Below are 144,179 nucleotides of genomic sequence, written 5' to 3'. Positions count from 1 at the left end.
TCCGCTAGTTTCGTCAACTTCAAGAAGTTTACAAGTTAGTGGAAACAGTTTCTTGCATGAAACTTCCCAAAAAAACTGAAATGGTGTGCCAGACGGGGTCCCCAGGTTCGAGTCCCAGTTTGGCACACAATTTTAGTTTGTCAGGAAGTTTCAAATCAGCACACAGTCTGCTGCAGGGTGAAAATTCGTTCTAGTTTCTTGCATCTTGCGGCAAGTACTTACCGAATTTGTCATTTCATGGAAGTTTTCCTCAAATTTAACAGACGTTGTGGATATTAAGTACCACTGCAACAATGTCAGTGACGAAAAGAAGAGTGGCACAAAGACAGGTGGGTCAAAACAAATATACCTTTGGAACTCCTAAACGCATATAATTGGCACCACAATAAAGGAAGTACAATAAATTTACCAATCAGTTTGTTTCTCCAGAAGAGAAAGTAGACTGACAGTATGGAGGTCTTTAAATTTTAGCCGATTTTTTTTATTTCAGCATAACATAAATGCTCAGTGGCGGCTGCTGTGTAAGACACGCCTTGCAGATTTATTGGTTATTTTTATTTCAATGCTGTTAAACGTAACGTAGATGCTGCAGTCTGAAAGATACAGTTCTTAAATGTACCGCGTTACTGCCCCTCTCGACTCAGTGAAACTTGGCTTCAGGGTCGCGAGCACACCCTCAGTTGTGCACGTTGTAAGGAGCTATCTTGCATGAGGAAGTCGAGTGACGTAATTGCCTTATGGGCCAAGTACATATGGATTAGGTAAACTATATGTTTGATTCATGATGTGCACAGCTATCCCTTGGCACTCGACTAGAAGTTTATGTCAGAGCCACCAGGTGGTAGCACACTGCGGCAAACTTTTATGCCTGTTTACTCGTCATAAATCCTGCTAGATGATAGCATACTCCTCAGATACGCTAATGCACTCACTATATATTGTAGCAAAGTTAGATCAGATGTCAGTATATTTTAAAATTATACTGACAGTAAAGCAGTTGTGTTGGTTTCTGAATGAGTTTTAGTATGTTAAGAATTTTATCATAGAGTAATCTATTTGAGAGATTGAGCATCATAAGGGCCTAAAGCACATCACCGTCAATTGTGAGATTGTAGTATTTATGCATGCTTCTGAAATCTGTTGATCTTATGATGAGTCAGATTTATCTGTGCTGTAGGCCCACACTGTATACATGAAAACTCACGAAAAGCTGTATCACTGGTTTCTATGCAGTGTGTTTCAGGCCCCTACGGATCTCAGCACCTCGTCTGTATTCTTGTTTAGTCACCATGGAGGCAGACACTACTTGAGTTTAAGTAGACACTACTTGAGTTTAATCACTTCCACAAACAACACTTTGTGTTTGAGAAGGGAATCGGCTTTCATATGCGGAACTATGTTGAATATATTTTAAATGCTAACATAAAAGTAAAGCTATGACAACAGACGTGAGTCGTGCTTGGGTAGCCCACGAAAGACAAAGGTCCCAAGTTCGAGTATCAGTCCGACACACAGCTTAATCTGCCAGGAAGTTTCATATCAGCACACACTCAACTGCAGAGTAGCAGTCTCATTCTGGGAACAGAAAAGTAAATTACCACGAACAGTTAGCAGCAAAGGAGCTAGGGTCTCCAAGAACAGACCCTTTGATTGAGAGTGTGATTAAACCAAATAAGCGTGACTACAAGCAAACATTTAATAATGGAAGTGTACAGTTAACACAAGTTGTTGTATCAGTGCAGTGTATGTATATCTTATTTTCAGCCCAGAAGTAAATTCGTGAACTAATACACCTGTTAAGGATCTTTTAAATTTCTCCAAAAAAATGCAAAAGCACGAAAAGCCCCACTGACACAAAAATGCAAAATGAAGAGTTGCCAAAGCTTAAACATATTTTTGCAATTGTTCTAAATTTACAAAACTACAAACAATTATTTCTTTTGTCAGATAAGTTATTCATCTTATTATTATTATTATTATTTTCATTACTGTTGTTATTATTAGCAATGGATGTAGTGGTATAAACTTGTTGATAAGCATAACTTTTATACAGCAGACAATATTAATTTCACACTATCAAATTAATTTGCATCTAAATATTTGTAAACACCCTAAATGTACATTCACGAGCCGCCACTGTAAATGGATTACATTTGTGATAAAATGTAGTTAATACTGCTTGTAAAAATCAAAGAGCAATTAAAACGAAATCTCATGGTAAGATACAGCACCGCATTTTTGTTTCCTATTAGCGAATATTTGATTATACAACAGACAAGAGATATTCAAAATTTGCATATCACATCCACAAGTTTTTAATCTAAGTGAAGTCCTCTGAATTTAATTAATTGAATAGTGTTTCTTGGTAAGATCAGTATATGACTCCTCTAACACTTGTTTTTTCATGTTTCGTTATGATTTTTATTCATTAATAGAGGTAAAGGTGGATAAATGGGCCCACACTTTGTTTTTTTATGTAACACCTTTTATTTTTAGTATAATCACCTGAAATTAACATAAAACGTTTCTCTAGATGTCCTGCAACAGTTATGACATGTTTTGGTTCAACTTTTTAATATTTAAAACAAAATTTTATTTTTTCCTGATAGTCTGCATTTTGTTGCGTCTAGAATTTGTACTGGTAATATGGGCCCCAAGGTAGATTGAAATAAAAAGACACAAAAATTTGAAAAATGTTATTTAATTTAATTTTTGTGTATAATGAAAGAAAGATTCACTCTGAACATTGTTAATTAGTCTACTGGTGGGATGATTTTCACAGCCATGCCTAGTCTATTTACAATAGTCACACACATAAGCATCTTTTTCACATCCAGTGCATTCCTTGTGATCCCACATATCACAGGGTACACACTGGACCCAAAGTTCACCTTTTGTGTCCTTTGAATAAACCCCTTCACAAAATAGACATACAGCATCGTCAATTTCAGAGACAGAAACACCAACTTCAGTGTCTGGGAGGTATTCTCCCAAATCAAAACCTACACTTGCCTCTTCAGCTTCTTCATCTGATTTATGTTCATACACTAACTTATTTCTCCTACTTGTTCTAGAATTTGGTTGTTTTTCATTGCTGCTGTTCTTCATTGTACTGCTCTTTTCTTTTCCATCTTGTTTCTTCTTAGTTTTCTTATTTTTCTTTTCTTCTGCCTCTTCTAGTGCACGTCTATAAGGAGAAGAAGTTACAACAGCGACCAAAACATTGTTGGGAAGAGCATCCTAAGGGACCAACTTCTACCAAGCTCTGGCAGATGGTGTAGTTAATATCAATGATGTGCCAGGATGAATGCTCTGAGCTGATTGACTTGAAGGGTTGTCCTTAGGAGTTCTCCTTTTACTGGCTTTCAGAGCATCTACAGTCAGACTTTGAACGTCAATATCTTCAGAAGGAGCAAAGTCAATATCATTAAATGCTTTGCGATTTACGGGAAAAATTCCTGTGACTCTGAACCCTGAAGTGGCTATGTCAGCTATTTGACATTTCAGGAATGCATTCCCAAGTGGCTCAGCAATATTGTATGGCCCAAGAGGCCTATTGTTGTGCAGCATCCATTGCCTTATGTAGTCTCTATAATGATTCTTAAGAGGTCCCATGAAGCTCCTATCTAGTGGTTGCAGCTTGTGTGTAGTGTACGGAGGCAAGCTAGCTATTGTAACGTGGTGTTCACGAGCTATGTCAGTTATGTCAATATTCTTTGGGTGGGTATGGCGGCCATCTAAAATAAGCAAAATAGGATCATCTTTTGATGGCTTTGTTTTAGAGATAAAATGGATTAACCAATCAGTGAAAAGGTTGCTCTGAATCCAACCAGAGGGATGACACCTTCCTATAGAGCCAGACAGAGCCCCTTTCATCAGTGTATCCATCATATTTTTCCTCGGGAAAATTAGCATTGGTGGGATGAAAGTACCAGACGTGCTCATGCAGAACACACACGTTACAAGTGATCCTCTTTCAGCTGCAGATAGTTCACCGACTTGCCTTTTTCCCCTCAGGCCGATGACACGAGAAATTTTGCTTTGAACGACACTAAGGCCTGACTCGTCTACATTAAAATCTCTGTCGGCAGGATATTTGTAGTTACTGAACGCAGCTTCAAGTAAATTGAAGAAATTGTCGACAGCTTGTTTATTAAACCCATTAGCACGTGAAATCGAAGTTGCAGATGGCTTCAAGATACACAGAATATTTTTGTGCCATGCATAAAATGGTCAAACCAAGCTCGACCAGCAACTTTGCCCTTTACAAATGGATGAGGGATATTATTTCTTGTGCAAAACTGGTAGGCCATGCGCCTGACGTCATTTCTGGTAAGGCCATAGAATTTGGATTCCATAATGAGAAGATATTTAACCAGTTCGTCATCAAGTCCCTGTGGTAAAACCGGTGGATGGCTCAATTTAATTTTAACTATTTCTTCAGCCAGTTTATCGATTTGTGAAAGCCTTTGGAGTGTAGAACGCTTTTAACCGCTTTTTTCAACCCCATTTTTTTCTCTTTAATAGCTACAATAGCATTTGCCATATTTGCTTTGTCCCACGATTGCCGTTTCGATTTTTTGGGGCTACAAGATGTCTTTGAGGTAGTGATATTTGTAAATGGTCCCATAAAATCTGAGTGATTTTACGGGGCCCATAGTACCAGCAGCAAAAGGGGCCCATATATCCACCCTCGCCATCTTGGGAAAAACGATTTTGCCTACGGTTAGTTTGGTTCGCAACCGACGTTAATTAATGTAAAACGGCATCCCAACAACAAGCCAAATACGTACCTTACCTTAGTTTTACTAGTAACATATTAGAAGTTTGAGTTTTGTTCAAGGAAACACTAACCTTTCAAACTTTTGAGGACAGCGAAAAAATTCACAGCACAACTACTCACAAACCATGACAGCTACTACGTCTGCGCACTCTACAGTGAAGTTTGGCAACTAGTTCTAGTAATTCATGTGCTCTCCGCTAGAATTCATGGCCTGTACTTCCAAATATGTAGGGGGCCCATAATACCAGCAGGGGCGCATTTTTCCATCTTTGCCTCTAATAATGCAACAATAGTTGCGACTGCTTTGGTTTTAAGGATAACTACCCTTCTGTAACAACAACTTGCAGCACGTTTCTGAAATAAACTTGTCCCCGTGACATGAAGAAGTGAGCTTGAGTAAGTTTTTATTCTAATGTAAACCCCTCAGCAAATACTTACAGAAGTCACTTGCAAGTGGACACAAGCGTTTTGTAATACTTCGCATCTAGGGGCACCTTGACGTAAGCAACGGTCAGAACAAATTAATATATTTCAAGTAATATCCATTTTCTCCGCTTCTGGCGGCAGTAGCGAAATGGTCAAGGGTATCATCGCCAAACAGTACTTCAAATGAGTTCCTACGGATAGCATTATTCTTATTGTAACTAAAAATGTTTTCATTATATTTACATGAAGAAAATTAGTTTTACACCTGTTGTTATATCTCTTGTTGCTATTTAGAAAAGCATTTACATTGCATAAAGTACCAGTCCTCTTTTTGCGAGCTAAGGATTAGGTTGAGCTGATTCCTTTTCAAAGATTTACCACTATAACGACTCATCACTCTTTACAGTTTGGACAACAGACTGTTGTTCATCCTTGAATATGGATCATCTGCCCAATGCAGAATAACTACTGTGAACATATGCAAACATATATGCAAATCCAATTAAAATTCCAAAGATTTGTTCAATCACAGGAGTGTCGTATCTTACTGTACATAGAAGTTCCACTCTAAAATATTTACCCATCTCTCTACTAAATCTGGTTATCTATTTATTGTTAATGAATCAGAACTTTGCCTCTTTCAGGCTCACGAATGTTCATTGTACAAATACACACCATTAGAGAACAGTACTGCTATACCAAATCACTAATTATGTGGGATCCAGCACACTCGTCTCTTATAGGGAGGAAGTAGATTCCTCGGAATACTAGACAACATACAAGCAGATCATACTAATGGAGTTAATTACAGTAATCCAATTGTTAATAATTAACTTTCGTTTCTACATGATGGGTCGCAAGCAATTGGCGACATACAAATAATCGATGTCCTTCGATAGATACAATTTCCACGCAAGATAATCACACAAGTTCATAAGCCACTGCTATGGTTAATATCACCGCGGCTCTTCTGGTGCTCTCTTCTAGTCTGGGTCTACTAGTGCGACGGAGGCTAGGCGGCGCGTTGCTTTTATTCTCTTCGTGTAGATGGCACTCCTGTCACGGTGACATCCTTGTCAGCGTGCTATTGACTGACGTCGTCTCACAGCCCTCTATGCTGCATCGTTCTTGATCTTCGTGCCGGTGCTTGTCCGTACGCTGGAACAATCCTAGCCCCCAAAACGACGGACCGCCGTCGTGTAAGGTGAGCGACAACGGCGGGGAAGGCAGAATTGTGGGCGTAGTGCTGGACCGGAAGCTGTGGCTGCAGGGGGACGTCAAGCTTCCAGTCGTACCCCGCCATCCGGCCTTCGTTCTGGCGGAAACGTCTCCCGGAAAACGACCAGAAGAGTACTCGTCCACCTCTAGCTGCCATGAACCAGATGAAGAAGGCAGCGACTGCTGCGGTGTGGGCGGGTCCTGCTCCATCGGAGGACGAGAGGAGGCGGAGGTGGTGAAGGCTCCGTCTCTACGGGGTCGTCCCGCGGTGTCGTGAGGACACCCTCTGGTGGCTGCTGTGGCCGTACTGTCCTCTGGATCCGTGAATCTGGGGGAAGAGAGACTGAAAGATCATCGTGCACATGACAGAGGCGAAGTTGATTTTGGTGTCAGCGCTGGAAGCCATCTGGACCTGAAATAAGATACCTGCAAGCGCCAAGTCGTCAGAAGATCTCGCCTCGCACCCACCGCCCGCTGCCGCTAGAAACCCTGCAAAAGACAATATCATGCGGCGCGAAGCGATACTTACGGCCTTCCTTCGGCGCCGGATGCTGACAAGGGAACCTCCCCATCGCACCCCCCTCAGATTTAGTTATAAGTTGGCACAGTGGATAGGCCTTGAAAAACTGAACACACATCAATCGAGAAAACAGGAAGAAGTTGTGTGGAACTATGAAAAAAGTAAGCAAAATATACAAACTGAGTAGTCCATGTGGAAGATAGGCAACATCAAGGATAATATGCGCTCAGAAGTGCCGTGGTCCCGTGGTTAGCGTGAGCAGCTGCGGAACGAGATGTCTTTGGTTCAAGTCTTCCCTCGAGTGTAAGTTTTAGTTTCTTTATTTTCGCAAACGTATGATCTGTCGTTCGTTCATTGACGTCACTGTTCACTGTAATAAGTTTAGTGTATGTGTTTTGCGACCGCATCGCAAAACCGTGCGATTAGTAAACGAAAGGATGTGCCTCACCAATGGGAACCGATAACATTTGGTCGCAAGGTCATAGGTCAACCGATTCCTCCACAGGAAAACACGTCTGATATATTCTATACGACACTGGTGACGGCATGTGCGTCACATGACAGAAATAAGTTGTCGACCCACCCAACTTGTACACTTGGCGAATGGGTAAAAAGACTCTTCTACCTTGCCCGATTTAGTTTTTCTCGTGGATGTGATAATCACTCCCAAAAAGTGATGAAAACATGAGAGTTTCTCACATAAACTGCAACAAATGAATGGAACAGTTTCACAGTCGCACAGTTTTCTCAGTGCTCTGTCAAAACATGTTTTTAACGTTTTCAAATTTTTCCGTGTGTAGACCGTCAAATCCTGCATATGTCCAAGCAAATCTGAACATCTCCTGGAACTTTGGAGAGCGAAGTTGATTATGTGTGAGTGCTTGAACTTTTATAAGTGTCTGAAAATAAAAAAAATAAACTTTTCACTCGAGGGAAGACTTGAAACAAAGACCTCTCATTCCGCACTTGCTCACGCTAACCACGGGACCACGGTGCACCTCAGCTCAGACTAACCTTGATATTGCTTATCTTGCGCATGAACTACTCAGTTTGTATATTTTGCTTATTTTTTCATAGTTCCACACAACTTCTTCCTGTTTTCTCGATTGATGTGTGTTCAGTTTTTCAAGGCCTATCCACTGTGCCAACTTATAACTAAATCTGAGGGGGGGTGCGATGGGGAGGTTCCCTTGTGAGGAGGGTAGAACAGTTCGAGCAGTGTCCGACGGCCGTGAAGCAATTCCGCCGGCGATTTTCCATCTCGTGGGTGCGAACGATAGGAGGTGAGAAACAATAGCAATAGTGTGTGCGGGGCGAAGTTTGGCCTTCTGTTGCTCGAAGGTCCTGACAAAACGTCGCCCTTCGCCGTTTCACTGTGTATGGAACGGTGCACTAGTTAGATGTTGTATGCTATTGGTTTCACAGAATGTTTCAAACTCATTTGACGTGAACTGAGGGTTCACTGTCTGAAACTATGACTTCAGGTAAACCTCCGAGACAAAAAATAGAGCACAACACCTGAATTGTGCTATATGACGTCGTCAAGTTCATTGGCACAGCAAAAGGATACTTGCTATATGAGTCAACCACAATCAACCAACATGTGTTCCAAAAAGGTCCCGCAAAATCTATGTGCACACGTTGCCATGGTGATTGCGACTTAGGCCAAGCAGAGAATATTGTGGCGGAGCTGACTGATTTTCCGCACATGCGTGACACTGTGACGTCATCTGTTTAATGTGAGTGTCCATACCCTGCCAAGTACAGCGTCGACGCGCTAACTGTTTCGTACGAACAATGCCCCAGCGTCCTTGGTAAAGTAACTGCGACACTTCTATTTGCAAAGCCTTATGGATTAACACACGTACCTGTCCACTGTCATTTTGAACAAAAATCACACTTTTCTGTATAGTGAGGCTATGAAGACGAGCAAAGTATCGGCGCCCTATACAGTTCTTTGTGCTATTCAATGAGTGAGGCCAAGATGTGCGAATGTATGTTAGCAAAATGTTCAAATCTGAATCAGCTTTCTTGGCCCGTGCAATGTTCCTATAGTTCAGCGCAAAAGACTGAAGCAATTCAGAATCCTGAGCATCGATGCTACATCAAGATGCAGCAGAAGCGTCCAAGACTGCACCGGGGCCAATCAGAAGACGTGAGAGTGCGTCCATTTTACCATGTTTAGTTGTCAGGTGATAAACAATCTTGTACTGGTATTGAGACAACAACAAAGCCCATCTTTGGGCAGTTCGTACAGGAACCGGTTTCGTCGGATGAAACAAGGACTGCAAAGGCTTGTGATTCGTTACTAAGCAGAATTTTCTGCCATACAAATAGTGGTAGAATTTGGTGACAGCATACACAGTAGCCGAAGCCTCTTTCTCAACGTATGAATAGTTACACTGTGCTTTGGACAACACTTTTGATACGAAAGCGATAGGCCTGTCTTTATCACCAGTTCTGTGTGAAGGAACTGCACCGTTTCCGTAAGAGGAAGCTTCAATTTGCAAGAGAACTGGTTTATCAGGGTCAAAGTGAACTAAGCATCGATCACTGAGCAATGCATCTTTATGTTTTTGAAAAGCTACTTGGGCTCTTATCTGTTCAAACAAATGGGACATTCTTGCGACACAAGCGATGCAATGGAGCCGCGATTTGTGCAGCATTCGGTCTGAATCGAATATAATAGTTCATTTTCCCTAAGACTTACTGCAATTCTGTGACACTTCGAGGAACTGGAAAATTGCGTATGGCTACCAAATGCGACTGAAGAGGATGTACACCTAGACTGTTTATTGCATGACCAACGTAATGTATCTCAGGTTTAAAAAATCTGACTTGTCCAGTCTACACTAAGTCCTACATCAGATAACACGAAACAAAGCACGTAAATTTGTACTATGTACTTCGGGTTTACGACCTGCTCCAGATAGTTTGAACAGTTGGGTACTTGCACAGTCAGCTGTTCCAAATTCCACTGGAAAATGGCGGGTGCGGGAGCACTGCCAAAAGGCAAATGCAAATATTTAAACAAGTCCAAGTCTCATTCACTACACACTTTTTGAGATTCTTCATCGAGTGGTATTTGAAGATACCCGTCGCGTAAATCAATTTTTGAAAAGTAGCGTCCATCGTCTAATCTGTCCATGAGATCCCCTAGGCATGGCAACGGATAAGTATCAATCACAGTTTGTGGGTAGACTGTAAAGTCCACACAGAGGCGAATTTCGGCTGATCAATGTCTTTCAGAGTAATATGTGCAACAAAATGGTTAGTCTTGCCTAAACCTTCAGAAAAAAGTTGTGGGACTTCTTTTAGCAAGCTAGCTACACTATCGTGTGCATGGAATGCCGACACTGACAACACATTGTCGTGAATGTTAAAGCCAAACAAATCAACTGAATCAAGACCAAATATATTCTCACAATCGCGTGATTGTAGCAACATAAAACTCACTGGTCACGTATGCAAGTGATACAAGAAGGCAAAGTTTATTTTTCGAGAACAGAAATGTTTTGTCCATTATAAGCCATCAGTTGCATGCTAGTTTTAGACAGGTGAGGTGAGCCTAACATTTCATATGTGTTACAATTTAGCAATGTGACAGAGACACCTGTGTCCAACTGAAATTTCCCACATTTCCCACAAAGAAGTAAACGAACAAAAAGTTTGTTTGACTGGAGTATCTTTGAAGAAACTGCTCACGTGCCAGTTTTGCAAATGCTTGTTGCAGATTTCGAATATACGGCATTAATGACATGGGCCTTGTGACTAGATTTCTGTGAGTGGGCCCAATCCTTACGTTTATTCTGTTGCAAACATACGAAATGTAAACGTCCTTTCCTACCACAAGCGTAACACTGAGCTTGTTGGGAGGTGCAGTCCTGACATTTGCGCTGTGAATAACACCGTCGTCAAGGCTTAATACTGTTCACCTGTGTAGCCGTCTGTTTAGCAAACTGCATACGCGGTGTGGAGTGTTGTTTACTCGGCTTGGCTAGCGCAAGCTGCCACTGACTGGGCCGATTGCAAACAAGGGACCCAATCTGACAAATAGCTTGGCTGCTTAAATCTATTGGCTGATAGGGCACCTGAATCGTACAGATCTAGTATTTGCACTACCTACTGAAATGATGGATCAGACTGTTTCAAAATCTGTTCTCTGAGTTTCACAACAGGTACATAGTACACGATCGCATCACGCAACATAGCATCTGAATATAAAGCATAGCAAGCACATTTTTTGTTTGTTCTGACCGTTTTTTACAATTGATGAATTGATACCTAGCTGCTACCACATTCACTTGTTGGTCAGAATAGTTTGTTAGCGAATCTACCACTTGTTAGTAAGTTCACTCGAAGTGGCGTTAGGAACCAACTTCTGAGTTAATCGGAACACTGCACTTCCCACCGTGGATAATAGATATGGAAGTTTCACAGTAGCTGGTAGTTGTGAGCAAGTAGGTGTGCTTCGAATTGTTGCAACCGTTCGAGCCATTCCTGTTCTTGTTCACAAAACTGTCGAAAAGGCGGTATAGCAGTAGGTGTTCCTGTGGGTGGTGCTTGTTCCGTCGGGCGCGCAGCGTTGGCCGGTAGATGCTGCACCGTGTTAAGCGATGTAGAGATTTGCTGCGTCTGGAACTGAAACATCTCCATTAGCTGTGTTGCACCTAACGCTTGCAGATGCAGCGTCTGAGCAGGGGGCGGGATATGTGGGGTGGGCATTTTGGAAGAGACAAATCCAAGAAACAGACAAGGCAAGCAAGAAAAGTAAGTTCAAAAGCGAAGGAAATTTCTGGAACGCCCATCTGAAAACACCGCAAAAGAGACTATTAAAGCAAGTAAAAGCCCCTGCAAAGAAAAGACAAGAGAGAATTAAGGCGCCAGCAAAATGTAACAGAAAATTCCATGCCCGCCAGGCAGCAGGTTCCTCTATTAATTTGTCGCCAATGTGGGATCCTGCACACTCGTCTCTCATAGGGTTTCTAGGAAGCTGTTTCCTCGGATAACTAAACAACAATTCAAGCACGTCATATTGATGGACTTTATTATAGTAACTGAATTGACAATATTTAATTCTCGTTTCTACAGGATGGGTCGCAAGCAACTGGCGACATGCAAATAATCAATGTCCTTTGATAGATACAATTTCCACGCAAGATAATCACGTAAGTTCATAAGTCACTGCTATCGTTAATATCACTATGGCTCTTCTAGTGCTCTCTTCTAGTCTGGGTCTACTAGTGCGACCGAGGCTAGGCAGCACGTCGCTTTTATTGTCTTTATGTAGATGCCACTCCTGTTGTGGTGTCGTCCTAGTCAGCATCCTATTGGCTGACGTCGTCTCACAGCCCTCTCTGTTGTATCGTTCTTGATCTTTGTGTTGGCACTTGTCGTTATGCCAGAACAAATTATGTCGTAAATATTTCAGTGTTTCACAATAATTCATTTCTCTTGATAATTTAATTAAGTGTGGAACACAAAAGTATAACAACAAATTCGTTAATTATGTAGAAAAAACTAAAAACAAACATTATCCTTGCGACACACGTGACTGTTGTGCTTTCTCATCACTTGGCGCGCTAGCGTCACTCCAGATGTCAAACAGTAACATCTTATGCACCAGAGAGTGTCATGACCGTATGTATTAGCTGTGGTTGTATCACGTAAAATTCACATGAGGTACTAAAAGAATATTCCTCATTAATGGTACTAGACTGGTTTGTGACCCTGATCTGTTAAATATAGGACCTGAAGTATTACAATTTGTCGAGGAAAGACATGGCAACTGTAAAAAAGGACGCAGATAGTGCGCAAATATGGAAAACAGAACTAGAAAACAGTAACGACGAAGATTCAAGTAAAGAAGAAGAGGCCCTCTGGGAAGTGGGATTTTTCTTATGTACATGTGGTGCAATGGGTGCAAGTGGGGAAATCTATCGGTCAGCAGTGACCAATGCATCACAACGAGCAGTCAAACAGCTGCCACACCAGGTAGCTGCATTGCTTGCAGATCGCTATGGCGGTACAGCATCCTGTCGGTGCAGACCAGCAAAGTGCAGCAGTTGCAATTTGTCTACTTTCAGCAGCCTTTGAAGTAACGAATGGAACAATAAAACAATAAATTTGTAGTCTGATATCGATTAGTAACAATTGAGCTTCATTTAAAAATTGTCACACTTCCAGATGCCAGTACAGCTGTGACCCCTAATGATGATAAATGAAGTTGTTCGAATCAGTCTCCAACTATGGGAAAAGTAAGTTCTCAAGCATATCAAGGTATGTCCATCCTGTAACAGATTTCTTGACAAAGAAAAATGAACCATACATCTTTTCCCCTGAAGCTGCACAAAAAACATTAAATTTTGGAGAATCCCTCTCATATTGCACAACTTCATATGGTTGTTGTGTACCCCATATACCGACATTCTGATGGTTTACACTTTCATTTAAATGGAATGTTGCCTCATCACTAAACAGTAAGTGTGGAAGGAAACTGTCATCCTCCATCTTTCCAAGAACGAAATTACAGAGCTCCACACATTGTTGTTTGTCACCTTCATGAGGAGCTTGCAGTAGCTGAATTTTGTATGGTTTCATGTGTAAACGTCGATCGAACAACCGCCAGACGGAGATTGGCGGCATGTTGAGATGTCGAGCTGCACAGTGAACGGATTTCTGTGGACTCTTTGTGACTCTACGGCGGATGCATTCAATGTCTGTGTCAGATACTTGAGGACAGCCTGGCGATTTGCCTTTACACAAAAAATCTGTTACTCGGAATTGGTCAAATCATTGTCTAATGCTCTGTGCTGTAGGAGGATCCATACCATACCTATTACTAAAGTCACACTGAACAGTTATTACTGACCTCCATTGTGCAAAATGTGGAACACAAAACTCTTTCTGTTGTCCCGACACCATTTTTACAAGAACTGAAGTAGGCGCAAGTAGTAGGGCAAGGGAAGCACCACCCCACCATACATTGTTGCCAGATTTATTCAAGATGGTGGATCCAAGATGGCGGACATAAATGAGACATCGTCGCAGCGACATCATGGCGGGAAGTTCAAATTTTGGAGGGAAAATAGGACAATTGGGCTACTTCCACTAACATAACCCTTCCTCTATCCTGTATCTGGAGATTGGTGGGAAAAGGATTCAGTCTGTGCTGGGCTGCTCCATAGGATGGACATAAGTATACAGGGTGCAGCCAACTGCAGGTGGTGGCTCAGATCAGTACCAATGATGTGTGTTGCTTTGGATCGGAGCAGATTCAGAAACGGCAAAGACTGCCAGTCTTGCTTCTGAGATTGATGCAGAGCTCACCATCTGCAGCATCATCAATAGAACTGACCATGGTCCTTTGGTGCAGAGCCGAGTGGAGGGTCTGAATCAGAGACTCAGGCGGTTCTGTGACCATGTAGGCTGCAGATTCCTTGACTTGCGCCATTGGGTGGTGGGTTTCAGGGTTCCACTTAATATGTCAGGAGTCCACTACACACAGGAAAGACCATGAAATGATTCTGATTTAAATCTTGGGATCTGTTAATGATCAAATTTTATAACATCATTGCTTAGAACAGGGTGTCTATACCTGTGCACTAACCAACTTGCATTAGAATAATTAACACAGGAAATATTTTTTTCTTAAATTCGGTTTGAAGCAATTAAACAGAATGAAAATCTAACCATGCTTCATTAACTACTAGCCTAATACATGAGGGCCCTTAATCTTTCATGGTTTGAAAAAACCATGCTCATTAACTAAACCACACTGGTATATATGAGAAATGGTAAGTATTCTTATCAGTAATAATTAATTAAGTAAAGCACAACAAACTGTAACTCTTTAAATAACAAATGTGATTTCATAAGCAATCTTTTAACCTCCTCAAAATATATTTGGCTATGCCAATGCAAACACAACATTAAATTCAAGTTCAAACACTTTCTCGTGAGATAAACTTTATAATTTTGATCAAAGTGCATAAATGGAAAAATTAATAATCTTTTTCGTTACAGATTAACTTTACTGTTTTCAGGCAGCTTTTCAGGTAAGGCAAATCATTTAAGGAAATGACTGCAGGTTGGTCTAAAAATGCACTGGAAGTGGAATATTTCTAAAACTATAAAACTGAACTTTAAACACTATAACTCCATACATAGAAAGCAATCATGTCTATTTTTACTGGTGTCGAATAAGTCTTTCCATAATAAATTAGGATACTAAAAATAAATTCATTAGAATGTGATTCATGTCCAAGTTTTTGATTTGGGATAATCACGAGCATAAGACAGAGTATTTAGCAACACCACAATTATTATTAAAATCAACCAAATTTCACAAATACCTGGTCCATTTACAGAGTGCCAAATATAAATAATTTTGTGGAAGGCTGGTGTTACTGGTGGCGCAATTTGCTGTGGCTGTTAACTTGGCAGCGATGCAGTCATGTCAGTACTATTAGCCTTGTCCTGTGACAGATCTTCTTGGGGCCATAATTATATATTCGTAGAGATAGAGAAACTATGCCATGATAACAGAATCACCAAATGCAGAATCTGAGCCCCATAAATACTGCTCTTAAGCTCTTCTCGCCTCAAAACTCCTAGAATATGTGCCACAATGACTTGATACTGATAGCGAGATGTTAACCACAACACTGCTCAGCCCAGACTCCTTGTCCATCACAGAAGACGAGTTGCCACTTGCGCACCAGCCACGCCTTTCCCACTCTGCCAGGCTATTTCCATACCTGCAGGCTTCCCCCATCTTTTACATCAACCCTACATTCCCTAACTATGTACCAGGTCATTTACAGTACATTATAACACAATCTTCCAAGTGTTATTTAAATCCACAAGCTTAAGTTAAACAATACTGTTCAAAAGTTCACATAATTGAAATAAGAATACATGTCAAAGATTTTCCATGATAGATACAACACTCTACATAAGCAACAGTACAAATTGACATAGAAATATCGATACAGATACAAAATAGGTCTAAAAAGGTGTTACATATGCCCCATGATTCATTGATGTTTCCTGTTAGGGATATATCAGTGAAATATCAAGAACACCTAAACGGTGTTGAGCAGTGAAAAAAATAATCAATCCAACTAGAGTTGGGCATGAAAAAAAATAGCAAAAAAGCCGCTAAAACACTATATATCTTATACACATTGTTACCAAAACAAGACAACAGCATCAATATTCAATTCTGTACACCTATCGTAATTGCCTCTCATTTTGTGAAACAATAAGTTGAGTAGAAATCAAAATTTTTCTATATTATCAAGGTTATTGAGTAGCATGTAGATACACATATGCAAGTATACACCTAAATATATCACAAAAAATTTTAACACTGTTATTGTAAACATACAAACATATGTAAATTGAACCTAGTATTCTTTGCTCTCTGCCCCTGTTTGAAACAGTCCATCTTTGAAAATCATAGCAAAAAGCATACAACAGTAATCAAGATAACAATCAAATAACTTTACTGTCTGCAAACATTTCAATATCCAATATACACTATACACTAGACATTTGAGTGCTCACTTTGGGTCTTATGGCAGTTCATTTCTGAGACAAATTTTCTTGCCCCACTTTGGCAACTCTTTTATGCTGCCCACTCTGCATTAAAGGCAGTCCACATTTCTTTTCAATTGGGCTACATTTTGTCTTTAGCAATTTCAGTATAGGGTTTCACATATTTAACAACAATGTTTAGAATCTGAAACTTAGAAGAAAATATCAGAAATTTTATATAACTACCAACATTTCTATAAAGACATAAATTACAGTTACATACAGTACAGTATAATATATCTGTATATTGAGCAAGCAGTAAAGGAAACAAAAGAAAAATTTGGAGTAGGTATTAAAATTCATGGAGAAGAAATAAAAACTTCGAGGTTCGCTGATGACATTGTAATTCTGTCAGAGACAGCAAAGGACTTGGAAGAGCAGTTGAATGGAATGGACAGTGTCTTGAAAGGAGGATATAAGATGAACATCAACAAAATCAAAACAAGGATAATGGAATGTAGTCTAATTAAGTTGGGTGATGTGGAGGGAATTAGATTAGGAAATGAGACACTTAAAGTAGTAAAGGAGTTTTGCTATTTGGGGAGCAAAATAACTGATGATAGTCGAAGTAGAGAGGATATAAAATGTAGACTGGCAATAGCAAGGAAAGCGTTTCTGAAGAAGAGAAATTTGTTAACATCGAGTATAGATTTAAGTGTCAGGAAGTCATTTCTGAAAGTATTTGTATGGAGTGTAGCCATGTATGGAAGTGAAACATGGACGATAAATAGTATGGACAAGAAGAGAATAGAAGCTTTCGAAATGTGGTGCTACAGAAGAATGCTGAAGATTGGATAGGTAGATCATGTAACCAATGGGGAAGTATTGAATAGGATTGGGGAGAAGAGAAGTTTGTGGCACAACTTGACCAGAAGAAGGGATCGGTTGGTAGGACATGTTCTGAGGCATCAAGGGATCACCAATTTAGTATTGTAGGGCAGCGTGGAGGGTAAAAATCGTAGAGGGAGACCAAGAGATGAATACACTAAGCAGATTCAGAAGGATGTAGGTTGCAGTAGGTACTGGGAGATGAAAAAGCTTGCACAGTATAGAGTAGCATGGAGAGCTGCATCAAACCAGTCTCAGGACTGAAGACCACAACAACAACAACAGTACAGTAACTTCATAAGATAGGTATTTTTCTTTTGCAGTATAATACACATTTTTATTCTAGTATCATTTCCGAATATACTCCAACTACTCGTTCCTAGGGACATATGGTTTGAGATCCACTATGTTACAAACACTTTGGATAGATCAAATAGTAAGTATTGTTGTGAGGTCTATCTTGTATTATGAATGGCCCATTATATATATACTTAAATTCTGAAATTTCATCATTAAATTCATTTGATTTTTCATGGGTCTTCAGAAGAACATAGTCTCTGATCTTGAACTGGCAAACTTCAGGTCCGTCTTGTGCCTTTTAGATCTCGCTTCTGCTTTCTACTTTTTTTTTTCTTCAACCAATTCTTTCTTGTGGGATAATCCCAAATCTGTACATGGTAAGAACTCTAGTTTTTTCTCAATTAAACATTTGCTTTTATTACTGAGCAGGATTTCCTCTGGTGTAGACCCAGTAGATTCATGAGGCAAGGTATTCGTTACACAATCCAATTAAGATACAAATCGGCCCCATGCTCAATGATTATGGTGGCAATAAGTCCTACATAACCTTCCTATTTCCCTCATAAACCGTTCAACAGGGTTGCTGGCCATATGGTAGGCCGAAATGTATTTAATTTCTAGACCATTCTGCTCCATGCCATCTTTCCAAATTTTGGAACTGAATTGGGGGCCACTGTTGTTGTTGTGGTCTTCAGTCCTGAGACTGGTTTGATGCAGCTCTCCATGCTACTCTATCCTGTGCAAGCTTTTTCATCTCCCAGTACCTACTGCAACCTACATCCTTCTGAATCTGTTTAGTGTATTCATCTCTTGGTCTCCCTCTACGATTTTTACCCTCCACGCTGCCCTCCAATACTAAATTGGTGATCCCTTGATGCCTCAGAACATGTCCTACCAACCGATCCCTTCTTCTGGTCAAGTTGTGCCACAAACTTCTCTTCTCCCCAATCCTATTCAATACTTCCTCATTAGTTATGTGATCTACCCATCTAATCTTCAGCATTCTTCTGTAGCACCACATTTCGAAAGCTTCTATTCTCTTCTTGTCCAAACTATTTATCGTCCATGTCTCACTTCCATACATGGCTACACTCCATACGAATACTTTCAGAAATGACTTCCTGACACTTAAATCTATACTCGATGTTAACAAATTTCTCTTCTTCAGAAACGCTTTCCTTGCCATTGCCAGCCTACATTTTATATCCTCTCTACTTCGACCATCATCAGTTATTTTGCTCCCCAAATAGCAAAACTCCTTTACTACTTTAAGTGCCTCATTTCCTAATCTAATTCCCTCAGCATCACCCGACTTAATTAGACTACATTCCATTATCCTTGTTTTGCTTTTGTTGATGTTCATCTTATATCCTCCTTTCAAAACACTGTCCATTCCATTCAACTGCTCTTCCAAGTCCTTGGCTGTCTCTGACAGAATTACAATGTCATCGGCGAACCTCAAAGTTTTTATTTCTTCTCCATGAATTTTAATACCTACTCCGAATTTTTCTTTTGTTTCCTTTACTGCTTGCTCAATATACAGATTGAACAACATCGGGGAGAGGCTACAACCCTGTCTTACTCCCTTCCCAACCACTGCTTCCCTTTCATGTCCCTCGACTCTTATAACTGCCATCTGGTTTCTGTACAAATTGTAAATAGCCTTTCGCTCCCTGTATTTTACCCCTGCCACCTTTAGAATTTGAAAGAGAGTATTCCAGTCAACATTGTCAAAAGCTTTCTCTAAGTCTACAAATGCTAGAAACGTAGGTTTGCCTTTCCTTAATCTTTCTTCTAAGATAAGTCGTAAGGTCAGTATTGCCTCACGTGTTCCAGTGTTTCTACGGAATCCAAACTGATCTTCCCCGAGGTTGGCTTCTACTAGTTTTTCCATTCGTCTGTAAAGAATTCGTGTTAGTATTTTGCAGCTGTGACTTATTAAGCTGATAGTTCGGTAATTTTCACATCTGTCAACACCTGCTTTCTTTGGGATTGGAATTATTATATTCTTCTTGAAGTCTGAGGGTATTTCGCCTGTTTCATACATCTTGCTCACCAGATGGTAGAGTTTTGTCAGGACTGGCTCTCCCACGGCCGTCAGTAGTTCCAATGGAATATTGTCTACTCCGGGGGCCTTGTTTCGATTCAGGTCTTTCAGTGCACTGTCAAACTCTTCACGCAGTATCATATCTCCCATTTCATCTTCATCTACATCCTCTTCCATTTCCATAATATTGTCCTCAAGTACATCGCCCTTGTATAGACCCTCTATATACTCCTTCCACCTTTCTGCTTTCCCTTCTTTGCTTAGAACTGGGTTTCCATCTGAGCTCTTGATATTCATACAAGTCGTTCTCTTATCTCCAAAGGTCTCTTTAATTTTCCTGTAGGCGGTATCTATCTTACCCCTAGTGAGATAGGCCTCTACATCCTTACATTTGTCCTCTAGCCATCCCTGCTTAGCCATTTTGCACTTCCTGTCGATCTCATTTTTGAGACGTTTGTATTCCTTTTTGCCTGTTTCACTTACTGCATTTTTATATTTTCTCCTTTCATCAATTAAATTCAATATTTCTTCTGTTACCCAAGGATTTCTACTAGCCCTCGTCTTTTTACCTACTTGATCCTCTGCTGCCTTCACTACTTCATCCCTCAGAGCTACCCATTTTTCTTCTACTGTATTTATTTCCCCCATTCCTGTCAATTGCTCCCTTATGCTCTCCCTGAATCTCTGTACAACCTCTGGTTCTTTTAGTTTATCCAGGTCCCATCTCCTTAAATTCCCACCTTTTTGCAGTTTCTTCAGTTTTAATCTACAGGTCATAACCAATAGATTGTGGTCAGAGTCCACATCTGCCCCTGGAAATGTCTTACAATTTAAAACCTGGTTCCTAAATCTCTGTCTTACCATTATATAATCTATCTGATACCTTTTAGTATCTCCAGGGTTCTTCCATGTATACAACCTTCTTTCATGATTCTTAAACCAAGTGTTAGTTATGATTATGTTGTGCTCTGTGCAAAATTCGACCAGGCGGCTTCCTCTTTCATTTCTGTCCCCCAATCCATATTCACCTACTATGTTTCCTTCTCTCCCTTTTCCTACACTCGAATTCCAGTCACCCATGACTATTAAATTTTCGTCTCCCTTCACAATCTGAATAATTTCTTTTATTTCATCATACATTTCTTCAATTTCTTCGTCATCTGCAGAGCTAGTTGGCATATAAACTTGTACTACTGTAGTAGGCGTGGGCTTCGTATCTATCTTGGCCACAATAATGCGTTCACTATGCTGTTTGTAGTAGCTTACCCGCATTCCTATTTTCCTATTCATTATTAAACCTACTCCTGCATTACCCCTATTTGATTTTGTGTTTATAACCCTGTAGTCACCTGACCAGAAGTCTTGTTCCTCCTGCCACCGAACTTCACTAATTCCCACTATATCTAACTTCAACCTATCCATTTCCCTTTTTAAATTTTCTAACCTACCTGCCCGATTAAGGGATCTGACATTCCACGCTCCGATCCGTAGAACGCCAGTTTTCTTTCTCCTGATAACGACATCCTCTTGAGTAGTCCCCGCCCGGAGATCCGAATGGGGGACTATTTTACCTCCGGAATATTTTACCCAAGAGGACGCCATCATCATGTAATCATACAGTAAAGCTGCATGCCCTCAGGAAAAATTACGGCTGTAGTTTCCCCTTGCTTTCAGCCGTTCGCAGTACCAGCACAGCAAGGCCGTTTTGGTTATTGTTACAAGGCCAGATCAGTCAATCATCCAGACTGTTGCCCTTGCAACTACTGAAAAGGCTGCTGCCCCTCTTCAGGAACCACACGTTTGTCTGGCCTCTCAACAGATACCCTTCCGTTGTGGTTGCACCTACGGTACGGCTATCTGTATCGCTGAGGCACGCAAGCCTCCCCACCAACGGCAAGGTCCATGGTTCATGGGGGGGGCCACTATCGGACACATAATGTCTGTCTAAGACATGTGCTTCTCCTGCAAATCACATATACCAGGTGGCTTCTTCGGTTTATGGAGTTCAAAGTTTTTATTTACTTGAATTAGGTGGTTTTTTCTTTCTTTGTTCAGTAATGATTTCAGGATTTTGTTTGGAAACTACATCATCGGTTGGTACAACTTTTCAGTTAGTTACACCTTCATTGGTTTCAGGCATACCGAAATTTTCGTCATCCGAGCAGTCGTCCGAATCCGACTATTCTATTTCACTTTCTGGATCTAACATGGAAGCTTTTCTAAGACAGGCGCTCAGTTCTTCTGATTTCGCATTCGACTTTAATTCAGGCTCGCAGTTTTCTTCTGGTGAGTTATCATCCTCATCAGCGCTAATAACGTCCACAGTTACTTCACATTTCGTGTAATCCTCAAGGTCTTCCAGATCAAACAGACAGTTGTCTATATTTTCATTATCTTCCAATTCACGCCATTCGGTAGCAGTTAGTAGTGTTTGTGAATCGTTAACAGAGGTTATTTCACCATTAATGCTGAGGATTTCATCCTCCAACATCCTTCTACCCACAACATCCTTTCTTTTGGCTGAACGCGTACGTTGCGTGGCGCTTTTTATTTCCTCCTCCTTATTTTGGATCGACGTCACCTTATCGACGTCCCTATTATCTCTCCTACCTTCAATTAACTTTTTGGTTGCATATGCTTTCTTCAAATCCTCCCATTCACGTTGTGTGAGGCCTCTGTACAGATCGTCCATCTGCACATGCCATTTGTCTCCTCTGAAAACTCAATTTCGTCAGATGTTACTTCGTCTGGGCCAGTAACTACTGTTCTAGTCCGTCAGGCCCTCACCATGCTGGCATTCAGGTTTCCATATCGCTCTGGTGTACATTTCGTGCGGAAAAATCTCTACCGTGACCGGCAGAGTTTCCTCTTCTTCTGACCCTACCTCTATCTCTCTCAATCACACTGACGTGACAACCATTGCCGTCATTTTGTTCGTCATGATTACGTTTGTTGCTATTAGTATTATTCTAGCGGTTATCCCTGTTTCCTTGCCAGTGGTCTTCATCTTGCACCCTCTCTAAGGACGCTAAGCAGCTTCAGTGGTTGCTTCCTATGTATCTTTTAGAATCTTCTGGAAGCTTTTTCCATAGTCCCCAGATAATTTCGGATTCTGGTCGTCTACTTCTTAAGTGTGTCAATTTGCGGTACCAGTATTCGCAGAAATTTTTTAAAGAATTCCTGCTCCATTTTGTATGGAGTTTAGCCATGATAAATTCCCGCCTTAAGCAATTCTACTTTTGTTCAGACCAGTATTATTCTGTGAATTTGTGTTTAAATTCATTAAAAGTCATTTGTCCAGTAGTCAGGTTAAGTTCCCAGCGCTTGACATCACCTGCCAAGGCGCTGATCAGCACATTTATCTTTTCCTGATCAGGTAAATAATCAGGAGATTATTCTTTATGAAATATATAATTGTCCAATGAATACCCGTTTATCATCTGCATTTCTTCTTGGTGTAGCAATTTTGATGGCCAGTAGTGTATTAGGCTATGTATGCTTTCAGAAGTCCGTTCATGTTGGTGCTTTGACATGGGTGCAGCACACGTATACACTATCCACATGTAAAAGCATAGATCTGATATGCTATATAGTGATGTCGAAGGATTATTGTTGAGAAAATGCAGCACTGTATTGGGAGTTATTTACAAGATTAAGTCTAATAAAAGTACAGCCACAGAAGAACTTTGTCTGAAATGTAAGCTTGAATGATACTTCGTCTGAAGTACACTTTAAAGTAATATGTCATACCTTTCAAAATAAGAGTCACACAAACTGAAAGTTTATGTACCATTTTATGCTATTTCTGTAGTGAAGACACTTAATACAAGTTATTAAACGACTTGGTGAAAAACGTTAGTTGCAAATACTCTCCTCATTCATATGAAATGTGTTTGAAATTATTCTTAAGTTTCGTATTAAGAAAAGAGTTTACAGTATCATTTGCGATCTTCACCATAAAGGTCGCTGATCACCTCTAATATGTAGTCACAACAGTGAATTGCTGCAGCCAACGAAAGTAACTGCAAAAAAGCTGTCTTCAGTGACAGAGTGTTCTACAGCGTAGCCAGAGCTGTAGGGTAGGTTGGTACGTAACTGCTTGGTTGTCATGCAAGCTAACAAATGTGAAAGCTAAGAAGCTGTTTGTAGTGACAGACAGATCTGCAGCGCAATGCGACATCTAAAATAGGTTGGAATACAACCGTTTGGTTGTGGGTTGGCAAAGCCAAAGAATGTAAGGACCGAATAAACTCTTTATCGTGACAGTTTGTCGGCTCCGATATTTAAAGAAAATGACAGAATTTGTGAAAATCAAATTAGCAGATGAGCATAGTTTCTTTCTCATTGAGCAATCGAGCAACAGACATTGTTGATGGTGGCCCGCATTCCTCCTGTTGCGTCTGACACGCATCTCAAAAGAATGCATTGATTTCAGAGTAAAACTGACTCCCGAACTTCTTACAATTTACGAGGCATAGTAATTGAAGACCACCATCAGTTCTGTGGGGCCTCTATCTGGCAGAACAGAGAGAAGCAGATTCCAACTTACGAGTCAATGGCCAGATCACACGTAATTTGCGCTCGTTCGAATTGTACATGATCCAAAAATAAACTCAGGGACGTGCATTGCTTATGAAATGCTTAGCAGAATGAAATCAATGGCTGAACACAAACTGCATTCGCACATTGCCACTCCATACCATGCTCCACTGAGCTCGCAGTTCCATCTAGCGTTTCTGAAACAAATATAAAAAAAAATAATTGTGAATCATTTACCACTTAATAAATGCGGGGCTTACACTTCCTTTTAAATGAAACATAAATGTAACCCATTTCTAATATATTTAATTATAAATCAAAAATAATTCTAGTATAGAGAGACTTACATAAAATTCGTCTACTCAGTTCGATGGAGGCAAGAGAAAAGAGTACAGTTCGCTGAGAGGAGTTTCGCTCCTCGCTTACATTTTGTTATAAAACATCTGAAAATGCAATTCCCCCGATTCGTTTCAGGTGCAGGCTGGTTTCTCTGATATTGTTGATCTGAATTCACAATTCGAACACGTTTTATTATGTTTTTCAAAGACAACGTGAAACATTTTCTTAAGAAAATCGCTTTGAAATATTTTTTATGTTTAAAAGATATGACTTTGTTCAAGTAAAGCTTCTACAGCCCCTCGATGACTTGAAGTTATTGTGCATACAAACCGCCATTAAGGCTTCAACAAAACTTTAGGAAATGTTTATTAAATTGAGTTCAGTTGAGAATATTATTTGCACCAGGTATACTTTCGTTTAAATATTTGGTGTTGATTTTATGCACATATCGAATGACAAGTACCTTCATGTATGTGTAAAATGAAGAAAGTGATTTACATAGACGTGTATAGTTTGATTTTATAGGTTGATACATATAGAATTATTGGCAAGTAAACAATCTTCCTTTTTTTCTTTTTAGTGAAGGGTTCTTGCATTTGGCTTTATAAAAAATGGTGTGTAGTTCACCTTATTTGGTTCCTTTTCTGGAAATATACTCAGTTTTGAATGGTCTCTTCTTTATACAATGCTATGTAGACTCGTCGAATCCAGATGGTAGATGGTTTTACAATAAATTGGTGATACAGTTGGTTTCGTGTTGGTTTGTTACTGTTTTTACACTCAGTGATGGCCGGTGTGGGCGTGGCGTGAGTGGGGATCGCCACACCTCCTCCAGTCAGACAATTGGCGCTGGGACATGCCAGTACATGATTGGATCAGCTGTCTTAGGTTACGTTGACAACTGATGATCGCGGGCCGGCCGAAGTGGCCGTGCGGTTAAAGGCGCTGCAGTCTGGAACCGCAAGACCGCTACGGTCGCAGGTTCGAATCCTGCCTCGGGCATGGATGTGTGTTGTCCTTAGGTTAGTTAGGTTTAAGTAGTTCTAAGTTCTAGGGGACTTATGACCTCAGCAGTTGAGTCCCATAGTGCTCAGAGCCATTTTTTTTATGATCGCGGCTAGTCAGACGTGCTGCAGTAGTGTTGCCACTCCCACCATCGATGTCCGAGTTTGATTATGAAAGATAAAACATCAGTATCAGTTGTATGACAATGATTGTTTAGCGCTAAGCTGCCAACGGGGGCGACTCGTTCGTAAGGGCTAGAGTGGTCCGGCCCCAAGAGAATTTTGCGCCACAGTTTTATTCTACATAGTTTTTCAATGTCAGGATTTTGGTGTAGCTCGAGTGAGACAGATCTGTTTCCACTGTTCCGCTGTAGAAACATACGACTTTATTCTTAGATGCCAGTATTGGATCAAGTCTTCAGCTACTCCTGCCTCACCCCTCCCCTCAGCCCATCGTTCTACAGTGACGGACCTGTTTTCCTTTTCCCACTCGATTCGGGCCGCTGCCTCTACACTAGAGGTGTACAAATTCCCCTTGCAGCCTGCTTGCCCCTAGCTCCTCTGCAACCATTCATGCAGGTCAGCCTGCCGCGAAGTAAACACAAGAGTGCGCATGTACTGAGGCATAGTGGGTAATGCGACCGACTTGGGCTCCCGCAAGCCCGAGCTACCTAGGTTCCCGCAGGTCTGCCAAGCTTCACGGGACCCGCTCAGCTTGCTGCGCCTGACAACAGGTTGCGCTGTCAAGCTACCGTGACTAGAGTAGCCAGGTAGTTAGCCCACAGTTCATTTGTCGCAACGGTGGGGGCAGCACAATGAATAGATGGGACTTTAGTGAGATTGAAAAAAAATTGACAACTGGCGAATACATGCTGGTAACGAAACAGAGCACAAGTGCCGCATAGGAAACGTTTTCGTGTGTTTATGAGGCCGCTTCAAATAAATCGGTAGGCGTGTCTCAATGCAAATTATGTAAAAAGCTCTTAAGTACTTATTCAGGAACCTCGAGTATGTTACGACATGTGTGCGAATTTGACAAGCAGTTCCCTTACTCCGTAAATATCTTGAAAGAGGACAAAGATTTAGTGGCCGAAAAGGGCGTTGAAATGTGTGCTAAGGACCTGAGATCATTTAGCAGTATAGAGGGAGAAGGATTTCATGGTAACCCGCAAACTATGTCAAAATCTTTTGTAAGGTACTCTATTCCATGCACTGTCCGAAATATTACGTAGACAGTAATGTTCCTCTTGATGGTCAAGTGTGGTTCAAATGGCTCTGAGCACTATGGGACTCAACATCTGTGGTCATAAGTCCCCTAGAACTTAGAACTACTTAAACCTAACTAACCTAAGGACATCACACACATCCATGCCCGAGGCAGGATTCGAACCTGCGACCGTAGCAGTCGCGCGGTTCCTGACTGAGCGCCTAGAACCGCTAGACCACCGCGGCCGGCGGTCAAGTGAGCAAAATTTCTTCAAGATCGGAATAAAACTGTAGGTTAGTGTAGAAGTGTGTAAGTAAAGTACCCTCCGCCATGCACCACTCAGAATTTTAAGCAGACAGCGCCCTTCATCCTGCTTTGAATATCAAGTATGCCAAATTTCATCAAGGTCGGAATAAAAACGTACAATTTGTCGAATTCCGTTAGGTAAAGTAACCTCTGCCATGCACCCTACGAAATTTTTAGTAGACTGTGACCTTCCTCTTGGTTTCAAGGTATAGTGTGCAAAATTTCATCAAGATTATATGCAATACAAACACACGGACACAATGAAAACACACTTTCAGTTTTTCTCAAATTTTCCAATTTTTCGGTGGATTTTCGAAAAATTTTATTTCATAAAAGCCTTGTCCTGAGAATTACGAACACAGCAAAAAAAAAAAAAATTGCCGAATTGGTCCAGCCGTTCTCGAGTTTTACGCTTATCAACGCATTTGGCAATTCATTTTTATTTATATAGATAATAAGCCCGAAATATACGCGTAAAGGAAGAATATGCAAATAAAACCCAATATTTTTTGACCTGAAATTAATATATAAATGTTAGAGTTTGTCTTTTGGTGCTCATCTAAAATAAAAACTTTTAATTAATGTTCATAATACGACAACGAAGCGCGCAGACAAAACGGCTGCGTAGCGCAGCTCAGCAGTAATATTGGCAGGCAAGAAAGTTTCCCGCAGCCTGCCCGGGTTGGGTTCTGCTTGGCTTGGCTGGGAGTGAAGCAGCCTGCCCGTTCTGTTGACAACGCGCGGCGGCCTGCCCGCCTGGCCATCAGGCAAGCATGGGCGGTTTAAAAGCTGAACATGTACACCTCTGCTCTACACCCCCGGCTCCATGGCGTAGCTTGGGGCCATCTCTAGCGGGCCGACCAGACGGACCGGATCACGAATATCCCTCTCCTTCCCCGCACCTCAGAGAGCCATGCTGCCTTTTACGTTACCACTCTCCCAACCATCCTCTCCTTTACACAGTGTCTGGGGCCAGCCGGCTTGGACCCGTAACCCGAATTTTCACCTACATCACTTAACGCACCTTCCTGTATACCAACGGGAAATGTCGCAAACAGCAAAAGTAACGATCTATCAGTAGTGTTCCGTATTCTGGAGCTTTTTGGCTGAAACTCATGTATTCTTATAGTGATTTTAAAATTAATTAGTAGATTGTTTGGTAAACGGAAGCTATAATTTATTAAGTGTGAAAAAGAAGTTAGAAATCGGAGCGGTTGTATGCACGTCAACTAAAAGGTTTCTTAATGTCTCACCCCAATGAAAGCAAGAACGCAACTTTCTGCAATACATGGCTCTGTGAAAGGTGTCAGTTGACAGTGAGTGAAGAGAAACAAAAGGTACTTTTGGAGGTGAAGGATTGTGGACAACATTCAGCTGTGAGGATATAAAGTATTTAAATGGGCAGATTAAGACACGTGGGGAAAGTGGACTGCTAGAAAGTGCTTGTAAATACAAAATGTTTGGCAACATTTTCATTGCTGCTCAGATTGATCTAGGTATGAAGAATCAACTAAGAAACACAATGAATTGGGATGTTGGTTGCAGTAGTTACTCGGAAATGAAGAAGCTTGCACAGGATAAGAGTAGCATGGAGAGCTGCATCAAACCAGTGTCTGGACAAATGACCATGACAACAACAATGAGTTAGTTATGAAGAACAGACACACATTAAATCGAGTAGTACAGTGTTTATCGTTTTGTAGAGATCATGAGTTAGCACTAAGGGTTCAGCTAATAGTGGCAATTTCTCAGACTTTTTGTCTCTTCAAAGAAATCTTTACAATGTGTTAGATGACCATTTAGACAGCTCTAGTATTTCCATCTGAAAATATACATCAAAATTTTGCAAAATGAACTTTTAGACTGTATGTACTAAGTTCATATTGAAGGACTGTTTAAAGACATTAATGCTACCACTTTTGTTTCTGGACAGACAGATGAAACAATATGTATTAGCCTACGCGCAAAAGTCAGTTGGTCATCATACTGCGGTACATCAATGGAAAGAAATCTGCTGAAAGTTTCCTTTTCTCTGATACAAATGGCAGACATGGAGGTTATATAACAATAGTTTGGAACAATTCCATCATAAAGTTTATTGACTTTCCATTGGGGCCCCACCGGCGAACATGACCATGAACCGGCACTGGCTGCCAATACAAATATGCTAGCAGAATGTTTATCGACGTGAAAGGAGTTCGCAATTAGTTCATGTGACCAAAATCTGTAGGAGTAGCATCTGGTGCTGCGCACAGATTCAGAGATGGTTTTGGGTCATGTACGTTTTTTCACAGACCTCACTATTCAAACTAAATCAGTTCGTTTTGCAGCTACACAAGTTCATTATTTAACGTTTTCCCTTCAAAATAAACCAATTTCTGTGTGCACACAGTGTTTCGTTTTATATACTTAGTTACTCGAGTACAGATAATTGGTTTAAAATTCAAACAGGCACTTACCGCTGCATTCTGACAATCCGTTCTTGTAGCACAGTGATGTTGTCAGTGGCAATTTACACTGGTGTTCCTTCACGGGTTTACTACTTGTGTATTACTGCGAACGTTGTACAAGTTGTGTCCGCGTTTGCAGCATCCTGCCGATTCAAAGAGACATTGTGTTTACAACTTTATTTTTTGTTCCCATCCGCCACTGCTGTGCAGAGGTAAGCAACTTTTATTGTACACATTCACATTTTTTGGTTTCACAATCTTCACTTATTTCACTTCGGTAACACAGTTTGTCGTATTAAAACGTCTTTGGCTGTCAGAATGGTTTCCGAAAGTGCATTCCCTATTTACATTGTCCGTACGTTTACACACTACACTTTGATTTTTGCAGGAACTAGTATCGTTTTTGTTATTAGAGTAGGTGATGATAATTATTTACACGATATCGTACACTCTACAAGTTTATTGTGTCTAGTTCAATGATAAGACACAACTGATCCTTCAATGTGAATATTTACATATTTATAGTTCTTCAAGTGTTTAACATTTCGATCAGATAATTTTGTCTTCGCTCAATCCTCTAAACACTATAATTATTTTATGCAAAAGGTTAGAACAACAGGCTCTGTACAACCGCCGATGATGTCATACAAGGCTCCTAACAGAAGGAAACACAAAAATCTAAATGACAAAAGTCAGCAAAACCGAATGACGCTAACGGTCATAAACAGAAGTGAAAGACTGTAACTATTGCTATCTCAGCTTTCGGGTAAGTGATGCTTTGCTATGGATACACGTACATACACAAATAAATGCAATGAAATCGTTGAAAAAGGAAAAAGTAATACCTTATCTCTAACCATACATTAGCGGAAATTGGCAAACTTAATATCATATTTCTCTAAACTAAATAATCATTTGCTTTTGTTAGTTACTCGAACTAGTCCACAAATCTAGGTACAAAGTTATGCACTGTCATTTTAACATGCTTTTTTATTTACAAAGCTGCACTTAGCAGTACACTTCTAAATTTGTAACAGTAAGCAAACTGTCAACATCTGACATGTTATGGGTTTTCAGCGCTTTGTTTTTATGAACGTTCTTTTGCTTTGTAAGAAAAATTAAAACATAGGTTATTACTTACAAAACAAATAAATGTTTTCTCTATAATATTACTTTGGTTAGCTCATTAGTGCGTTATTTTATTACACAGATAAAACTGTGTCAGGGTTTGAAATGTACATTCATATTCTTTTTTTTAGCCAATGTACAAATATCACTGGTGCACTGGTGATTCTTCTTGTAAATACTCAACATAACGTTAAAACATAGAGTTACATATAAAATTTTCAGCCTTCAGCTAATGTGACATATTTTGTCAATATTGCTTTGCCATGTAATTTCAGGGATGTTACATTAAATAATATTCATCATTATTAGATTAAAGTAACATATTCACACACATATACATATATAAGGCTTATAAAATAAATTGACATTGACGGACTTCTTTTTTACAGGAAAGTCTTTTTTAGGTATCCTTGATGGTACAAGTCTTTGATTTTGATGGAGTTGGACTTGCTCACAAATATATTTCGGTTGGAATTTTAAGAGTTTTCAATGGACTGCTGTATAATAATTGCCATTTTTTGTTCTTATGTTTTGCATTGATGGTTTGGGATCACTTTTATGTAGAACCAAATCTCCTACAAAGTCTTGAGGGTGTTTTTGTTCTGTCGTTGCAGCTACAAAAATGCGTGATTTTTTTTCACCAGACGCATTTCGCTTGCTTGAGGTAAAACATCATCAGTGGTCTGTAATTAAGTTATTTACATTTTTAGATCGAAAAACAGTTTCATAAGAATATGTTGATTTGTACGTATGGTGATTTTCGCTTGATTTCTCGTTTACACTGTAAATGCCGTCTGCTATCAGATCATTGTTTTTCTGCGTTAGATACTGATAATTACGGTATAATTTTTAGTTTTTCTGCAACAGTATGCATTTCTTATGTTTTTCATAACACACTTTTACCATGCCACTGTATTCTGGTTCTTATTGTACTTCGAAATATGTGTTGTGGCATGTGTTTTGTAGTATTGCTAACATAGCCTTTCCACTACTTTGACCTACAACCTTTTCTTTAATTAGATTATTGTATATGTGTAATTCTATTTAATTACGTTTCTGTATTTTTATATACTCTGTAAGAATAGGGAAGGAATATTGATTGATGGATTTTTTTTTTTTTTGAGTATAGGGGAGGGAGAAACCATGGTGAGTGGACATCAGTGTATAGCAGCGTGGTGGAGTGTGAGTTAGAGGAAAAGGTGAGAAGCAAGAAGTGAAATCAAATTGTGAGGGCAGAGGGGTTGGGGGGTTCAAGGTTGTTGGAGAGTGGGAGGGAGTGAAGGATGGAAAAGACTCTTTTCTTTTTCATGTAATTTTATCAGTTATCTTATATAGAGCCTGATTTCCATTATTTATTTGGTCATTGAGCCACTGTTTATTTTGTGTTAATTCTTTTTGCATGTGGAAATTTTCTTGGAATGGGAGATGGTGTCTGTCTTTACTGATTTTTTATGATACTCATATCTTTTTGAATATTTTGTGGTCTATGGTATTCTTATTTTAGATTATCTGCAAACAATGAATTGTTTTAAATACAGTACAAACCATTCAACATTTTCAGATCATCTAAAACAAGAACACCATAGACCACGAAATATTCAAAAAGATATGAATATCATAAAAATCAGTAAAGACAGACACCTCCTCCCATTCCCAGAAAATTTCCACATGCAAGAAAGAATTAACACCAAATAAACAGTGGCTCAATGACCAAATAAATATTGGAAACCAGGCTCTATATAAGATAACTGATGAAATTACATGAAAAAGAAAAGAGCCTTTTCCATCCTTCACCCCCTCCCACTCTCCCACAACCCTCCCCCTCCCACACTCGCAATTTCATTTCACTTCTTGCTCCTCACCTTTTCCTCTAACTCACACTCCATCACACTGCTATTCACTAATGCCCACTCATCATCGTTCCTCCCTTCCTTACACTGAAAAAAGTATATCCCTCCATCAATATTCCTTCCCTATTCTTACAAAGTATATAAAAATACAGCAACTTAATTAAATGGAATTACTCACATACAATAATCTCATAAAAGAAAAGGTTGTAGGTCAAAGACAAAGTAGTCGGAAGGTTATGTTGGCAACACTACAGAACACACCCCACAACACGTACTTGGAAGTATAAAAACAACCAGAATGCAGTGGTGTGCATAAAAGTGTGTTGTAAAATAAGAAATGCATACTGCTGCAGAACAGCTAAAAATTAGACCAAAATTATCAGGATCTAACGCAGAAAAACAACGATGTGCTAGCAGACAGCGATTCCCGATATAAGCGAGAAATCAAGCGAAAATAACCGTAAGTACAAATCAACATATTCTTAAGGATCAGTTTTTCGATCTAAATGCAAATCAGAATGTAAGTTACTTAATTTCAGGCCACTGATGATGCTTTAGCTCAATAAAGAGAACGCGTCTGGTGCAAAAAATCACGCATTTTTGTAGTTGCAACGACAGAACAAAAACACCCTCAAGAATTTAAAGCGACTACGGACACTACGGCCACACAAATGAAAAATTTAATGTCACCTTGTCAAGTCCTCCTACAAAGTATTTTTCAATGCGGCATAGCCGTTTGCCATAAGCATTCATGCTTGTTTGCACTAATGAATTCAACGAAATGATTGCTGGACGTAATTTTTCTTGGGGAGATATGTTGTTGTCTGGTGTTTGAGAATGCGTATCTACCCATTCATTTCTTTGTTCATTGACCAACATGTGTTCGTCTGGGGTGTAACCTGTGGAAAGGTGTGGCAAACCATTCATGATCTGTCCAAGAAGAGTGACAAATTCTACCTATCGAGTTTGTCTATTAGATGTTTATGTACTTATAAACCTGTTAAATTCGTGAAAAACTCTTCCAGTCACATTTGATTCCGGATGAACAAGCAATGTTAAATTCTGTTTGATTCCATATTCCTTTAAGAGAGTCGCCACGTTTTTCCAGTAAAATTTGAGGCATTGTCAGATAGCACAGCCTTGGGCTTTCCGGATCTTAGAAAATAATTTTCTTTCAACGTTTCTACAATAGGCGCTGCTACAGTTGATTTTGTTGTGTAGAACTTAATGTGTTTCGTGAATAATTTGTGTATTGCCACTAGATATTTAACACCGCCCCTACCTTAGGAGTATGGTCTGACAATGTCAGTAGCTGTTATTTCTCCAGGTTTAGTTGTCAGAATGGAATGTAGTGGTATCTTAGTAGATGTGTTTATTGACCTAGCTCTTTGACAGATGATGCAAGTCCCCAACAACTGATGCACACGTTTGTGCAGATTTGGGAGATGACAGTACAGTGCTATTTTTTGTTTACATTTCTCGATTCCCACATGCCGCCATGCCAAGTGCGTGTACCTGATGAGGTGTTCTTCTTTGGCTTATGGTACGCGAACATGCCACGATTCGGATTTGACATGAACACGATGGAAGAAAACGTTATTGTAAAGCCAGTAAAATTTCGCTATCTTGCGGTTGGGCTGATGCTGAATGAAGTGAATTACCTTCACCGATCTGGGGTCTGCGGTTTGTAGAGCACTTGTGTTTTTACACATCTCAAAACAATACTTGTGACGCACTGTTTCTTTCATTATGTACATCTTAACCATCCTTTGCTTGCTCTTCTACATAGTTCAGCAAATACAAGTAATCCTTGACGCAACCTGGAAAGTGCATCTGCTATTATATTTTCATTACCTGCTAAATAACCAGTCTCAAAATCATATTCCTGCAAGAAAAGACACCATATAGTTAATCACTGATGAATCAAATTAGACGTTAGCTGAAAACTCAAAGGCTTGTGATCACAGAGGACTTTTATATGACCATAGATATAGTAATTGAAGTTACAAAATGACCACATGACAGCAAGTGCCCCTAATTATGCTGCCGAGTAAGCTCTTTCACACTCCAACAACACTCTGCTCACAAAGCTAATGATATGTATTTCAGTCTTCCCATTCATTCTCTATTATTTGAAAAAGGCATGAGCTGAGTGCTGAACGGGACGCGTCTGACACGGTACAAAAGTCCTTACTCATGTCTGGATCGTGAAGTATACTAGAAGATGCAAACGGTTTCTTTATGTTCTCAAAAACTTAGTGGCATTATTTTGACCATACCCAAATTTAATAGTTCCTGATAGGCCATATGAAGCCTTTAATTGTCTTTTCGTAGTAGCAGGAGGAAAGTATTTTATCGCACATATTTTATGCGTAAGAAGATATGACATGGTCTAAAAATTTTATTTCCTTCTTGGCAAATTTGGATTTCTCAAGGTTAGTAGTACACCTGATTCTGAAAATTTCATTTAAGTTTTGTTTTCAACAATAAAATATGCTCTTCCCACCTAGGCTTAGCAATCAGTAAATCGTCAACATATACCGTGACTTTGTCTAACAAACTGGGACTTAAAGTGGTGACAAGGACTACAGTAAATACATCAGAACTGACGTAGAGCTTTGAACTGTGACGAACGACCGTAAAAGATGAACGCCGTATACTTTCGTGACTCTTCCGATAATACAACCTTCCAAAAAGACGATCCGAGATCGGTCGTGGATAACTGTTTCTCTATGGAATCTGAAGTTGTTCTTCGAGCACCTCCGGTCTGGTAGGAACAGGTATTATGACATTGTTTATGTTGCGAGTCTCCAGAACCAAACCACTCCTCCGCCTGTCATATTGACTGCTAACAATGGACGACCGTACAGCGACGTTGAAGTTTGTATGATGTTTCAAGGTAGCATTTTGCGTATTTCCTGTTTCATTGCCTCATTCTTCGCCCACGGAATGGAATAGGTTTGTCGAGCAAAAGTCTCATGTGAACTGACATTCTACTTGCATACATAACCTTCAATGGCTATCAGTCTACGAGAAAATACATTTACAAATACAATAATAATTCAGAGTTCTGTTATCTGCTGTTCGCTAAGGTATTGAGCTCCTTGTGCCTAAAGAGAACTTTACTTGTATTAAGTAAATCTGAGTTTACATCAGATGATACGAGTTCGCCATTATCAAATGGTTCAAATGGCTCTGAGCACTATGGAACTTAACATCTGAGGTTATCAGTCCCTTAGAACTTAGAACTACTTAAACCTAACTAACCTAAGGACATCACACACATCCATGCTGAAGGCAGGATTCGAACCTGCGACCGTAGCGGTCGCGCGGTTCCAGATTGAAGGGCCTAGAACCGCTCGGCCACAGCGGCCGGCTCGCCATTATCATAATCAACAAGATTGCTGTCTGCCCACAGCACTTTGTTGGCTACTAAAATTCAGGTTCTGGCGAAATTTGCCTTGACATGAATTAGTGCATATCAAATTCGAAATAATTTCTTTTCTCCTAACATTTAAATGGCTGTTCCACTCTGAAGGTCAAATTCTGCATTCCTCCTTCGTAGGTATTGCACACCGAAAATACAGGACACAGACAAACCCGTAACTATGAAAAATGTGAATTTTATTGCTCCGCTTTCAAATAACACCAGTCTGAACCTGTTTCTCAACTCGTTGCGTCCGTGCACCAATGACTCCTGAGATAACACAATTTTGCACTGGCAAAATCGCAACCTTTTTTAATTGATGTAAAAATGTGAAGCAAGAACATTTAATTACGCCCTGTGTCAATAACTATAGTGTCCGGTATACCTCCCATTAAATGCTACTGCCTGCACTTGTTCTTCATAAAATTCTACAGTTGACATAGGGTCATTACATAGTTCGTCTCTTAATGTCCATCCCTTCGTTATAACGAATCATGTTTGTCACAGCGTTATTTATTTCTCCCCCATTGCGTTCAGCGGACGATATCCGGGAGCAGGATACGACCGCCTCTAGTTTAATGCTTGATTCGTGGGTTGAGGGCGCTCTTCTGCTGCCTCGATCAAACCTACAGGTCCTGTGTGTTGTTGTTTATTTTTGTGCTGCTTCTGCCAGCCGGGAGGTGGCTGAGAATAGTTTGTCCGTGTTGAACCCCGAAAATTCGGATGCCACTGATTGCAGCTGCTACAGTATGTTGTTTGCCCCGAGTAACCCTCATTATATGTGTGTCTGTTGTTCTGATATCCAGGGTGATACTGGTTATGATTATACACTACTGGCCATTAAAATTGCTACGCCACAAAGATGACGTGCTACAGAAGCGAAATTTAACCGACAGGAAGAAGATACTGTGATATGAAAAAGATTAGCTTTTCAGAACATTCACACAATGTTGGCGCCGGTGGCGACACCTACAACATGCTGACATGAGGAAAGTTTCCAATCGATTTCTCATACACAAACAGCAGTTGACCGGCGTTGCCTGGTGAAACGTTGTTGTGATGCCTCGTGTACGGAGGAGAAATGCGTACCATCACGTTTCCGACCTTAATAAAGGTCGGATTGTAGCTTATCCCGATTGCGGTTTATCGTATCGCGACATTGCTGCTCGCGTTGGTCGAGATCCAATGACTGTAGCAGAATCCGGAATCCATGGGTTCAGGAGGGTAATACGGAACGCCGTGCTGGATTCCAACGGCCTCGTATCACTAGCAGTCGAGATGACAGGCATCTTATCCGCGTGGCAGTAACGGATCGTGCAGCAACGTCTCGCTCCCTGAGTCAACAGATAGGGACGTTTGTAAGACAACAACCATCTGCACGAACAGTTCGACGACGTTTGCAGCAGCACGGACTATCAGCTCGGAGACCATGGCTGCGGTTATCCTTGACGTTGCATCACAGACAGGAGCGCCTGCGAAGGTGTACTCAACGACGAACCTGGGTGCACGAATGGCAAAACGTCATTTTTTTGGATGAATCCAGGTATTGTTTACAGCATCATCATGATGGTCGCATCCGTGTTTGGCGACATCGTGATGAACTCACATTGGAAGGGTGTATTCGTCATCGCCATACTGGCGTATCACCCGGCGTTATGGTATGGGGTGCCATTAGTTACACGTCTCGGTCACCTCTTGTTCGCATTGACGGCACTTTGAACAGTGGACGTTACATTTCAGATGTGTTACGACCCATGGTTCTACTCCTCATTCGATCCCTGCAAAACCATACATTTCAGCGTAATGCACGACCGCATGTTGCAGGGCCTGTACGCGCCTTTCTGGATTCAGAAAATGTGCACATTTTGCAGATCTCTCGCCAATTGAAAACGTCTGGTCAATGGTGGACGAGCAACTGGCTCGTCACAATACGCTAGTCACTATTCTTGATGAACTGTGGTATCGTGTTGAAGCTGCATGGGCAGCTGTACCTGTACACGCCATCCAAGCTCTGTTTGACTCACTGCCCAGGTGTAACAAGGCCGTTACTACGGCCAGAGGTGGTTGTTCTGGGTACTGATTTCTCAGGATCTATGCACCCAAATTGCGTGAAAATGTAATCACATGTCAGTTCCAGTATAATATATTTGTCCAATGAATACCCGTTTGTCATCTGCTTTTCTTATTGGTGTAGCAATTTTAATGGCCGGTAGTGTATTTTCACAAGAAGCAAAACCAGAACCGTTTCGCTGATGATTTTGTGCATTGTCATTTTGTGGTCTGCAGGAGGTGTGGCGCGGCTGCCGCTACCAGCATGGTTCTGTCCATTGTCGTGTTGCCTTGGGGAATGCTGCCTGCTCCCGCCACCGTTGCCATTCAAATGTTTTGCATCTTCTTCAATTAAATCAAGAGGGTCTTTAACTGATAAAAAAATTTCCACAGTGTCTTCGGGAGCGTGGATTACCTTTCTCGACCACTAATCGGCAATTTCCTTTTTAGTTTCCCAATAGCGTGTTTTTCGTATATATTTTTCGAAGTGTTTTCTGAGACTCCCTTGTTTCGGATTATAAGCCCTAGGATTAAATACTTCCCTCCTCAAACATGAACAGGAGGCGACCAATATCTGTTCAAGAATGCTTGTTCAAATGTTGAAGAACAGGATGCTGATGTAGCTGCTGCCTGCAGCGCGGATTTTTCCTGCATGTATGAGGGTTGTGAAATTAATCCTTTGCCTTTCAGTCCATGTCTTAGGCAATATTCCTTTAAAACTGCGAATGAAAATTACTGGATACGGGAATTTATTCTCAGATATACATACTTGGAATTGTCGGTGCATCTGAAGACTCTCTGCTCAAAGTACCGCTGTCAATGTGGGTGCAGCTGGTGCTCAATCGTATCTACATCCGCCACATGCCCTACTGGGACCTAAATCTTTCAAAATATGTTGATTGGACGGTGGAACATTTCCGTAAGTTTGAGTCATGTGTGTCGGCGTGTATGTTGTTTCACAAGGCGTATTTATTATTTGCTCGACCTGTTGTTTTAGGTCTGTTAGCTGGGTGTCAACTTTTCTGCGCCACTCAAATAATTCATCTGACAAAATCAGTCTTATTTCAACAAGTTCGCCGTAATCTCTTGGTTCTAATGCTACTTCAGCGTTCACGGCCTGTACGTATCTCTTTTCTCGATTTTCCCATAATTGTGTTTTTCTCAGAAACCACTCATCAAAATTCTACTAAATATTTCACCTTGAGTAGTAAGGCTCTGAGATATTGTTTGTCTTTTCTCAAGTGACAATTTATTGACTTGGTGAATAAGATTTGATACGTTAGCTACTAATTATGTTTATGTGGTTTTGAACTTTTTCTCATCATCCGATAAGTGATTCACAATACCTGGTATTCTATGGTTTGTGTCAGTTAGACTGTTTTTGAGCTTGTCTAATGTCGTAGTTATTTGCGTGTTAATACCTTTTACCATGGCGTTGAATTTGTTTTCCATGCTTACCTATTGTTCCTTGGAAAATTGTGCAAAATTTTCTTTCATTTTATCTGACTGTTGCTCGGCAGTTTGAGTCAAATTTTATCTGATTGTTCTCTTGCAGCTGCTTCAATTTGTTGTTTTACAATGCAAGTAAAACTTGCAGTTATTCGCATAACTAATTCATTAAGCGGTGTTAATGACTGTTTTGGGGGCATAACGTCCGCGCAAATTTGCTCTTGTATGTTTGTGTCCTCAAATAAGTCGCTTACATCGCAAAGCCACATTCTGACACTTCAGTGTCGGAATCTACCGTTTCCTTAATCGGCTCGACTGTGTTGTCACCCCCGGGTGGGGTGGCCGAGAGGTTCTAGGCGCTACAGTCTGGAACCGAGCAACCGCTACGGTCGCCGGTTCGAATCCTGCCTCGGGCATGGATGTGTGTGATGTCCTTTGGTTAGTTAGGTTTAAGTAGTTCTAGGGGATCGGTGACCTCAGGAGTTAAGTCCCAGCCCGTATCTCGTGGTCGTGCGGCAGCGTTCTCGCTTCCCACGCCCGGGTTCCCGGGTTCGATTCCCGGCGGGGTCAGGGATTTTCTCTGCCTCGTGATGGCTGGGTGTTGTGTGCTGTCCTTAGGTTAGTTAGGTTTAAGTAGTTCTAAGTTCTAGGGGACTGATGACCGTAGCAGTTAAGTCCCATAGTGCTCAGAGCCATTTGAACCAAGTTAAGTCTCATAGTGCTCAGAGCCATTGTCACCTTCGACTGGAATTTGCTTTCGTGTGTCGGAATCCATCTCCATTTTTTCCGGTTTCTCCAATTTGTCATATTATTCACACTCCAATGCTGGCGCCCCTAAACTCACACGGATGATGGTGCCGAATCTGTGAGATCCAGTCACTCAAATTAACAATATTTTAAAAATTTCACGTATGGATGAAATCCAGGATTGTGTAAGGTACTATGTTTATTTTCAATAATTTTACTAGAGAATTATTTCAGAAAAATGCAACATGGAAATAAGGAACTACACTTCGAAAAATATAATATCCAGGAAAAGTTTTACGTGGTATGTATGACATACAAAGTTCTGAAAAGTAACTTACAACTAAAAATATGACAAATAAGAGACGTTTTCATGTTTCTTCTGGAGGAGCACCCAATTCACGTCCTTCACGGCAAACAAAATCACAGTGTTTAAGGCACAGATATTGTCCGCACGATTTACATGAGTATTTCGTCAGTCGTCTCGTACTAGTTGTGAGGCAGGGTTTGCAACGCTTCTTTCTTCCTTGATTGGTGTCGGCATTGTCGGCTCTCTCACCAACAAGACCTAAAGGTCTGCGATTTTGCACTCGAATTTCAATAATGCGGTGTAGTCAGGGTCCGAGGTAGATTGGAAAGCACGCTTCATTTTACCAACTGATCTTCCATGAGTTCTCATCCGAGCTGACGAAGAAACAGCCGTCGGTGGAGACTTTCGTTGCCATTTGCCATATAAATTATCTGGAAATTTACACCAGTAATATTCAGTATCGATAAAATACAGCCATGGGCTTTCGCCGTGTACCCCTTTGAACGTTGTAAGCAGAGCACAATTTGTCAACCATATCAACTCCAATTTTGTGTGTGTTATAATAAGTTATCATAATAGGTTTTCTTTTATCTCCTGTGTTTTCGTCAATTTCAGCGTCATAATGTATGCTTAAAATCAATAAAACATTTTTTTTGTTATTTTTGTTTTGTGGGACGTAAGAAACAATCGTACCTTCTTCTCTGTAAGCAACTGTACTATAATTTGCAGCCCTGGTTTTCACGTCCTTCATTTCTTTCGGGATCTGCCATTTATTTATTTATTTTTTCAGGGTTCCAACATACGACAGACGGTGCTTCTCGGTCAAATCACGGAGAAGATTTACATCGCTGAACCAGTTGTCTGCACAGACATTGCGTCCAGAGTTGTGATAGGGGCCACCAAACGTTCAACCACTTCACTGATTTTATTACTAAGCTGGAAAGGGCCATCTGGCTGTCTACCAGCATAGATATCCATGTTGCAGGTGTGAAACAGTTTGGAATCAACTGTAGCAAATATTTTTATTCCATATTTTGCCGACGGTATACAGGGTGGTCCAGCGATCGTGACCGGGCCAAATATCTCACGAAATAAGCGTCAAACGAAAAAACTACAAAGAACGAAACTCGTCTAGCTTGAAGGGGGAAACCAGATGACGCTATGGTTGGCCCGCTAGATGGCGCTGCCATAGGTCAAGCGGATATCAACTGCATTTTCTTAAATAGAAACCCCCTATTTTTTATTACATATTCGTGTAGTTCGTCAAGAAATATGAATGTTTTAGTGGACCACTTTTTTTGCATTGTGATATATGGCGCTGTAATAGTCACAAACATATGGCTCACAATTTTAGACGAACAGTTGGTAACAGGTAGGTGTTTTAAATTAGAATACAGAACGCACTCACAATTTTAGACGAACAGTTGTTAACAGGTAGGTGTTTCAAATTAAAATACAGAACACAGGTACGTTTGAACATTTTGTTTCGGTTGTTCCAGGGTTAAACATGTACGTTTGTGAACTTATCATTTCTGAGAACGCATGCTGTTACAGCGTGATTACCTGTAAATACCATATTAATGCAATAAATGCTCAAAATGAAGTCCGTCAACCTCAATGCATTTGGCAATACGTGTAACAACATTCCTCTCAACAGCGAGTAGTTCGCCTTCCGTAATTTTCACACATGCATTGACAATGCGCTGAAGCATGTTGTCAGGCGTTGTCGGTGGATCACGATAGCATATATCCTTCAACTTTCCCCACAGAAAGAAATTCGGGGATGTCAGATCCGGTGAACGGGCGGGCCATGGTGCTTCGACGACCAATCTACCTGTCATGAAATATGCTACTCAATACCGCTTCAGCTGGACGCAAGCTATCTGCCGGACATCCATCATGTTGCAAGTAAATCGCCATTCTGTCATGCAGTGAAACATCTTGTAGTAACATCGGTAGAACATTACGTAGGAAATCAGCATACATTGCATCATTTCGTTTGCCATCGATAAAATGGGGGCCAATTATCCTTCCTCCCATAATGCTGCACCATACATTAACCCGCCAAGGTCGCTGATGTTCCACTTTTCGCAACCATCGTGGATTTTCCGTTGCCCAATAGTGGATATTTTGCCGGTTTACGTTATCGCTGTTGATGAATGACGCTTCGTCGCTAAATACGACGCGTGCAAAAAATCTGTCATCGTTCCATAATTTCTCTTATGCCCAGTGGCAGAACTGTACACGACGTTCAGAGTCGTCGCCATGCAATTCCTGGTACATAGAAATATGGTTCGTGTGCAATCGATGTTGATGTAGCATTATCAACACCGACGTTTTTGAGATTCCCGTTTCTCGCGCAATTTGTCTGCTACTGGTGCGCGGATTAGCCTCGACAGCAGCTAAAACACCTACTTGGGAATCATCATTTGTTTCAGGTCGTGGTCGACGTTTCACATGTGGCTGAACACTTTCTGTTTCCTTAAGTAACGTAACTATCCGGCGAACGGTCCGGAAACTTGGATCATGTCCTCCAGGGTACCGAGCAGCATACATAGCACACGCCCATTGGGCATTTTTATCACAATAGCCATACATCAACACGATATCGACCTTTTCCGCAATTGGTAAACGGTCCATTTTAACACAGATAATGTATCACGAAGCAAATCCCGTCCGCACTGGCGGGACGTTACTTAATACCACGTTCTCATGCGTTTGTGACTATTACAGCGCCATCTATCACAAAGCGAAAAAAGAGGTCCAACTAAAACATTCATATTTCATTACGTACCACACGAATATGTAATAAAAATGGGGGTTCCTATTTTAAAAAACGCAGTTGATATCCGTTTGTCTATGGCAGCGGCATGTAGCGGGCCAACGATAGCGCCACCTGGTTTCCCCCTTCAAGCTAGACGAGTTTCGTTCTATGTAGTTTTTCGTTTGAGGCTTATTTCGTGAGATATTTGGCCTGGTCACTATCAATGGACCATCGTGTATATTGGATAAAAGAGCAACGTCCTCTGGAGGCCTCGAGTTTCTCGTCACTGGTGACGTTTTGGCCTACAGCGTAACAAGATTGGCAGTACTTCACAAACTTTTGAAATAAATCTCGAATTGGCGCCAGGCGGTCCACTACTCAGCGATCACTACGTGATTATCTATCATCAAATCGCAGAGCTTGTAACAGTAAACGAAACCTGTACTCACTCATGATCAACCGAACCCTTTGGAATCCCACAAATTCTTCCCGTCATCTGAATTCCAGCTATGTACAGAAGTCCAATGAAGACTTTTATCTCTACTGTGTCCTTTGAGTGAGCGTTTCGTTCTCGCTGGTAACTGCTTCGAATAATTTCAATGTATTGGTTGATGTACTTTACAGTCATTTCCAGCATTTCCTGGTCGAATAAGCATTCCCATGTTTCTGAAATTCCTTCAGTATTTTTTGCTTTCTCAGTGATTCCAGAAAGCCTTATGCGGAGAAGGTCGCGTTTTTGGATTTCCCTATGGTTTGTTCAAAAATGGTTCAAATGCGACTTAACTTCTGAGGTCATCAGTCGCCTAGAACCTAGAACTAATTAAACCTAACTAATCTAAGGACATCACACACATCGATGCCCGAGGCAGGATTCGAACCTGCGACCGTAGCGGTCGCTCGGCTCCAGACTGTAGCGCCTAGAACCGCACGGCCACTCCGGCCGGCCACCTATGGTTTGTGTATGGTGTCTTTTTCCAATCAAATGAATCGATTATTTTCTTTCCTATCTTCCTATAACAACGATACACATCGCCATCTTCCTCACCTGAACTTACGCCTATGTCACTCTGTTCGGTCTCTGAGCCGTCTCTTTCTTCTATGCTTTCTGAGGCGTCAGTATCGATCTCTTTGTCTCCCAAATCGAGAATATGAGCCCTGTGTGCGGCATATTTGCGCTCGTCGTCGCTGTCATCAAACAAAATTTGTTGAAAATCTGTAACTTCTGGATTGTGTGTATCCCGAATTTCACTTGAGGCCATGTCCAGACAAATAACAGACCTGTAAACAATGTTAACACTCTATAGTTGCAGAACCAAATAAAAATAAAAAGGGTAGTTAAGACCATTGTAAAGGAACGAGGAAGACTAGAACGCAAATGCTGGCGCTGGATCGAAGAGATCCAGCACCAGTTTCTATTATATAAGTGCACAATAGTAATTTCCACTTCACATACAGAATGCTTGACTTTAAAACACAAAGAGACATTATATTGAGGAAAATTCAATGAATCAAGAATACTTATGGGGGTGCTGGCGTGGTATCTGTGCGATCCGTCGCTCCTCTGTAGCTAAGGTGTTGCTCTTGTGGATGGCCGGCCGAGATGGCCGAGCGGTTCTAGGCGCTACAGTCTGGAACCGCGCGACCACTACGGTAGCAGGTTCGAATCCTGCCTCGGGCATGGATGTGTGTGTTGTCCTTAGGTTAGTTAGGTTTAAGTAGTTCTAAGTTCAAGGGGACTGATGACCCCAGAAGTTAAGTCCCATGGTGCTCAGAGCCATTTGAACCATCTTGCGGATGTAAGCACACTATCGACTGTTGTGAATGCCCGAGTCAGGGGGATAGACGAGAGGGGGTAAATGACATCGCAGGCGTTGAGACGTAGGGAGAGAAACACTTCTTAGTGGATCTGTGCGATCCAGCACCAGCATCGGAGTGTTAAAATGTATCACTGAATTTCAATAGTATTTGCAAAATGAAAAAAACGGCTAATGGCTGAATCCACGGTACACTTAAAAGCGTCTGCGCTGCAACACTATTACGTAATCTAATACGACAAGATGGTCGCTCAATTAAACGACACAAGAGTGGTTAGCGCTCCACCTTCCGATGCGTTGCTTTGTAGTGGCCATGCTGGACAACTTCAATTTTAACTATGTTTTGTATAACTTACAACTGAAAGGGAATAAACTGGTTTTCGTAATCTTTAAGCTATGAGCCAAACATTAAATACTCGAATTTTGAGAAGTTGTCGAACATGCTAAGGGGAGCTAGCTGTACTGGAGCCCTTACCTTTTCTTTACAATTTGTTGTTGTGTCGACAATAAATTATCCTTGCAGATACGTGTCCGTGTAACATCAATGGACAATAATAACTTCCCATAAGATTTGTCTTCCAGTTGGTTGGGTACATGAAAATGAAAATACAACATACATTAGACGCACAAAATTTTGTGTCCGACGTCCCCCGTTGGGCGCCAGAATGATCTGTTATTGACTCCGGTATTTGAACAAAATGACAGAATTTATGAAAATCAAATTAGCAAAAGAGTATAGTTCCTCGCGCATTCTTCCTATTGCGCCTGACACGCATCTAAGAAGAATGCCTTGATTTCAAAATAAATTGACTCCTGAACTTTTTACCATTTACGAGTCGTAGTCATTTAAAACCACTATCAGTTCTGTGGCCTCTATCTGACAGAAGAGAGCAGCAGATTCACAGTTGTGAGACAATGGCCAGATCATACGTAATTTGTGGTCGCTCAAAATGACCGCAAGTCACCGTTAAATGATCCGCAAACTACCACAGGAACGCGCAATGAAATCAATAGCTGAACGCGAACTGCATTCGGCACATTGCATCTCTCTGTTGAACTCGCATTCCAGCTAGCTTTTCTGAAATAAATACTACAAAAAATCAGACTCATTTACAACTTAATAATTGCGGTGATTACACTTACTTTTAAGTGAAACATAAATATAACACATCTTTAATATATTTAATTATAAATCAAAAATAATTCCAGTACAGAGAGAGACTTACGTAAAATACGTCTGCTCAGTTCGATAGAAACGAAAGAAAAAAAAGTACAGTTTGCTGAGAGGAGCTTCGCTCTTCGCTTACATTTCGAATAAAATATTTGAAATCACAATTCCTCCGGTTCTCTTGTATCGTTGATGTGAATTCAAAGTTCATACAGGTTTTATTACGTTTTTCAGAGACAAAAATGATTCAAATGGCTCTGAGCACCATGGGACTTAACTTCTGAGGTCATCATTCCCCTAGAACTTAGAATTACTTAAACCTACCTAACCTAAGGACATCACACACATCCATGCCCGAGGCAGGATTCGAACCTGCGGCCGTAGTGGTCGCGCGGTTCCAGACTGTAGCGCCTAGAACCGCATGGCGACCCCGGCCGGCCTTTCAAAGACAACATGAAAAATTTCCTTCAGGAAAGTGCGCACATTCGCGCAAGAAATTCACTTTGAAACATTTTTTTGTATTTAAAATGAAGACTTCCTTTAAAGTAATGCTTCAGAACGCTATGAAATAATCGTACTTCAGTGATTAAACCTAAATTCTGTACCTTTTTATTGGTGGATGCGGTATAAACTTATTTCTCGTTATCTAGAAGTGTCTCTTTTGTTACTATCATCAAGCAATGACTCTTTATTTCCCTGGAGCTCATCTTCCATGTTTGCAAACCTAATAAACTGTTGTTCATCATTACCGGTGGCACTGCAATAGGTGTTCTCCCCCTTGTGGTCACAGATATAAAATTGGTGACGACGATAAAAGTTCGTGTTACATGCGACACTCGTAGGTTGTGTGGTTTCTCAGTGCAGTGCTCTTGTGAACACCGTGGACTAAGTTTTACTCCAATGCTGGGAACAACTGCGGGATCTTGCCGCAGATTCTGCTCCAGATGTTGCGCTGGGAGACTACGGACTTCCATGCCGCTCGGGTGTCAGTTCAGACACTATCATTTACTCAATCTATCTTTGGCACGGAAAGGGGTAAAATACGCTGCTACAAAAATTTTCGAGAAATTACTAGATGAGATAAAATCTCTGACAGGCAGCAGTAATAGCTTCAAAAATAAATTAAAATCATATCTCCTTGACAAGTCCTTCTATACCATAGATGAATTCTTGAATAGGAATAAATATGTGCATTGCTTGTGCACTTGACACGTTCCACATCATAACGGCTACTGTACCGTGCGATTGACCAATGGAACACGCAACCAACTAACTAACTAACAATATCATCGTGAGTTCGTCGTCAGTTTACATTTAAAACACCCGGGATGAGAGGCCGTGGTCCAAACACGGATGTTAATATTCGCCACGTCATGGTGACGATACGCAAACCAGCCAAAGATATATGTATCTAAGTGACGTCTTGCGTGAGTCGATAAGATTACCGGCTTGTGACAGCAAGAAACCCCGCGTTTTTTACATCGCCGGATACATTGTCTGGCAAGGTCATTCAGCGCGATATAAATGGCTGAACGTGTGCATGTTGCAGCCAGTTGCTCCAGAGGCCATTTCAGAGCCTATGTTGACACAACTGTCGTAATCAACCGCAAAGCTCTTCAACTCCTGATACCGCCGTCATACAAGCAGGTGCAGTGCTCTTTACTTTACTACATCACGTGCAGCTTGTTTATGAGCGCTTGACAAATGAGCTGTCAGATCATTCCGTTGCGCTGATTGTCTATTTACTGTGTACTTCCTGAAGCTAGAGAAACAACGCTCATTTCTCAAGATCTCTCAACCGTATACTGTACCCGATGTACGCCTACTATAGTTACTCAGCAAACGAGTCAGTGGTGAATTTATTCGTAATACCAACCCCTGCCTCCATACTACAGCTCAGTAATCACCTGCGGGAAAGAATAATTCAGCACTTCTAGAGTGAAGGAAACAGTCGGAGATTTGCTGTTGCTTAGAGGACATTGCAAGCCATAACCTAACAAGTGGAATTGCTGTTAATTTACTCCATATCTCTGTGTAGTTCACTACAGTGTTGTTTTTTATATGTTCACGCAGTGTTCTGTTATTAATGCTTGTGGACGTTAAAAATATTCGATTTGTTATTTTAGCCTAGGTCTTCTGTCATAGTTTCTTATAGTACTTTAATTAGTGATATAAGCTAGATATGAATTTGTCACTCCCCTCCTCTGCTTTTTACACGAATAAAGAAGTGCACATTATATTGCAGAGTATCCTTTCAGCAAAGTCATCTGATTCCTTTTCTGTTACACTCACGCATGCTGTGCAGAAAGATGGTTGATTGTATAGTTCTGAACACCTTTAGTTAATGATTACAGTTTCCGTGTGATACATACATTTAACACCACAAAATTTGGCTGTAGAAATCACAACCACGTACTACGGCCTATGAGTTACTACTATATACGAGACAGTTTTTCAGACTATGATTGCGTCCTATACTGTGTAAAAATGGCCTTTCATTTCCCTTGATCGATTAAATTAATTAACGAATGCACTGCCATTATCGAAAGATATAATGAATACTGCGAGAGACGAAAACATTTACTGTGGGCTCCCTAGCTTAAGAGTCGACGATCAGCCATCCTATGACGATGGTTCCTAGTTGGACTTTAGTTCTTTATTATTTTCTGTTTTTATTTTTTACTTTTAAGGGGTGTTCAAAAAGTCTCTCCGTATTGCCGTATGATTGTTAGCCGCGCGTGCCGTATGCCTCAGTGAATATACCGAAATGAAACTCAGTGAAATACATTGAATATTCATTTTTAATTACATATTTTCACATTAAATGTCGAAAGTGTCCCCCCCCCCCCCCCCACGTTGAATACGTAATTAAATCCGTCTAATCACGTTTCCAAACAAGCTGTAACATTTCTTCTGTAACAAGCAGTGAAAGTGGATATTGCAGTTTTCAATTCATCGATGCATTTTGGACTGTTTTTATAGACAGTTGCTTTCGCTGCACCCCAGAAGAAAAAGTCAGGTGGTGGTAGGTCAGGCGATCGTGGATGCCAAAGTCCATGTGTAAATTATGCGATCACCAGAAACATTACCAAGCAGTGACATTGAAAGGCGAGCTGTATGCGCGGTTGCACCATCTTGTTGAAAATAACTGTTTAGTAATTCACTTAAGACAAGTTCTCCTATGAATGGGTACAGAATATCCACTTTAAGGGTAGTAACCCAGGCAGGCGAACAGTCGAACTTTCACCCGCGGCGAACAAACGGCACCCGTGGTGGAAGATCATACAACACTGCGGAGAGACTCTTTGAACGCCCCGTATAAGAGACACACAAACACATGAAGTTAATTTAACTCTTTAAAGACGATGGTTGTTATCTGCAAGGAAAAAATAATTAATTCCAGTGACAATTTATAAAAATAACTGACATAAACATACAAATACACTGGCAGCAATTTTTGTTGTTAGCTCGCTAATTTAGGATGCTTCTACCTTGTGGAATAAACAGTGACAATAGTCGAAAACTTAAAAGAAATCAATTTCGTCACTTATCATCAGCTGCTTATACAGTCTACCGACCACCACCAGCAGTAGCACCGAGGGGCCTGAAAGAGAAATAAAAAATAGAACTGGCTGAATTTTTTAAAATTATTTTTTTAATTTTTTTTTTTATCCAGCGAGACTTGGCCAACTGTTGCCACAACGTTCGCATAAGGAGACGAGCGCTGGAGCGCACGGCTAGCCACGTGCTGCAACAGTAACCGACTTTCTCATTGCTGGATACTTCATTAAAACTGAAAGCTCCTAACGTGAAAATAAGAGCACCTGTAGCTTTCATATGAAAAGGTCGTCCTGGATTTTAAAAATTAAATCTGTCGTCAGATTTACAACTTACATTTGAATTATTCGTAATATTAGCTCCAGTTAAAAGAATATAGGTTGAATTTAGGCACATTATTCAATTTATCAATTGAAGACATACAGTCTGAAAATGAGTCCGTGGTCATATTTTTGGCGCTTTATTTTACAGGTCCGTCTTGATCACATAAATTTTTACATTTCACTATAGTGAAAGCGTTGTGAAATGGAAGAAGATGTTAGGATTGCAGTAGGGAAGAAAACAGCCAGCTACAGTTTACTAGGAGAATTTTAGGAAAGTGTGGTTCACTTTATAAAGGAGACTGCATATAGGAAACAGTTACGACCCATTCTTGCGTACTGCTCAAGTGTTTAGGACCTCCACCGGGTCGGGTTAATGGATGAGACAGAAGCAACTCGGAGCCGGGCTGCTAGGTTTGTGATCGATAGGTTTGAGCAACACACAAGTGTTAACGGAGATGTCTCTGACCACAAATGGGAATCCCTGCAGGGAAAGCGGTGTTCTTTCCGTGTAACGCTATTGGGAAAATTTAGACAATCGGCATTTGAAGTTGACTGCAGAACTGTCTTACTGCCGCAAACGGGCGTTTCAAACATTACAGGATTGTTTTTCCTACTCATCTGTATTAAATTACATTTTCTTTACAACTACAGATGGCTGTCATTTATCACATCAACTCGTAATTTTGTCTAAGTCATCTTGTATCACTCAGTGACGACACCTGCTCGTACATCACAGCACCATCAACAAATAGCCACAGACGGCTGCACACGCAGAGAGAGAATACAGCAGAGTCTCGGTATTTCGAGTCTTGGAATTACGAGTTTCCTACATTTCCAAGCCTCGTAAAAAACGAAAAAAAGCTATTGTACAGTGTTGTGACCCCAGATATGTTTCCCCCATCCGCTCATAGCACAAGCAAAACTTGTTGAAAGCGCTGTTTTGGATTTTTCATTGTCGGTACAGCACTCTGTTGATTCATTTTCGTTATTGATTGTTTTTGTTTGTACACCTACACCTAAAACGAGTGTTGTAACAAAGGAAGGGGAATTTGCGACTTTGAATGTTAAGTTATAAAAACACTGAAACGACTTGAGAAAGGAAAAACAATAAAGAAACTTGCTCTCGAATACTGTGTGGGTGAGGTTACTGTTGGTGAGTGGCGTGAGAACTGACGTAAACTGAAACAATTTTCCTGTAAGAAATGCTATGAAGGATCTCTCAGAATGGGACATCGCATCCCTGCCCCCGTCAGATTAATGATAAGAAGGCCCAGCGGACAACCCGTCAGAAACCGAAAACAGGAAGAAGGTGTACTGGAGTACGAAAAAAAAGCAAAATAGAAACAGCGAACGCTCCAAAAACAGAAGTGTAATATAGAGCAGGGGTGGGGGGGGGGGGGGGGGAGGGAAGGAAAATGATGTCGTGGTTAAGTAGTTAAATTGTTCGACTATCAATCACGCTAGGCCGTATTCATGAATCCCTCATGTCAATTTTTTTACGCTCTTAGCTTTATTCAAATTTGTGTCTGTGTCGTGGTGTAACGTCCGTTTGCGACAGCGAGGTGTAAGGTAGGGACCTACAATGACAGTTGACGACACCTGCTCGTACATCACAGTACCATCACTCTATTAGCAGCTGAAAGGAAGTGGCTTTCGAATGGGAACCGCAAGAGTTTGATGACAAGGTGACAATTCAACCGCATCCTCCACCGGAAAACAAGTCTGGTGTGTCATAAACGGGATTAGTAACAGTACATTTGTCATATGATAGGAATCCCCTACGACGCACCTAATTTGTACGACGGGTAAGGGAGTGAGATATGCCTCCTTGCTCGATATGGGTGTTCGTATGACTGCGAATGTCGTCACTCCCAAGCAAATGATGAAAACACAATAGAGTGTCACATAACCTGCAACAAATGAACGCAACAGTTTCATAATCACACAGTTTCTCTTGTGCTCTGTCAAAACATATGTTATTAACGTTTTTGAAGTTGCGTTTCATTTTGAAAGTTTCGACTCTTGAATTCATTTGTTGTAACATAGTTCACACCCGTTTACTTGTCGTTTTCATTTCTGTGGGACGTCTATATGGTACCTCGCCCGCTCTCGCTATTCATCATATTTACTTGCAACGTGACTCATATCCAATAACCAATGTATAGTATGACAACTGTCAAGACCACAGAAAGAGAACAAACATTTCAATGACCAGACGGACAGTTAACGTTGTCGAAGAAGAAAATTAAATAAATAAAATAATACGAGGGGGTTTTGAACAAAGGGCCCCCGCTTGGTAGTCGAAGAACAGGACCACTGACCCACGAGACAGTTGTTACTGCAGGTCGTTCTTTATTGTACTTCATGTTTTTAGACCGTACACTGTTTCTATTTTGCCTTTGTTCCCTCATTTTCATGCTTGATCTGCGTCCAGCTTTTATCGGTCTATCCACTGGAAAAAACATAAAAATGAAGTAAATGAAGCAGGCGAAAATTAATACAAACGTCTCAAAAATGAGATCGACAGGAAGAGCAAAATGCCTAAGCAGGGATGGCTGGAGAACAAATGTAAGGATGTAGAGGCATACATAACTGGGGGTAAGACAGATACTGCCTACAGGAAAATTAAAGAGACCCTTGGAGAAAAGAGAACCACCTGTATGAATATCAAGAGCTCAGATGGAAACCCAGTTCTAAGCAAAGAAGGGAAAGAAGAAAGGTGGAAGGAGGATATAGAGGGTCTATACAAAGGCGATGTACTTGAGGGCAATATTATGGAAATGGAAGAGGATGTAGATGAAGATGAAATGGGAGATATGATACTGCATGGAGAGTTTGACAGAGCACTGAAAGACCTAAGTCGAAACAAGGCCCAGGGAGTAGACCAAATTCCATCAGAACTAATGATAGCCTTGGGAGAGCCAGCCCTGACGAAACTGTAGCATCTGGTAAGCAAGATGTATGAGACAGACGAAATACCCTCAGACTTCATGAAGAATATAGTAATTCCAATCCCAAAGAAAGTAGGCGTTGACAGCTGCGAAAATTGCCGAGCTATCAGTGTAATAAGTCACGGCTTCAAAATACTAACACGAATTCTTTACAGACGAATGGAAAAACTGATAGAAGCCGACCTCGGGGAAGATCAGTTTGGATCCCGTAGAAATGTTGGAACACGTGAGGCAATACGGACCCTACGCCTTATCTTAGAAGACAGATTACGAAAAGGCCAACCTACATTTCCAGCATTTGTAATCTTAGAGAAAGCTTTTGACAGTGTTGACTGGAATACATTCTGACAAATTCTGAATGTAGCAGGGGTCAAATACAGGGAGCGAAAGGCTATTTACAATTTGTAGAGAAACCAGATGGCAGTTATAAGAGTCGAGGGGCATGAAAGGGAAGCAGTGGTGGGGAAGGGAGTGAGACAGGGTTGTAGCCTATACCCGACGTTATTCAGTCTGTATATTGAGCAAGCAGTAAAGGAAACAAAAGAAAAATTCGGAGTAGGTATTAAAATCCGTGGAGAAGAAATTAAAACTTTCAGGTTCGCCGATGACATTGTAATTCTGTCAGAGACAGCAAAGGACCTGGGAGAGCAGTTGAAGAGAATGGGCAGTGTCTTGAAAGGAGGATATAAGGTGAACATCAACAAAAGCAAATCGAGGATAACGGAATGTAGTCGAATTAAATCAGGTGATGCTTAGGGAATTAGATTAGGAAATGAGACACGTAAAATAGTAGATGAGTTATGCTATTTGGGGAGCAAAATAACTGATGATGGTCGAAGTAGAGAGGATATAAAATGTGGACTCATAATGGCAAGGAAAGCGTTTCTGAAGAAGAGAAATTTGTTAACATCGAGTATAGATTTAAGTGTCAGGAACTCTTTTCTGAAAGTATTTGTATGGAGTGTAGTGATGTGTGGAAGTGAAACATGGACGATAAATAGTTTAGACAAGAAGAGAATAAAAGCTTTTGAAATGTGGTGCTACAGAAGAATGCTGAAGATTGGAAGGGTATCATGTAACTAATGAGGAGGTATTGAAGAGGATAGGGGAGAAGAGAAGTTTGTGGCACAACTTGACTAGAAGAAGGGATCGGTTGGTAGGGCATATTCTGAGACATCAAGGGATCACAATTTAGTATTGGAGGGCAGCGTGGAGGGTAAAAGTCGTAGAGGGAGACCTAGAGATGAATATACTATGCAGATTCAGAAGGTTGTAGGTTGGAGTGGGTGCTTTGAGATGAAGAAGCTTGCACAGGATAGAGTAGCATGGAGAGCTGCATCAAACCAGTCTCAGGACTGAAGACCACAACAACAACAATCCACTGGGCCATCTTACAACTAAATCTGATACGGCTCCGAAGGGTACTTTCCTTTGTTAGTCACGGATTACGGAGGAACGGTGCAACAGCACAGAGCGGGGCTTCGTGCCGTGCAGCCGGCGCACTGCCTCTCCGGGTAGATGCAACCACGACGGAGGTGTATCTGTTGAGAGGTCAGACAACGTGTGGTTCCTGAAGAGGGGCAGCAGCCTTTTCAATAGTTGCAGGGGCAACAGTCTGGATGATTAATTGATCTGGCCTTATAACATCAGTCAAAACGGCCTTGCTGTGCTGGTACTTCGAACGGCTGAAAGCAAGAAGAAACTACAGCCTTAATTTTTCCCGAGGGCATGCAGCTCTACTGTATGGGTAAATGATGATGGCATCCTCTAGAGTAAAATATTCCGGAGGTAAAAAATGGTTCAAATAGCTCTGAGCACTGTGGGACTTAACATCTGAGGTCATCAGTCCCCTAGAACTTACAACTACTTAAACCTAACTAACCTAAGGACATCACACACATCCATGCCCGAGGCAGGATTCGAACCTGCGACCGTAGCGGTCGCGCGGTTCCAGACTGAAGCGCCTAGAACCGCTCGGCCACACTGGCCGGTTCCGGAGGTAAAATAGTCCCCCATTCGGATCTTCGGGTGGCGCTGCAGCCGGCGGGCTCGCTTCACTGCGAAGACGGCAGACGCGCAAGCCGACCATTCGCAGTCTTTCTCAACGATGTTAGAGTAACTACTTGGTGAAAAAATTGATTCCAGCGCATATCATAGCTTTACTCGTCAGTTTCTTGATGAGCTGCTATGATTTCGTTAGTAGCCATAGTTACTGTGATATTTGAAAATTAAGTAACCTACTGCAAGAATTTCGAAAATTTTGATTTGAAAAATTGGGGTCGCTATGAATTTGCGTTTGGTGTGTGTTAGGTCATATGTTTTTGCGCATGAAATGTAGCTTCATACTGAATTATTCTTAAAAATTAGAAGGATAACGCTGTTGTTGTTGGTATTGTCGTGGTCTTCAGTCCAAAGAGTGGTTTGATGCAGCTCTACATGGTACTCTGTCCTGTGCAAGCCTCCTCATCTTCGAGTAACTACTGCAACCTACATCCTTCTCAATCTGCTTACTGTATTCATCTCTTGGCCTCCCTCCACGGTTTTTATGCCTCATGCTTCCCTCCAGTACTAAATCAGTGATCCCTTGATGCCTCAGAATGTATCCTACCAACCGACCCCTTCTTCTAGTCAGGTTGTGCCACAGATTTCCCTTCTCCCCAATTCTGTTCAGTACCTTCTCATTAGTTACGTGATCTACCCATCTAACCTTCAGCATTCTTCTGTGGCACCACATTTCGAAAGCTTTTATTCTCTTCTTGTCGATATTATTTATCGTCCATGTTTCACTTCCATACGTGGCTACACTTCCTGGCACTTAAATATCTACTCGAGATTAACAAATTTCTCAGAAACGTATTCTTCAGAAACGCTTTTCTTGCCATTGCTAGTCTACATTTTATATTCTCCTTACTTTAACGATCGTCAGTTATTTTGCTTCCCAAGCAGCAAAACTCATCTACTACTTTAAGTATCTCGTTTCCTAATCTAATTCCCTCAGCATCACCTGATTTAATTCGACTACATTCCATTATCCTTGTTTTGCTACTGCTGTGTTCGTCTTATATCCTCATTTCAAGACACTGGCCTTTTCCTACTATCGAATTCCAGTCCCATATGACTATTAAATTTCGTCTTCCTTAACTACCTGAATAATATTTTTTTCTCAATCTCCTCCTCGTCTGCGGAGCTAGTTGGCATACAAACATGTATTACTGTGGTGGATGCGGGCTTCGTGTCTATCCTGGCTACAATAAAGTGTTCACTATGCTGTTCTGCTGTTCATTGTAGCTTATCCGCGTTCCTATTTTTTTATTCATTACTAAACCTACTCCTGCAGTATTCCTTTTTGGTTTTGTGTTTATAATCTTGTATTCACCTGACCAGAAGTCCCGTTCCTCCTGTCACCGAACTTCACCAATTCCCAGTGTATCTAACTTTAACCTAGTTATTTCCCTTTTTAGATTTTAAGACCTACCTGCCCGATTAAGAGACCTGATTTTCCATGCTCCATTCCGTAGACTGCCAGTTTTGTTTCTCCCGATAACGACGTTCTCCTGGATACTCCCACCCGAAGATCCGAATAGGGGAGTATTTTACCTCCGGAATATTTTACTCTAGAGGGTGCCATCATAATTTAACCATTGTAGAGCTGCATGCCCTCGTGAAAAATTACGGCTGTAGTTTCTTCTTGCTTTCAGCTGCTCGCAGTACCAGCACAGCAAGGCCGTTTTGGCTTATGATATAAGGCCAGGTCAGCTAATCATCCAGACTGTTGCCCCTGCAACTATTGAGTAGGCTGCTGCCCCTCTTCAGGAACCACACGTTGTCTGACCTCTCAACAGATATACATCCGTTGTGGTTGCACCTACGGTATCTGTATCGCTGAGGCACGCAAGCCTCCGCACTAACGGCAAAGTCGATGGTTCATGGGAGAGGAGGATATCGCTATCACCAAACTCGAGAAGACTGATCGTATGTAAAATGCTTCGTCCCGAACTCGTGCGATAAAGCCCGAATGATATATTCGTAACATTCCTCATATGACAAAGAAGGTTTGAGATGTCGAAACAATATTTTGGCAAATGATACTACGCAAAGAGGAGACTATTTTTTCATATGATTAACAGGCAAAACTTCCATATCTAACCAATATTCAAGTTACTACAGATTTGTCCAATGACGTCATTTTTAAGGTCCATAGATTAGGTGATGAAACGAGAGATGTCACAGGTTCATAGAAATCAGAAGCAGTGTTCCAGACATTGCTTTAACATTCAAAATAAGATTCACAAATGTTGTGAGTGTTGTGGAGTCAACTGCCAGAGTGCTATAGGGTTGCCACCAGCCACCTACATGCGAACGCATTTTTCTAAATACTGATTTCCCAACTGCAGTCAGTGGTGTTGAGAGAAAACACATTCGTCTAAAACTCTGGTACAGTGTTTTATAGTTATAAAAATTTTCATTATATTGTAATGTAAGCTGTTGCATATCCTTAGCGGAAATTGGTTATAATCAATGGTGGGGGATGTGGAAAAGAAAGGGAATGTGGTATATCTTATTCTTCTTGTGAATTTTGCTTGATGCAGGAAGGGGAGCTTAACATACTGCCAGACTTTCCACTACATACATCGGTTGGATTGCCTTTTGCATTCATTGGAGATCATATATACCCACTGCTGAGGCATTTTATCAAATATTACAGTCAAGGAGTTTTAGATTCATGGAATGAATATTTCATCAAAGCTTTTCCGTACCACAACGATTAACAGAATGTGCTTTTGGAGTAATGAGCGCTAAGTCGAGCATATTTTGGGAGCCAATTGAAACTTCACTAGAATTTGCTGACGACACTGTTGAATATACATGTTCTCCACAGCACTGTCATTGACCTACCAGGGTTCCTGAGTGTCGATGAGCAACATACAATAGACGTCAAGCGTTTTACACAAGGCACGTATCAGACGGGACGAAACTTTAACAGACGTTCAAACGAAGCTGAAAACATTTTCTCACATAATGAACGCAATTTTCAGTTATTCTACTTCAGATTTATTATCGCCTCTCGTTTTAAGACAACGAAAGATACAAGAGGTGTTCTGAACTTAAAGTCTGCAATTCTGTTGCTACTTCGTCACATAACTTGTCCAAAATAATCAGTATGCGATAATAGTTGTTTCGCTGGTCTCATAAAGGACGCGAAGTAAAAGCAGTTGCTATCGAAGCTTCCGCTGACACTACTTTCTCAGCAGTGCAACAAAACAAACCCAAGTGCCCACACTTCTACCCGCAGCGCCAGTCGAATGCTGCCGGTATTACCCGACTGCAACCCGAGTCACTCGATCGCGCTAGTCTCGGAGCTCACATATCGCCGCTCTGCTCACCTCATCTCACTGTTTTGATGGTGCCGCGCCACTCCACTGTAACCGCAGCCATAAATGAAACACCATACGGAAATCAAAGATCGAAAAAACAAGTGAGATATTATCGATGTTGCTTATCCTTTACAGCATCGCTTTGTATCTTTTTCCCGCATAATTTCGATAATCCAAGTTTTCAGTGATTCGAAATGGTCACCCTCCGTTTCACCTGGAACTATCGAAACTCTACTGTCATAGCGGTCCTGCCACACTTTCCTGCCACACTTCCCTGGGCACTCCTGACAATACAACGGTGAACAGTCGCCGCCGAGGTCAACGTTCCATCTCCCGTAATGCTGCCAAGTCTCAGCTGCGCTAACAGGAAGACTATATTTCTATAGTTGATCATGAGAAAACAAGGCCCATACAGAGGCATGAGAACACATGTTTCCCTCGCTCGGTATGTAAATAGAACAGGATACCACTGTTGTGAAACCGTGTTTCTCGTGGCGTATAAGCGTTCAAAGAATTTACTTAACAGCAGCCGGGTGACGTCTTTGACAATCGCCGGTAATTAGACTGGTGCACACCCCGTCATTTTCGAGGCACAATTTCAAAGAGAGAGCACTGTGCAAGGATATTTAAATCAGCAGCATGCGAGGCGACGCTGACCAGTGGCCATGATACGGCTTATGCAGAAAGATAACATGCACACTGTAAACAGCTGAAGGCACCACACAGACGAAAATGACTGGCGTCAGGAATTATCAACAGTGCATATTAATTGCTGACAGGTGAGCCAGTAACATTAACCTGTTTTTTGACTAGCGAGAGAGTAAGATTCTAATCAGAATCTAAGGGAAAACTTCCGTTACTTGCTAGTTTAATCCCAACTGCTTTTTTAATAAATTTATCCCTATAGTTGGAAGTGCATGCCAGAATCTCTGTGTCATAGTATGATGTATGAGAAACAAAGATTCTGGTGAGCTCTTCCAGCTATTGGGATAGTGTTTTCAAGGAAACGCCCGACTCCCCTTGTATATATACTTAGATGACAAAAGTGTAGTGCAGCAGCTCGCGTGACATGGACTCATCAAGTCGTTGGAAGTCCCCTGCAAAAATATTGAGCCATGCTGCCTATATAGCAGTCCATAATTGCGAAGTCTTGCCAGTGCAGGATTCTGTGCACAAAATGACCTCTTTGATTATGTCCTATAAATGTTCAATGGGATTCCTGTTGGGAGATCTGTGTGGCCAAATCATTCTCTCAGTTGTCCAGTTTGTTCTTCAAACCAATCGCGAATGATTGTGGGCTCATGACATGGCGCATTGTCATCCATAAAATTCCATGGTTGTTTGGGAACATGAAGTCCATGAACGGCAGTTAATGATCTCCAAGTAGCCGAACAGGATCATTTTCAGTCAATGATCGACGTAAACACTGTCCACGCCATTAAGGAGCCACCACTAGCTTACACAGAGCCTAGTTGACAACTTGGGTCCACAGCTTCGTGGGCCTACACCACACTCGAAACCTACCATCAGCTCTTATCAATTGAAATAGGGATTCATCTGACAAGGCCATGGTTTTTCAGTCGTCTAGGGTCCAACCGATATGGTCAAAAGCCCAGGAGAGGCGCTGCAAGCGAAGTCGTTTGCTGCCATAGCCAATTAACGCAAAATTTCCTCACTTTGTCCTAACCAATACGTTCGTTTGTCGTAAGTCCCACACTTATTTCTGCAGTTATTTCACACAGAGTTGCTTGTCTGTTAGCACTGACAACCCTACACAAACGCCGCTGCTCTCGGTCGTTAAGCGAAGGGCGTCGGCCACTGCGTTGTTCGCGGTGAGAGATAATGCCTGGAACTCGACATTCTCAGCACACTCGTGACGCTGTGGATCCTGGAATATTGAATTTTCTAACGACTTCCGAAATGGAGCGTCTCATGCGTCTAGCACCAACTACCATTCCGCGTTAAAAGTCTGTTAATTCCCATAGTGCAGTCACAAACACGTCAGAAACCTTTCCACATCTATTACCTGTGTACAAATGACGGCTCCGCTTCTGCATTACCCTTTCATACCTTGTTGTTGTGGTTTTCAGTCCTGAGACTGGTTTGATGCAGCTCTCCATGCTGCTCTATCGTGTGCAAGATTCTTCCTCTCCCAGTACCTACTGCAGCCTACATCCTTCTGAATCTGCTTAGTGCATTCATCTATTGGTCTCCCTCTACGATTTTTACCCGCCACGCTGCCCTCCAGTACTAAGTTGGTGATCCCTTGATGCCTCAGAACATTTCCTACTAACCGATCCCTTCTTCTAGTCAAGCTATGCCACAAACTCCTCTTCTCCCCAATTCTATTCAATACCTCCTCATTAGTTATATGATCTACCCATCTAATCTTCAGCATTCTTCTGTAGCACCACATTTTGAAAGCTTCTATTCCCTTCATGTCTAAACTATTTATCGTCCATGTTTCACTTCCACACATGGCTACACTCCATACAAATACTTTCAGAAACGACTCCTGACACTTAAATCTATACTCGATGTTTACAAATTTATCTTCTTCAGAAACGCTTTCCTTTCCATTGCCAGCCTACATTTTATGTCCTCTCTACTTCGACCATCATCAGTTATTTTGCTCCCCAAATAGCAAAACTCCTTTACTACTTTAAGTGTCTCATTTTCTAATCCAATTCCCTCAGCATCATCCGGCTTAATTTGACTACATTCCATTATCCTCGTTTTGCTTTTGTTGATGTTCATCTTATACCCTCCTTTCAAGACACTTTCCATTCCGTTCAACTGCTCTTCCAAGTCCTTTGATGTCTTTGACAGAATTACAATGTCATCGCAAACCTCGAAATTTTTATTTTTCAGACAGCTTTGTCATATATCTTGAAAATAGATTTGACCTGTTGCCGCAGTCAGAATCGGATGAGCCTCATGCAGCTGAAGCTGTAGAAAGGGCACAACAAGCTTTCAAGGACTTGAAAAAGGCGGGGAAATTTGTAAAGAAAAAGAAAGTTCTGTTGTTAGGTAGCTCCCATGGTAGAGGTGTTGGCCAACTACTGCAGGAAAATCTAGGTCCAGATTACCAGGTCACAAACTTTCTCAAGCCTAGTGCAGATCTGGGTCAGGTAACAGAGGATGTAGGTTCTTTGTGCAAAGATTTCACGAAGGAGGATGCCGTGGTTATAGTGGGTGATCCGGGAAATAGCATTGACAGAGACTCTGAATATTCCATAGAGAGACCTGGTGAAGATAGCATCAGCAACGAGGCATACGAGTGTGGGAGTTGTGTCTGTGTTGAGACACCATGATCGGCCTCATTTGAACTCTTCCGTCAGGAGGGTGAACTTGGAGTTGGAGTGGCTGCTTAGGACGGATATAGGGTCCCATATTGGTTTGATTCCTGTGGATGCTATCGATAGGTGGGACTACACTAGGCATGGCCTTCACCTCAATAGGAAAGGGAAGGGAAAACTCTCTGGGTTGTTTGCAGAAAACGTAAGGGGGGAGGGGGGCACTGTCACAAGTGGTAAAATACCAGTGGTCACAGGTGTCAGAGGAATGCCTTTTTTAGGATAGGGAAGGGGAAAGAAAACAAGTTTTAAGAGAGGTTGGCAGACACATTCAGTTTGAGAAAACAGATGAACAGGAGTCAGATTTTAGCATACAGATTCCATTTAAACAATGTTTAACAGAAAGTAATCAGAAACTGCCAGTTCATCTTCGCCAAAGCAGTTATAATCCCATTAGTATGCAGCATCAGTTATCTTTATTACACCAGAACATTCCGGGACTCAGAAATAAAATTGATGAACTGCTCATTTGTATTGATGAAATGAATTCATCTAACCAAATTGACATAATATGCCTCTGTGAACATCAAGTGACCACTGGCGTAGATATGTTAGACATTTCAGGATTTAAGCTAGCTTCCTACTTCTGCAGAGTAGATATGGATGGAGGAGGAGTTGCCACATTTGTTAAAAACTACCATAAATTCAAGAACATTGACATTAATAAATTCTGTTTAGACCAGCATCTAGAAGCATGTGCAACAGAAGTAGAGTTCCATAACAGATCCTATATGATAGTAACTATTTACTGAGCACCTGCAAGGAAATTATAATCTATTCATAAATCATCTAGAAGCTCTTTTGGGTTATTTAACAGGAAGCAACAAAGAAATTTTGATTGATGGTGACTTTAATACAGATTTTCTAATGCAATCTTCCAGTAAACATTTACTGCAGTTAGTAATGTGGTCTTTCAATCTAACTCACACTGTAAACTTTCCAACTAGGATCACTAAATCCTCAAGGACAGCCATTGACAACATTTTTATAGACAAATCAAAGGAACAAAATCATATCATATCATCTGTAATGAATGGACTATCAGATCATGACATGCAGCTCCTTGTTTTAGATGTAAATTCTGAGCAGATTATGAAGACTGCTAAGTTTGAGTACAGGAGAGTAGTCAGTCAACCAAAAATTGAGTGTTTTAGAAAACTGCTCAAAGATATGAACTGGAAAGATGTTTATAGTGCCCATTACATGAATGAAAAATATAATACATTCATGAACAATGACAGTACCATGTTTGAAAACTGCTTTCCTCTAAAAGTTACTCAAATTAAACAGAAGTCTATAATAAAACTGTGGATTACACAAGGAATAAAGATTTCCTGTAAAGCAAAAAGGAAAATCTATCTGTCGACCAAGAATAGCTCCAATACTGATGATTCAGCTAAATACAAGGAATACTGTAAAATATTAAAAAAAGTAATTCAGACATCTAAACAAATGCACTACGAGAAGAAGATAGCAATGTCAGGGAACAAAATAAAAACAATATGGGATATAGTGAAAGAGGAGACTGGTAGAACCAGAAAGGAACAGGAGCAGATAGTACTAAGGGTAGATGACACATTATGGGCATAGCGTGGCAAATCTATTTAACAAATACTTTATATCTGTTTCTGATAGAATGGGATTGTCAGGATCAGTAAATAATGCCCTTGAATATCTGAAACTAGCCTTTACAAATAGTTTCAGCTACATGAATATGTCACTCACTTCACCAAAAGAAATAATTTCCATAATAAAATCTTTGAAAACAAAGCATTCTAGTGGTTACAATGAAATATCAACAAAGTTAATTAAGGCATCTTCTTGTGAGTTTAGTACAATTCTAAGTTACTTGTGTAACCAGTCAATTATAACTGGGACATTTCCTGATTGGCTAAAATATGGAGATGTTAAGCCTCTATTCTAGAAAGGGGATAAAGAGATACCATCAAACTACAGACCGATTTCACTTTTGCCAGCATTCTCAAAAATTTTAGAAAAAGTAATGTACAGGCAGCTTCTCAACCATCTGACCACAAATAACATATTATCAAGAACACAGTTTGGATTTCTGAAGGGTTCTGATATCGAGAAAGCTATTTACACCTACAGTGAAAGTGTACTTAATTCATTAAATAACAAATTATAAGCAGCAGGTATTTTCTGTAATTTGTCAAAGGAATTTCATTGTGTGAACCACAACATCCTTTTAAATAAATTAGAATTCTATAGTGTCACAGGCAGTGCTGCAAAATGCTTCAAGTCATACCTAGCTAAAAGGAAACAAAGGGTGTCAGTACAAGGGACTAGTGAATTAAGTCATGAGTCATCATCAGAATGGGAAGAAATTACATGTGGTGTCCCACAAGGATTCACCTTAGGCCCATTGCTTTTTCTTGTGTACATTAATGATCTCTCATCAGTTACACTGCCAGAACCAGAGTTCGTTTTGTTTGCAAATGACACAAGTATTGCAATAAATAGTATGTCGAGTGTAGTTCTAGAAAGATCTCCTAATGATATTTTCATGGATATTAATAAATGGTTTAAAGCCAACTCATTGACATTAAACTTTGAAAAGACTCACTATCTGCAATTCAGGACCTGTAAGAGGTTTCCACCCAGCATATGAATAAAGTATGAAGAAGATCAGATAGAAGAGGTTGACAGTCTTAAATTCCTGGGATTACAACTTGATAATAAATTCAGTTGGGAGGAGCACACCACAGAACTGCAGAAACGCCTTAGCAAATCTGTATTTGCAATTCGAGTGTTAGCAGACATAGGCGACATAAAAATGAAAAATCTTGCATACTTTGCCTACTTTCATTCCATAATGTCATATGGTATAATATTTTGGGGTAACTCTTCAAGTCAAACAAAAGTTTTCAGAGTCCAAAAGCGTGTAATACGTATTATTTGTGGAGTAAATTCATGGACATCATGTAGAAACCTCTTCAAAGAACTGGGTATACTAACCACTGCCTCTCAGTATATTTACTCCTTAATGGAATTTGTCCTAAATAGTATATCTCTTTTCCCAACAAACAGCTCAATTCATACGTACAATACTGCGAATAAAAATGATCTGCACAAAGACTTAAAAGCACTTACTTTAGTTCAAAAAGGGGTCCACTACTCAGGAACACTCATCTTCAATAATTTGCCAGCAAACATAAAAAACTTAGTTACAAATAAAGATCTATTCAAAAGGAGCCTGAAAGACTTACTAGTGGCCAACTCCTTCTACTCCATTGACGAATTTTTTAATAGAAACAAATGATAAATGATGTATTGCATATGTTCATACTATTAGTACTGCTATTTCAGCCAAAAAAAAAAAGTTGACATGTTCCACATCCATGAGGATCTCCTCAGCATGGATCAATGGAACGAAAAACTAATCTTATCTTATCCTATGAAACACGCTCTCTAGCATAGGTAGCATGTATTTGTGAACATACATTCCACACTTGTTATTTATTTCTCATATGTATTGCAATCTTCTCAGTGGTTTGGTTCCATTGCTTAAAATTATTCTGTGTATGTACAATGAAAAGTAACTGACCATGTCATACTTCCGTGGGCTGCACCATAAATTATTTCCGTGTCTGCGATTCGCTATCTGTTACAAACACATTATGATTTCTACCAGTCGACAAGTCCTCAATCCAGTTTTCGACTCAACTACACACACCATACATATAGGACTATGACGTGAAGCTTGATCACACCCACCACGAGTATTCGAACTGACTGCGTCCTATGTGAGCATCAGCGCATTGCTGACCTTGCCAACGGATTCAGATCTTGTTTGACTGCTGAACTCTTTCACTGTATGAATGTCTTCAATAGTGGCAACAATGTGACTCTTCTCAAGGAGTTCACGTTTATGCTGATTTGCAGTACGCCTTTTGTCGATATCATCGCTGTTTGCCTTTTCTGTGATCATCAGTAAGACGTTTGATTTTCTGTATTTTGCTGTCATAGATCTGTAAGGAACATTACATTGGAACGTTTTATTTGCAGGTATATGGTTGACATGTCCTCCATGACAACCTTCGCTTCTCTGGCCCTGCTGTTGTCTCTGGCAGGCCGAATGACAAACTCAGCCAGGATTCTGGGCATCATCCCCTCGGCCTCCATCAGCCACCAGCTGCCATTCCGACTTATAGCTCTGGAGCTCGTCAGGAGAGGCCACCAGGTCACGCTCATGACCACTGATCCCTTAAGAGTAAGCACCTGGTTGACTAATCAGAAGTAGATGATAACATACAAAACTGTAATAATTAGAGTAGCATCTTGTGTTGACATAGATTGATGACATTATGCTAGTTACCTCAGTTAACATCGTATAATTGTCTTCATTAAAATCTCTCTTATCATCAGCAGTTTTCTTAATAGGCTTTACTGCAGGTAGTTTTCTCAGTGTAAATGCAATTACCAATGAATTATGCAAAAAATGGAAAAAAAATACAGATTTTTAACCCCCATGATGTGACATAAGTTACAGTGCTATGCCCGCTGATTGCTGCTTCATCGTCCTTCCAAGTATGACCTTCCTGGACGAAGAGGGATACTTCTTGTAGTACATCACTGTTTTGGCTGTTAATTCTATTTTATTTTTTATTAATTTATCAGGTTCCATGGGACAACGTGAGCTGAAATTAGTTGGTCATGGAACATTTCAGTTCACGGCTTACAGACTACTAATTAGCGAAAGTATAAACAAAAGAAACTGAGCAATTGATAAACCACAAATAAAAAACACGTTACAGACAAAAATTCTCTCAGAATATAAGAATCGTGGCACAAGGAAGCCTTCAGCTTTGGTTTGGCTTGGGGTTTGCCACTCAAGTTTCTCTTGAAAATGGTACCTGCTGAATAATGCACACCTCCTTGTAGAATACTTACAGGAAGAGTTACAAAGTGAAAATCGTTTATCCTTCTAGTGTTTGTAGCATGAATGTTACACTTTCTTCTGAATGAGAAATATCCCCAGATTTGTCAACTTTTGAAAGAGGATGTGTTTCTTCTCCTGATCCGCTTCTTCTCCTTAAAGGAGTTCTGCAGTTGTCTTCCCGATCCTGATGGATCCTGCTTGAAAGGGACAGTTGAGATGGTACCTCTGAAATCTTACTGTTTCCATCCCCAGTGATCTACAGAGATGGGAAGCTCCCTGTAAGATTATACAAACCAAGAGAACAACATCACACAACGAATAATTGCTTATTAAGTGTAAATTTCTAAAAGTGGCCAATTAGTCATTAAAGTATGCATACAGTGCTCCGCATGGGCATATTAGTAGCAGCATCCATCAAACTACTAAAGGAAATTAATGGTCACTATAACGATAGGATTTATTGCAAAAGACGTCAAATTATTTATCTACTCAATCACGAATACAGACAACTAATAAGTTGACAAGGAATTGCAAATATGAACTATAACCATAGGACAGGTGGGTAGGTACATAAGGAACGAAACTGTGCTGCAAATATGGAGAACGATTGCAAAAAAGGTTAATGAGTTAGAGAATGTCCCAGAAAATTACGAACAAACTCCAGTATCTCTCCAAATGCATGGTGGGTGCAACTAGCTGGCTGTGAAGGTTGGATCAGCGAAACGGAATCCTTACTTCTCTTACACCTCATCTCGGTGGATGCAAGTCCAGCCCACGCGTACCACCCTAGAGATGTCCAAGGGCAGAAGACGGCTGGATCAGAGCCTGCCGGCCGGGGTGGCCGAGCGGTTCTAGGCGCTACAGTCTGGAACCGCGCGACCGCTACGGTCGCAGGTTCGAATCCTGCCTCGGGCATGGATGTGTGTCATCTCCTTAGGTTAGTTACGTTTAAGTAGTTCTAAGTTCTAGGGGACTGATGACCTCAGAAGTTAAGTCCCATAGTGCTCAGAGCCATTTGAACGATCAGAGCCCGATAATTCTAAATTCAGCACGGCCTCTGTGTTCTGATATAAGATGGAGACATCTCACCTTGCAGGTCTCTACTTATATGACACACAGGCGACAAGTGTTCTCTTATTTTGCTCTCCAAAATGTAGCTGGTTATACCAATCACACCAGCCAAGAGCAACAGACCTTGCGAGCTCTGAACAATTATAAATTAATAATCGAAGTTAACAGTTTCCCATTCTTGCAAATATTTCGTCATGGTTAGTCACTGAGGTGTATTTCTTCCTTGGTGTGGTGAAGAAGGCAGAAAGATTCTCCCACTAAATGACAGATTTTCACTCATAGCCTTTCAGAAGGTATGCACGTACTTACAGTGTGGACTCTCCCTGTTAACAAAATAGTTACTAGGAGCCAACCAGAGAACTCCTTACTAAAATTGGCCTCATCTGGGCAAATGGCTGCTTCCAAGCTTTTGTGGCTTCATGTTCTCGCTTGTCTTTCAGATTCTTATCTCTGTTAAAAAGGATTCATTTCATTTCAAGCACAGTGCAGCTTTATGGCATAAAAGCCGTCTTCATTGCATTGCCATGCTGGGCTGGGCCGCAGATCAATTGCCCCTCCATTGCATCTGCCTGGAGACTGGATTCCAGCACTAAATATCTTTACGACTAGCGGCTCTGTCAAGTGAATCTTCCCGCATGTGAGCCAGCTAGAAGTTCTAAGTTTGCCATAACTACATGACTATTAGTGTACTGGGAGGAAAGGAGATGTTGAATTAATGAGAGTTGCAATCATTGCCAGTTGTTTTTAACATGCTTTCATTTTTCATGCAGCATTAATGATTTGACATGAATTTCTTGTCAGATATGCACATAGAATTAGTGAAGAGGTTATTTGACAGTTTTTGGAAAAAGCTGTCATATAAAATTACTCCTTCCTCTTTTACAAAATGGATGCTGATGTAGGTGTGCTGAGACACATCTGTTGCACAAGTTCATCAAGGAGATTTTTGTGGGAGTATGTGTACTATTTTTAATTTTATTTCGCATTGTCACTGGTTGATGTGTTTCATCTCACATGTTATGGAGGCATAAGCTTCTCTGGTGCTAAGACAACAGACACTGAAATACACATACACACTTACACCCAAGCCCAATCACACTAATATATGAATGCTGGTGTAATGGTGAATTTATTAGAGGTAAGTGTAAGAGAACACCAGCTTTAAAAAATTTCACACAAAATTAGTGATTGTTTTTGCAGTATTTACAAGAGAAGGTAATCCCCCGAAAAACTCACATACATATGGAGGACTTGTGTTCAAAAATACACATAAATATACTCAATTTGACAATTACTTATTACAAATTCACACTCACTATATCATAGTTGCAAATCATTCATCATTTTAGAAAATTATCTATGACAATAAATTGAACAAATACACGCATAGAAACACAGTGACATATGTAAGCACATAGCATTGACATCCAAAACATTATAAAATCAGTCTATACAACACTTGTGTTATTTTATGACCAGATGCAAGTACAAAGTTGTGAACCATCAAACACATTAAAATATAAAGTCATGGCTTCACTTGAATATATATAAGACCCAGTCGTTAAGATTTAAAACAGTAAAAAATATTCACATAATGACACTTTCATCACTATGTAAACAGATCCAAATAAATATTTCTAGATTAGTGTTGTAGTTGTGGTATTGAGCAGTACAAGAAATAGCGCTGACAATCTTAGCATAGAACAAGATTATTTTCATATTAGGTTACTCACAACAAAATATTATAAAGTTACAAATTTGCTACAGCTAACAACATCTCTGATGGAACAGGTCAAGATCATTTTACTAATTAGTAATGATCAAATAAATATCATAAAGTTAGAAAAATATACAAGTTACAACACTGCCGATGGTGTGTGTCAAGATCATTTTATTAATTAGTATTTATGAAAAGACCTACAGCCCATTCACTGACAACACATTTGCTTAGAAGTGCATGTACATGAAAGCAATAATAATGAAAAATAATGTCCCTGAAAATCCGCAAATAAAATAGAAAATCAAATGAATATGCTTCACTGTTCTCAGCAAAAACACACTGTTCATCACACGAATTGTCTTGACCAATAGGTCGACATATTAAATGACACATTTTCAGAATAGTTAATGTTGAGAGAGATTTTACATCGGAAGCGTCAAACGATTTGTAAGTTCAGCTTAAGATTTCCTTTGAGGAACTTGTGGCACACCTCTTCCGTAATCAACAGGCAGGCTAGCATAAATGTTCATACCAATGGCCTGCTCGCAATCAACATTTGGATCACTCTCATTTCTGCCACGTCTATCACAATAAATTACAAAATTCGGAGCTCTAATTTATTACCAGTTCTAATAGTTTCAGTGAGTAACATGAAAAAGTTTATGTGCTGGACTCACAAAACTGAGGTGAGTGGAATAGCAACTTTAATACTCACATACAAGTAACAGAAAGAATTTGATGTCATCTGCTCATTCTTTCTTATAATAACGGTATCATTTTCTCATGGGTTAAGTGTGAACCAGGTAAGAGTTCAAGGCAAGTGTCAGCTGAATACTATTCATTGGTGTAGCGTGTCCTTATGTGGGTAACACAATTATTAAGTTCAGTAGCAATTCTCATGCAGACTCCATACACAGGTTCGCTGATGTATCAGGTCGACTTAAAGCCTCCCTGGTATTTAATGTTGTAGATGCGGATAGTTGATCTATGATGCATAGTTTCTGTTAATGCATAGCACATGTTAATTCCGTTTTTTCTAGAGGTTTCTATCGAGTCACAAGGGAATCCTCTCTTTGCTGGCAAACATGCAAATTATGATAGCAATTGGTGCACCATGATACTGATTACTGTGCAGGCAGCGTGTACTGACGTGCTTCCATATTTGGTAACAGTCTTCAATGTCTTTCACTGCATTCTTATCTTTTGGCTTCCTGCAATTTTCGAAACAAGTCGGTCATTTTCATTCTCGGATGACTGCCCTGAAACACACAAGATACAACAACACAAAATATAGTAAACTACCCAAAAGAACACAAAACAATCTGTTGTGATATTCAATATAACAAAATATATTTACATAGTTTGCTTCCATACCTGTATTCGTGATCTTACCTTTCCTCTATTTTCAAATTATGTTATTGTTTATCAAGTCGTTTCCTCTATGGGCTGTACCTCTCTTTCTCTACGATATTCATATTACAATTAAGGACTTCTTCCTGATGACAGTCAATGACGCTGCAAACAGTATAAAAAAACACACACAAAAAACTCCCGCAGACTGTGGATGTCAGACATACGCACTTCCTAGTGAATTGTTGCATCTACCATCTCGACTGAAAAATTCCATGCTTGACACGACCTCTTATCTGAGTAAATCTCCTAATCATAGGTCATACTTAACAGCGCCCTCGCTTCTAGTAACTTCAGTTCCATACGGTACGGTCTTGCTAGCGTAATTCACATTGGCCTATGGTCATGGCACAGAGGGACCCCGCTTCTGGCCCCCATTACTTAACATTTCTTGTTGCACCTCTGCCTCGCAAATGACAAATCATCAAAGAAAACAAATCTTCCTTGGACAGTGTGACCCCACAATTTGCCTACTTATGACCCAAATCTAGAAATGCCTCACATTTCCTATTACAGTTCGACCTTGCTACTGTCTTCTTGTCAGATTTATTGATATGCAAAAATCGTGACTTCCTGCGGCATGTTGTCCAGTGTTTCTCTTTTAATTAAGTACAAACTACATCGTTCATAATTCCATACATGCAAAATATGTAGACCTCCACTATAGCAACACTTTAATTCATCATGGAAGACACCAAAAGTCCTAATGCGAAAACTGTTACATGTCACAACAACTTCTACATCTAATTCACATAACAATATATTCAATACATGCACTATGACAGCACTTTTAACTTATAACTTTTGTACACTATTCCTGCCGTTAACAACAAATGTACTCCCCCGAATATATAGGCTGTCTAAACACTTTGAGTTCATATGCCCCGAAATATGTTCACTTCACACATGCCTCTGCCAGCTAATACGATTTCTCTATTCACCCACTGTAGTAGTTTCACGAAAGAAAGCCATATGATTTCCCTTGCCATAAGTGGTTTATCCAACATGTTATTTCTCACAATCATACTTTTAAAATACTCTGCTGGACTGTTACACTAGAAGTTTAAGTATTTCGGTAGCTAGGTAGGTCCGTCTTCTCTTGCTTCTGCAGTATTTGTGGCAGTGTTGTTCCGTGTACTCCTGCGTTTTGGAAATTGGAAATTTGTGGTAACGTCTTATGGGACCAAACTGCTAAGGTCATCGGTCCCTAAGCTTACGCACTACTTAATCTAACTGAAACTAACTTATGCTAAGGACAACCCACGCACCCATGCCCGAGGGAGGACTCGAACCTCCTAGGGGGGGAGCCGCGCGGCGGGCCGTGACAAGGCGCCCCAGACCGCGAGGCTACTGCGTAATTCGCTGTAAGTACGACATGCATTTACCCTCACTCTCATAATTGTCGCTGGTTCTCCATGTACGCGTGCACACACGCAACTAATTCTTTCAGCATGTAATCATGGTAGTGACAATACATTGATAAATTCGCTGACCCCAATTTTTGGATGAAGGTCACCGAGCTGGTTCGAAAAATGACTTATCTTCTGTTCGGCTACATTCTCTGTGTACAGCGTCTTCTTAAATATATTCCATGTTTTACTCATTTGACTCACTTGAGTGCGCAGAGTGATGATTATCATCGCTTTTCTCTTTCATTTCACACATAATTTCAGCCTATTTATCGTTACCTTCCCGTCTCAAATCTCATACCGTACTGTCCAGAACAGCTATCTCATTGTTCCGCTTGTTGTGACTTTGTTTGATAAGCTTAAGAACTAGTTATGTTTCGCTTGCGACATTCATCAAATTCTCGATTTCGCTCTTCGCTCTACACACTACACTTTACAGATCTGTGGCGACACTGTGGTGTGATTCTACATCCTGCATCCTGCTCATCTGATCTTGCAATTACTCACTCTTTGATCTGGTGGAATCACCCCGTACTTTCCTTTTCCAATGCAATGAGGCGTTCCTTAGTTACCTTCCTGTGTTCCTCCAAAATTTCCAGGACTTTCGTAAATTGTTCCACGATTTGTGTTTCGAATTAGACACTATTTTTTTATGAGGTATCCTGCATTTGTAATGTGATCCACTGCTATTCCGTTGGGCTTAAGAATCCGATATACGAGGTTTGGAACCTTAATAATGGCAACTATTTATTTATAGCTCGTACAAAATAGATACGTGTTTCAAAGTTTTACTGACCTTCAAAGTAGTCAGCAGCATTGTGTATAACCCGTTGCCAGGGATGTGGAAATCGTAGGATACTCTTAGCAGTGCCACCTGTGTTGACAGTTCGAGCGGCGCGGTCTATTACCCGACGAATTTGTAGCAATTCTGAAGCGAATGTCGTGAAGTGTTTCCTTCAGTTTAGAAATCGAGTTGAACTTACGAGGGCTTAAGTCAGGGGAGTGCAGTAAATGGTATAGCACTTAGCAGCCCCATCAGTCAAACAAATCAGTAACAGCTTGCACTGTGCGTGCTTGAGCATTGTCCTGCAAAATGATGGTCAGTTCCTGCAGGAAGTGCCATCACTTCTGTCTATAAGCTGGTCGTAGGTTGTGTTCCAAAAATGAACGGCATAGAGACAGAAGTGATGACACTTTCTGCTGCAAGTTTCACAGGCTTCCGGTTTTGACAACTTACGTCGTGTGTTATGAATAGTTAGATTGCAGTGTGTGCACCTAGTAGGACGTAAATCACCCAACCCTCGCCTACTCCCTTTGAACTGACACAGGTTAGGCAATGCAGTTTCCTGTGTTAACCTAACTTGGGCTAGTGGATATCGTGACATATTTCAACCTGCAGATCACATACTAATGGACATTTGATATCCAACGGGATACCTCTACCAGCTCACTAATCCCACATACATACGAAAATACACAATAAAAACCTACCAAAGGCACACTAAAATATAACCCTTAAAAATTCAACGTCGAAATTCAGGATAACAGTCGACCCTACTTACCCGCTTCCTTCTTGCTGTAAGAGTAGCACAAGGTAATAAAGCGCATCACAATTAAGTCTAATTTATTTTCTTGAAGTTCGTTATCGTTGAAGTGTTTGTTTATCCTTTTCGTATCAATGACATAATCAGTTAACCATTTGTGCAATTTTAGGCGACAAATACTTATGTATTGACCTGTAAAAATGACAACGAAGATGAAAGGAAAGACAGGGATCGTAAAATCCTGACCCGGGGTCGATAAATTCATATTTATCGATCGTAAAAATAACTATGTAATTCAGAGGATCGAAAATTTATCCTGGACAGGAGTCGCCAAATCCCTACGTGAGGTGTCGGTTGAGTTCATTAGCATATCCATGAGACGCCACAAATTTTATCCCCAGTGTCCCACAGAGGTGGAAAGCTCCTCGTAAAATCATGCAAGTTAATAGAGATAAAGGTAATGCAACACATAATTGCTTAATAAGTGAATATTACTCAGGGTGGCTCAGTTAGACTTGAAAATATGGGCACTACACCTCACACAGAAATATTAATAATTGAAGCGATTAGACTATGAAAGGAAACTAACGATCATTATAACAGTTTGAGCCGGCCGGAGTGGCCGAGCGGTTTTAGGCGCTACAGTCTGGAATCGCGCGACTGCTACGATCGCAGGTTCGAATCCTGCCTCAGGCGTGGATGTGTGCGATGTCCTTTAGGTTAGTTAGGTTTAAGTATTTCTAAGTTCTAGGGGACTGATGATCTCAGAAGTTAAGTCCCATGGTGCTCAGAGCCATTTGAACCATTTGAAAGGTTTGATCAGAATGGTTCAAATGGCTCTGAGCACTATGGGACTTAACTGCTGAGGTCATCAGTCCCCTAGAACTTAAACCTAACTAACCTATGGACATCACACACATCCATGCCCGAGGCAGGATTCGAACCTGCGACCGTAGCGATCGCGCGGTTCCAGCCTGTAGCGCCTAGAACCGCTCGGCCACTCCAACCGGCTTTGATCAAAAGACATCAAAATGCTTGATCCGCTGAATCAATTATACGGCAATTAATAAGTGACGAAAGGATTGCAAATTTGATCTATTGCTAAAATGGATTTTTTTTTTTTTTTTGCTTCATGTACAACGAAATTTTATGGCGTCAAAACCGTGCTCACTCCACATCTCTAACGGGCTGGGCTGAAGACCGTTCACCCCTGCACTATAGGTCTCAGGAGACTGCCTTTCAGCAGAAAACAGCCATTTCCACAAGTGAATAATTTCCTTCACGAGTCAGCTAAAAGCTTCAAGGCTACCTAATCACAAGACTGCAGCACCGTACCAAGAAGAAAAGAATGAATGGAGGCTGCAATAATTGACATTGGTTAGAATTATGCATGCAATTTTGATGCAGCATTAAAGATTTAACTTCACTTACTAATAAAATGTACACATGGCATTAATAAATATGTTACATGTTACGTTACTGGAATAATCTGCCACATAACAGTACACATTACCTTCCTAACGAGGACAAATAGTTGACATTTGCTGGCATCGACGTCAAGCCATCTCATGTTGGAGGGAATATCACTTAAAATTCTATAGTGAAACCATGTAATAGAAAGATTCCGAGTTCTATACCGGGACTTGTCTTTTACAAGCAGTTCTGTTACCCTGCTGATTTATCAGTAATAGGAGGACTTAAAAAAGTTCTGGAACAAAAAATTAAAACTTTGAGATTTCCTTATGACATTGCAATTGTGTCACAGGCAGCAAAGGACTTAAAAGTGCAGTTCAAAAGAATAGAAAGTGCCTTGAAAGTGGATATAAAATAAGCATTAACAGAAGCAAAACAAGGGTAATGGAACGTACTCGAATTAAATCAGGCGATGCTGAGGAATTAGATCTGGAAATGAGACATTGAAAATAGTAGATGGGTTTCGTTGTCTGGGCTGTAAAATAACTGATGATGGCAAGAGTAGAGAAAATATTAAATGTAGACTTGGTATGGTAAGAAAAGTGTATATAGAAAAGAGAAATTTCATAACATCGAATATAACTGTAAGTGTTAGGAAGTGTTTTCTGAAGGCATTAGTTTATACTGTGGCCTTGTACAGAAGTGAAATGTGGAAGACAGGCAGTTCAGACGAGAAGAGAAATTTGACGCTACTGAAGAACGCCAAAGATTATATGGGTTAACTGTGTAACTAATATGGAGCTATTGAATAGAATTAGGGTGAAAAGAAATTTGCGGCATAACTTGACAAGAAGAAGGGATTCGTCGATAGAAACTTCCTGAGACATAAATGATTGTCAATTTAGTATTGGAGGGAAGTGTGGGTGATAAAAATTGCAGAGGGAGACCAGGATAACAGTGCAGTAAGCAGGTTCAAAAGGATATGGCTTTAGCCGTTATTCAGAGATGAGCAGACCTGCACAGGATAGAGTAGGTTGGAGAGCTGTATCAAACCAGTCTTCGGACTGAAGTCTACAGCATGAACACGATTTTAAGGCTCCACTTGCCATGAGAAAATTGTGGTTGTGAACACCTATTAACGTCCATTTAATTCTGTTTTTTTTCCTTACTATAACTTGGGACAGCGAAATGTTTCTAATTTTAACTCACGTTATAGGTTGAGAGCACTATGTAGCAACCCGTTGTTGTAATGAGTGCTCTTGGCTGAATGATTTTTCTGTGAGGAACTAGGTTAAACAAAAGAAATAAGATGTACCAGCAACTTTTTTACCGTTATCAAGCCTGGGTGTCATAGATAACAGACAGCTGACATTTAATATTGTACAAGATACGGATGAGATCTTACCTAAAACTGCTATTCCAATAACCTTCAAAAAAGACTAATACACTTTTGTATTGTACTGGATACAAATACAAATTATTTTGTACACGCTCAGTAGACGATTCTTGCTACGACTTTCTCACAGTAAAGTTCCAACTGGTTTGAGACACTCTGACATATGGCACAAGACAGGATGTGCGACTTCATTCAGGAATATGTGAGTTGGAAAATTCCAGAATGGAGGCCAAGTCCGTTGTAAGCAAAGCACAAATAGTCCCAATAGTATCCAAGTGCACAGCGACGTAATCAACACAATACTACAATGGGGTACTTCACATTAAGGTGAGAAAAACCATGGGACAGTGATCTGCATATATATCCAGAGGGCGGTAGTATCACGTACACAAGATACAAGAGGGCAGTGCAATGGCGGACCTGTCATTTGTACTAAGGTGGTTCATATGAAAAGGTTTCCGACGTGATCATCGCCGCACGACGGGAATTAGAAGACACTGAACGCGGAATGGTAACGTCAAGAGTATGCTGAGAGTACCACATTTCTAGCATTACCCTCGCCACAGAAAACGTAGTGGCCAACGGCAATCACATAACGACCGAGAGGAGCAGTGCTTATGAAGAGTTCTCATTAATGAACGACAAGCAACACTGGATGAAATCGCCGCAGAAATCAGTATCCGCATCCGTTAGGACAGTGTGGCGAAAACTGGCATTAACTGGCTATGACAGAAGACGACCGACGCGAGAGCCTTTGCTAACAGCACGACATCGCCTGCAGCGCCTCTCCTGGGCTCGTGACCATATCGGTTGGATTCATTATTAAGTATTTTTGCAAGAGTTGGCATTACTGTGAACTTGGAAAAATCTGAATTTGGTCGTTCACAGGTGAAATTTCTCGGTCACATTATTTCTACAGACGGTATTCTTCCTGATCCAAAAAAATTAGACGCTATTCGTAATTATGCTGTTCCTACCACAAAACGAGAGGTTCGTAGTTTCCAAACTTTTTGTGGAGTGATATACTTTTGAAAAATTTTTGTGGAATGACATACTTGTGAGAAACTAACAGCTACATGTAAACACGCAGAGAGTACAAGGGTACCGCGCTGTGTTTTGGCGGCGGCACATACTCAAAGCAACAGTCAAGTCTGCGCGCCGCACAAGGCAGTCGTTGACCGCAAACAATTACTTCCTACGCCACGCGCCTACAGCTGATCGAGCGCTCAGTGCGAATGCACTAACAGCCGTAAACAAATACACAGTCTAATTTCTGCGATTAAATTCAGTATAAAGCTATAGTGACTTGATGAATTATGTTATTAACATTCAGTATTTTTCAGGATACAGTTCTATAAAATATTTAAGAACTTCAGGTAAATTCTGTGCGTGTCCGACGTTAAGAGGACTTGCTATCGAGAAAATTTCAGAAAGAATGTAATTTCCAAGAAGAAACTAATAAACTGAAAAAGGTAACTATTAATTGAGTTCATTTTTCAGGTAACATATTTCCACTTAGGTACGTACTTTAGACGTAATTTGCTGCTCGCGATTACGTGATTCATACTTTGTGTTAAATTTTATGTTCTATGGAATTACTTGTGAAGCGACGTGCTTGCGTACGTTAACTGATTTTGACAATGATTATTAATGAACAGGGTTGTTATTTGTATATATTATGCATCGCTTGGCTGCACTGCTCTTTCGCTGATGTTATATGTTTTTTATTATTTGCCTGCTGTGCTTATTTATTTAAATTATAATTGTCACCTGATTAATTGTGCTGACTGTGGTTATGTATGTAGGTTACACTTTGTCATTTATCTGCTTGCGCCTTCATGTTTACTTATTAAGATTACATATGAACATTCATTTGCTTATGCTGATATGATGCTAATGACCTGTTTATTACGTAAGATATATGTTTACTGCTATGCGTATGGATTGCATATTTATACATTTCTGTTTGTCGTCACAACTACTCTTTAATTTGGTATATAGAAATGCTGATGTACTGTGTACGAACAGAGAGTTTAGGTCACACTATTGTATTAATTATAGATTGTTCGCTTGGCAGAGCCTCGTTGTAGGATTTGTGCTCTATCCACTTGTTGACATTTTGTTCTCTACTGGTATATTTACTCGCTATTGCTTGTTTTGCTTACGCTCAGTGCCTTATATTTTTAAGATAGGAAAATGAACTGCTATAATTCGACATAAACGACATTAGTACAAGAAACTTCATAGAAGTCACATGAGCTGGAGGTTTTATGGAAGCTGTATAAATGTATGCTAATAGGAAGGAAGCTAACGACATGACATACCAAAACTAGGTTTAGACCATTGACAGTTATTACACTGCATTCTTCGTGAGCAATTGAAATAGTAAGTGACACTTGACACAAAAAATACTCCACATGTTTGCTTCTGTTTGTCATAATTCTGGAAGTGGTGTACAAACTGTGAAATATTATGATCATTCACACTCCGTAATCGTACTTAATTACTGAGAGTTATTCGAACTAAGTCTGTTAGAGGTCATGTATGCATTTCTTTTGTTTATAATTCATAATGAGTAGAAGATTTGGGTCAGATGGATTACACAGAGGTTGTGTGTTGACAATGTGTCTTCGGATTGTATGGAATGATGAGGTTTGCATTAGGATTTTATCTGTACTTGTTCGAGGAGACTGACTAGAGGAAAGAGTTGTTATGGAAGTGAAATGATATTGGCGATAAGGTTTATATGTGTCGACGTATTGAAGAGGTATTATTGAGGTATTGAGATTATGTGAAGTTGATGATTATTGGAGTTTTGGTGGACAAGAGGAAGGTAAATGATATTGATGATAAGATTTATATGTATCGACGTAAGAGCTATTATTGAAGTATTGAGATTATGTGATGCTGATGATTATTGGAGTTTTGGTGGATAAGAGGTAAAGTAAGTGAGGTGCATATTTTTTTTTGTTGGTCTATATGGAACAAGGAGGATGAAGATATCAGACTAGAACACTAAAGTGGAAGGAAGATTGTCTACACACATTTGTTAAGTCAATAAGCAGTACATACTTTTTTTTTGAAGAGAGGAAGTATTTGCATATCTTGGCTCACTGACAGTTGTTCAGCAACCGTAAATTTTGATCTGGCTTGGCAAACATTGATCTTGACATGATGACTATGACATTGACTTAATTATTATTGACTGTTATACATTGCTGCCACTCCTACTTGATACACATGTCGAACATCAAATCTTGGACAGAGTTACATTTACACAGTTAACACTATTCAATTACACAGTAGTACTTAATGTGGATGAAAGATGAGTGAGTGTGTTTTGTGTGTTTTCCTTTCCTAATCCCAAATAACTAGTCCCAACCTATCTCCTAAATATTATTTTATTTGTTTGTAGTGGCTTGCACTGACACCCATAAATATTATAGATTTCCTGATATTTGTGTATTTGTAATAGTTAATATGACAATTATCTGACATCATTTCTGTGTTTGTTATGATTTGTATGTTTAGTGTAAAAGCATTTGTATGTGGATTCAAACTATTGTTCATGCCTGAACTGTCTGATTATTGATGGTGAATATTATGAACTGTTACCTGCACTTGTTCAACATTGATGTGTGACACTTAGAAATGTTTAATTTCTGCTGATGAACTGCGTGATCAGTGATAGTAAATATTATGGACTGTTACCTGCACTTTTTCAACATAATGGGTGCCACTTAGAAATGTGTAATTTCTGCTGATGAACTGTGTGATCAGTGATAGTGAATATTATGGACTGTTACTTGTACTTTTTCTACATGATTGGTGCCACTAGGACATGTTTAATTTCTGCTTATAAACTCTGATGAACAGTGTGATCAGTGATAGTGAATATTATGGACTGCTCTCTGCACCTGTTCAACATTGCTGGGTGTCACTGATGGACTGTTTTTACTGAAATAATGTCACTTGTTGCTGTCTGCACTTGCTCAACATTGCTGGGTGCCGCTAATGGACTGATTCTACTGGAATAATGTCACTTGTTGGTGTCTGCACTTGTTCAACACTACTGGGTGCCACTGTTAGAACTGTTTCTACTGAAATGATGTTACTTCTTGCTGTCTGCACCTACTCAACATTGCTGGGTGCCACTGATGGAACTGATTCTACTGAAATGATGTCACTTGTTGGTGTCTGCACCTGTTCAACATTGCTGGGTGCCACTGATGGACTGCTTCTACTGAAATGAAGTCACTTGTTGGTGTCTGCACCTGTTCAACATTGCTGGGTGCCACAGATGGAACTGCTTCTACTGAAATAATGTCACTTGTTGGTGTCTGCACCTGTTCAACATTGCTGGGTGCCACTGATGGAACTGCTTCTACTGAGATAATGTCACTTGTTGGTGTCTGCACCTGTTCAACATTGCTGGGTGCAACTGATGGAACTGCTTTTATTGAAATGATGTCACTTGTTGGTGTCTGCACCTGTTCAACATTGCTGGGTGCCACTGATGGACTGCTTCTACTGAAATAATGTCACTTGTTGGTGTCTGCACCTGTCAATATTACTGGGTGCCACTGATGAACTGCTTCTACTGAAATAATGTCACTTGTTGGTGTCTGCACCTGCTCAACATTACTGGGTGCCACTGATGGACTGCTTCTACTGAAATAAGGTCACTTGTTGGGGTTTGCACCTGTTCGACATTGCTGGGTGCCACAGATGGAACTGCTTCTACTGAAATGAAGTCACATGTTGGTGTCTGCACCTGCTCAACATTACTGGGTGCCACTGATGGAACTGTTTCTACTGACATAATGTCACTTGTTGATGTCTGCACCTGTTCAACATTGCTGGGTGCCACTAATGGAACTATCAACTACTGGTTTTTTGAATCATTAAAATCATTTTATGTGAACATTTGTATAAACTGATTTTTTGTGTATTGTGTAAACTATTATGTAAAGTCACATGTATGAAAGAATTTGTATTGCTTACTGTATTTTATATATTAGGTTATTGAAAGGTCAGTGCAAAGCCAAAAGATTTTATCTAATTATGTGATATTTAGGTATTAATATTATCTTTTATTTTTGTCTGTATTTTTGTGGACGAATTTGGTGGTATTTTCACCACCAATGCTGGCAAAAATACCATCAAATTCTGGCCCGTGGAGGAGGGGCATATGAAAGGTGGCTACACTGAGCCACAGCGCCAGAGATTGCGCCAAAGAGTATTATTCAGCCGCCTCCACTGGCACTGCCTGTCAAGAACTCGTAGTAGTCAGTGCTTGGGAAGAACTCGTGGGAGTCAGTGCTTGCTAAGATGTGATACTGAAAAGTTCTTGTTGAGATGTGGTAGTAGCGAGTCGGTGTGGAGATATTGTAATGTTTAGAGTGCTTTCCATCAATATAAATGAAGGTAAAAAAAAAATTTTCCTCTTCTCTCTCATTATTTCAGTGTCCTAAATAATGCGTCATTACAGGTTCAGTCAACAAAGCATCTGGCGTGTGTTCTTGTATTAGAGTGTAATTCTGGTTTTCTTGCGTAATTATAGTATTTCTATTTTTTTTTATCACGTCAGTATAAATGGTATTTGAAATTTCTTGTCTTGTTGAAGAAGAACTGTGCCAGATGTGTACGTTGAGTCACACTCCCACATACAGAACAGTTATACTTGTGCTTTGGTTTCGTAGGTTTCATAGTTGCTGGGGACTTAATTAATTAATTGTGTTAACGAAAATTTTCATTTCATTCTTTGTTGTTGTTCCATGCAGTCAGATTGCGTACTAAAACTAGTCAGGGCCAACCGTTTACGAGACACAGCGTAATCGGACATACAGCAAAACTAAAAACTTAAAAATTATTTTCATTTTATTTAATTAAGCCCCCATGCAAGATGTCAACGAATAGTTAATTTTGTAGTGGACAGAAGTGTTGGGATAAAAGCCGTAGCAGCAGACTAAGACCGGATACAGTAAGTCCGTTCAAAAGAATGTAGATTGCAGTAGTTTAAGTGATATCCTCTGGTTAGACTTGAGGGAAGAACTGTATCAAACCAGCTTTCAGACCAAAGACCACAACATACACAATAACATACAGATATTCTCTTTTTAATGTAATGAATATGTTTCCTACATAAATTTTAAAACCAAATATTGTTTTCCCACTCAAGTATAAGTCAATGAGATGTATTCCCAAGACACATATGTCTTATATGTATTTTCTTTTTCTCCCTTTTTCCGTAGAAAAATATCCAGAATTATACAGAAATAGACCTGTCAAACTCATACGACTACGTGAAGTCAGCGTTTGACTATGTGTCAATGTCAGACGACAGCCCAGTCGAAATGATCAAAATGTGGCCTGTTGCAGGAGAAAAAATGTGTCAAATGCAGATAGAGTCCCCACAGGTCCAGGCTTTCATTCGGTAAGGATGATGTTCCTACGGCATTAAATGTAAGCAATTTCATAATTTCAGAATAAAAGCAGGTTTGGAAAGACGGTGACTCTTAATTTTATTTTGCAGGTCCCAGCCGTCTTTCGACGTTGTCATCCTGGAAAGGTTGGTGTACCAGTGCTACTACGGTCTGATTCACCAACTGGGATCCCCACCAATGATAGGCTTCGTATCTCTGAGCGCACCATCTCCAGTACTGTCATCTTTTGGGAATCCCAACAACCCCGCCTATTCCCCTGATTTCATGGTGGGCCACACCGACCACATGTCGTTCTGGGAAAGACTATACAATGCCTACATAATAATACGCCTTCATTACGCATGGAACTGTCAAATACTTCCAACTCAAGAGAAGATGCAAACGAAGTATTTTGGTCCTGGTCATCCGTCTGTGCACGAAACTGAAAGGAATTTCAGCCTCCTCATCGTAAATAATCATTTCAGTATGAACTATCCGCGACCCCTGCTGCCTAATATCATCGAGCTGACGGGGCTGCATCTGGAGAAACAGCGGAAGCCACTTCCTCTGGTAAGTAGTACATCCAATGTAATTTAATTCATTAAAGGCAGTTGTTTTACATTATATAATATTACTGTAGAAGCACGATTCCGGCGAGTATTTATTCAATGCACGCAAAAGGACTGTCTTCATGATGATTGCACAGTGCACAATTCTTCGAATTTAGAAAAACTGAGTGTTATCATGACTGATATGTGTTTTCTTCACGATTTTTTGGGTCACAAATCCCGGAGATGAAACTTAAATTCATCGGTCGGCTCTCGTTTTTGGGTAATGATATATGGTATGCATTCTACAAGAAATCACGGAAATAGGTAAAAAAGGATCAAATTCCCTAAGAGCGTCCCTTTTGGTCGGTCACCCTTGTCACCATTTATCAAGCACCACTCACCACGCCAGCAATCCACTTGCTTCCGTATATTTACTCCATCAGACGAAAAGCACTGATGAACCCTCTCACCCTGTCCCGCGCTCGCTTCACCATGGTTCTGAGAGAAGAAATCCTGATACATTTTCAGTTACACCTCATATTGCAGCTTCTCGTACCAGCACATTGGATCATGCATTATGTAGCATATCGTTTCCGGTGTCTGCTGAGTTGTGACTGTCCTCCAGCCTGGAGCCAAAGGCCGAGGTTCCCCTCATTCGGAAGACATTTATTTATTTATTGTTCCGTGGGACCACATTAAGGAGAAGTCTCCATGGTTATGGAACGAGTCAATACATGAAATTATAACACGATTGTAGAAACAGATAAAATGAAATATAGGAAACATATTCAGTTGTAGATTGTAAAAACAGATAAAATGAAATATAAGAAACATATTCAGGCGACAAGTCGTAAGTTTAAATAAAGAAAATCAACAATGTAACACTGGAATTTTTTTAATTTTTTAGCTCTTCCAGGAGCTCCTCGACAGAATAGAAGGAGTGAGCCATGAGAAAACTCTTCAGTTTAGGCTTAAAAGTGTTTGGGCTACTGCTAAGATTTTTGAGTTCTTGTGGTAGCTTATTGAAAATGGACGCAGCAGAATACTGCACTCCTTTCTGCACAAGAGTCAAGGAAGTGCATTCCACATGCAGATTTGATTTCTGCCTAGTATTAACTGAGTGAAAGCTGCTAACTCTTGGGAATAAGCTAATATTGCTAACAACAAACGACATTAAAGAAAATATATACTGTGAGGGCAATGTCAAAATTCCCAGACTATTGAATAGGGGTCGACAAGAGGTTTTCGAACTTACACCACACATAGCTCGAACAGCCCGTTTTTGAGCCAAAAATACCCTTTTTGAATCAGAAGAAGTACCCCAAAAAATAATACCATATGACATAAGCGTACGAAAATATGCGAAGTAGACTACTTTTCGTGTTGAAATGTCACTTATTTCAGATACTGTTCTAATGGTAAATAAAGCGGCATTTAGTTTCTGAACAAGATCCTGAACATGGGCTTTCCACAACAGCTTACTATCTATCCGAACGCCTAGGAACTTGAACTGTTCCGTCTCGCTTATAATATGCCCATTCTGTCTGATCAAAATATCGGTTCTTGTTGAATTGTGAGTTAGAAACTGTAAAACTCAGTCTTACTGTGATTTAGCATCAAATTATTTTCTACAAGCCACGAACTTATTTCATGAACGACATTATTTGATAATATTTCAATATTACACACAAGATCCTTCACTACCAAGCTGGTGTCATCAGCAAACAGAAATATTTTTGAATCATCTGTAATACTAGAGGGCATATCATTTATATAAATAAGAAACAGCAGTGGCCCCAGCACCGACCCTTGGGGAACGCCCCATTTAACAGTGCCCCATTGGGACTGAACATCACTACCACTCTCAATATTGCGGAGAATTACCTTCTGCTTTCTGTTCTTAAAGTAAGAGGCGAACCAATCGTAAGCTAATCCCCTTACTCCATAATGGTCCAACTTCTGCAGTAATATTTTGTGGTCAACACAGTCAAAAGCCTTCGTTAAATCAAAGAAAACACCTAGCGTTCGCAACCTTTTATTTAATCCGTCCAAAACCTCACAGAGAAAAGAGACTATAGCATTTTCAGTTGTTAAGCCATTTCTAAAACCAAACTGTACATTTGACAGCAAATTATGTGAATTTAAGTGCTCCAGTAACCTTGTATATACAACCTCTCGATAACTTTAGCAAACACCGATGGCATAGAAATAGGTCTATAATCGTCAACATTATCACTGTCTCCCTTTTTATAAAGTGGCTTCACTACCGAGCACTTTAATCGGTCAGGAAACCGACCACTCCTAAAGGAAAAGTTACAGATATGGCTAAGTACTGGGCTAACATACATGGAACAATACTTCAGTATTCTGCTAGATACCCAGTCATATCCATGAGAGTTCTTGGTCTTTAGTGATTTAATTATTAACTCAATCTCCCTCTTGTCAGTATCATGGAGGAGCATTTCAGGTAACAGTCTCGGAACACTTTTTTCTACGAGCGCTATATGGTTCCCTGTTGGGACTAGGTTTCTATTTAGTTCACCTGCTATATTCAGAAAGTGATTATTAAATACTGTACATATATGCGACTAACAGTAACACTGACATTCCCACTACGCACTGATTCTATATCCTCGACCTGTCTCTGCAGACCAGCCACTTCCTTTACGACTGACCATATGGTTTAAATTTTATCCTGAGACTTAGCTATTCCATCTGCATACCACATACTTTTTGCCTTCCTAATAGCTTTTTAAGCTCCTTACAATACTGTTTGTAATGGGCTGCTGCATTTAGATTGTGACTGTTTCTAACGTTTTGATATAATTGCCACTTTGTTCTACAAGATATTCTTATCCCTTTAGTCAGCCACCCAGGCTGCCTGTTTGTGCTAGTACCCTGGTTTGAACGCTTTAACGGAAAGCAGCTTTCAAAGAGCATGAGAAAAGTCTTGAGGAAAGCATTATATTTATCGTCTACTGTATCTGCACTATAAACATCTTGCCACTCTTGTTCCTTGATAAGGTTTACAAAGGTCTCTGAGCCGGCCGAAGTGGCCGTGCGGTTAAAGGCGCTGCAGTCTGGAACCGCAAGACCGCTACGGTCGCAGGTTCGAATCCTGCCTCGGGCATGGATGTTTGTGATGTCCTTAGGTTAGTTAGGTTTAACTAGTTCTAAGTTCTAGGGGACTAATGACCCCAGCAGTTGAGTCCCATAGTGCTCAGAGCCATTTGAACTATTTTTTACAAAGGTCTCTACGGCAACCGGATCAGCTTCCCTAAAAAGTTGATAACTATAATTAACATGTGTTGCAGCACAAAAATCTTTTAGAGTTAAAATTTGTGCATCATGATCTGAAAGGCCATTCACCTTTTTGCTAACAGAATGCCCTTCTAGTAATGAGGAATGAACAAAAATATTGTCTATGGTTGTTCTTGCACTCTCGTTGGAAAGAATACGGTTTGCATAAGATTATATGAATTAAGGAGGTCTACCAGCATCCTTTTCCTTGCACAATCACTTATACAATTAATATTAAAGTCACCACATACAACTAAGTTTTTGTATTTCCCATAAAGTGAACCAAGAACCTCCTCTAGCTTTAGCAAAAATGTTGTGAAATCGAAGTCTGGGGATCTATAAATAACAACAGTAAGAAGTTTAGCTCCACTAAATTTAACCACACCTGCGCAACATTCAAACACCTTTTCAGTGCAGTACTTTGAAACATCAATTGACTCAAATGGGATGCCGTTTTTCACATACATGGCTACTCCCCCACACCGCAAAGAGCTCCTGGAAAAGCTGCCAGTCAACCTGTATCCTGGTAAAGAAAGCCTCTGAATTATCTCCTTATTTAAGAAGTGTTCAGATATACCAATAATTTCAGAGTCAACATCTATAAGCAGTTCACTAACTTTATCTCTAATACCTTGTATATTTTGATGAAATATACTAATTCCCTCATTAATCGGATACCTAAGCTTTGTCGAAAGTGGTTTCTTTGTTAGAGAGACTTCTCTTAAGCAGGAATACCTATCAGCTGACTTCAATCTAAAAAAAAAGGTACAGCTACAGATCGCGTGAGGTGATATATCTTGATCTGGCTGTTTTTTAAAGGCGAATGGTTTCCACCGGATGGCTGGAGTCTCTTAACACCCTTTGGCAACAGACTATTTGTGTCGTGGGCTTTCCGAACGTAGGCTTTGCGACCCGTAACGCTAACGCGGCGTCTCCGCGTGGTCTTCCGAGCGTCAAAAGAAATCGCATCATGGTGGAGGCTTTATCGACCATTTTGTAATAACAACAATCCTTCACAGTTCATCCAGGCTTAGGACTAGCTATTTTATTTTTTCTTTTATTTCTATAACATTAATGCATCAAATTATTAAACATCTTATTTGATGAATTTTTTTCACTCAGCTTTTTGTAAGGAAGCGAGAGATTTTGAACATTATCTGAAATCTCTCGAGTTGTTATATACTCTTCTTAGGTGCTTTAACAATTTGTCGAGATCTGTGTGCGCTTTTTTTGATGAGGCATACCAATAGAATCTTTTTTAATCTCAAATGTAGCATTTACTGCTTCATTCGTTAGCGTATCAGAAAGTATTTTGTATGGATGTTTTTTATTTACTGAGTAGTTTAGTCTCATATATACGTAGGCTTCCTCAGCCATTGTCACATTCAATAATATTTTTCTGGGTTTGTGATCACATTGTCAATATACAAAACTACCGACGTTTCGGTCCCTGTTTCAAGTGACCCACAGTAAACAAAAACACCCTGAAGAAGGTCACTTGCAACAGGGACAGAAACGTCGGTAATTTTATATATTGACAATGAGGACACAAATTCAGAAAATTTTTATTGAATAGTATAGTCTCCTTTGTCAGCCTTCTACAGCATTGGTTAAAAACTTTGCACATTTCAATCGGCATACAAAGATTTTCCTTCCGTTTCAGTCGGTACTAAGATATCCTCCGTTATCACCGCCGACGCTTCATCATCACTGTAATTTAGGGTTTCTGTGATTTCCTTAAATCGCTTCAGGCAAATGTCGGGATGGTTCCTTTGAAAGAGAGCGATCGATTTCTTTCCTCATCCTTACCTAATCCGATGGGGCCGATGACCTCGCTGATTGGTCCCCTCCCCCGAATCAACCAACCAACCATCATCACTGTTTGGTGGAGGATGTGTCTGTCACTGCAGCAGACAGGCGGTAGAACTGCCTGACGTCTTCTCTATCCCCGTATTCCTACGTTAATTCCCATTTTTGTATTTCCTTCCACAGATATTTGCTGAAGCGAAAGTCCAACCACAAAGAGATGTTTCGGTGAACACAGCTTTTATACTTTTAATTGTAGCCAGTTTTCGGTGACCACCCAGGCATCTCGATTTTCAGTTCAGAAAAAGTCCAGGAAATCTTCTCTTTCTCTGTACTTCCGATGTCAACGTATGTGGTGTACGGTTGTTTGAGCCGTTTCGAACAACTGTCAAATGCTCTATCCATAAGAACAATTCCATATTCACACGAGATTTTCTCCGCTTCTTCGCCAGGAGTATTTTGTCACGAGCAGACCCAAAGTCAGTTTTGAAAAAACTGTTATCTTCAATCTGTTTCAAAATGTCTGCGCTCTTTTAATCTCAGAACTAGTACCAGAGATCTGGGTCGTTGTAGTAGCTTTCCTTCTTGCTTTACACAATTCAGTCTTTGAGTTCTCATGATTTCGCATATTTGCGAAGAAATCTAAACTTTTATCCGCTGCTGGTGAACGACTGGCGTAAACCAGCAGTGAGGGAGATTCTAATCGGAAAACGCACGATACAAAACTGGTTGCTCGGAAGTCCTACGGTAGCTGCGGCTCCTAAAAATAAAGGTCGGAAACACGACAGCCGGAACGCCCACCTAGCCAGACTACTGAAAGTATCGGCAGGCAGGAGCACTTTGCAGAAGTACCCTGAGCCTCAACAGGGACTGGCTAGTAAAAGTGTCTACTTGCCTATTTGTCTGGTGGCTGATTAGCCTAAAGGCCTGCGTGTAAAAATAATTTCGTGTAACTGTTGGCAGCTCAGGAAATGGTGGAGTCGGACGGTTGTCCTGGTAGGGCGTAGGAGGCGAACTGTGCCCTTTAGGGAGGAGGTGGTCTGAGGGTGCGTGTTTAGAAAGTTTGTAGTCAGGGATCAGTAGTTGTTCTCTAATGGAAAATTCGGGAGGTGTTCAGAAGTGTTTAGGAAGAGGCCGCCTAACAGAATTGTCATAATCTACTAGTTAAGAGATATAATCTTATGTTAAAGATTTAACAGAGTATGGCAAGTATAAGAGTTACAAACTGTGTATACATTTGGGGCAGCGTAACTCACCACATGTAAATTACCCAGTTCACAATATGCAGAAAAGGTATCACTTTTTTGAAAGCACGTAATTTTCTACCATTGCGACACATAAGGTTGAAATTCTGCTCAAAGGTGCCTACAGCCTTCCTCTGTAATGGCGCACAATCGTGGCGCCCTGTGACGTCACCGAGGCCTTGGCGACGCCTCAAACAGCAAGTTATGGATACAAGCGAAAAAAGAAGGCCACAGCTCAGAAGTTCATGTGACGTGTAAGAAGGGTTAATGATGTCACACTGGCATCAAATTTCACCACAATTCTGCCCAACGCTACAATGGACGTTTCACACGTTGGGAAGGTCGTCACATCCCCTCTCACCCACCTTTCAACCTTTCTTTTGATGCCTTTGCGATGGAGGACATCTTTGAAATCGCGCGGGTTTCTTATGGGTGGCCTAGAAAAACATTTCAGACACACCGTTACTGAGAATGGACACGAAAAGGCCTCAGGAGGTGGCATAAAGGCTGTCCTTGGAGCAACCCATTCACTTGTCTCGTTGACTCCTACACGTTTCGCTGCCGAAAACGACATTTCACAGTGTGGTGAAAAACAGGACGACATTCCTGAGCACGTTCGACACCGCTGACATCCCACCTGCTCCAGACGATTCAATCACACTGACATTGTGGGGTTGTAACTCCACTGAACATATTTTGACCCGTTTGGAGTGTAGTGATGTGCCATCTTTGCTCTGATACACGAAGTTGACTCACTAGGAACCGTTCCAAACCATTCGACGAAACTTGGATGCGTTCCTAATCAGCAAAGGATGTTTATGCTTCCTCAGTCCTGTTTCTCGCTGTTGTGTGGTGTGATCATGGACGGGTGCAACATTGACCTGTGCGAGAATAAAACGGTTCAGCGCCCCTGCAAAAGCCCCCAGTTCGACAACACCTTAGGTGACACCCACGCAACTTTGTTGTGCACTTTACAATGTACCTGTCGTAGACTTCGACAGTCATTCGTCTGAGGTGCGCCTTTCGGCTGCTCTAACGCCTGAGGGCAGGCAACCCCTTCAGCACCTCTTAGGTGACAGCCCCCTCACAAAATGAAAGAAAATCAGTTTATCTCTTACCAAATTTTCGCTGCTACTGCAGTAAAACTACAGCATCCTGCATAACGTTTTAATTTTATTACTTCTTTACTACTCTCTTTGCAACAGACGATGCACACGGTATCCACATACACCACGGAATGTACATGCAATATTAATGCATTTCTACAACACATGGTTCAGGAGATACGCCACCGTAAACACTGAGATGATTGAAGATCAGCTTTTTAAAGTGGAGCACAAATTACCAAACTATATATATTTTTCCAGCGTTTGACAAGCTCCTAGTGACTTCCAAGATACTTATAATTTCAAACCTTTTCTTAACTTTTTCTCGTTCACATGCACGTTAGAAGACGTTTTATACACGAGAGTTAGATTCTACAGAGAATCAGGGGTTTAAAGTGTAAAGAAAATTACCCACACTATACACATTCAGTATTTCATAATGAGAACACTTTAGCGATTTTCTACAAAATTCAAACATAATTTCCAAACTTTTGTAAACTTTTCTTCGCTTACATTTTTAGCGTGAAATATTTAACATTAACTTATTTGTAAAGAAATCAGACGTTTGAAGCTACTTTATACGAGGGGATTCGATTCTTTAAGGAAACAGGAGTTTAGTAGTGTAGAAGAAGTTACTGCATTATCAGTAGACTTACAAGACAACGTCATACGCGTTTGTTAAAAGTAAATTGCCAGCCAGAAGTCCATCACAACGCAGCTCTCTCGAATGTGCTACAAAAGCGTCGAAACACTATCACCTCATTACGACATTCTAAGTACTGGAAGCACTTATTTGGCCACAACGCTACAGATAGTGTGACGAAAATCTGCAGAGTAATATAGAAAATTTTAACATCGGTTTCGTATTAAATGGCACCAAATTAATAAACATTTTGCACGTTTCATTTCAGTGTTATTACGCTGTTACAATGGGTTTCATTTCAAGAAAGGCAGAAACTCAGTATTTTCGTTATTTTGTATTTAGAACGTTCTCATTTGACTGCGTATGCCGCCTACCGAGAAATGTGTATGTAGCCGGAGAGACAGTGTGTCACTAAGACGATTACCAGAACGGTGCCTAGACAGAGTGTATAGAATATGAACGGAAAAGTTGGCTGGCTCTGAGCACTATGGGACTTAACTTCTAAGGTCATCAGTCCCCTAGAACTTAGAACTACTTAAACCAAACTAACCTAAGGACATCACTCACATCCATGCCCGAGGCAGGATTCGAACCTGCGACCGTAGCGGTCACGCGGTTCCAGACTGAAGCGCCTGGAACCGCACGGCCACACCGGCCGGCCGGAAAAGTTGCTCTAGGTGCCAATTGTAGGGAGAGGAACTGTCGAAATACTGAGTGAGGTTTTCTAAAGGATCCCACAAAGAATTTCTTTGGCATGGATACTAACAGCTGCAATTACCAACATCAACAGTAAAGAAAAATGGACGGCAGCGAATCAACGGATAAATACCGGTCGATGAAGAGGCAGCAGTTTTATCGGAATTCTTCAGTAACCGAACAGGATGAGATGTTTCCGGAATTAATCATTTGACGAAGCGCCCTGGATCTCAGTAGATATCATAATTGCGACTTAGCATTCAGAAAAATTCTCTGCTGCCATTGAGATCAAGTATGATCCCACTTGTGAAAACATTTCAAAAGAACATGAGTTCGATCGAGGCTACTGCGATTATCCCGTAGCTTACGACATGATCTATTTTTGCACTCTGAAAGAATTACCAGAAGACACGGTGCCAGAATATGACCGAGCGACGTGGTTTGCACACTGGACTCGCATTCGGGAGGACGATGGTTCAATCCCGCCTCCCGCCATCCTGATTTAGGTTTTCCGTGGTTTCCCTAAATCGCTTCAGGCAAATGCCGTGATGGTTCCTTTGACATCCTTCCCTAATCCGATGAGACCGATGACCTCGTTGTTTGGTTTCTTCCCCCCAAATCAACCCAACACAGCCAGAATATGTCGAACAACTAGTGAACTGAACAAGTTACAGCAAGGAAGAGAAGACGCTCGATTGATTGATTTTTGTATCACCCACATACACCGTCTTGTACACAAGGCCTCCCTACTTATAGCAGCAGTCTATGTATCCTCCAGTGTGGTGTCGACAAGGACAAAGTTAACGTCGTCCCACTCTCAGCATCGTTACACCTTGGTTCACCTCAACACTCTGCAGGCCTCCTTACGGCATGGGGCAGAGGGGCCCTTGGGTTCCTTTACCATTTACTCCGTATCCTCTCCCAAGCGCGATTAGAGAGTGGGTAGTGTGATTATCCTTAAAAATCTGTATGAGCTACATTTTCTCTGTTTTCACTATCAGTGCCATTTTTTAACGTACATAATATGTGGATCGACTCACCTTAGGTTATGTATGCGTCCTTGGAAATTTCAACTGTAAACCTCTCCACATTGCACATTTCTCTTGCAGCATCCGCATTTGTATGTGGCGAAACGTGCTGCCGTTTTTTTTTCCCCTTCTCTATTTCTCCTCCCTGGTAAGGATTTCACACTGACTACCAGTACTTATGTATCAGCATCAACTTGATACTATTGGAACCCACAGCAGTTCAGCCTGGTGTAGTGTGCGGCGTGAGATGGGACGGCCGATTTTAATGTAAAGAGACTTGTAATTCAATGTGTTTTTAGTCCAACGTGCTTTAATTTTATTTTATGAACGCCGCTACTGCGCTCGTAAGCTTTTCAGATTTTAAAGTTATAAGTTATACAATCTGATGAAGAGAGCACTGTCTCTCGAAACGTGTTATTTCATTGAGTGTAAAACAAAAATACGGTTGAATGCTATCAATTATTACTGACAAGACATAACAACCGTTACCTCAAATTCCTAATGAGTAATATTACTCGTACATAAATATTTCCAAATTTAAGTTGTCTGTGTAAGTTATTAAAATGCATGGAGCTTCCTTATTGACAACATTAAATTAATCTAGAGAAGGCTTGGCCACGGCCTGCGGGACTTCATGTGTGCAGGCAGCTGGCGGCCCAAAGTCCGGCCTGCCTCGGCTTTGCCTCGATCTTTCTCGGAAGTACTCGGAACAAGGCGACATTTCACGGAGTATTGCTATGTGGCAGTTTTCGGTCGGCGCAACTCTCTTCATTTCGGCAGAGTCGTGGTGTCAGCAGTGTTTACCCTTTACTATTCGTTCACGGTATGAAGGACGTTCAAAGATCCAGTGACTGCTCAAAAGCAGGCAATCTAGCGATCTATCGTCACAAGCCTGGGAATGACAGAAGAGAGGGACGATAATGCTCAGTACTTACCATGTAGTCGCATAAGCGACGAATATTGCAAATTTGCTGTTGTTGTTCTTGTGGTCTTCAGTCCTGAGACTGCAGCTCCCCACGCTACTCTATCCTGTGCAAGCTGCTTCATCTACCAGTACGTACTGCAACCTACATCCTTCTGAATCTGCTTAGTGTATTCATCTCTTGATGTCCTACCAACCGATCCCTTCTTCTAGTTAAGTTGTGCCACAAACTCCTCCCCAATTCTATTCAATACCTCCTCATTAGTTAAGTGATCTACCCATCTAATCTTCAGCATTCTTCTGTAGCACCACATTTAGAAAGCTTCTATTCTCTTCTTGTCGAAACTATTTATCGCCCGTGTTTCATTCCATACATGGCTACACTCCATACAAATACTTTGAGAAACGACTTCCTGACACTTAAATCTATACTCGGTGTTAACAAATTTCTCTTCTACAGAAACACTTTCCTTGCCATTGCTAGTCTACATTTTACATCCTTCGACCATCATCAGTTATTTTTCTTCCCAAATAGCAAAACTCCTTTACTACTTTAAGTGTCTCATTTCCTAATCTAATTCCCTCAGCATGACCCGAGTTAACTCGACTACGTTCCATTATTCTCGTTTTGCTTTTGTTGATGTTCATCTTATATCCTCCTTTCAAGACACTGTCCATTCCGTTCAACTGCTCTTCCAAGTCCTTTGCTGTCTCTGACAGAATTACATTGTCATCGGCGAACCTTAAAGTTTTTATTTCTTCTCCATGGATTTTAATAACTACTCCGAATTTTTCTTTTGTTTCCTTTACTACTTGCTCAATATACAGATTGAATAACATCGGGGGGAGGCTACAACCCTGTCTCACTCCCTTCCCAACCACTGCTTCCCTTTCATGTCCCTCGACTATTATAACTGCCATCTAGTTTCTGTACAAATTGTAAATAGCCTTTCGCTCCCTGTATTTTACCCTGCCACCTTCAAAATTTGAAAGAGAGTATTCCAGTCAACATTGTCAAAAGCTTTCTCTAAGTCAACAAATGCTAGAAACGTAGGTTTGCCTTTTCTTAATCTAACTTCTAAGATAAGCCGTAGGGTCAGTATTGCCTCACGTGTTCCAACATTTCTACGGAATCCAAACTGATATTCCCCGAGGTCGGCTCTACCAGCTTTTCCATTCGTCTGTAAAGAATTCGAGTTAGTATTTTGCAGCTATGAATCGATGTTATAGTACCATGCAGAAAAAGTGTAAAGATTTTGTAGGCAATGAAAGAGCAAAAAATTACAACTATCCATAGATGGAAGTCATTGTCTGTGCACCAGGAAACGCTCTGTGCTAAATTTGCAGGCATCTAGCACGTGAAGAAATTGTTGGAATGAATAGTAAAATTTCTGAAGTCACACGCATTATTCCACTGTAAGCTGCAACAGTCTTCGATGGAACTGAACGAAGAGTATGGAGAGTTTATATATTCCTGTGAAGCACGTTGGTCAAGTCAAGGGACATGTTTTCGACTTAATACTTGCTGTTGTTGAATTTATGAACGTAAAGAGGTGCAGGCCTCGCATTTTAGGTGGACTTGACTACACATAGCGCACAGTGTGACACTGCACTGTGAGAACCAACTTCTTTCTGATCTGATGGCGATACATTTAAAAAGAAAATTGCATTGTAGAAGGGACACATTCTGACAACACAATCCATTTCTCTGAGCTCACTGATGTGTAAAGAACACGTGAGGTTTGAAGAATTTACTGTGCCCTTGAAAGATTTACAAGGATAGTTTCCATAACGATTTGAGAACACTGCCAATCAATCTTACATCTATTTTCGAGTCCATGGGTAGTTTCAGTTGAAAGCGCCCCTGTGCATGTGCAGTTGTAAAAGATGGTCCAGCAGAGTACACTAATGGCCATTAAAATTGCTACACCAAGAAGAAATGCAGATGATAAACGGGTATTCATTGGACAAATATATTATACCAGAACTGACATGTGATTACATTTTCACGCAATTTGGGTGCATAGATCCTGAGAAATCAGTACCCAGAACAACCACCTATGGCCGTAATAACGGCCTTGATACGCCTGGGCATTAAGTCAAACAGAGCTTGGATGGCGTGTACAGGTACAGCTGCCCATGCATCTTCAACACGATACCACAGTTCATCAAGATTAGTGACTGGCGTATTGTAACGAGCCAGTTGCTCGGCTACCATCGACCAGACGTTTTCAATTGGTGAGAGATCTGGAGAATGTGCTGGCCACGGCAGCAGTCGAACATTTTCTGTATCCAGAAAGGCCCGTACAGGACCTGCAACACGAGGTTCTGCATTATCCTCCTGAAATGTAGGGTTTCGCAGGGAGCGAATGAAGGGTAGAGCCACGGGTCGTAACACATCTGAATTGTAACGTCCACCGTTCAAGGTTCCGTCAATGGGAACAAGAGGTGACCGAGACGTGTAACCAATGGCAACCCATACCACCACGCCGGGTGATATGCCAGAATGGCGATGACGAATACACGCTTCCAATGTGCGTCCACCGCGATGTCGCTAAACACGGATGCGATCATCATGATGCTGTAAACAGAACCTGGATTCATCCAAAAAAATGACGTTTTGCCATTCGTGCACCCAGGTTCGTCGTTGAGTACACCATCGCAGGCGCATCTGTCTGTGATGCAGCGTCAAGGGTAACCGCAGCCATGGTCTCCGAGCTGATAGTCCACGCTGCTGCAATCGTCGTCGAACTGATCGTGCAGATGGTTGTTGTCTTGCAAACATCCCCATCTGTTGACTCAGGGATCGAGACGTGGCTGCACGATCCGTTACAGCCATGCGGATAAGATGCCTGTCATCTCGACTGCTAGTGATACAAGGCCGTTGGGATCCAACACGACGTTCCATATTACCCTCCTGAGCCCACTGATTTCATATTCTGCTAACAGTCATTGGATCTCGACCAACGCGAGCAACAATGTCGCGATACGATAAACCGCAATCGCGATAGGCTACAATCCGACGTTTATCAAAGTCGGAAACGTGATAGTTACGCATTTCTCCTCCTTACCTGAGGCATCACAACAACGTTTCACCAGGCAACGCCGGTCAACTGCTGTTTGTGTATGAGAAATCGGTTGGAAACTTTTCTTATGTCAGCACGTTGTAGGTGTCGCCACCGGCGCCAGCCTTGTGTGAATGCTCTGAAAAGCTAATCATTTGCATATCACAGCATCTTCTTCCTGTGGGTTAAATTTCGCGTCTGTAGCACGTCATCTTCGTGGCGTAGCAATTTAAATGGCCAGTAGTGTATGATGACCAAGTCGTATGCAGCTCAGACACCTTGGTGTGGCGGTGGAGGGGGGAGGGGGGGGATGTGCCAGCCAGGCTTAGAGCTATAGCACTTGTGCCAGGGCACGGTTCATGAACCGAATTCTTAGCCACCCCTGATCTTGAGCAGTACTGCAGATCTAATTCATGCCTAAAGTACACTAAGAAGTTGCGAAGTAAACAACGTCAGTATCGCAAAAACCAGTTCACCACACGACTTAAGGCATAGCAATACAATCAGAATGCCCACCACTAGCACAGTAGAAAATGTTCTGATGTTATGCAGTGCAAAACTGTATTCCATCTGTAATATATACTGTAATGTTGTTTCCTGTTTAAAGTGAGGATTACAGAGAGAGAAAATTTGCTGTGGGGAATAACTCACAGAGCTTATGATGATGAGGTATAAAAGGAAATATTGTATCTGATGTCATGTGTAGGTATGTGTAATGAATATTAGTGATGAGGAAGTACAGTAGAAGAGGCAGATGTGGAAATATCTGACCATAATTACCATTACCACACCATTACGTGGAGAGTAAAAATAGGATTTTTTTTATTTAAGAAAAACGTCCTCTTCTTTCCTTCCTAGAATGGGGTTTGTGTACATGTTGGTTCTGTGATATTTTTATTAGATGTTGGCATAGTTGATTAGTTTTAGACAGTTATGGTTCCGATTTCAGCTATTACTTGCAACTAGGTTCAATCATTTGTAATACTCTCCAATCAATATCATTAATTATATTTTGTAGTGACATATTTTCTTCGCCCGAAACTTTACTGGAAAAAAAATGTTAGGTGATGACGGTGCATAGTATCAGACTGAAGACCCTTCAAGTTATTAAAATATGGTTACAGCTCTTAAATATTTTATTTGAGAGTTTTACGCTATTTGTTTGTGTGCTTGCTTAGTATTTTATCCTGGTTAGGTAAGTTTCAATCTTTTAGGCCTAACTTTGAATATCAAAGGCCTGTTTTCTTTTTTAAAGTTTTGTATCTCAACAGGTAAAAACGGAACCCTTATAGGAGCACTTTGTTGTCCATCTGTCTGTCTGTCTGTCCACTAGTCAAGACGTCTTTCTCTCATGAACAGACAGAGGTATCAAATTGGAATTTTTTTAAGGTGTGCAGTCTCTTGGAGGCGTAAAAGGTTACAGCTACAAAGTTACTGCAATCAAAAGATAGGTCATTTATGTAACATATTTTGATACAAATTCACTCTTGAAAACCTATGGATGAGCCATCTATATACATAATTCAGTTTATATGGAATCCTCACATTTCTCCGGTTTTTCTTAAACCACATGTGTTTAGGCATTCAAATAACACTGAGACAACTTCAGAGTCGACAGTGATGTTTTTGGGTTCTTGCTTAATATTTTACCCAACGTATTTTCAGGAGTTACAAGATTGGTTATGTTGGTTTCGATCTTCTGCGTCTAATTTGGAATGTCAGTGACCTGTTGTTTTTAGGAGTGAAAACAGCACTGAGACACTTAATTTAGATATTACACAGTCATGTTTCAGGCACCAGTTTGACGAATGTGTGTGTAAAATATCATCATGGTACTTGATGTAAACACTGTGATATTCGATATAAAAATGGCAGTTTTTTTGAATTGCCGATGCTTTTTTTTTTGCAGATAATTTAGAATATTGTGACATTTGACAAACAATATAGACGGTACCGAAACCTGACATTGTCAGGAAGGAGACAGCGGTCTTAACATACTTCACTGAATAAAAAAATAATATAAAAATCTTTTACTGCGTAGACCGCAATTTACATTATACGATTAAAACGTGGTGACTAGTTTCACCTGCGTTCAACAACCATCTTCAGTTCGTTCAAATAGTAAAAACGAGTTGAATATGCCCTGAAAAGCACCATCGTTTGCAACAGTCATGCAGTGACATGCATTCGTGTTATAGGTCAACAAGACTAGGACAGTATGCTGTTAAAAGCATCATCGTGAGCAAGCCAATTAGTCAACCATAATCTCGCAAGATGCAAGTAATAAAGAAGGAAAACGGCAACTTTCTTACCTGCAGTTTGCGAGATTATGGTTTACAACCTGGCTCGCACTGATTCTTTTAACAGCCTATTGTCCCAGTCTTGTTGCCCTATTAAGATGACAGCATGTCATTACTTGACTGTTGTTAACGGTGAGATCTTCCAATGCATTTTCAATTCGTTTGACTATGGTCGGTGCATGCAAACGAAAGTAGTCATCAGGTTTTGATTGTACAGTGTAAACTGCGGTCTAGGTAGTAAAATCTTTTTATATTAAGTTTTATTCAGCAACATAGATGTGTTAAAAATTAATTTGAGCCTGTGCTATGCCTCGCACTATGGTACAGCAATTGGACTGTGAATGTTTCGCCAGTGTAGCCACCTGTTGGCCAAGACAGGCAGCAGGGGACATAAATCACCACTAATATTATTTCTCAGTTTTGATGCTTTGCAGAATATTATGTAAAGAAAAACTTATGTCGACAACTGTGTAATACTAATTCTTTAACTACGTTGCAAAAGCAAACGTTTCTTTTTAACTTTTTATGGAGAGTACGTTTTAAATACATTTTAATATTCCATAACGAATGATATGTAGCTTCCAATGAAATTCACAGATTCGATCGTTCCTTCTCTGCTCGTTATCAACTCCTGAACCTCACCCATCTCCTACTCCAACATCTCAACAACTGCAAATCCGTCCTCATTGTTTGCCTTGACCTAGAGAAAGCATATAACCGTATATGGCATTACTGCCTCCTTTTCAAATTCCAGATTAATGCACTTCCAGTCAACTATGTCTGTCTTATTGCAGCCTTCCTCTCCAATCACCCATCCTATGTCATTGTTAACAATACCAATTCCTGTATCTTCCACCCCGCTGCAGGAGTCTCCCAAGGTTTTATTCTCTCCCCTCTTCTTTACGTCTTACACACTGTTGATATTGCCAATCCACCTCCCCCCATCCAACTCCTTCAGTATCTTAATGACACTGCTTTCTTCGCTCTCTGTGCTATGCTTCAGAAATCCCAACAATCCCTCCTAATTCTCATCCATCAGAGGACACGTCATCCACACCTTTTTTCTCCAGGACTTCTACTTCACTGTTTATGATTATCCCATCCAGCAAACAAACACACTAAAATACCAGAATGAGATTTTCACTCTGCAGCGGAGTGTGCGCTGATATGAAACTTGCTGGCAGATTAAAACTGTGTGCCCGAGTTCGAGTCTCGGTCGGGCACACAGTTTTAATCTGCCAGGAAGTTTCACACTAAAATACCTTGGACTAACCTTCGACTAACCACTAACTCGGAAATCTCACCTACTAACCTTCCAATGGAAAGCCCACAATGGACTAACCGGCAGAACATGGGACTTCACCCCTCCACTGTTCTTTACACATACATATCCCTGATCTCCCCCATTCTTTCCTTTGCAAATTTTGCGTAGATATTCACCCAACCCAAGTTCTATAAGTCCCTCCAGATCCTTGAACGCCATGCTTTCTACCTTGCTTTCCACATCTGTTTACCCTTCCCCACAAGGATCCTTTAGCGATTCTACAACTCCCCCCCCCCCCCCCCCCCCAATCACTCACTTTGAGTACCTCCAAATAACCTACACCACCTGTAAATTTGACTCCAAGAATTATATTGTGCCCTACTCCTTTTCAATCCTAGTGTACTGCCGCACCTCTGTCTACACATCCTACCTACCCTTCACCTGCACACCCTTCATGTCCTCTCCCAAAGAAATTTGAATCCTCTCCCTCTCCCAGACCACAAACTCTGCGCTAACATATAGACATATAGCCACCTGCCAGCTCTGTGTCCACCCCACTCTATCCACCGTCACCCAAAGTGCTCCCTCCTCATCCTCTCTCCACACCACATCACCTCCTTTTGCCCTTCCCTGCCACCTCCACTCCGTTTTCTTCTTAAATTGATTAATCCTAATTCCAGCTACTCCTCTGTCCTTGTCCCCCACTGACAACCCTGACTCGTTACCATCTCTCATCATCCTTAGTCTTCACCACCACCACTCCCCTACCTCTCTTTTAAAATTCCGACCGCTGCCATCCTCGATTTTTTTTTTCGTTTCTGGCATTTTTTTTAAATTTAGCAATTCCTACCACCTTGATTTTTAAATTTCACGCCAACTTTTAAACTTCTTGCCACCTTAAACATAGGAAATTAGCCTATTTTTATTTCCCGCCAACTTTTGAATGTCCTGCCATTTTATACGTAAGACAATTGGCCCATTTTGAATTTCCGACCAGCCTCCATCTCGTATTTTTTAATTTCCCCCTACAACCAATCTATGGCGCCAACTAGCGGCAGAAACTTGATCTATGTACTGGAAATTTAATAGATATACAACTCTGCTTTATCCAGTAATTAACTGTGAATCGTGAAATCGAATAATAATGGGTCGTTTTGCTTATTTATGTGAAACTCGTTACATTGATTACGCTACTCCTTGCGATAGCTAAAAATAACAGATAAACTCAGACACTTCGCTAGCGTTCTGCTGAGTCTAGTCAATGATTCTGTGCTGTGTTTTCGCAGGGAGATTCCCCAGTTACGAACACACCATAAAAGGCCCCAGTGCACCAGCACATCCTAAGCAGTCACCTGAAGATGATAGAAAGCCTCATTGCCGAATATCCAATGAACAATGAACGATTCTGGCAGACAGAACTGTTTGCCAGAAAAGTTTCCCATTCCATATTTGGAGGCATTACAACAGCTATGGAGAATATCGTACATGATGTACTTGACAATATATTGGCAAGAATAGTGGTCTGTTTATGCTGCAGCTTCGCTGATGGCACCTCACTGCTCACTGGTCACACAGGCATCTTGTTCTTCAGCTGTTCACATTTATATCTGGATGGATTACTTGCAGTGTGTGAAGCTAGAACAGTGTTCTACACAACGACTGACACCAGTAATAGTGGTTCAGTCACAAAAAAATGTCGTTGTTGCCAGTGAGAAAGAAGAAGAGAAATGGATGCACCCTTTGAATGTAGACCGCCCACAATGTAGGTACTTTCATCTGGTCTAACAGCAGCTCAAAAGTTATACAGAGTACTTTTACAAACCATTAAGGATGTCGTAACAAGTTGTCCAGTTTAGTTTTAATCACATCAAACCAGAATAGTTTAAGATAATTTAATAGCTAATGGATTTGGGATGAAGGGGGGGGGGGGGGGGGGGCACTGTACAGCGTGAATCTAACAGCTTCAGATTCGAAATTGATTTATTATGGCTCCCTGACAAGGCACAATACGGCGGAGGCTTATAGCACCCCTGCAATGCTGACAGAGCACAAGACTGTCTGGGCAGTGGCTCGTGACGTAACTGCCTCTGCCAGCAGTAACTTCGGGTCAGGGCCGTCTCGGCTAGCTGTGGCTGTTTGTGTTGTGATGCAGCTCACTTATCCTCCACTGTCAAGCAGGCAGCAGGCAGGTGACGTAATGGCCCCCACTGACGGATGGCTAGCTGCTTCCCAGGGCAGTGCTGGCCGGTGGCCTGATGTAATGATGGCTTCTGGTCTGTGGTTTCAGCATAGACTGCCCTGATGCAGAGTCGAACTGCATTTCACATACAGCATTTCATATAGCGCCAAAGTGTCATGGCCATATGGCAACAGAGCTGCAGTATTAATAGAAGGGGCTGTAGTGTATAACAGCTAGGTATTTATATGCTTCCAAGCTTCACATTTTTGGGCTTTGCTATGTTTTGTGGAACATATACTAAACATTTTGGCGGCCGTTGACGTGGAAAGGCTTCCAGCCTCTTCCGCTTAGGTACTGCTGTTCACCTGTTCGTTGACTGATGACCATAGCTGTTAAGTCCCATAGTGCTCAGAGCCATTTGAACCATCACCTGTTCGTTCCCACACCTCCTCAGGATGGCCCATCTCCCGCTTTTGGAACAGCTGTGTTCTATTTCGTAAAGCATAAAGACTGTGCCTGCCTGGGCTGGTGTTACTGCAAACCACCTCTACTTGGTGTGTATGTGACCAAATATAGTCGGTGAAATACGTTACCTTCTCTTTAACAAGACCAGTCCCTCAGATTGCTTTAAACTAGATTATCCATATGCAAACTAAGGTGATATGTTCCCTGGCGATTAGTCCAGTCAACTTTAGTCCACTCGTTACTCAAGACTGCTCTACTACTACGTTTACTTATGCACTACTTTTCCTAAACTACGTTAGTTCATTTTTAGCTTAACTTAACATACAGTTATAATTCCTGTTACTGTCTCTTAGTTTCTGGGAATCCAATCCACTGGGATGTGAACATTGGCTGGGTCTGAACTTTTCTTGCGTTTCAATTCTTGCACATGTAAACAAGAACTACACTTGTCAGAGTAAGTGATGCTGCCATACTTGGTATAACAAAGATCAAGATTGTTTCTCTCTTGTACTGGCTCTCCTTGTGCTGATCCACATGCTGCCTCAACGTCTCCACAGGATTGAGCCCTCCTGCTCGTTAACGAGCTATCTATGAACTGGTTCAACATAGTCAGATTCCTAGTGCTAAGACTTCCATAGTGTCCTCTGGCCAATGCAACTGAGGCTGTGAAAAGCCCAGATAGGTTATTCCCGAAATTGTGGCAGGCAGACAGAAAGCAGGCTCTACTATTTCGCATGCTGTCCCATTTATTAGGAATCGACTTCCTTGTAGCTCTAGACTTTTTGCTGCTATAACCTGCTTCTGTCCATAACAACTGACTACTACTATCACTTTACCACAGGTTGAGTATAACAAATGTGCCACAACCTACTGGAAGTACAACAGTTGCAATCCTTTTCCATTTCTGACCTAGCTGTAACTTTGCAGGAGTGTTGACCCTCACCCACTACCCTAGTTGGACGGAATGTAACTTCACTCCTGCAACATATCTGTAATTCTGCTTCTTCAATTTCCGCCTGCCTGCTCTGCAATCATTAGCAACTGCTGCACCCTCACCCTGACAAACTTCTTCAGCATCCACCACATGACAGGATATGGATGGACTATGTAACATTGGAACCATGCCTGCTTCCATGCTACAGGAACGGAAAATGAAATGAGCACCTTTGTTCAATCGATCCTCGCTTCAGCAGTGGCTAGGTTAAGAATAGAAAGGCAAGTTTTTATGGTATGCTCCAAGACCAACTTTAAATCAGGTGGTAGTGCTTTTTCACTTTTTCTAGTCTCTCCAGGCGCTGATCTGGTGGCAACAAGTTTACTTCCAGTCGTCCTTGCGCAACCTGTTTCATAGCTTCCCGCAATTTCGACACCTCGGAGCTCGGCCTATGACGTTACCACCTCACTGACCTCCTGACCCTAGGGTGACGATTACAATACCTGCGTGCTGGGGCGAAAGATAGTTGTTTGGACACTTCCTAATTATACAGAAGACTCGTAAACTAAGCTCAATTGGCGAGGAACTGATTTGACACTATCTCCTTGAGTGGAATTCGGAAATTTCTTGAGGATGAATACACAAGATTCTGAAATACTTCTACAGGCAGTTGTGGGATGCATTTCGAAATATGATGACAATTTCAGACTGCTAATCTCCGCTTCCCTCAGAATAGCAATCGCAATTCATATTCTTAATTTACTGCAAATTCTTCCAAGAATGGGCTGCGATTTAGTCGACCTTGAAGTATCGTAATAAATACGGCAACAACTAAAAGATAAACACCTCACCCTCAGGCCGTGATGTGAGTGTTACAGATTGAAAGAATCAAATATTATTAACCAATAGTTAGCCTGCAATCGTTTGAGAACCGTTGCATAGTGAAACCACATGCTCAACCCAAATATAGGGTGTCTCATTTTTTATGTTACAGGTAAGATGTTTTCCGAAAAACTGCTTCAGCAACTTTACTTCGTCTACATGCAGTACGTTCTTCCATCAGCGCAGCAAATGACTCAGCTTGCTAAACATATAGATCATGGGTGTATTTTCCATTTTTTTTATTTGTACCACCTTAGACCGTCTCCGATACATACTGAATCACTCACACAAACATACATCCATGTTCGGTATACAGTATTTCCACTGTTCGTAAACGTGTTACTTACATCACACTGTGCTCCCATCATTGCCATGAGATATCACTCCAAACTCCAGTTCAGTGTGAAAAACATACCACCCATGCTTCGAAACAACTTTCCTGGAGTGCTGTGATAGCAGCGCGTAAGTTACGTGAAAGTAAGACACGGAAAAATTAAGAACATTTATTTGATTTAAATGGGGAAGGTTTGAGAAATTGTGGCAGGCCGGGATTCGAACACCGGTCTCTTGGTTACTAGGCAGATGCGTTGACCACTTTTTCTTTTTTTTTTAGTTTTTTTAAGGAAGGTAGGAGAAACAGAAACCTTTATTATTCACAAAACAAACATTGTACGTCCTAACACACTATAACTGTCCTGGAAGGAACCTCGCTGTCGTCCTACCATGCAGCATGGAATAACAACAAAGTCAAAGTGAGGCCACCTCCGGCACCCTAAAGAAAAGCATTTATAGATATGAAAACAAAATTTGAAGGCCGGCCGGAGTGGCCGTGCGGTTCTAGGCGCTACAGTCTGGAGCAGAGCGACCGCTACGGTCGCAGGTTCGAATCCTGCCTCGGGCATGGATGTGTGTGGTGTCTTTAGGTTAGTTAGGTTTAAGTAGTTCTAAGTTCTAGGGACTGATGACCTCAGAAGTTAAGTCGTATAGTGCTCAGAGCCACCTGAACCAAAATTTGAAGTGCATCCCATTGCTAACTGTGTAAGCGTTAGTTTTTCCTAGGTCGCATACTCCTTAGCTGATCACTTTACTTGGTCGGTTTCACAACGACAGCACCGCCGCTCATCTTTGCGCACCCGGCACACCCCAAGTATATGGCGGGTCCGCAAAAACCGTTACTACGAAATTGGCATACCAATCCTTGTACTTTTGTAGCCGTAACAGTTTTGTGTGTCCATCTTGTAAGTATTGCCAGTAATCCAGTACGTTCAGACGTGTGTCTCTATAGATGTAATGGACCGTCATACCTGTGATCCACGCCACTGCGTTCGTCTTATGACGCAGAAAATACGTTTCCTCTGGAAAAAATACTATGTCAGATGAGACTGCTGTATAGATAGTGCGCCGCATGAAAGCTATTATCTTCCTTGCGAGAGTCCAGACAGTCAATGCCTCGCCGCTAAACAGCCGATGGTCGTCCGTATCCAGCACGCCGCATTGCTGACACATGGGCGAACCTGCCAAATGTATTGCGTACTTTTTATCATTCGTAGGGTATTTTCGGTTCACAACATTTTTTTTAAATGTATGTGTGATCTTATGGGACTTAACTGCTGTACCGAGCGAGGTGGCGCAGTGGTTAGCACACTGGACTCGCATTCGGGAGGACGACGTTTCAATCCCGTCTCCGGCCATCCTGATTTAGATTTTCCGTGATTTCCCTAAATCGTTTCAGGCAAATGCCGGGATGGTTCCTTTGAAAGGGCACGGCCGATTTCCTTCCCAATCCTTCCCTAACCCGAGCTTGCGCTCCGTCTCTAACGACCTCGTTGTCGACGGGACGTTAAACACTAACTACCACCACTTAACTGCTAAGGTCATCAGTCCCTAAGCTTACACACTACTTAACCTAAATTATCCGACGCACAAATACACACACCCATGCCCGAGGGAGGACTCGAACCTCCGCCGGGACCAGCTGCACAGTCCATGACTGCAGCGCCTGAGACAGCTCGGCTAATCCTCCGCGGCCCATTGCGCCGTGTACAGCAGTGGTCATCACCGCTGTAAGAACTACTCAACCACGCGTGCCGTCAGACTTCAATTCTCACCCTTTTCATACACTTCGAATGTAGCGCCACTCGCCCATTATCACCACTCGCGGCATTTCGCCGATTCCCATACGAGTTCAGGCCTGGTGTTTATCCACATTGAAGAGATCATTGACCGTCCTCTCCCCACATATGGTGTCTGTTCTTTTCGACATTGCGAAAAAACAGACACCATATACACATATATTATATGAAAGTGATGATGATATTCAGTTACTTTATGCTGTTCTCTGAATTTTATTGTACTCAATGGCCCACGAATAAAATACAGTACCGGAGATAAGCCGTCTAGCGAAGCTGGGCCAGATCGCTAGTACACTATAAAGCGCGGGCAAAGAGTTTATTTTCGGGATAGAATGAAACGTTATACCTCGGAAGGCATACTGCGCGCTTAGTAATATGTTAATAATCATTTCTTTTTGTAGGATATCAAGAATTTCCTTGACGGTGCAACAGATGGTGTGATTTACTTCAGCTTCGGCAGCAATGTGAAAGGCAGCACGTTGCCAGAGGACAAAAGGCGAGCGTTCCTCGAAGCATTCGCACAGCTGCCACAGCGGGTGCTCTGGAAGTGGGAGGTGGATAGCCTGCCTGGACAGCCGGAGAACGTCATGATAGCCAAGTGGCTGCCCCAGCAGGACGTCTTGGGTAAGCTTCTGCACAGTGTACCAGTCCTGCACGAAGAGCTCTGCAGAAACCATCTGTCATACCTTTCTTTTTGCTTTTCCAGCACATCCAAACATTCGTCTGTTCATAACCCAGGGAGGACTCCAAAGCATGAATGAAGCAAGTTACTTCGCAGTGCCTCTGCTTGGAATTCCTTTCTTTGCTGATCAGCACCACAATGTGGCTAAGATGGTGCAAGCTGGTATAGGCTACCGTCTGCTGTTCAGAGATGTCACTACCGATACTGTTCTGAAAGTCATTCACACAGTTCTTGGCAATGAAAGGCAAGGATACTCGTCAGCGTTCTAAAACGAAAAATTAATGTTTTACACACATTCACGAACTAACGTTTTTGTTAAATCTAACAGAAACATTTCTATACAGATCATGCTATTTGTACCTCGCTGTGTTCAACTCTAAGTACCACAGTTCTTAATTGTAAACTGGTTGAAATTAAAATATCAGCAATCACATTTTTTTGTTAAATGTTGTAACTTCCTATCTTTTGTGCACCATACGTAATTGTGTCGGTTTCAATGTTATTTATCTCCTTTGCATCACATAACCACATCCGAACCTAAAATAATGGACTTCATATGGGACGCTATTAACTAAGATGTCTAAGTATCTGCATGGTCATACTAACGTAGTAGCAAGTTTGACGTGCTACAAAATGGGTTCTAAGTGGCTCGATTTGAAATATAACGATCAGCATACGCATATCTTTTGCTTTACGATCAATAGTTTGATATTAATCCGTAATATCTTGCAAACTTCAAAAAGTAAGTTTTCTTTAACCTCAGTCATAGCTACACTATTGGCCATTAAAATTGCTACACCACGAAGATGACGTGCTACAGACGCGAAATTTAACCGACAGGAATGTTCAAAATGTTCAAATGTGTGTGAAATCTTATGGGACTTAACTGAAAAGGTCATCAGTCCCTAAGCTTACACACTACTTAACCTAAATTATCCTAAGGACAAACACACACACCCATGCCCGAGGGAGGACTCGAACCTCCGCCGGGACCAGCCGCACAGTCCGTGACTGCAGCGCCGCAGACCGCTCGGCTAATCCCGCGCGGCAACCGACAGGAAGAAGATGCTGTGATATGCAAATGATCAGCTTTACAGAGCATTCACACAAGGTTGGTGCCGGTAGCGACACCTAAAACGTGCTGACATGAGGAAAGTTTCCAAGCATACACAAACAGCAGTTGACTGGCGTTGCCTGGTGAAACGTTGTTGTGATGCCTCGGGTAAGTAGGAGAAATGCGTACCATCACGTTTCCGACTTCGATAAAGATCGGATTGTAGCCTATCGCGATTGTGATTTCTCGTATCGCTACAATGCTGCTCGCGTTGGTCGAGATCCAATGACTGTTAGCAGAATATGGAATCGGTGGGTTCAGGAGAGTAATACGGAACGCCGTGCTGGTTCCCAACGGCCTCGTATCACTAGCAGTCGAGATGACAGGCATCTTATCCACATGGCTGTAACGGGTCGTGCAGCCACGTATCGATCCCTGAATCAACAGATGGGGACGTTTGCAAGACAACAACCACCTGCACGAACAGTTCGACGACGTTTGCAGCAGCATGTACTATCAGCTCGGAGACCATGGCTGCGGTTGCCCTTGACGCTGCATCACAGACAGGAGCGCCTGCGATGGTGTACTCAACGACGAACCTGGGTGCACGAATGGCAAAATGTCATTTTTTCGGATGAATCCAGGTTCTGTTTACAGCATCATCATGATCGCATCCGTATTTGGCGACATCGCGGTGAACGCACATTGGAAGCTTGTATTCGTCATCGACATACTGGCATATCACCCGGCGTGATGGTGTGGGGTGCCATTGGTTACACGTCTCAGTCACCTCTTGTTCGCGCTGACGGCACTTTGAACAGTGGACGTTACATTTCCGATGTGTTACGACCCGTGGCTCTACCCTTCATTCGATCCTTGCGAAACCCTACATTTCAGCAAGATAATGCACGACCGCATGTTGCAGGTCCTGTACGGGCATTTCTGGATACAGAAAATGTTCGACTGCTGCCCTGGCCAGCACATTCTCCAGATCTCTCACCAATTGAAAACGTCTGGTCAATGGTGGCCGCGCAACTGGCTCGTCACAATACGCCAGTCACTAATCTTGATGAACTGTGGTATCGTGTTGAAGCTGCATGGGCAGCTGCACCTGTACACGTCATCCAAGCTCTGTTTGATTCAATGCCCAGCCGTTATTATGGCCAGAGGTGGTTGTTCTGGATACTGATTTCTTAGGATCTATGCGCCCAAATTGCATGAAAATGTAATCACATGTGAGTTGTAGTATAATATATTTGTCGAATGAATACCCGTTTGTCATCTGTATTTCTCCTTGGTGTAGCAATTTTAATGGGCAGTAGTGTATAAGAAAAATACCCCCTGCAATACATTCGCATTTCGCTAATTCGCATCCATACGTTTGTTATCCGCGTTCGAGGTGGCCTGTGGTGGAGGGATAGCATCTTTGACGAACAGCCAAGCATTACGGGTCCGCATTCGAACCCAGCCATTGCCCAAACTTTGGCCATCAGCAATAGCGACCGGAGACTCCCAGTCTAAGGAGTAACCCTCGTTCTTCCAATGACCTCGTCTAAGAGGGCCATTGGCAAAAGATTCTGGATTAGTTGGCCTTTCGGATCTGCAAGAGTGCACTATGAAGGCAGAGGTAAGAGTAAGAAAAAGATTGAACATTCAACAAAAGGGCAACTTCCGATGTGTGGGAGTGCTAGGAAAACTAGAACATCTGAAATAGATATGTATTGACTCAGTCTAGTTATAGTGGGGTAACTGAAGTGAAATGGAAACAAGGTTTCCTAGTCAGACGAATATAGGGTAATATCTACAGCAGCACAAATTGCTGGACGAGTAGGATTCGTTATGAATAAGAAGAAAGGACAGAGAGTGAGTGATCGTGAACAGTTCAGTAATAGTTCTCATCGGAGTCGAATGCAAACCAGTGCCAACAACAGTAGTTAAGGTACACATGCCGAAGAAGAAGAGACAGAGAAATTATACGATACAGAATGGGTATTTCAGAATGTAAAAAGTGATGATAATCTTATAATCATGGGGGGTTGTAACGTAGTAGAGGGTGAAGCAATAGAAGAAAGAGTTCGGGACAATATAGGCTTGATAGTACGAACAAGGGAGGAGGAAGACTAATTCAGTTTTGTGGTGAATTTCAGCTATGTAGTAGAATTAATTCACGAGATATACTTTACCTATTTTATGAACAGGCTTCTTTCTGATAATTCTAATTTCTTTTGAACGTTTTATTCCCATAATTCAGTGGTATCTGTTTCTTGTCTCATGATGACGAAAATTATTTGTAAAATAATCAACTTAAGTTTCTTTGTGTCAGTAACATTCTGGTTGATTAAATGAATTTTTCTTTAAATTTCCTTTCTTCACCTGTGAAATGTGCATCTATTCTGCTTCCTTTGTGTGCATGAACTTCGAATATTATTTGTTCATGATACTATTTATTTCCTTATTCCACAGCTACAAGGATAACATGAAACGATTCTCAGCAGTATTCCGCGAGCACCAGGAGAGGTCCCTGGACAGTGCTGTGTGGTGGATAGAATACGTGATACGTCACAAGGGTGCTCCCCACCTGCGCAGCGCAGCCCTCGACCTCAGCTGGTGGCAGCTGCTGCTGCTCGACGTCATCGCATTCGTGGTTGCAGCGGCGTCCATCGTAGTCTACCTACTGTACAAGGCAACTTGCTACTGCAGAACTTCAGCACGTGGTTTTTTCAAGCAGAAGACGTTGTGATGGAACTCGATGGCAAAATTTTCCCATCATGTACATAAGAAATAATATTTCTTAGCACCTCAGATAAACGAAACTGGACGTTAAAAATAATATGGGTCAATTTGTGGATCCTGGCATGTGATATCTTGTCTTTACAGAATGTAATAGAAATTTATTCCTGCTGTGCAGGTGGCCTAAATACAATTTATATTTACTAATTTGTTAAAATAATGGAACTGACAGTGTTTTTCTTCTAGTACAACAGGTATCTCGTGTCACGAGCGAAGGGAGACAGCATCTCTGTGGTAGCAAAGAAGCGGGTTTTTTCCCGTACGACCATTTCATGAGTGTACTGTGAATGTCACGAATCCTAAGGAACATCAAATCTCCGACATCGCTGAGGCCGGATCATGCAAGAACGGGACCAACAACGACTGAAGAGAATTGTTCAAAGTGACAGAAGTTCAACGCTTCCGCAAATTGGTTCAAATTTTAATGCTGGGCCATCAACAAATGTCAGCGTGCGAATCATTCAACGAAACATCATCCATATGGGCTTACTCATGTACCCTCGATGACTGCACAGCACAAAGCTTTACGCCTCGCCTGAGCGCATCAACACCGACATTGGGTTGTTGTTGAAACATGTTGCCTAGTCGGACGAGTCTCGTTTTAAATTGTATGGATGGAACAGTGTCCCGATATAATACATACTGAAATAAATTTACAAACTATATAAAGTACACTAAGCATAAAAGAGATAAGCAATCATACCAAGATCAAAACAAACTATCTGTATACAGGAGATGGTTACATAAGCGTTATCACACTTGATCATACAAGAAAAGTTACGTATGGATCTGTACCAGTCATGGCTGCAACAAATATGACTGAGAACAGTGACCTAATACCTCATTGGATGTAGCAATGAAAATAAATTGCTCCAACTTATCTAAACAGTTGATAACAGAGGTTTGAGAGATGTGAATACACAGTCATATTTTATCACGGCATCTGTAATGATTTATAGGATAACATACCAAAGAACAAAAGTTAAAGCAGTTTTATTTATTTATTGTTTAGAATATTTATCTTTCAAAGAAAATTATTGCTATACAGTAATAGCAAATCAGTTTCCGACCAACAATTCACCATTTCATACAAATAATTGCGCAAAAACAGTCTGCTGGATGTGTGCAGAAAGTTACAAACCAAACAATTGAGACATTCTATCCAGTTCCTCATCTTAAGCATGTAAATCTTTTTCGTACCATCAGAGCATACACTTTGACTACATTTACTCACGTATTCCGCCAAGATACAGATCAAGCTAATAGTTACATAGAAACAGTCTCACTTCTAAATTTCTTTAATTTTAAGTTAAAGTGAACTCACATTCTCTTTAGAAAACTGTAACTAATGCTACAATAAAACTTTAAAAAGAAAATATGAATACATAAGTTTGTTACATATTTTATTTCATTTATTGCACATAAAAAAGTTACAAAGCCATAAAATTGGGCAGTAATGTTAACAGCACATTGCTCTATTTCTTTATTATAAGCTGTGTTTCAAACTGTACATTCCAGTCGAATATCCTTTGGGCTTTGTAGCTTTAATTTGTATTGAATTATGAATGAAGTTGACTAATTATTATAAAATTTGCAGCTTTTTCATTCCCTTTACCTGTATTCCTTGTTTATCAAATGCAACACTTCTCTTCTAGTTCATTGTCTTATAGCAGTTACTTTCTTTCCTTGATAACAAGAGTACATTACTTTGTACTTCTATAAAGTACTCATCAAATTTCATTTCTTCTCCTGATCTGTTTTACCACACAGAGTACCTCACATTCCATACATTTATTTTTACCTCTACACTGAAGAGCCAAAGAAACTGGTACACTTTCCTGTTATCGTGTAGGGGCCCTGCGAGCATGCAGATCTGCCGCAACACGACGTGGCATGGACTCGACTAATGTCTGAAATAGTGCTGGAGGGAACAGATACCATGAATCCTGCAGGGCTGTCCATTAATCGGTAAGAGTACAAGGGGTGGAGATCTTTTCTGAACAGCACATGGCAAGGCAAATCAGATATGCTCCGTAATGTTCATGTCTGGTGAGTTTGGTGGCCAGCAGAAGGGTTCAACTCGGAAGAGTGTTCCTGGAGGCACTCTGTAGCAATTCTGGACGTGTGGGGTGTCGCATTGTCCTGCCGGAATTGCCCAACTCCGTCAGAACCCACAGTGGTCATGAATAGATGTAGGTGATCAGACAGGATGCTTACATACGTGTCACATGTCAGAGTCATATGTAAACGTATCAGGGGCCCGTATCACTCCAACTGCACATGCACCACACCATTACAAGCCTCCACCAGCTTGAACAGTCCCCTACTGACATTCAGGGTCCATGGATTCATGAGTTGTCACCATACCTATGCACGTCCATCCATACATTCAGGGTCCACGGATTCATGAGTTGTCTCCATACCTACACACATACAATTTGAAACGAGACTCGTTCGACCAGGCAACATGTTTCCAGTCATCAACAGTCCAATGTCGATGTTGACAGGCCTAGGCGAGGCGTACAGCCTTGTGTCGTGCAGTCATCAAGTGTACACCAGTGGGCCTTCGGCTCCGAATGTCCATATCGATGATGTTTCGTTGAATGGTTCGCACGCTGACACTTGTTGATGGCCCAGCATTAAAATTTGACCTAATTTGCGGAAGGGTTGAGCTTCTGTCACTTTGAACGATTCTCTTCAGTCATCATTGGTCCCATTCTTGCAGGATCTTTTTCCGGCCTCAGCGATGTCGGAGGTTTGATGTTCTACAGGATTCCTGACATTCACACTCGTGAAGTGGTCGTACGTGAAAATCCCCATTTCATTGCTACCACAGAGATGATGTGTCCCAACGCTCGTGCGCCAACTATAATGCAACGTTCAAACTCACTTAAATCTTGATAATCTTCAATTGTATCATGTGATGACCCTACCCCATAGGAAAAATAATTATCAAAATCTGAACTGGGAAGTCACCCAAAATTCTAGTTGGAAAACCAAACTATTTGTTATGTTTCTCAATTGATCACAATCCCACTTTATTTACGAACTGAAAAACAGAATGTTTACGAGAAACCGCTCTGGAAATAATTTGAGTCGACAAAATTCTATATATACCCTCCGAAACTTTAAAAACATCAAAGACAATATCTGACAAAGTTTAGAAAAGGTGACAAAATTACGTGAATCACTTACAACAATGTTAATAATTACATGAACACTGGGAGGATTCACCATGCATCTACTCACTTTTGAGTATAACCAGCATCTTTCAATCCTCCGACTCGTAGCAATACAATATCAAAGCTTTTAATACTGTGTAAACATTCCCCACGTGTTTTGACAACTGGCATCGCACTCACGGCAGGAAATGGACCAGTAGCAAAATAGCAGCTATTATGTCATTGGACGGATCTCAGGCAATTATGGCGCAGCCGTATTTCATGACAAAATACTCTTATTAGTCGCTATCACATTGCTGTACACATTACAATACATAAAATCACCCAAAGTATTGCGGCTGCAATACTTTTGACATGCAATAAGAAATAGTTCTAATGAGAGGAAGAAGTTTATATTTACTGTTGTTTCAACAATGACTACTGTGCAAGTATTAGTTCACTAATGGTACTTTCATTTTCAATAGCAGAAATCAAACATAAACAAGCAAAGAACTGATCTGAATAGAGTCCATAATACTACCACTTTTAATAGAAAAAGGAAGTTTTTAGATCAGGGGATAGCGTTCGGTGAAATATCTTAACTTTTCGTTGCATACGAAACGTTGCGCTGGGCAGCACGATGTCGGCGGGTTGCGATGCTGTGAGCTGGACACAGGTAGATCTGCTCGTTAGGCTTCTCCAGGGAAACGCGAACAAAGTTTCTGCACAGCTGTATCAGTAACCCAGTGGCGATTAATAAACCACAAGACGCAAAGCCCATTACGTAGATAGCGTTCGTTTATACACTTTGTGCACTTTCTGTGACGCTTTCCTCCATTACTACACAGTTCGTCATATAGCCGTAGCCACAAATACACAGCTCATAGACTTGTTCCTCTACGTGATGCACACCATAAACAATGACCACTCTGTTCTCGTAGTTAAAACTTCTGTTACGTCATTGAAAGTCAGATATGCTGCACAGTTCATTGAAGTCTCCACTTTCATGGCTTGACAGAACGCGAAAGACAACAGTTCCACTACCCGAATATCAGCGCCAGCAAAGTTCATTCGCATAAAAGCACTGTTCGAGTCAGTAACAAAAAGTCTTGTTTTTCCCGCGCTCCCTTCACAGGCGCATCGTCCACTATCCTCCGTCCGACTATCGATATCGCTGTCACCATCCTCTGTCTACAGATGTTATATGACTGTCGTAAATTACATAAATCTTTATTAATGTTCTTGAGTGCATATTTCACAATTAATAAAGGTCAAAAAAGAAATTTACAAACTTTTCCACATTTACAAAGCTAGAAACATATTTATCCATTGGAAAACTCAATAATCACAATTAAATCTTCACATTTAGAAACCAGAGTAGTACGTTACATCATCGTAATTACATACATAGGTAGGAACAAAAGAAGAAAAATAGAAAACAAAAGAAAATAATGGCAAAAGAATTTCATATGCGTAATTAGCAATGGCTTCACAAACAGCAGTAGCCGATCCAACAGTTCTGGGTCAGACACTTGTCTTATATAGGCGCTGCCGATCGCTGCGGCGTATTCTGCCTGTTTACATGTCTCTGTATTTGAATAAGCATGCCTATACCAGTTTCTTTGGAGCTTCAGTGTATTTTTGAACAAATACGTTTTCTTTTATTATTAATCACACCTGTAAATGAGCATACAGATCAGGGAGCTACGTCGAGAGGCTTTCTTTAGCTGCACACATGAAAGTATTACTTTCTTTTAAATAACAGTTTAACCTACCAAAAAATTGTATCCTCTTACTCCTAAAAATACATTCACACTTCCACACCTAAAACTGATCAGGTATTTTAATTTGTTCGGAGAAAAAGGCATGTCATTTCATGATACAAGAAAGGTGAAAGGTCTCTGTTGGATTCCTTTCATGTTAATTTCTTAAAATTGTTGTTATTTACGGCATACATTCCACTTCTAAATTTACTGTGGTGTTTCTGACTACCTGGGAGGAGACAGAGCAGTGGAACGTGTTACTTTTACACATAAACAAGAACGATCTGTCGCACTACTACACTTTAAAACACAGTTTATATGTAATTCATGCCACACAGTCTCATACAGAACCTACATCCGCTTTCTTATATATACGGTATATGATAAGATACTGTCATCCCCCTTCCCTTCTGTATGAAAGGATGAATGAGCAAATGTATTTCTAGTTTCATGCTTGATGGTAGCAGACAAGCCTGTCTGCTAGAGAACAGTAGGACCAACGTCGGAACAGGTAGCTACACTTTCTAAAAGCAAAGAGGTTTCTATTTTAGTATGGTCTGGTCCATCCCTTGTCATGTTGGTATAGGAAGCTGCCTCTCTGGTCACTTCCGTTTGTATCTGTGAAGCACCCTCGGTAGGGGCCGACGGCAGTCGGTCCACGGCGAACGTCTGAAGTAGTAAGATCTCGGGCTAAGCACCTCTCTGCTAAGTCTGTAGGACAATGGATTTCTTAAGTTCAGCCTAACTGAAAAATTAATCACCTTTATTTCAGATTTAATTCTAAAATATCTAATGTTATCTTAAATTGCAACGCAGTGTAAGTTGAGTGTGAAGTTCAGAATATCTTCCAGTAGTTGCTTTGTCACTACTTTGTGAGTAAAGTGGAACCATGTGTGGATGATCCGTAACGCTAACTAAGATCATCAATCTTAAATGCGAATGTGCGTGAGATTATAACGTCCCGTCTTGACAATATTTTTCAGTATAGCAACTTTTCTTTATGTTCAACCCACGTGGGGTGTACTTTGTGAGACCATTACCACGTGCTTATACAATTGTTTGACCCATCAGCTTAATAGTAAAACGATAGTAACCAGTTCGAGGTTTTTATTTTGTAATTTGTGTTTCGACGTAATTTATTTTAATTATCAAAATTATTATGGGTTACACTCTTTGTGTAAACGAAGTTGACCACATGAAGCATGTGGAGTAATCATCAAAGTACCCTCACCTATTCTTTTTGGGAAGATTTAACAGAGAGTTAGTATGAATTTAGTATACCAGTGTGTAGTAATTTCATGATGGACAGGATTGCGCTACAAACGTAACTTCTTTGGGTGAAAATGTGAGTTTGTAATCTTACGGAACACATCAAATATGGAGCCAAGATTGGGAGACTGCATACAACACTGCATTCATAAAATAACACACGAAGAACGTTGAAACATGTGGAAGAGGAAATTAACCACAACCAACCGATTCAATTTTCACCCAAAGAAGTTACGTTCGTAGCGCAATCCTGTCCGTCATGAAATTACCACACACTGGTATACTAAATTCATGCTAACTCTCTGTGAAATCTTCCCGAAAAGAATAGCTGAGGGTACTTTGATGATTACACCACATGCTTCACGTGGTCAACTTCGTTTACACAAAGAGTGGAACTCCATAATAATTTTGATAATTAAAATAAATTACATGGAAACACAAATTACAAAAGAAAAACCTCGAACTGGTTACTGTCGTTTTACTGTTAACCTGATGGGTCAAACAATTGTATAAGCACGTGGTAATGGTCTCACAAAGTACACTCCACGTGGGTTGAACATAAAGAAAAGTTGCTATATTGAAAAATATTGTCAAGACAAGATGTTATAATCTCACGCACTGTAAGTAGGCTGTTTAGTTTCTTATATTGGTAACGCCACCGCCACCTAGCGCTCTGTATAAAAATCACTGGCTGTGCTGTGTGCAGTCTGTGGCTGGTTTGCATTGTTGTTTGCTTTTGTAGTGTTGGGCAGCTGGATGTTAACAGCGCGTAGCGTTGCGCAGTTGGAGGTGAACCGCCAGCAGTGGTGGATGTGGGGAGAGAGATGGCGGAGTTTTGAGAACTGATGATCTGGACGTGTGTCCATCAGAGACAGTAAAATTGTAAGACTGGATTTCATGAACTGATATATATATATATATATATATATATATATATATATATATATATATATATATATATAATGACTTTTGAACCCTATTAAGATAAATACATTGTTAGTTCTTTATCAAAATCTTTCATTTGCTAACTATGCCTATCAGTAGTTAGTCCCTTCAGTAGTTAGAATCTTTTATTCAGCTGGCAGTAGTGGCGCTCGCTGTATTGCAGTAATTCGAGTAACGAAGATTTTTGTGAGGTAAGTGATTCATGAAAGGTATAGGTTATTGTCAGTCAGGGCCATTCTTTTGTAGGGATTTTTGAAAGTCAGATTGCGTTGCGCTAAAAATATTGTGTGTCAGTTTAGTGTTGATCAGAATAGGTAAAGAGCGAAATGCGAAATGTCTGAGTACGTTCAGTTCTGCTCAGCTGTTTGAAAATCAAATAATGTAAGAGGTTTATCACCACAGTAATTTACTAATTTTTCTAAGGGGGCGTTTCATATGTCGACCCTTAGCCGAGGATACCTCACTGGAATCTTCTGATTTTTTCTTGTAATTTGTGTAATTAGTGTAGCTTTTGTTTATTGCTAGCGCTTAATTGTACAGAGAATCTCCTTTGTAGTTGCAGTCTTTCATTGTTGTACAGTAAAACAGTTGAGGCATGCATGTAGATTTGCACCAAGTGTTTCACAGCTGCGCTTGCAATTAACTAGATATTATTTTCAGTTCTATGTTAATGTGTTCTCTTATTTTTGCTCTTCAAATTGTGATTTTCTGTGTTATCGTGTGAAATATTGTGACAATAATGGCGTGTGAAAAACGTAACACTAGGCTCCAAAGTAAACTGAGAAATAGTAGTGACGATGAGCGTAGCTTATCAGCACCACTGTGTAATGAATTAACAGACATTCAAAGTAGTAATTTGGTAATTGTGCATAGGGAAATGGAGCGGGCGGCAAATAATGGTGTAGACCAGGGCTTCCCAACCTTTTCAGCTGGTGGACCCCTTCTTCAGTCTAAAATCCATGGCGGACCCCTAGTCTGTTCCCAATGTCCTCCCCCCTTCTCCCCCCCACCCCCTACCCTGAAGTATCAGTAGTCTTTGGTTTAGAAATGAATCAAACAACTTGAAGGTCAAAAATCGACTTATGAAATAGGTAGTGCCCTGACAAAGCAAGTTTAACATTTAATGATGCCTGGGGCCGCATACTTGCCAGCGAGTGCTGTGACTGGTCGACAAAGCACGCTCCGTGCATGCGTAAAAGGTTTTAGCGCATCTAGCGCCGTGAGCCGGCGCACAAACGACCCCCATATTGTTGCGAAACAGTCGATCAGAGAAGCCGCATTCTCCAGCACTAAACTGTGTATGCGTTCTCACTTAGGAACCGCAAAGGCTGCTTGGGAATATGACCTGAAGTGAAACTACACATTTCTTTCACACGAAAACAAAATTGTGGTGAATTTGATTTTCACATTTTTATTCAATAATTTTACGCATTATTTTACATGATTTGGTGGCGGGTGGCCGTGGACCCCCTAGAAAGAGCTGGCGGACCCCTAAGGGGTCCGCGGACCACACGTTGGGAAGCCCTGTTGTAGACAGTGAAACAAGTAGTGAACAGGGAAGCATTATCGATCGATCGGTCGGCAACAGCTCGCCTCAGGAATCCGAAATGACAGGACACAATATTGCAAATACTGTAGAATCAGGTTTTGGGTCCTCACTGTTTTCTCAAATGAGTCAAGATACATTTTCTGCTTGTCAAAATGTGAATGTTGCCGGTGAAAATGCACTGCCAAAAAGCATAGAGAAACATATTCCAGACACTAATACATTATTATTGCAATTAATGCAACAAATGGAACAAAATCAGAGACAAACACAGCAAAAGCTTCAAAAGTTAGACACGAAGGAACAAAATCTTCGAAAGTTAGACACCACGCTTGAACAAACACGTGAAGATTTAACTACTGAGTTACATAACATTGAATCGAAATGTCAAAAAGTCTGTAATGATGTAAAAACACAAATTTGTGAGCATTTTCAGCCTATTTTTAGCGGCATGAAAATGCATTACAGAATCATGAAGCAGCCATAAAAGAACTGCAAACTATTGTTCATGAAAATCACGACACCTTGCAAGCTAAAATTGATTCAGTTGCATCTACCGATTTGGTTACGGAACTTGCAAAAACTCAGGAAAACTTAATGGACACAGTAGATACGATTTCAACATAAATGGACACTCTGAAACTTGGTTCAGAAAACCACACTGAGGTTCACTATCGGAGAAAGTAGTCGAACTTTCGGATCAGTTCACTAACTTATCTACAAAGGTAGATGATGATCTGAATGACACAAGACCTGTAGCCTTCACTGACACAGAAGAGCATGAACAAATTAGAAAATTCAAACAAAATCAAAATCAAATCAATACGCAACACCAAAGAGAAATCCGGGAAGTACAAGATCAGTTGACACAGATAATACAAGAATTACATATCTCAGAGGACAATCGCGCTCCAATACGGGAACAGTGACATATAAATAAGGAACAGCCACAAAATAATAACACAGGGCACTTCGGAAGTTATGAAAGAAATTGGCAAGGTACACCGAATTTTGAGATGGAACCACCGAAAAGAAGTAACAATGACCGATGTGCGAATCGCCGACATGATGATTTTGACTATAAGCTGTTTATTACTATACGTAAATTCAAAACATTTAAGAATTACGGCAACGACATTCATCCACAAGTGTGGCTTCATCAATTCTCTCATTGTTTTCCTCCCAACTGGTCATTAGAGGACAAGTTAGAATTTATGTGTGGCTATTTAGGGAATGAGCCAGCTGTGAGAATGCGATCTGTCATTCATGATTGTCACAATGAAGAAGAACTTTATCATGCCTTCCTCTCAGCATATTGGTCTCAAGCTACACAAGACTGAGTAAAACATAGCATCATAATGATGAAACATTTCGAACAATCTGAATTTTACAGTCTTGTCAAATACTTTGAAGACATGTTACATAAGAATCAGTATCTTTCACACACATACAGTCCCTCAGAACTCATCCGCATTTGCTTAATCAAATTGGCTGAACATTTACGACATATTATTTTGGCAGGACGTTGCAAAGACGACATTGAAGCTTTTCAGGAACTGTTACAAGAATTGGAAATTGACACTGATAATCCCGGAACGCTAAAACAGGGGCACAACAATTACAAGTCACATCCGTCTAGGGTGACGATATTTTCTTTGAACAAAAGTGGGACTTGCATACATTTTCTTGGCCAAAAAGTGGGAAAATTTTTATTTCTCGTTAAATGTCACTTTTAATGCCAACATTTTTTCTTCCTCTGCAAATATAGCCTTCACTGATATTTGTGTGTGTGTGTGTGTGTGTGTATGCGTGTGTGTGTGTGTGTGTGTGTGTAAAAAACCAAACAAAGAATTAAAAGACTGGGAAGATGTACATTTCAAGTTTTCAGAAATATCAGTAGATATTGAAAAGTATTTTGCACTGTTTACAGCAGCTATTACCTGTTTCTGGGAATGCGGAGCTATAACATTGTTGATAATTGCTTCACACTTTGTTCTTCCACACGAAACATTTTCTGCAATCTTACAATCAGGAAATTATTTTTTTTTTTTTTTTTTTTGTTTAGTTGAACACTGCAGTCATTAGAATGATAGTTTTGGTTGTGTTTAACAACATGGCAGGGTCCCTTCTGCTACAGCTAGGTTTTTTTGTTCCTGTGTACATTTGCAGTTACAAAATATCTTGTCATGTTTTGCGAGGAACCTGCCGATCGAAGATTCTTCCTGTGTTTCTCTGATTCCATATGATGCTTGAGATCTGCAGCACCACCATGAGACACGGATACAGCACAGTTACATACGTTACATTTCGCTGAACAGTCATTGTCTGTAACAGTGAAGCAAGGAAATTTCCTCTGAAGCTCTTCCTAAAACTTTGATTTTCGTTTCGGCATCGCCAAAACGTGCTAGCACTTCACGAAACTGATACTGAGTGCTGACAACAATGCCAAGCAAAAGCAAAGAAAATAAGAGTATGCAACAATTATAGTGCTTAAGCTGTACATTGTCAGGGGGTACCAACGTACGGAATGTCAGTTTCAATTGATAGTTTATACAATCGACACTCAGAAAATACACTCCTGGAAATTGAAATAAGAACACCGTGAATTCATTGTCCCAGGAAGGGGAAACTTTATTGACACATTCCTGGGGTCAGATACATCACATGATCACACTGACAGAACCACAGGCACATAGACACAGGCAACAGAGCATGCACAATGTCGGCACTAGTACAGTGTATATCCACCTTTCGCAGCAATGCAGGCTGCTATACTCCCATGGAGACGATCGTAGAGATGCTGGATGTAGTCCTGTGGAACGGCTTGCCATGCCATTTCCACCTGGCGCCTCAGTTGGACCAGCGTTCGTGCTGGACGTGCAGACCGCGTGAGACGACGCTTCATCCAGTCCCAAACATGCTCAATGGGGGACAGATCCGGAGATCTTGCTGGCCAGGGTAGTTGACTTACACCTTCTAGAGCACGTTGGGTGGCACGGGATACATGCGGACGTGCATTGTCCTGTTGGAACAGCAAGTTCCCTTGCCGGTCTAGGAATGGTAGAACGATGGGTTCGATGACGGTTTGGATGTACCGTGCACTATTCAGTGTCCCCTCGACGATCACCAGTGGTGTACGGCCAGTGTAGGAGATCGCTCCCCACACCATGATGCCGGGTGTTGGCCCTGTGTGCCTCGGTCGTATGCAGTCCTGATTGTGGCGCTCACCTGCACGGCGCCAAACACGCATACGACCATCATTGGCACCAAGGCAGAAGCGACTCTCATCGCTGAAGACGACACGTCTCCATTCGTCCCTCCATTCACGCCTGTCGCGACACCACTGGAGGCGGGCTGCACGATGTTGGGGCGTGAGCGGAAGACGGCCTAACGGTGTGCGGGACCGTAGCCCAGCTTCATGGAGACGGTTGCGAATGGTCCTCGCCGATACCCCAGGAGCAACAGTGTCCCTAATTTGCTGGGAAGTGGCGGTGCAGTCCCCTACGTCACTGCGTAGGATCCTACGGTCTTGGCGTGCATCCGTGCGTCGCTGCGGTCCGGTCCCAGGTCGACGGGCACGTGCACCTTCCGCCGACCACTGGCGACAACATCGATATACTGTGGAGACCTCACGCCCCACGTGTTGAGCAATTCGGCGGTACGTCCACCCGGCCTCCCGCATGCCCACTATATGCCCTCGCTCAAAGTCCGTCAACTGCACATACGGTTCACGTCCACGCTGTCGCGGCATGCTACCAGTGTTAAAGACTGCGATGGAGCTCCGTATGCCACGGCAAACTGGCTGACACTGACGGCGGCGGTGCACAAATGCTGCGCAGCTAGCGCCATTCGACGGCCAACACCGCGGTTCCTGGTGTGTCCGCTGTGCCGTGCGTGTGATCATTGCTTGTACAGCCCTCTCACAGTGTCCGGAGCAAATATGGTGGGTCTGACACACCGGTGTCAATGTGTTCTTTTTTCCATTTCCAGGAGTGTATTTTAACCACTTTGTAAATGTCTGGAAATAATCCTTGAAAATCGGGACAAATTGCTTGTTTTTTAAAAAAAGTCGGCACAAATTTTTGAGCCTCAGAAAATGGGACAATTTCGATTAATCGTGACGTATGGTCACCCTACATCCGTCACAATTCCGCGATGACAGAAATAATAACTGGACACGACAAGGCTATTCTTACAACGTAAATCGTGACCAAAACAGACACCACCCGTATGACAACCGTTGGCACAGTAGTAAGAATTACAGGGAAAGATCACCTCTCCGCAGTAATGACTATCACAGAGACAATCAGAGAAACAGACAATATGGGAACCAAAATAATTATTATGCAGGGAGACAGAATAACATCAGACGCAACGGTCCACCGTGCAGTTACGATTCCGTGAGAAATTCTCCACCACGTGACCGACAAGAAAGAAACTATGGAATCTACCGACATAACGACAGACGATATGATCGTAACGACAGACCTGAATTGCATCAGAACTGGCGGGATTCAAACAGAGCAGGGCTCTCTCGACAAGGTGAATTTGTAGAAGTTTGGTCTCCAAATCCCAATAACGACGCGCGCCAACAAAGAGAGAATGGGCAATGACTCACACCGCTGGCAGCCACAAAACGTACTTATGAAGCTGACGACGTAGCTGCCGTGGCTAGTAATTACGTAAAAATGGAAGACATTAGGGACACCGTACTCCAGGAACACGACGTAAAACATAACAACATTGCATATCCTGTGATTCACATTACAGTAAATGACGTAAAATTTACGGCAGTACTTGACTCTGGCAGTCCCATTTCAGTAATTGGTGAAACAGCCTTTAGCAAATGCAACAAATCGAACAATTGCCCCACACTTCCGTTGCATAAGATTAAATTTCAAGGTGCAATCGTTGGAAAAAGTGTAGATGTACGCCAACAAACCAACTTAGAATTCTTTTGTGAAAGCCACAGCTTCTCTATGAACTTTCTTATTGTTCCATTATTGTCGACGGAAATTATATTGGGAGTAGACTTTTTGAATGAATACAAAGCAAACTTAAACTTTCACGATGCTGAAGTAAGTTTAGAGAAAGAAGGTCAGTCAATAGCTTTGAAATTTGAAGATTGGCTCTCAAACCATGACAAGGAAATTAATCGGCTTTACCTCCTGTTAGACAACAGTTCGGAATTTTCGACGGAACTTGACACTAACAATCACTCTGCAAGTACTGACAGGGATGATATCGACGGCGTATTTGATACTAATGAGTTAATTCAGAATAAAATTCAAACAATTCAGAATTGTAATGACACTGATAGGCAGGACCTTTTTGAGATTTTACAATCACATTCCACAGTTTTTACTCACAAAACAGGAACAATCAAGGGATTTCAATAGTAATTTCGTGTTCGTGAGCATACTAAATTTTGTGTTAGACCATACGTAATTCCGGCACATTATAGGGACCGTGTTAGAACAGAAATACAATCTATGGTTGACGAGGGCATTATTGAGCCTGCAGTTAGCTCATACAACAATCCATTACATGTTGTTGAGAAGAAAAATGGATCGATCAGGCTTGTCTTAGATTCGAGACAAATCAATACTATCATCATTCCTGAAACAGACAGGCCGCAAACGTTGGAAGAACTTCTTCAAAATTTTAATGGTGTAAAAGTGTTGTCTTCTATTGATCTCAGATCCAGCTTTTATCAGATCGAACTTCATCCAGAATGTAGAAAATACACAGCTTTTCTTTGTTTCGGCGTTTGTTATCAGTTTCGGAAACTTCCTTTTGGTTTGAACATTTCTTCGGCAGCATTCATTCGCGGGCTAAATTCCGTATTACCTGAGTTCTTAAAACGACACATCACCTTATATGTGGACGATATCCTAATAGCAGAAGCTTCAAGGGAACAACATAATCGCATCCTCAACAGTTTGTTACGTATTTTTGCAGAATCTGGAATTACAGTTAACTTGGAAAAGTCTGAATTTGGTAGGTCAAAGGTGAGATTTTTGGGACGTATTATTTCTTCTGAAGGCATTCAGCCGGATCCTGAAAAGTTAGAAGCAATCAGAGCCATTCCAGTTCCATTCACAAAAAGAGAAGTCCGCAGTTTTCTAGGTCTCGTAAATTTTTACCGTCGTTTTCTGAATATGCAAATTCTAGTAACACCAAAACTTTGCTCTCTCACTGGAAAAAATACTATTTGGAACTGGGACGAACAAGCACAGTTGGAATTCAATTCTTTGAATGAATCGCTACCTAACGCGCCTATAGTAGCTCATCCAGATCTGTCACAAGATTTATGCCTTAGCACGGATTCTTCTAAAGTCGGTCTTGGTGCCCATTTATTTCAAGAAGCCATAGAAAATGACACTACTGCTCAGAAAACCATTGCTTTTGCTAGCCGAGTGCTAACAAAATCTGAAAAAAAATATTCCGTAAGCTTTGCAGACTTTATTGTCACAGAAGATATTTACACATATTTCAAAACGTGCTGAATGAAATGCCTCATGACTCCACTGCTTTACCACCTATTCTTGTACTGAAGAATGAAGAACCACCAAACAGAATCAGAGAGCTTGTACCTTTTCCGAATACACGTAAACTTCGGCACTAAAACATAACTAATTTGGCTATTAAAAATATAAATTCTGCTGCAGACACAAGGAGAAAACTACACGGTAAAGCAAATGCAAAGAAACTATATATTGGCCAGAAAGTTCTCATTACAGCTCATTCATTGTCACATAAAAAGAAACACTTGAGTCACAAAGTCTTTCTGATTTACAATGGACCTTACAGAATCCGACGTATACCACATGATAATTGCGTTGAAGTTGAAACTCTGCGTACTAGGAAGAGTAAAGGTTTACACCACATTTCACACGTAAAACCGTTTATTGAGAGATAATCTGCTTTTTAACTCAGTGTTTGCTATAAATATTTCACTTCACGCTACTAGTTTGCTTTGTCAGACTTAGAATCTGTTAACATGCAACAATGTTTGAAGGTAAATATCCAGTCAAGAATCAAGAGAACTTATTTAAACAGAAATTACGAATGCATTATTATAGTGAACAGATGATACAGTGTTGTTATTTGTACATTCTTGCTTGTTAGTTGCACGATTACGTAACGAATGTACGGCTAACATACTTAGAACATATACTGCTAATGAGATTTTAATGCAACATTTTGGTTTGCTTGAAGAGATACTCTTTATTTGAAGTACATTCAGTGAGATTAAAGATGACTTAGCATTTGGTTTCTTTGATAGCTACACGATTATATCACGACGCTACTAATATGTGACACAATTTACATTGTTGCTTTTGCGGTGTATCTGTTTTATATGTGCACAGTTTTCTGTATTATTCTGGAAAGTAAAACATGTTTTAGTAGTAACTTTTGTGGTATAGCTACAATGAGACAGCCTTTTCCATAGCACAACAATACTTTACAGCACAGTACTTTCTTCATCACGGCAATAAGCGTAATAACTAAGATATCTGTACGCAAAGCATTTCACTTTTGTTTATGATGAGGTGAGTACATTGACTTCAGCAGAACTTTGCTTACTGAGGACGATAACTACGACACTTCCACAGAATTATCTTACAGCAAGACGCACATTTAGCGCTACAGGACACGCATTTGAGTGATTAATTTTGTACTTAAAACATTTATTTTTAAAGATTTTTGAATCACATAGATACAAAGAAAGTTTTCGGTGAAACATTTCATTCGATTGCTGTAATTTGTAACACCTGAGGGAATAATTACATTAATCCTCAGGGGGTACACGCTTACTTTGTGTACCATGTGCTTGGCAAGCACAAAGAGCCCTAGCTAATATGGTATTTGTTTATACAACTTTACACATCGGTACCATATTTCTCTAACACAGAATTACACAGCTATCTGATTATTTAAAAGAGAAACAAACATTTTTTTTCTACATCAGTGACAGATGTTTACGCAATTACGCAGTTGGATAACTTCACACTGATGAAATTTTTGTCTGTACCTTGTGAACTGTTCATTTTTTTTTTTTTTTTTGGAACCAATGTGATATTATGAGAGCTTTGAATGATGTAGTTGATATGGGATCATGATTTTTAAAGTACGTTTGAGGTAGATGACGCTATTGAAATGAGCAGAAATTTTTTTTTAGGTTTTGAAATTATTGCAGAAAGCTACGACGTTTTTGGGATTTGGCTGAGGTGTTATGGTGTTATTATTATGACGACGATGTGCATTATGCTTTTGAGGTATGTTTATGATCAATGAGATGATGCTGTATGAGGAATCTGATTATGCTATGTACAGAGCTATTACAAATGATTGAAGCGATCTCATAAATTCACTGTAGCTCCATTCATTGACATATGGTCACGACACACTACAGCTACGTAGAAAAACTCATAAAGTTTTGTTCGGCTGAAGCCGCACTTCAGGTTTCTGCCGCCAGAGCGCTCGAGAGCGCAGTGAGACAAAATGGCGACAGGAGCCGAGAAAGCGTATGTCGTGCTTGAAATGCACTCACATCAGTCAGTCATAACAGTGCAACAACACTTCTGGACGAAGTTCAACAAAGATCCACCAACTGCTAACTCCATTCGGCGATGGCATGCGCAGTTTAAAGCTTCTGGATGCCTCTGTAAGGGGACATCAACGGATCGGTCTGCAGTGAGCGAAGAAACGGTTGAACGCGTGCAGGCAAGTTTCACGTGTAGCCCGCGGAAGCCGACGAATAAAGCAAGCAGGGAGCTAAACGTACCACAGCCGACGGTTTGGAAAATCTTACAGAAAAGGCTAAAGCAGAAGCATTTCTTAAACAAGAGATTGGAAAACCAATGGATCGGTCATGGTGGAGATCATGATCAACAATTCATGCCTTGGCCTCCACGCTCTCCCGACTTAACCCCATGTGATTTCTTTCTGTGGGGTTATGTGAAAGATTCAGTGTTTAAACGTCCTCTACCAAGAAACGTGCCAGAACTGCGAGCTCACATCAACGATGCTTTCGAACTCATTGATGGGGACATACTGCGCCGTGTGTGGGAGGAAATTGATTATCGGCTTGATGTCTGCCGAATCACTAAAGGGGCACATATCGAAAATTTGTGAATGCCTAAAAAAACTTTTTGAGTTTTTGTATGTGTGTGCAAAGCATTGTGAAAATATCTCAAATAATAAAGTTATTGTAGAGCTGTGAAATCGCTTCAATCATTTGTAATAACCCTGTATTTATTGTGATGAAATATTGAAGAAGTTTTGATGAATATGAATATGTACAGGTGTAATAAGGTAAGGAATAAGGAGTAGTGGTTAGGGACTCTGATTTATGAAAAGGATGTTGGAATCCAAGAATCATACTTTAAGAGTTATGAAATGTGTGTACATACGTGAATGTTAGTTACCACAATGCTGATAAAACTTTTTGGACGCTGTTATATATGAGATTTTGTTTCTACACACTTCTAATGTAAATTTCTAACCTTTGAATTTTTTTATTTTATATGAGACTGTCACTGTAGTGGAAACTGCTGCCATAAATATTTCAGTAAAGAAGGTAGATGACCTTGGCGTAACGTGCTGCGGAGGCCTATCTGAGCGACAGTCACCTGGAAAAAAAGCCATTAGTGTATGCCTTTCAGAGGCACAGGTGGAGAAAAAAGGAGGCCATTATCCTCGCTATTGACATTTCTTTGTAGAAAGCATCGCAAATACAATACGCTCAAACTGGAAACATATGATTACAATGTGGAGCTCTTAATTTATGATATTTACTAAAATGCCTAATGAAGTGATGAGAAACATTTTACATCTATTGTCTTTCTAGTTGAGAGCCTTTTTTTGCGTTTGGAGACGCCATTTGCCTAGTGAATGACGTTTCACATGTTGCTTTATATATATATATATATATATATATATATATATATATATATATATATATATTTGCTCATTTAGTTTAATATCTAGTTTCTAGCTGCACTGCAGCATTGGTTAAAATAAAATTTAATAGATGTACTAATATAAATATTTTCTGTCTACAGATACAGTAAATAATAATTTTGTTATATACTTCCAAAAAAATGAGGGAGCACAAAAAGACATTTCCCTTCACAGGAACTGCATACATAATTTTCTTTTCAAGTACTTGGTAATTTATTTTGTAGAATAAGTTGTGGTGCACTATTTAATTACACAGACATTAAGATGTGAATAGACATTTCAATTATCTGCATTGTTGTCTTTAGTGTACTATTTTTTCTGCTTGAGCTTTGTCATGTTTAGATATTAATTATTGCATTTTCTGCTGCTGTTTGTCAGGCATTGCACTACTAAATTTCACTCTGTATTACTCTGTTAAGCCAGTTTTACTATTGATTTATTTTTCTTGTTGCTGCACATTGGCTCATATTAGTTGTAATGTTGCATTTGCTTTGCTAATTTAGATATACTGCTGCTTGCTTTGCCAATTTGTATTTTTTTGTTATCATTTCTGTTTGTGTTAATTTGTTATGTGTTGCTGCATTGCCTCGTCCCTTAGTTTATGCATCTGAGCTCAGTAGATTTAAGTTGGCTTAAGAGGGGGTAGACTATATAAGAGAATGAGTTGAGATGAATTGGAAGAAATGCATTGAGAAGTTTTACGAAAAAAGTACAGAAAGCAGGTATAGATAGCACTTTTTGAAATAATGAAGAACGAAGGGAGATCTCCAAGAAGTAAAGAAAGTTTCATTTGCAAGATACTGCAGTAAAACAGACCCTGCCCTTTCTTTTTCTGTTATTCCGCTATGTGTTTGTGTACACTTGTATATTTGTATTTTTCCTGTCTTTATGTGGTTAGCTGATACGCGTTATGTTGTAGAATTTTTCTAATAATATGTTATCTTCTTTGTAAAGATATTTAGACATTATTTATTCTGTTCTGTTTTAATGCTCGTGTGTGAATTTGATGTTTCAAAAGCTATTCTGATCTTTTATGTATTTACTTATATCATAATTCCTGTAACACTGATGTATATGTTTATTTCTGTTCTTTTGTAAAGCCTGTGTTACTACGAATGTTATCTGTGCTGTTATGTTCTTTAATGATGTATTTTGTACCTTTGTAATTGTATTCTTATGTTGTAAATTTATAATTGAATAGACACCAGTTCTTCAAATTAAGTTTCATTTCAGTGCACACGTTTTTGTTGGTCATAATATATGCACAGTATGTGAGAAGTTGGGACTGTTAGTGCTTGCACGTGTGTTAATAATTCACAGGGGACTCGTTAACAGCATTGCTGGTTCTAAGGACAATTCCAAAAACTTTGTGAGTGCACAAGTGGTGGTTATGGACTTGCTATATTATCCGCAAGACTCTTCAATGGTGATTGTGCACCCGCACAGTCACAACAGATGGCTGCTGGCCATCTCTACAAAGACTACAGTGGGTCTGCATCTTTGATGACCCACCAATACGATTATTTCTACAAGGACTACAGTGGGTCTACACCTTTGCTGACTCACCAGTATCATTATTTCTTCAAGGACTGCAGTTGGTCTGCACCTCTGGTGGCCCACCAATACCATAATCTCTACCAGGACTGGGTCTGCTCTGTGATGACCTACCTACCAGTATTCTTCTAAACTTCGACTGACTCTGCTGTGGGTTTGCTCTGTTGTGGCCCATTACCTGTCTGCATGTCAAGAGTCAGGACTGTCTTTCCGTTGGAAGGACAACACTACTTCTTCAAGACTGCATGGAAATCCACTACTTCCGTGTGCATTTTCTTTTACTGCTCAGACTTTGAGAAAAACATTGCAATTTTACTGCGATGAACGATCGGGACTGTCTTTATGGACTGTGAGAAAATTTTAGCTTTTGACCAACATTGTATCAATAAGTGGATGCATTTGATTTCCTTGTTATTGCAATTGTGAAAAATTTTTAACAAATATGTATTGGCCAGTGCCCAAAACAATTTGTAAATTTTTTTGTGGGGAGCATGGGGGCTATATAAGTAGGCTGTTTAGGTTCTTATATTGGTAACGCCACGGCCACCTAGCACTCTGTATGAAAATCACTGGCTGTGCTGTGTGCAGTCTGTGGCTGGGTGGCATTGTTGGAATTTGCTATTGTAGTGTTGGGCAGTTGGCTGTTAACAGCACGTAGCGTTGCGCAGTTGGTGGTGAGCTGCCAGCAGTGGTGGATGTGCAGAGAGAGATGGCGGAATTTTGAGAGCGGACGATCTGGACGTGTGTCCATCAGAAAGAGTAAATTTGTAATATTCGATATCATGGAACACTATTAAGGTAAATAAATTGCTTGTTCTCTATCAAAATCTTTCATTTGCTAACTATGCCTATCAGTAGTTAGTGCCTTCAGTAGCTTGAATCTTTTATTTAGCTGGCAGTAGTGGCGCTCGCTGTATTGCAGTAATTCAAGTAACGAAGATTTTTGTGAAGTAAGTGATTTGTGAAAGGTACAGTTTAATGTTAGTCAGCGCCATTCTTTTGTAGGGATTATTGAAAGTCAGATTGCGTTGCGCTAAAAATATTGTGTGTCAGTTTAGTGTTGATCAGAATAGGTAAAGAGTGAAATGCGAAATGTCTGAGTACGTTCAGTTCTGCTCAGCTGTTTGAAAATCAAATAATGTAAGAGGTTTATCAGCACAGTAATTCACTAATTTTTCTAAGGGTACGTTTCAGCACATTCGCATTTAAGATTGATGATCTTAGATAGAGTTACGGATCATCCACACGTGGTCCATTTTACTCACAAAGTAGTAGCAAAGCAACTACTGGAAGATATTCTGAACTTCACACTCGACTTACACTGCGTTGCAATTTAAGATAACATTAGTTATTTTAGAATTAAATCTGAAATAAAGGTGATTAAATTTTCAGTTAGGCTGAACTTAAGAAATCCATTGTCCTACAGACTTAGCAGAGATGTGCTTAGCCGGAGATCTTACTACTTCAGACCCTCGCCGCGGACCGACTGCCGTCGGCCCCTACCGAGGGTGCTTCACAGATACAAACGGAAGTGACCAGAGAGGCAGCTTCCTATACCAACATGACAAGGGGCGGACCATACCATACTAAGAATAGAAACCTCTTTGCTTCTAGAAAGCGTAGCTACCTGTTCCGACGTTGGTCCTACTGTTCTCTAGCAGACAGGCTTGTCTGCTACCATCAAGCATGCAACTAGAAATACATTTGCTCATTCATCCTTTCATACAGAAGAGAAGGGGGATGACAGTATCTTCTCATATACCGTATATATAAGAAAGCAGATGTAGGTTCCGTATGAGACTATGTGGCATGATTTACATATAAACTGTGTTTTAAAGTGTAGTAGTGCGACAGATCGTTCTTGTTTATGTGAAAAAGCAACACATTCCACTGCTCTGTCTCCTCCCAGATAGTCAGAAACACCACAGTAAATTTAAAAGTGGAATGTATGCCATAAATGACAATAGTTTTAAGAAATTAACATGAAAGAAATCCAACAGAGACCTTTCATAACCCCAACGCTCCGGGAAAAGACTGTGCAGGGAATTTTCTGGCCATGCTAGGACATTCCCAAGCAGGCTTCTCACACCCAACTTAAACTAAAAATGTAAAGAAAAGGCAAAAGGTCACAAGCTATTTGCTAAAACACAGTCATTTCAACACATCTTTAGAATCTACCACTTTCAAAGAGAAAAAGAAAACAATCTGTGACACCTGCGAACCAGGTCGCAGGAGAGCTTCTGTAAAGTTTGGAAGGAAGGAGACGAGATACTGGCAGAAGTAAAGCTGTGAGGACCGGGCGTGAGTCGTGCTTTGGTAGCTCAGATGTTAGAGCACTTGCCCGCGAAAGGCAAAGATCCCGAGTTCGAGTCTCGGTCGGGCACACAGTTTTAATCTGCCAGGAAGTTTCATATCAGCGCACACTCCGCTGCAGAGTAAAAATCTCATTCTGGAATTTCTGGTTGTTACCCTTATGGAGTTCACCAGTATTTGCTCATTGCAAGAGCTAACTGATCACAGGAAAATTTATGACTGTTTATTAACAAGTAAAGGTGCCACAGCAATTAAAAAAAAACATGAAAGTAACATCAGTATTATAAAGCAGAGCATTACAATGTACAATCCTCAAAAGCAAAAAAAGGATAATAAGAGAAGAATCTGTTTTACAAAGTGGTTATAGGAAAAAATTCTATATCTCATAAAACTAATAATATGTGGAATTAAAATAACTTTGTGGCACTAATTTAATCACTCTACTATATTTCAGTTAGTTAGCAAACAATGATCACTGTGTCATTATACTGAAACTACAATTAATTATGTGATTGTTAGCCTTATGCGGTTTTTCACTATAAATATGCACCATGCAAAGGCTAATCGATCACAGTCCAATGAGAATGAATAGCTATCTGACTGATAAACGAAGCAATGCCACTGGAACGAATTTACGAAACAAGATATCACAAATCTAATACATCACACAAAAACAAACATTGATAAATAAAACAGCTCCGAAAGTACAATAGTCAATGTCTAAAAAAAACACCAATAAATAAAACACCTGCAAAATACAAGAGTCAAAGCAAAAAGAAAGAAAAAAAAAGAATAAATAGAACACCTACAAAATATAAGAGTCAGTCTAATAAAAAAACACCATTAAATCGAACCTCTTCAAAATACGCGAGTCTTTCTCTGAAAGAAACACACATATATGCATTGGACTAAGAACCGTATAATCACTGTTCACTGGCACACTCAGTAGTTCCACTGTTCCAAGGCACAATATAAGGAGGGTGGGGGCGGGGCCACGTCGCCACAGCTGTCAGTAGGGATTTTTGTCCATCCGTTGCATGCAATCCCGCCGTCTCTGCCCTCTCATGAAGTTTCTCTTAGTGGCCCTTGTCACATACATCTCGATTTTGTTCCATGTTTGTGTTGTCAAATTCGTGCGGTATCCTCATTTGACAATCCAGGTTGATATGCCTGGGCAAGCATGACACTTAATGGCTCTTCTTTGTGCCACCCTTAGCTACCAGAGAACATCGAACTATGATTAACTGTCGCTTGACAGTAGGCATCCGACAGGAAATGTTGATAGGCATCGTTGAAGTCTGCCAGTTTCTCTGGACAGTACCGGACAGAAGGCTCCACACCCCTTGTGTTGTTACATTCTTGAGTTATCCTCAATTGGCTCGCTGGTTTGATATTCCTGGGCAAGGATGACACTTAATGGCTCTTCTTTGTGCCACTCTTAACGACCAGAGAACATCGAACCATGATTTACTGTCACTTGACAATGGGCATCCGCCAGGAAATGTTGATAGGCGTGCTTGCAGTCTGCCAGTTTCTCTGGACAGTACGTGTCATAAGGCTCCATGGCCTTTGTGTTGTTAAATTCTTGAGTTATCCTCAACTGGCTCGCCAGTTTGATATTCCTGGGGAACAATGACACTTAGTGGCTCTTCTTTGTGGCACCCTTAGCAACCAGAGAACACCGAACCATGATTTACTGTCGCTTGACAATGGGCTTCCATTAGGAAATGTTGATAGGCGTCGTTGAGAGTACATGTCAAAAGGCTCCACGCCCCTTGTGTTGTTACATTCTTGAGTTATCCTCAATTGCCTCGCCGGTTTGATATTCCTGTGCGAGGATGACACTTAGTGGCCCTTCTTTGTGCCACCCTTAGCAACCAGAGAACACCAAACCATAATTTACTTTCCCTTGACAATGGGCTTCCGCCAAGAAATGTTGATAGTCGTCGTTGACGTCTGCAAGTTTCTCTGGACAGTACCTGTCAAAAGGCTCAACGCCCCTTTATCGCCTGTCTTCTGTCGTTTCACCACGGCCGTCTCGTCACGGTCGTGTGCGTGTGATGCGTTGTCAGCAGATGGATTTCCGTGCGGTGGACTGCTCGACCATCTCAGGTCATCGCCTCCACAAAGGGTTGCATTGGTGTAGTCAGCCATTAGCTCCGGGTGCAAGGGAATGTGTTTGCCCCGTACCCTTCTTTTGTTGTCGACCGCACTCCAGAAGTGGCTCGGCTGACAGTGTGTCCTGCTGGGAAACCCGCCTGTTTACAACTAGTCCTCCTCCTCTCTGCTACCGCTGTCTCGTAAGAGTTTAGCTGGTTCGCTTTGACGTTCTCAACTGCATTCACAGAAATTGTTCATCATAGTTATATGATTACAAAATGTCATACATAATACCACTTCGTATTCTCTTTCACAATTTTTAAGAATAAACGTGAGACTTAATTTTTTTTAAATAAAAAAGTTACATGAATAGACAATATAAAAATAAAAGTTAAATGACTTGACAATATAAAAAAATAAAAGTGAAATGACTTGACAGTATAAAAATAAAAATTAAATGAACTAACAATATAATATCTAAATCCACATCACTAATGTGGTATGCTTCAAATTTAAACAATTCACTTGCGTTTTAATAAATCAAACGCTACTTATTAATTCACTAAAATGAATAGGGTTATGCCTTGTGCAAGTATAGGTCAGGACAACATAGGGTTCACCTGTTATTTACACACACACATGCGCATCTGTTGTCTATTCTACAAACTAACTACCCATAAACATGAATTACTCAAAATTTTACTTCAATCCACTACTAGTTAATCCAACAAGCTACTTCAATGCTACTTCAACAGTGTTTATACCACAACAACATTGTTCTAATTCGTCCTCTTCTTGATGCTCGCAGCATATGTCTTGACACATGATAAATATGGAGAAACTTTCCTTAAACATACATAGTAAAAAGAAAAATGGTTATTTACACGCCAAAACATTTATACCAGTTGACACACCTGATAAGAGACTCGCAATTATACATTTATCATACTCATATGTTTATACATAAAACAGTAAGACAATTTCATCTAAAATTACGTTATCACAAGAATTAATCACACAGATGACTCTGAGAAGGGTAAAAATATTTTCATCATACAGGTTATACTACATTTTCTTACCCATTCTGCTCCCATTGCGTTCGTTCTTTAAGGTACCTTTCGCTTCCAAATCAGTTATTTCGCTTGTGGTGGTTATTCTGGAATCATTTCTCATGAATGGCGAAATTGTGGTCTCCTCTATTCTGTAAAACAGTTTCATCTTAACATCCTATTGAATTTACAACTGACACAAAAGACCCGAATTCTCCTGTAGTTTAAATGACAAATGTTTTGCTTCATCCTTTTTACATTAAACCAAGCTTTCCTTCGGTCCCATAATCAAAATTATTTAATCTTCCTGTACCTTCAAGAGGGAAATTTCTTCAGTTCAACTCATATAGGCTACAGTGCATCCTGTACCAGCGAAAACAGTAAGCTGTAATGCTCACAGCATCAGCAAAACACATAAACGTCACTTTTCTAGGACAAGTATTAACGCAGAATAATTTTTCAGACTCTGGCTCAACATCAATCAAGACTACAAAAAGGATCCATATTTCTGTTCCATTGTCCATTTTCTGGAAAACTGCTCATCATTTGACTACCACAATAATATTTCAAAGCCACGTAAATTACACAAACCACAATTCTTCTTTCACCTCAAGGGAAACAATCCACTTACGAAATCCACAGATAGCACTTTACGTACTCAGCTGTAAAGAACAAAAAAGACATATATCATCAATATTAACATATCATTGTATATTGGGAAGCCATTGGTTAAACAATCGTATTATTGCATCCTGTTTTCAAAATTCTAAACTTACTAATTCCTTTCTCAGATTTCTCCTATCTTAAAATATTCATACAGCATGTATACTATAGTGAGAGATCCTCATTTTTACTGACAGATATAGAATAGTAATAGATAGGTAGTAGCACTGAAAGCAGAAAATCGGAAACAAGGCTACTAACAGTTGGGGACCTGGGTTTGCGAGACCCATAATACCCACAGATCGGATATTCCCCTGAGTTTTGCATTAATTCAACAAACATCTTGCATCTCTCAGGAGCGACTCTTTTCAATTTACACAAAAAACCATAAACACCATTTCACTCGTTCACAAAGAAACCTTTTTTCTTCACATTTGAACCAACCTAAATCCTAATTGCACAAGGAAAGAAAAAAAAACCAAAAACATCACTTCAATCAATCACATAAAAACATCTTTGTCATTATTTTTACCAACATATTATTCAAAATGCATATGCACAAATGTAAACTAATCAATTCTTTCTCCTCACCGTCCTCTCTACTCCTCACTGTCCTCTCTATTATAGCCTATGTACTCATTTGCCATGTCGCTCATTTGTTCTGATTGGGCGCCTTCTGCGCTGATCATTTGTCATTGCCGGTTTTGTTCATTTCCATTTGCTGGATTATGTCTGGGGTTGGCCGGCCGAATTTCAACATCATGTGGTGCTCTGCCTACAATCCTATTCACACCGTGTTCATCGTAGTATCGCTTCTGGTTGCCGTACCTGTTGCTTTCACAATCTTGTCCACGTCCTCGATCATTTCCATTGTTCCACCTGTGTTCGCGACTGTTACCCCAGTTTCTATATGGCTGGTCCCGATTATTGTTCCGCTCACGTCGCGACGACCAGTCATGCCATTGATTAGTACTACGGCCATGACTTCGGTCGCACTGCTGTGCCCCGTAATAACTTTGTGCCTGATTAGGTGGGCATTCTCCTGTATTATATTCCAACTCTCGGAGAAGTGTCTTAAGCGTTTCCACGTCCTCTTTGCATCGTCCCGCAAGAATGACGTGGTGCAAGTGCATCGGCAATTTGGTGATGCATATCCTAATTAGTTCCACAGGTCCGTATGGGTCGTATAGAAATTGATTCGCCTGCAACATGTGGTCGAACAGGCATGCTGGGCTGCCGAAACCAGACTGGTTCAAATTTGGCAGCATAATTATGCCATACTTGACCCTTTCTTGTGCCGCTTCCGACCAATAGGCAGACAGAAAGGCTTGTCGAAACTCCGAGTGGAGTTGCAGTGTCGTGCTGCCGACCTCATGCGAATCGCCGGTTCGCTTTCCAAATAGCCACACATATATTCTATCTTATGTGAACTTGCCCAGTCGGGGGGAAGACAGAATTCAAATTGCTTCAGCCATGCTCGTGGATGTATTCCTTTTTGCGAATTTCGGAATATCTCAAACTTTCTCACCGCAAGGAAATATTTGAAATCAAATCTCCGCATTTCCTCCCAGCGAGGCCCTTGAATGTTTCTATTTTTCTCATGTCTGCCCCTCAAAATACATTCTTCCCTGTCGTCAAAATCTCCCTCATGGCCGGAGTCCCTCTCTGCACTGTTCGTACGGTTATTGTTAGTGCTATTGGCGAGTTTGGAATTACACCCCATGTGGCTTTCCAGATGTGCCAAGCATTCTTGTACTTCGCCTGATACAGTTTTGGGCCACCTGTTCACTTCGAACTGTCCCTTCTGAAATCTAAGAAGCAAATGCACTTCTTTAGTGTGTGTGACCGCTACCGGTGTAGTATTGTTATCGCTCTCTGTCACCTTCATCGTGCCTACGATGTCCGCTAATGCCGTAATCTTATCATGTATTTGTCTGTTGTCCTCCGCCCCAGTCTGCTTCAATTGTTCTACTTGCTGTTTGAGTGCGTGAATCGCTTGACTGTTGTCCGCTACTGTGTTGCTAACGGACGCGTGACAATGCGTTTCTCCTTCCTGGACCCTGGAGAGTACCTGCTGGTGTTCCCTTTGGCATTCTTCTCTCAGTGCTTGGAAATTCCTAAGTAGCTGTTCCTCGCTGTCTTTCGATTCCGAAATCGCGACTCCACTTGTCCTGTTTGTCCTGTTCTAAGACTTGCAGATGTACATCGATTTGTTCAAATGTATGGCCTAATTCTTTCATAATATCAATTTTTATTTCACTTGCCAGATTGTTTATTCTTTGTGAGATATCATCGGACACTATCTGCATCGACTTGTCGACTTTATTTGTCTGCTGGATTAGTTTTTCGACTATTTGTTCGCCTAGCTCACAGATCGATTTTTCAGATTTCTGCGTCATTTGTTCGCCTAGCTCTCGGATCGATTTTTCAGATTTCTCTGCGTTTTCTTTATTTTGTTGCAATAAGGCTTTCATGAGTTCTGCCGAATCAATCTGGTTAGTTGGGGGAAACTTAATTTCTGGCTCTGCTGTGAGCCCATTCATCCTGTTTTGCATTTCCTCTGAAGTATTGCCCATAGAATTTTCGGAACCGTCCGATACATTCATATTCGAAATCAAATTATCCTCTTAGTCCATGTTGTTAAAGTTTTTGGACCGCCTACTTTTAGCTTGGTTACATGTCTGCATTAGTTCAATTTATACCCAGTACACAACACACTAATCAGAATAAATGTATCCCCCAAAACTTACGACAGTCACATGAAAGGTACCCAACCTAGTACGCACTTTTTCACACGCAAAACAATTTTATATCTTTGATAGAAGTTAGTGCAATTTACAAGCGAGAAAAAAAACACACACATAGAAAACACACAAAAAATAGGTTGTTATAGCTAAAGCAAGGCAGTTGTGGGAGTGCCGAACAGTTTTCTAGGGTGTTATGGAGTTGCTAGCAGAATGGTGGGGATAACAGTTTTAAATGACACTGTGTGGTTTCAATTCTAATAAGGGGCAGTCAAAAGAAAACGAGACAGATGGAAAAAAGTGAACTTTTTATTGTCTCGAAAGTAATCACCGTAACTGTTAATACATTCAACACATTGCGAGACAAGACGGTCAGTGTCTCCAAGGAAAAATGTCTACGGTTGTCCAGGGAACCGTGATGGTGCCCAGGCGAGCACCTCCTGATATCGACGGCCATGAGATTCTTTCTTCAGGGCTCCAAACATATGAAAACAACCTTGGTCACATGTGGGTGATGAAAGACAAAATTTTTGTATGACGCAACGATCGAACAATAACCATGGGTCACATTAAATGTGGCTTGAAAATTATTTTGGCAGTTCGGGGGACAGTGATGAAATACAAACATATCATTAGAAAACTAGCTAAAGCGGATCTGAGCACCAGTAACCACTGCTAAGATGGAATTGTGCTCAAAAATCGGACAAAATCGCAACATTGGTTATCTGTGCAAACGGGAATCGTAAGATTTACATACGAAACTAACATAAAAAAAGAGCTGCATCTTTGTCCTCAAAATCTTTCGTCTTTAAAGCGACAAGATCAGCCTGCGAAAACACGAACCATTATACATCATAAAATCTTCACCAGTGTGATCAACAGCAGTAGCATAATTTAAGGCTGGTATTTTGTTTCCAGTTTCCGGGATAGATTTATTATGAGCTACATACATAAATATAGCACACACAGCTCTTTTCTGCTCGTAGTAATTAATATTCAATAGGAGTACACGCACTAAAACTCCCTTTCCTTTTTAATGTGTCAATGATGAGCGTTTTAAAGTCCTTTTGGACTGTTAGTAAATTCTATATTGCTGAATATTACTCGTGTTAAAATCTTAAAATGGTGACTCCATAGCTCCTATTTAAATGACAGGCTTTCACTGCGGACAGTTTTTTTTTTAATCATGGTTGTTGACAACACAGTTTGTCTCGAAAAGACAAAAGTTTACATAGGAATGTAAATACCTCAATTTTCTGCATAAAATTTTTGCATAAAATCTTTGCCAGTTGAGAGACAGACGTCCTTCAGCCGAGTGCTAGAATGTAACAAGTAAGCATGAAATTTGCCACCTGGAGTTATCACGCAGCTATCATGCAGAGACGCCAGGCTGGGTCACTACGTGTACTCCAGACAGATAAGAAGCTACTTAAAGGCTCCAATTATCGCCCATTGCGTGTAGGCGTCCAAGCTGCTGTGAAAGGTACGTATCATGCTCAAACGAGATAGTTCTGTGCTTCTGAAGCCTCTTCTCTATGAAACGCCGGCAGTGGCGGTTTCTCACCGCTTATGTTAACCAGTTCTTCGAGCGCATTACTGACATGATAGAGAAATCCGTTTGCATGTTAATTGTGTTGAAAAGCTGCCTTCACCTTTTACTGACTTAAGAATCAAATTTGAATGTACAAGCTTTTGTCAGCTACCACGTTGGTTGGTTTGGGATTGCATATTTGACGGACCCGTTCAAGATCACCAATAACGAAACCAAATGTGACTATTGATTCATTTAAGGTACATAGTGTTCAGGTCCTTCTATGGTACAACGGACATCCTATTTAGGCCGGGGTTCATATCCCCTTTCGACTATCCAGATTTAGGTACGCCGTGATTTTCTTAAATCGATTAAGACGAATGCTGGATGGTTCCATGATAAAAAACGCTGGTGATTTCCACTTTCATCTTTCTACATCTACGTCTATTTTTTGCAAGCCACCTAGTGGTGCGTGATGAAGTTAGTTATCGTATCACCATAATTTCCCCCACTGCCTTGTCACATTCGCGAACTGTGCATGAGAACAATGACAGTTGGTAAAGCCCCATAGAAGTTATAATTTCTCTGATTCTCTAATCATGGTCCTTTCGTGAGACTTATGAGGGAGAAAATAATATATTCCCCGACTCTTTCTGGAACGTAACCTCTAATACAATAGTAGTCCTTCCCGTGATATACAGCGCTTCTCTCGTAGTGTCTGCCACTGGAGTATGGTGAATATCTCCTTAAGGTTCAGGGTGCAGTGCTGATCCGATACAACATTTTAATCTAACAGCAAGTTTTAATCTCCATAACACTCTCACACCGCTTATAAGATCCCGTGACATAACGCATTGGCTTTCTTTTGATCTTCTCCACTATCTCTTCTATTATTCCGGTCTAGTGTATGGGTCTATATAGAGCATGGATATTACTTACGAGTTTTAATGCGACACTTTAAGGTCAGTAAGTACCATGTAAAGATTACCTTCCTTGAAAAATGAATAAAGACCAAATTTACAAAAGACAAAGCGATTCTTCTCAGTTATGGTTCTTCGGACACCCATACCTGTCAAGCACAACGTAATATATAGTGCAATATCTGCAATACTTTAGTATTGCCCACTGGTTACCCTTACCGTTGCTGAATCCAACTTGAGTCCCAAAAGAATACTCAGTACTTGCCTAATAAGCCACACAAAAACCCAGATTTATGTTTTAATGCATGAAATTGCTATATTTCGTTGAAATGGCCTTGCAACACCACAGTATCGCAAAACCAGTAAATCAAATGTCGATCACACACCATCTTGAAGCTCGCGAAATAACTTACCATTCTCTGGTGACGTGTGGGTGCTATTCTGTCATTCTGCGCAACGGATTAATTTGAGATGTACCCTTTACCCTG

The 144,179-nt window shown here is 40.8% G+C and overlaps 1 protein-coding gene across 1 annotated transcript; it reads left to right on the top strand.

The window, feature by feature from the left end:
* The first annotated feature begins 47,828 nt into the window (after window positions 1-47,828).
* On the top strand, window positions 47,829-113,481 carry LOC126473743 (UDP-glycosyltransferase UGT5-like). Its single transcript, XM_050100991.1, has 7 exons — window positions 47,829-47,917; window positions 65,860-66,064; window positions 82,951-83,132; window positions 83,232-83,691; window positions 108,040-108,262; window positions 108,345-108,564; window positions 111,838-113,481. Exons 2-7 carry the CDS (start codon window positions 65,864-65,866, stop codon window positions 112,112-112,114), a joined length of 1,563 nt encoding a protein of 520 aa, XP_049956948.1. The 5' UTR covers window positions 47,829-47,917; window positions 65,860-65,863; the 3' UTR covers window positions 112,115-113,481.
* Window positions 113,482-144,179: the final 30,698 nt, after the last annotated feature.

This window comes from Schistocerca serialis, chromosome 4 (genome assembly GCF_023864345.2).
Source record: "Schistocerca serialis cubense isolate TAMUIC-IGC-003099 chromosome 4, iqSchSeri2.2, whole genome shotgun sequence".
Lineage (NCBI taxonomy): Eukaryota > Metazoa > Arthropoda > Insecta > Orthoptera > Acrididae > Schistocerca > Schistocerca serialis.
Note: the sequence above shows the minus strand (reverse complement) of the source record. Positions and strands in the feature narration are given on the sequence as shown.

What these genes read in the sequence shown, in the direction of transcription:
- LOC126473743 (XM_050100991.1), top strand. Translation starts at nt 65,864, where the DNA reads ATGGTTGACATGTCCTCCATGACAACCTTCGCTTCTCTGGCCCTGCTG. An exon ending in CAGGTCCAGGCTTTCATTCG is followed by an intron (nt 83,133 to 83,231) that starts GTAAGGATGATG and finishes TTTATTTTGCAG; the next exon opens with GTCCCAGCCGTCTTTCGACG. An exon ending in GCCCCAGCAGGACGTCTTGG is followed by an intron (nt 108,263 to 108,344) that starts GTAAGCTTCTGC and finishes TTGCTTTTCCAG; the next exon opens with CACATCCAAACATTCGTCTG.